A 144179-nucleotide genomic window follows, 5' to 3' on the forward strand; every position below is an offset into this window, starting at 1 on the left:
AATCCAAGGAAAAGATCGGATTCAAGATCAGATTCAAAGTTAAGTGGAATTTGATTTGATAAGGAAATATATTTACCTCTTAAATGTTAGATTCATATGCATTAGAGCAAATTAATATTAACTTTAATATTACTAATATTAATAATAATGTTCAACACTACCATGTTTAATGCCATGGTGGTAATGTAGTTACTGAGGCTTTGCTGAAACATGACAACTGCTAATAACTGCTGCTTTTTGAATGCCTACTATGTGCCAGGGGATTTATGTACATTATTAGTCTTCCAAAAACTCTGTCAGATGTGTAAACCTTGTAATTAAGATATAGGGACTCTGGCAAAAAAAAAAAAAAAAAGGAAAAAAAAAGCCCAAGTAAATTGCTTAAGATTGCCCAAGTAGTAAGTGGGAGAGATGGGCTCAAACTTAGGTCTGTCTGACTCCAAATCCCATGAGTTTCCACAACAATGTGTTATCATTTTAGTGTTTTTCTCTAAGAAGAAGGAAAATTATTTTAATATATTTGGAAACAATATTATCTTTTTATTTTAAGATTTTGCAAGGCAGAATAGGAACATAATCTATCATAAAAGTACGTTTGGTATCGCAAACTCCAGGAAAATAATGGACGCCTTTCTAAAGGATGCAGCAATTCTCCCCCACTGATTTCGCATAGCATTCATCTATAGAATTTAACTTTTTCTAGATTCCTGGAGGAAAAATCCCTCCTTACATGATAAAATTAAAGGCATATTCATAACCAAAAATTCCTCTAAGCAGAATTGAATTTTAAAACTTCCAGCAAAAAGAGACTGACGTCTCAGCAGAAGGTAAATAAAGATACTTTCTGCATCTTCTACATTAATTGACACTCATTTTAAAATATACTGATTAGTTGATGGACAGTGAACTAAGGAAGTTTCACCTTCTAGTAAATTATGTGAAGTAGTGGCACCTACAGACAATGTATGATATTGCAGTCTAGCATCATTAGAAAGAAATTCTAAAGACTTTAATATAGGAAGAACCTGTTTTGTCAGGTTTTAATTTGTATTTATTTATTTTAAAATTTATTTATTTTTTACTTTTTTAAATTTTTGGCTGCGTTGGGTCTTTGTTGCTGTGTGTGGGCTTTCTCTGTTTGCAGCGAGGGGGGCTACTCTTCGTTGTGGTGCGCAGGCTTCTCATTGCAGTGGCTTCTCTTGTGGCGGAGCACGGGCTCTAGGCACGCAGGCTTCAGTAGTTGTGGCATGCGGGCTCAGTAGTTGTGGCACGCGAGCTCTAGAGCACAGGCTCAGTAGTTGCGGCAGACAGGCTTACTTACTCTGTGGCATGTGCAATCTTCCTGGGCCAGGGCTTGAACCTGTGTCCCCTGCACTGGCAGGCGGATTCTTAACCACTGCGCCACCAGGGAAGCCCCTGTTTTGTCAGGTTTTTAAAATTACAGAATGCATCTTCCTGGAAAAATACACTATGTCTGGAGTATAAGTAGTTACAGAATATGCACGGCACATCTTTCTGACATCTCAATTTTATTCGACATTTATATACGAAAATAAATGTTTATTGTGACTTAGATGGCACAATTAGCCTGATTTTTTTTTTTTTATCTATGATGGAAATCTTCCAAAAGTGTCTCTGTTTCAAACGCATTCATTTTCGTCTTGCTATTAGAGGTTCTTCAGTGGAAAACTTTTAGAAATATTGGATCTAGCTCATTCCCTTTGTTTGAAAGATGAGAAAAGTCATGTGCCAGCTTGTGTCTAGGCTCAGAGAAAAGTTCAGGGAAGACAGACTTACAGACTCTTATTCTTCATTCTTTCCATCTGAATTTACCACAGGGTCCCCGTTTGTATGGTAGATACTCAATCCAAATAGGAAAAAAAATGTTCACTTTGGGGAATCACAAACACGTGGTCAAAAGAATTTGGGGAATGTGAGAAGTTCTATAACCTCGGAATCACTGAAAATTGGTAGCAATGCTACAATAAAAATCTCCCATGGGAGAAATTCTGCAGGTTCTCAAAGGACTATGAGTGACGTCGAGCAATTCCAACAGCAAGCACGTCTTCTTGCTCATCATCAGTCTCTTTTTGCTGGAAGTTTTAAAATTCAATTCTGCTTAGAGGAATTTTTGGTTATGAATATGCCTTTAATTTTGTCATGTAAGACAGCAATTAAATCACCAGCATTAGCTTTATAGCACAGTTAACATTCTGAAACACATCTATTCCATATAATGAAAGATACTCAAATTTAGGCCAAATTTTTAAGTTCAAAGAATAGCTTTAAAATAAGACTGCCAATGAGTGTTTATTGTTTGATGTGCAGCTAGTTAGATATCCAGATTTTGGGGGTCATACATGTCTTTGTGTTCTACTTTGCTTTATCAGAAAGCAAAAGGACTTAGATGTGGCCTAACAGTAGACAGATAACTTCAAAATTTCCAAATGATTCTTCAAAATGAAATAATAGACTGAGGTTGGCAAAAATAAGAACTGAAAATATGTAAGGATCATTACTGCAGCAGATAGCCCAGCCAGGCTCAAATGGGTGCAAATTAGCTGTTACCATGTTGCTGAAGAGGCACGCATTTGGCTTTTAGTCAAAGCGACGTGGTCAACATGGAAACATTATTGTTGCACGTAACTAGTGTCTCAGATGTAGGGAGCCTCCAGGGTTTGTTAATTCAGCAACTTAAGAAAGCCGTTAAATACCCAGAATTATGCTTTTTCTTCTATCAGCCTTGCCATCTGGGATAGCCCCTTTCATGCTCGCAAAATGATTCTATCTGCAAACTTTACATCCTCACACATCAATGTCCAGAGGAAAAACAAACTCAAGAGCCCTCTCTCACATGTCTTTCTTAAGAGCTTAGACTCTTTCTCCAGGAGTTATTCCAGCAGATTTCCACTCATGCCTTATTAGATTGGGATCAGGTATCTCTTTCCAGCTCAATCTCCAAATGGAAAGGGAAATTGAACTACTGTGTTATGATTGGTTGAAGGCAATCAGGATTCTTGGGGCTGTGACTGGGGCAGGACTAATCTTTCCTGAGCCCTAATACCTGCATCAAATATGGGTTCTACAGAAGGAAAAAGGGCTCTTGGCAAAAAACCAAGTGTCTCCTACACGGCACATCATAAAGCAACAGAAATTAACATCCCCAAGGATCGATGGGGAGAAACTTTTAGCATGGAAGGTACCTTGATATAAAATAGAATGTATAGGGACTTCCCTGGTGGCGCAGTGGTTAAGAATCTGCCTGCCAATGCAGGAGACATGGGTTTGAGCCCTGGTCCGGGAATATCCCATATGCCGTGGAGCAACTAAGCCCGTGTGCCACAGCTACTGAGCCTGTGCTCTAGAGCCTGTGAGCCACAACTACTGAGCCCACATGCTGCAACTACTGAAGCCCCTGCACCTAGAGCCCGAGCTCTGCGACAGGAGAAGCCACCACAATGAGAAGCCCACACACTGTAACGAAGAGTAGTAGCAGTGGCAACTAGAGAAAGCCCGTGCACAGCAACGAAGACCCAACACAGTCAAAAAATAAATTAATAAATTAATTAATTAAAAAAATAGAATGTATAAGTGAAAGATATGCTTAGAGGACTTAAAGAAAGGAAAACACATTAGGTCAGTGTTTCCATCTATCCCTTCTGCTATCTGGGAATTTTATCTCTGACTCCTAATCACCAAAGGCAAAGGCAGACTACATCTTAAGGCTACTTTTCTCAGCTAGTATGTATACAAAGTACAAGAAGGATAATGACTTGTCTTGCAAAATACTGGGACAGCAAAAGGGTTTTGGTCCGGCTGCCTCTTTCCCCAGCACAACTCCATGGGTTCTTTGGGCTTACACACACACACAAATTCATAAAGGCTGTTTCTAGCATTGCTGAGTGCCTGATCTTGGGTTGTGGCATCCTGTGGGAGAAGGGGCACAGGAGATGAAAAGGAAGGTGTTTGTTCTCAGGAAGAATTCAATGTAAGGGTCTTGTCAAACAATGTAGATTATGTAGATAATATAATGGAAGTTTATGTTGACAATTTCATTTACAGTGCATATTCTTATCATGTTCTACATTATGGTTACAAAGTAGATTATAGGATTTTTTTCCTCAAACAAGATTGAAAAGTTCAAAGGGATGTTATTTTAATAAATCTCTGAGCCAGAATCACATAACAGTATCATTTGAAGAAGAATTCTTAACCTTCTCTGTGGAAACTTGAAAAACATTAAAGAAAGGCAAGCCTCAAGACTTTCTACTAAAATAACTGGTTATAAACATTTTTTAGCATAAAAGAAAATTGTACTTGGATATCCTATCTAATAGCGATTAATGTCCTAAAATTATATTTAGCTAAACCATATTTAGCTGTACTAAAGAAAGCTCAGGCTCTTTTCAGATCTAATATGATTCCAAGAATTCTAAGATTTTATGTATTACTTAATGTTGTTGTTCTTTTTGTTACTGAGTATTTGAAAACTACACAGCTTCATAAATTTAACAACTATTTATTCAGTAACTCATACACGCCAGGAACTGACTGTTCTGAGTGCTTGGGATACATTTGTGAACAAAAGTAGACAAAAGATTGAAGCCCTTGTGAGCTAATATTCTAGTGAGGAAAAGAGAGACCACGAATGATAAACATAGCAGATTAATAGATATACTATGATAGAAAGTAATAAGTGCAATGGGGGAATACAGAGCAGGGTGAGAAAATCTAGAGCATAAGAGACATTGCCTCTTTTTTTATGTTTTTTTTAAATTAATTTTTATTGGAGTATAGTTGCTTTACAATGTTGCGTTAGCTTCTACTGCACAGCAGACGTTGCCTTTTTAAATGAGGTGGATAGGGTAGACCTCATGGTGAAAGATGTATGTATATCTTATAAAGTATGTGTATATATAATATAATATATATTTACATGAGTACATAAATACAAGCTACGTTAAAATGAAATATTAACTATATGTATGTTTCTACACTGAAAGTCTATTAATATATTTCCCACTAATTTAAAATTTGCGATTAATTCAAACACTACATTGGTTAAAAATTTACCTTTGTGTTTTCCATGAAGAGCTTTTAATAGCATAAAATGACTTCAAAGAATGTTTTTATAATATTTTTTGTTTTTCTTGATTCTAACAGCTTGCTTATTTTAGGAAATTCAGAATATTAAAAAGAAAGAAAACAAAAATCACCCATAATCCCACTGCTCATAGATAAATACTAATATTTTAGAAAGATTCCTCCCTTTCTTCATACCTGTCCTTTTTCCTCTTTCCTCCCTCCCTCTCCCCTTCCTCCTTCACTTCCTTCCTTCCAATCTTCCTTTTATCCACCTAGATAGAATTAAAAATAGTTATATAAATGGATAGGGTTTTTTTTTTTTTTAATTGAGGCTATGCATAGGTCTTCAATCTCTTATCTGAAAACTCTGGAATCAAAATGTGCTTGAGAATTGATTGGGTATAAAAAGGTAATTTTATATAAACTGTACATTACATAATATCCCTAGTGTGGTCTGGGGCAGGACCCTGCAATCAAATACATTAATAGTGAAATGTTTGTTCATAATACATGAGATTAATAAAGACCATAAACAGCCTCATATGAGTTACAGTCATATTTTGCTATTAATTGACTCACAGTTCATCACAAATAGTCTCTTGTTTTTCTGAGCTTATTAGATTTCAGAATTGCAGATAATGAATTGTGAACCTAAGCACATTTTTTTAAATGGTGTCGTTTCTTAAAGTTGTATTTTAGAAAAAAATTAAAAAATTTTTTAAAAAAAGAACTTTTTTAAAAGTTATGTTAACATTCTATCATGTTAAGGTTTTGTAAACAATTTTGATAGTGACAAAATAGCTTACATATTAAAAATGTATTAAATATATTTTAAGCATGTTAGCCACTTGTTCACCATATTTGATGTCTATGTTTTTCTAGTTTATGTTTGCCTATTAATGTTGTTTTTAAAAATATTTACAGATATTACATGTATCAGTAAATACCACATATGATACCTGTGGTGTCATCATACTCATGGCTGCATCTGTAGACCAAATCTGTAGATTCTTTTTTGTTTGTTTCACCTTAGGGTTCACTTTAATGAAGTGAATAGTGTTGCACATTCTATGGGTCTGGACAAAAGTATGATGACATATATCAATCATAATGTCAAAGTATTTTCACTGCTCATAAAAACTTCTGGAATCTGTATTCCTCTCCCCTCTCCCCCCAAACTACTGACAACCACTGATCTTTTTATTGTTTCCACAGCTTTGCCTTTTCCAGAATGGCATATAGAATCTATTTTTCTTTTTTTTTCTCCTTGAAAAGAGAGCTTCAAAGCCTTTATGTCTATAAGACCACTCATGGCCCGCGCATGCGTGGACTGGATGGGCTCCAGGTGGCAAACTCCCCCACTAAATACTGTAGCTTTTCTTCCAATATTGAGCCCTGTCCCACTGGTCCTGCCCAGCAGTCACGTGGAGGACGTGTGTTGGGTATTTGTTGGGTATTTTGTGCCCCTTGTCACAATGAGCCCAGATTCCTGTCAAGTGTGTTGTAAACAGACGAGCCATTTCTTCACGCTCCCTACTCTGAGCACACCCCTATAAGATGTTTTCAGTTATGTCTTTCTTTTAAGATTTTATATTTTCCTTTTTACCCCTCAATCCATCTAGAATAAACTCTTCAGCTACAATGTAACTTCTAAAAAAAACATTTTAAAGATACATTATAGCTATATAGATATTATAGATATATAGTTTATATAGAGAGATATATATAAACATGAGCATTTGCACATGGTATAAGATTTTGACAGGTACTTTCTGAGGATCCTCTCTGACTTTTGGGAGCCATCTGGCTCAGAGAGCTGCTCTCAACCACGTGGAAGGTTTAGGATTAGAGCCCTGACCCTGTCAGTAAGGACCACGTGGTCCAACACTGCAGGTGCTGGGTCAGTATGAGGAAGGTTCTTAGTCAAGAATTATCTTCAAAAAAATCAAAGACAGTGATATCCAAGTGGATGAAAAAGTGAAGAAAGAAAAGCAGCTTTTTTCTTAATTTCCTTTTTTACTTAAACAAATAGCTTCAGGTGTATCTTTGGAGTATCTGTACTTCCAGTTTTTGAAATAATCTAATTATGAACTAGGAGGCATATTCTATTGAAACTAATCGACAATCTGATTGTCTTTTGGAAATTGGAGTTGTCTTGCAGACAGGAACATCAAGAGTGTGACTGAAGCTGGAATATTGCCATTTTGGATCTCCAAAATGGCTCTATATAAAGTGACATATGTAAGTTCAGCTTGCAAACTAGGCTATAACATAAAAAGTCCTCATTTTGCAAATTGCTAACCCCATATCCACACCTGTGATTTAGCTTCTCCTTGAATGATATGATTTGTTTTTCTAAAGAAGGTAAATGTGAAAACTGGAATCTGAGTTTAACTTGAAATTCCTCAGAACTGCAAGATAGAATAAAAATTTTGAAAAGAATTTTGTGTAATAGCCAAAATGTAAAATGCTCTTAGGTTTTAAAAGTAAACACTTCTGGCTCATGTAGCCCTTGGCTTTGAACTGTGGCCTATATATAATGAAACTAATAACTTTCAGATTTTTAAACAGAAAGATAAACTCTCAGGGAGGCAGGCTCTTTGCATGGTACCATTGCTACATTCTAACTAACCCTAGATGTGGGAGCACTTTAATGTATTTTTTAAAATGAAAATATATACTACTAAGAAATAAGGTATTTATAATCACTTTACCATAAATTAAGACATTATAAAGCCATTTATATAAAATGTAATGTAATTTAATTTTTGCATATTATTTATACAAGGATACCCCTGAAAGATGACTGAAAAGATAAATGAAAAATGAAAGTATAATGCCAAAAAAATGACAAGTGTTTCTCCATTATTGCCTTGTATGTCAAGTTGTCCAGCATTGGTTGGTATTCTCTCTACAGTTCCTTTGTAGACCAACTGATTTTTTTAGTTTAGAAACTTGTATGAGAATTTTTTAAAGTTTATGATTATTATTTTTGTAATACAAATAGTTTTTTCAGAGTGTGTCTGTATAGTCTTTATTTTAGTTCATTCTGTCTGGATCAAGATGAGCTCTTTTTTTTTTTTTTTTTTTTTTTGCGATATGCGGGCCTCTCACTGCTATGACCTCTCCCATTGCGGAGCACAGGCTCTGGACGCACAGGCCCAGCGGCCGTGGCTCACGGGCCCAGCCGCTCCGCGGCATGTGGGATCCTCCCGGATCGGGGCACGAACCCGCGTCCCCTGCATCGGCAGGCGGACTCTCAACCACTGCGCCACCAGGGAAGCCCCAAGATGAGCTCTTTTAATTTGCATGCTTTGATCCATTTTCAGTTGCTTTCAAATTGAACATCGTTATCACTCCTTGTTGGGTTTTCCTGGGGCTTACATCTTGATTGGTCTGCCCCTCTGTCTATCACCATCGACCTGGAACATCCCACCCATTCTTCCCATCATCTGCAGCTGTGTCTTCCTCAACTGGGTCTATACCACCCACCCTATGGGTGTGCTGTACTTCTTTTCCTGTACTTCTAGCCTGTCGCAGCCACTGAAGTTAACCCTATGTCTTTGAGTGGTATGTGATAGGATAACCCTTTCTGTGTTTGAGCCACTCTTTTAATAAGCATAATATATCTAAACTTAACAGAGAATAATCACTTTTTATGCTTTTGTCTTGCAGAGATAATCTTTGGATGGCATCTGATTTTTGTGTTAATTCTATTTATGGTATCTTTATCAACATGACTTAAATTCTCCACAAGCTGGGAACAGTTCACAGAGTGAGTTTTGTAACTTGCAATTTCACATGAAAAGATCTGAGAACTCCTACAGTAAAAGCTGGGTTGGACAAAGCATTTCTTAACGTTTATGAGGAAATCCTTTCCTGCACAGCTCCTATTTTTCCTCCTATCAAGCACATTTTGGGAAATGTTACCCAAGAGAAATTTCTTTAACCGTCACAGTAAGCAAAGGGAGCTAACATATGATGAAAACCACCCAACCGCCAAACATCACATATTTGATATCGTTTAACTTTTTACAAAAATCTGAGATTGTTTTCTTGTCATTTTTCAGTTATGAGAACTGAGGTTTATTCACATCAGACACACTTGCTCACATTCATACCTGTGCAGTCAGGGCCAGAATCTGTACCTGACTCCAAATCCCGGGCTTTTTCTACAAAACTTACTCATTCATTACATTCTTATTTGATAGAAGTGAATCTCTTGAAGATCTCAGATAAAAGCTCTTAAATTATCTCAACTATTCCTATTGGGAAAAAAACTCCTATTTTTACCTGATGATTTTTTCATTTTACTGGAAAGCAATCAGTGGAGGGTGAAGGCAATAGATGCTAAATAATTTGGTAATGAAGCAAGAATTAATGTCTAAAGGTAAATTAAAAGTTTGCTAAACATTGTTAGTGGTAATTTCTTTTGAAAAACATACGACAAACTGGAAAAAAATTAAATTTATGAATATAAATATAAATTTATGTCAGAAACATTGGCCTACCACTTCCTTATATTTAAAAAATTCATTTTAACTTTGTTCTTAAAGTTTCTTAGTGATTAATCTATGTCCTGGGATTAACTTTAATGTTTTATGGGGAAGATAGATTTCTGCCATACTGTTGGAACCTATTGAACTAGGAGTAATAATAAATTAAAGAAAAAATTAAAGGCTAGTTTTTCTTTTGGGGAAAATGGATCTACATTTTGCTAATTAATTAAATAATACATTTTGATAAAAAACTTACAAAGTTCTGCTAGAATATTTGAATATTATAATAGTTTGCTCACTTTAAATTGCCAAATTTTGACTGATTGCCTTCTGTGATTTATAGAAGGAAGATAATACTTCTAGAGACATTGAATGACCGAGGAATAGGTTGGAAATTAAAAGGAGATTCAATCTCCCCTGGCTTCAATTCATTCTCCCCACAGCTGCTAGAATACTTTTCCTTAGACATTAGAAAGAATAGGAACTGCCTCTCTTTAGTATCACCCACGCATCATGCCACACAAGGTACAGTTTTATGCAAATAAAAGAAATTTCCAATAAAATGACAATGACAAATAATAATCCCAAATAGATAATTGATCAAGATGAGAGTTACGATATGTGTAGAATTGGCCAAATGTCCAAAAATGTATTGGTTTACAAGAAATTTTTAAGCCATCAGAAATTTTACCTTAACTTCTTATTGAGGAGCTGCTCTGTATTTGAATTCACATTTTGCTGCAGAATAACCTGAAGTTTATAATGCTAGAGTTTAACTTTGCTGGAAAGTAACGCCACCATCTCACTGATTTTTAAAGCAGAACTCATTTGGTGTAGTTCTTTCAAAAAGGAATTCTATTACCTATGATTTATTTATTAACAACGTATTAAAATGTAGATCATCAGTTATATGCAAGTAGGCACTTCATTGAAAGAAATAAGGAAATTAGACGTGGGCTTTGGTGGTTTTATTTCACTGGAACTTTTCCCAAAGTTGCTTCATGAAAATATTTTCTTAAGGAGCTTTGTCAGGTTTTGGAGGAAATTCAAATGAGTAATTGTATTTTATTTTTATTATGAAGTTTTCCACTTTAAAATATATTTGAGTGTACTGTGCAATGGTCCAAGGTAATATTTTGTCAGACTTGCAAGCATAGCATTTGAATTGTTTAACTCATCTGATTATATTGGATCTGATTATATTATTATAAAGCTACCATCAGTCCTACTTTCCATTTTCAGAGATATAATAAAGAAAAAAATGTGTATATTTTATGTGTACATATATTCTTCACAAGACCCTTGACCTAAACTCTGAGCTTTAACTCCCACATTTGTGATGAAGATTCATTTGTTTCAAACTAGAGAAACTAACTCTGACTGACTTAAACAACTGATTGGAGAGATACTGGGTTACTCACATGAGTAAGAGGGAAGTTGTAGAACATGGTCAATCTTAAGGGGCCAAGGTAGCAACCACGATCTCCTCAAGGCACTCTGTTGCCTTGAAGTTCAAATTCCAGCAAGGGAAAGTCCAACCGGCCTGGTTTGGATCACATGGTTGTCCCTTGCCTAGGAGAGGACAGGACACTTTAGATCAAACTAGGTCCAGTGGGGAAAAAGATAATTTTCCTAAAGGATATTAAGGTGCTATTCCGAAAAGAAGATGGAATGGGTGTTTGGAAATCAAGAAAGCAACAGTCTCTCAAATACCTTTAATAAAGTATTATGCTAGAGTAACTTTGCTCAGAGAACCAGGAAATCTTATGTGTATTTTTTATCATTCTTTTGAGTATGCACATGCAAAGATATATAAGGAATAATATTGCCTAATAATTGACCTTAAAGCATATAATTGACAAGAGGTATTGAGCTATGTCTAAGACTGAGTTAATTGGAAGTATCCCATTTTATAAATGAGGTAGTTACCATATATATAACCCAAGTTTTAACTCCGAGCTCGTATAGATAGAGAAATTTGTTACAGCATTTAGAAAACTGGTGATTTTATTCACATATATCTGTTGGGAGAGAATCCTCCTTGGGAATATCCCATTTCTTTACATCTCGCAGGCAGAGACACTGATTGCCTTAGTTCTGGATTATCTTTTCAAAGATATTTTTCAGGGGTTTCCCTGGTGGCGCAGTCGTTAAGAATCCACTTGCCAATGCAAGGAACACAGGTTTGAGCCCTGGTCCAGGAAGGTCCCACATGCTGCGGAGCAACTAAGCCTGTGTGCCACAACTACTGAGCCTGCACTCTAGAGCCCGCGAGCCACAACTACTGAGCCCGTGTGCCACAACTACTGAAGCCTATGTGCCTAGGGCCCGTGCTCTGCAACAAGAGAAGCCACCGCAATGAGAAGCCCGTGCACCGCAATGAAGAGTAGCCCCCGCTCACAGCAACTAGAGAAAGCCCGCACGCAGCAACGAAGACCCAACACAGCCAAAAATTAAAAAAAAAAAAAAATATATATATATATATATACACATATATATATATATATATTTTTTTTTTTCCAGAAGATAGAGGAAGTATCTCCTTCTAGAGTAGGTGGCAGACAGGTTTGCTGCCCAATATAATAAAGATAATGTCTCTTTCCAAAGCAACAGTCAGGCAGGATTACTGCCCATCATAAAAGGCTTGGGTTCTCTAAATTTAGGGTTCCTTTCCTGTAATGTGGCCACTGCCTGTGTAGGTGTCACCTGGCCCTCTTCACTTTGCCCTGTGGGAATCAGGCTCAGATAACGGGCACAAGGAAATGCTGATACTGTGGCTACTTCTATTGCTGGGAGTAATAAAGTCTTCTGTCTCTGACCCAGGAATCTTGTGTCTTCTGCTAGCATTCCTGAAACCATGGCAGCTGACTTATGTATTTCAGACTTTTACAGCTCTTGACAATAGCAGCCTTTATCAACATTGACATTTTTCTTTATAGATATTGAAACCAAGGAATTTATTGAGTCCCTACCATGTACCAGCCACTGTGTTAACCTCTTCATATACATAATTTAATCCTTAAATAATCCCATAAATTGATAACTATTTTCTTCATTTTGTGCCTTAGCACTTAGAGAATTCATTAGAATTCTTTTCAGAGAGAGCCTTGCCATTTGTCTGTCTGTTTGTTTTGGTGACACAATACCTTGATAATACTCTTGAGTAGAGGGTAATACCTCAAGGACACATTTGAAAAATAAATGACTGTCATTATATTTATGACAAAGGGGTAAATGTTTGTTGCTACTGAAAGAAGGGAAAGAGTTGGAAGTTAGTGAAAATGTCAAAGACTGAATACTAAGTGGAAAAAGGCAGAAGAGAGAGTAAAAATAAAAATAACAAGGCAATAAAGCTGTGGTAGAGGGCAAGGCAGGGTACACAAATACTAGATAGGAGCCTGTAGTGGGATGCTATGAATGCAATCCCCATGATCCCACAAATATTTAGGACGGACTGTACAAACCATGAGAAACTCATTTCAGGGATTAGATTACTTGCGGATCCGCTGGAAGGTTCAGGGATTAGATTACTTGCGGATCCTCTGGAAGGTTCCGAATTTCATATCCAGGTTTACATCCAGGGTGACATGAGGTTTGGGGGTCATGGTGAGTTGGCAGAACAGAGATGGCAAGCCAGAAGTCCTTGACGCCCCCAAATACTATGTGGGATACTATTCAAGGAAAACCTGATGCTCATAGAGGTTGAGTATTTTGGTCAAACTCCCAGAGTTATTGTGCTGCGTGGCAGAGGTTTTAAAAACCGAACCTTTTCATTATGTTTAAGTAGAGAATCGCAGAAATACAGCCAAGAAGGTTTTTTTCACTTAACTTATGTGGAACCCAAATATCAAAGCAATGAACATAACCAAGCTGGTGCAAATGATTTTCCATGCTTGATTCAGATATTTTGAGTATGTCGGCTATCTCCTGCGTGGTATAACAATGATTGCTCTCAAGTAATGTCTTGATTTGATCGCTATCAACTTCAACTGTTCTACCCGACTGTGGAGCATCGATCGGCTAGAAATCTCCAGCACGAAACGTCGCAGACCACTTTAGACATGTTTGATCAGTCACAGCACCTTCTCCATACACTGCACAAATCTTTTTTTGCATTTCAGTTGCATTTTTACCTTTCTCGAAATAGTAAAGCATAATATGCCAAAAATGTTGCTTTGCTGCTGTTTCAAAGGTCTCTGGTTTATGGGACTAGATGAATGACAATGCTGTAGATGAAAATAGGAAATAGAGTGGGTTTAGAAGGGACGATGGCATCCATCACAGTTTGGGACACACTGAGCTCTTTATTAGGAATCAGGAGAGGGGTCTGGATTAAGTAATAGGAATCTGGAGACCCCCGTGTAAGTTACCACATCTGAGAGAACTTGAGATCATACTGTTTACATTCATGCTAGCATCCATCTTGCCTTTTTGAAACTTCCGTTACTTAAAAGGAACATGAGAAAAGTCTGAAGAAAGGAAACAGAAGGGAAAGACATGTTTTTGGTTGGCATTCAGGAGTGGTCAGGAAGCAGGAAGACATTAGGGTCTCCACCCAGGAACAGAGAGAAAGAACCTATGGAAGTTAAACAGAATCAAAGGAGGAACGGCTTAAGTCTCATTCTTTACATGCTAAATCCGGCTCAATGCTGTAACCCCTCGTGAGAAATGTGGAGTATCATCTCAGCCTAGGCCGGAGCCTGCGATATCGCACGTGTTCCCTCAGCCCCCCCTTCCCAGGGCGGATGGAAATGGCCCGAGTGTGGCAAATGCACCTGAAGCGACACACTGAGCAGCTTCCCCAGCACAAAGCCAGCCTCTCGGCCTGCAGAGGCGTCTCCAAGTGGAGGGGGCCTCGTGCTTGCCAGACGCCTCTGTGCTGGCTGATGTGGGTCGTCATCTGACGGCCGCAGAGGGGGAGAGGGAGAAGGAAGCTGTGAGGTTCCCCCGAAGATGTGCAAATGCTCCCCCCAGTCAAGGGGAGACTCGGGGAAATCGGCTCATATGATGATTCTCCCAACAAACTAATTCTCAGGAATAGGTTAAGAGCATTGGGAAGCCCTGGGGTTGGGTTTAGTTTACCAAAGCAGTACTTCGTGAGCCTCATATATTGTGCTCCCCCTTCTGCTGCTGGAGTGGAGTAAAGTGGAAGAAGAGCAGACAGAAATTATCTTACCTTCTGAGCGCAGGACACAAAGTGGTGAAACTCACGCATTTCCACAAACGTTAAATTCCCCTCCTATTACTCAGCAATTATTGGCAAGTTAATTGGTTCTAGATCTCAACATTATCACTTCCTGTAGGAGGCTTAAGATAGAGTTTGTCAATATTCTTGGCAATATATTACACACACACCAGCATTTGAGGCAAAATGGAAAGATATAACTTTATTATGCAAAATTTTCAATTTGAATATATCTACCTAGCCACAAATGGAGAAACTAGAGTCCCACAGTGCTGCCTGGAAAGCTGGGGAGGCAGAGGTGGGGCGTGTGTGTGTGGTGTGTGTGTGTGTGCGTGTGTGTGGAGGTGCCTGGTGTGTGTGAGTGTGTGTATAGCATGTGTGTGCTGGTAAAACTTTCCTTTTCTATGGAATCACAAAGGCTGGAGGTATAACTGTTTCCCCCAACACCTTTTTCCCTTGGAGCAAAGACTGATGAAAGTGAAGAGGTAGTTATATAAGATGGAAACTAGGCAAGAGAAACTATTTCTAAAATTATTGAAAAGTAAGGATTAGAGCAAACATTTTCTTTTCTTTTGAGCTTGTACCTGGAGCTTAAGCAATTTTAAGCCAGCAAAAGGATCATAGTGTGGCTGCAACAGCAGTGCAACTGATTCTATATCTGCCTAGGATTTAACATCCTGCAGGTGCCCAGGATGATTAGAAGAAAGTGACAGAAATGAAATGGGGCAAAGGGACCCTCAAGTTGGGGAGAATAATGGCTGCTAAATGACTCTGTCCTCCCCTCCAAATATGGACTCAACCAAAATTAGTGCATAGACAAAGAACCAGTGTGAGATGCTTTGAGCTGCCTGGACATTTTTGAAAATAAGTGAGTGTTTAAAGAATAATTGTTAAATTGAATCATTGAATTGGGAGATATACATGTCTTTTAGATTCAATTCTAGCAGTGTCTGAGCTACATGAAAAAGTATCAATACATGAAAGCAACCAATCAGGCCCACACTTCTACCTTTAATACATTTTAACGTTCAATGTACATTTTCCTTTTTCTATGTAGGAACTTAAATGAGATACTTCCCTTAACCCGGGGGTAACATAAATTCTATAAAATATATAGTATTTTTTATCGAAATACTTTCTCCTAGAAGTATGCTCTTATAACTTCAAATTGATGAAGACCCAAAGAACCATAAAACAAGTGGAACTTGCTGGAATAATTTAGGAAGCAGAATTATAGCATGCATAGAACTGGGCAGCCAGCCCTGAGGCAGTTTTGAATCCTGGCTCTGCCATTTTCTTGCCATGGGACTTGGATTAATCACCTGTAACAACGGGATAATTTTATCCCTCTTGCTGGGTGATAGAGCTCAATAAATAAACTAAGGAAAATCATCTGAAGTTAGTCCATGCTTAATAATATTAGAAATTTAGTCTGAAATATTATTTTTGTTGATAAGGAAAATGGGGTTAAAAAAAAAATCTATGCTAGTGAGCGTTACAGGCTGGCCTCACTCCCAGACCTAACTAGACTCCAAGGAAGGTTTTCTTCTGACATCACATCACAACCATGACAAAGTGAATACATCTTTCTCCTCATGTGATACCTTCAAGTCAAAGATTGAATTCTCCATGACCTTTGAAAACTTAAAATATGCCCCTGGCCTTACATTTCCAAAGTAACAGAGACCACCGTGTGGTGTGACTTCCTATCTTTTCAAAGGGATAGAGCTATTCCTCACACAGTTTCTACAAACTGTGTGTGATAATGAAGCAAGTGCCACAGCACAGGGGTGTGACCTTTATAATGAGCTGAGACAGAGACGTCCCCAAATGATCCTGGGAGAGGGTCACAAGAGGGACTGGCTGACTTGCAGGCCGGGGATGTGGAAACCTGTCTTCTTGGAACTACAGTAGTACTCTGAGCAAGGGGTCCTCTTTGCACATTTGCAGTCACCCACCAGGAGTTGAAATGAAATTAGATCTCGCCTAAACTGGATTTTCTCCCAATACATTAGCATTTGTACAATCTTGACAATGTTTGGCCGTTTGCTAATTAGTAGTAGGATGACTTCAGTAATAGTAATGGTATGATTAAATCATGTTTTACTGCTGTTGAATTGACCTATAACAAGGCTACCAAGGGGTACTTCTTATATATACGTTCAATTTTTATTCTGGTGAGCACACCTCAGTTGGCAAATTTAATTCACTACTAGAAGTTGGATTACAATGACTTTTTCACTAATTCAAGGAAATGGAAATTTAAAAAAATACACCAAAATGTTATGATACAACTATTGTTTTTCTGATTCACTTATACTGAAGTATTGGCCAAGAATGATTTGTCTCTTTAATCAGTTGTAGAAAAAACAAACTTTAGTGAATTAACGTAAGAGAAGGATAATTCTTTCTCAAGAATTATCAAGAATTAAATAGTCAAAGATTGAGGTTGAAAGTGTTTAACTGCTTAGTAAGGCTCTTTTGTCTTCCTATTACACAAAGCTTCAAGTATTTCCAGAAATTGAAAAAACAAAAACGATTGAACTGGAATTAAGCAAAATAACTTTTGGAAGTTGGAGCTAGATAGTCTCAGCTCTTATCTCTGGATTGTTTATTGGACTGCAGCTTCAGTTGATGCTCCTGGTTTTCTTTAGTTACTTCTAGAAGTACAGATATCCATGAATCTCACACTCCTGCTTTATACCTCCTCGCAAAGATGATCTCCAGTTGGTTCTAGTAGAATCCTTATTAAATGGATGAATACATTTAAACCTGCTTAATCTTTAGACATCTGTTATGTCACTGTATAATTTAATTGCAATAAAATTTGGATACATTCGTTTTCCGTTTTAATTGGTTTGAGAAGACAGAGTTACGTTTTTTGTTAATAATTACGCAAATGCACAGGAAGAAAAACACAGATTAACTGCAAATCGATGTGTCTCTGAACTACTTCTCTAAGTATATATGTACGCAGCAAAGCCATCACCATCACATTAGGATTTTCTCATTTCGAGGAAGCTGGAAGTTGTGATAGGTTGTATAATTTTGGCCCCTAGGACTTGATCAGGATCTCAGCTGTCACAGCCTTGTCCTCCATCCGTGCCAAAGGGAAACATTACCAGGTATGAGTAGTGGAGGCGGTGATGTGCAGGTGTGGCAGACACAAGCCACAGTAAAAGGAGGAACGAGGGCCCTCAGCCGAGCTCTCCCTCGGCCCGTGTGCTCCTCCAACAGCGTGTGCTTCTACGCATTGGCTTTCTTTTCTGAGGAGAAACCTACGAAAAACAGCAGGAAAATGTTTCAGATTGAAAATTAAGAATTCATTTCTCTTCTTCTGGCTTAGGGCTAACGTAAGCTTCGAGGCTGGCGAGAAAAGAAGTATTTCATTCATGAGCACCCACAAGTTTACACTGAGAAATCAAGAGGCAGCAAATGGAAGGTTATTATTTTCAGGACTGACACATGCTTACCGTTTCGTGAAATCACTTGTGGCCTCGTCCTGATCGTGCCTGACAAGGATACACTACTTCTCATCCTTGCTGTCATTTCGGTGGCTCTGGCGTTTGCTTATGAAAGTGAGTCATATGTGTTACTCTTTGGTTCAGTACTCATCCCACAGAGAGATAACTGCCAAATGAAGTACTTTAAAAATACGATACTGGGTGCGTTCTTGCCGAAGCCATAGAAAAGATCACAGTGCTTACGATGTGAGAGTGTGTCATGAAAACCAATATGAAAAATTTGGAATATTTTAGTAAGACCAGGATAAAATGCCACAAATAAGTGCCATAGGGAAAACAAAATCAAAGAAGTCTACTCATGGCAACAGAAAAAAAATCGCATAAATGCCAAGAAATAAGGTGTTTCCCTGATTCATGATAATGTTTTAGTATATGTTAAATGTTTTATACTTGCTGCCCTGCATTTGGTATTTCAAAGATATGCTAAACTAACATTTTAGTAACAGGAAGATAAAAGGTTACTTTTTCAGGTTGAAAAAATATTCTTCTGAGAACTGCGGCCATTATATAAAAAGGTATCTACTGGAAACAAAATGAAAAGACAAGCTACTGAATGGGAGTAAATACTTGCGAATGATGTGACCGATAAGGGGTTAATATCTAACATATATAAATAGCTCATACAACTCAATATCAAAACAAACAAACAAACAACCCAATTAAAAATGGGCATAAGGCCTGAACAGACATTTTTCCAAAGAAGACAGTCATTTGACCAATAGGCACATGAAAAGATGCTCAACATCATTGATCATCAAAGAAATGAAAATCAAAACCACAATGAGATATTAGCTCACACCTGCCAGAATGGCTATCAACAAAAGGACCACAAATAACAAATATTGGCAGGATGTGGAGAAATGGTAACCCTTGGACACTGTTGGTGGGAGTGTAAATTGGTGTTGCCACTGTGGAAAACAGTATGGAGTTTCGTCAAAAAAACTAAAAATAGAACTACCGTACGATCCAGCAATTCCACTCCTGGGTATGTATCTGAAGAAAACAAAAGCACTAATTCAAAAAGATATATGTACTCCAATGTTCATAGCAGCATTGTTTACAATAGCCAAGATATGGAAGCAACCTCAGTGTTCATCAACAGATGAATGGATAAGGAAGATGTGGGATATATATATATATATATATAAATATATACTATATGCATTATATATATCCATTACATGTATAATGGATATATATAATATATATAATACATAATACATATATAACGGAATATTACTCAGCCATAAAAGAGAATGAAATTTTGCCACTTGCAACAACATAGATGGACTTGGAGGGTATTATGTGAGACAAGTCAGACAAAGAAAGATAAATACTGTATGATATCACTTATATGTAGAATCTAAAAAATACAACCAACTAGGGAATATAATAAAACAGAAACAGACTCACAGATATAGAGAACAAACCAGTGGTTACCAGTGGGGAGAGGGAACGGAGAGGGACAAGAAAGGGGCAGGGGATTAAGAGGTACAAAGTACCATGCATAAAATAAATAAGCTACAAGGCTTTATTGTACAGCACAGGAAATATAGCCAATATTTTATAATGAATGGATGAATATGTTATAATGAACTATGAGGAGAGTACAACCTTCAAAAATTGTGAATCACTATGTTGTACACCTGAAACTTACATAATATTGTAAATCAACTATACCTCAATAAAAAAAGAAAAAAATATTTAATGCCTTTTTGGAAAGTTATATTAAACGTAGTAAGTATCTTACTTTCTCAGAAATGTTAGCTACAGTTTCTACAGGAACTTAGACGCATAACGTTCTTAAGATATTTGTGGTGTACGTTTTTGAAATCACATGCAATTTATGGCACAGAATTACAATTTATGGCAAAGAATTCATTTACAATATATACCTGAACTTTTGGTGTATTTTAAAGACAGACTAGACATGATTATGCACTAAACTGAGAAAATATAACAATATAGGTAAAAATGTGTTTAGATGGGAATGTAACTTTATAATAATTTTTTAAAGTCTGGAAGCATTCCTTAATTTGATTAAAAAGTTTTTGCATTTCCAAAAAGAAAAGATATCTAATATGGTGAGAACATAAATTTGGATCCAGAAGCATTATCTACTGGTCTAACCAATCCTGAAGTTTAGAATTAATCCATTAATTAATGATGCTTACCTCTAGGTATCTTAAAAAATTAAGAAAAATTAGTTCCTGTGTAGTTTTTACAGCACTCTTGTGAAATAGGTATAGAGGCAAGGGCTACTACCCACAAGTTTTAGATGAAGAGCAGCTATGGCCCATGAGATAATCCATGGCAGAATGGAAATCTGAACAAAGGCAAATACAGGTCTTGAGTTCCTAGAATGGAAGGCAGAGTGTCCTTATATAGTGAAGTTGGTTAGAGACTTCTGTCGTGAGACTTGGCTCTGCAGTTATGGGGGCAGGACAAGAGAAACACCACAAGGGAATGTGGGTCCTCACCTGCTAGGAAGAATTGGCTTTGCCTTATTGCTTGGTGAAGGACTCTACCCACTAATTGGGTAAGTAATTATCTATTAATGGTGTTGGTTACACTGTAGGTTTCCATGTTCACAGGAGCACAGGTTAAGTAGCCTGATGCCAAAGTGATCTGAATAGACCCCAGAGATCTTGGTGACAGAAGCCATGTCTCATATCTACATCAAGTATTAGCTGAATCTAAAGTACAGTTGGTGGTTAAGAGCGGAGGGGGTATCAGCGCCGCAGAGGGGTTTTGAAAGGATTGAGGGGACTCTGCTCTCTACATGCCCACTAACCTCTTAGAATGTGAACGCTTAGGCATGAACAGTAAGGAAACCTAGGTAAGTAGACTTTCTTCCCAGCTGGGATGCAGAAAAATAAAATATATACCTTGCTTTCCTTCCCTATGGATTTTTATCTTCCATTTAATAGAATTACTACAATTTCATTTACCTGGTGGAATTGTGACTAGTCTAGACTTCCTGTGTGCATTTTTCTCATCTAGGATCGATCTATCTTCTGTATCTATTCATACAAAATGCTAAATAGAATGTTTAGTCTTTGCTTATAAAATCAGTGTTTGACTAGGAATATATTTACCATCTGTATTTTCATATGTTCCTGTACATGTAAATATACTTTTGCACTTTATTATTCTTTTAGCAAAATCATTTAGTTTACTGATAAGCTGACCTTAAGAGCATTAAAGGTGAGGTGGCATTTCTCCTGTAATTCTTTTCAAACAATCTAGAAACAGGCATAAAATTATCTGCCTCTAAGTTTCAATTAATTTCCTTTATTAAGACAGTAATGTATTTGATAAAAGAAAAATATTGTAATATTTTATCCATCTGTATTGAAAATTATACAAAGTACGGTCTTTAAGTTTCTTCTGTTTCTTACATTTCTTAAGTACTTTTTACTATTTACACTGGTCCCTTTATCTCTTCATACTATTAGGAACTGGAAAAAATCCAACGAATCCAAGCCATTTACCAATGTAAAATTACCTGTAATGTTTAAATAAAGACAGTTATAAAAACACACACCCTGGGGGCTTCCCTGGTGGCGCAGCGGTTGGGAATCCGCCTGCCGATGCAGGGGACACGTGTGCCGGTCCGGGAGGATCCCGCCTGCCGCTGAGCGGCTGGGCCTGTGAGCCATGGCCGTTGAGCCTGTGCGTCCCGAGCCTGTGCTCCGCAACGGGAGAGGCCACAGCGGTGAGAGGCCCGCGTACCGCAAAAAAAAAAAAAAAAAATGACACACCCTGAGACATAAAGATTCTGGTTTTCAGGACAGGACCATTAGAATGTATTTAAATAGAATAAACGCAAAGTATGACACTATTACATTTTACTTAATGCAGAGCATGGGGTGGTCCACATTGCTTAGTGGTTACAATGTGGGCTTTGGAGCTAGACTGTGTGAGCTTGTCTGTGTCCCAGCCAATAACCAGCCACGTCCAACCACGTGGGGTTGGACAAGTTACATGATCTCTCTGCTTCTCAGTTTTCAAATTTACAAAACAGGGACAACGGCAGTCCTCGTTTCACATGGCTGCTGTAAGGTTTTGACGAGATAATAAATAGAAGGCCCCTAAAATAGTTTCTGGCATACAGTTAGTGTTATTGCGTGAACCGTGTCCCTCCCAAAAGATATGTTTAAGTCCTTGCCCCTGGTACCTGTGAACGTGTCCTTATTTGGGAATAGGGGCTTTGCAGACATAATCAGGTTAATATGAGGTTACACTGGATTAGCCTAATCCAATATGACTGGTGTCCTTATAAGAAGAGGAAAATTTAGACACAGACACAGAGGGAAGATAGCCACGTGAAGAGAGAGGCAGAGATTGGCCTTATGCTGCCGCGGCCAAGGAACATCTGGAACTACTAGAGGCTGCAAGAGGCAAGGAAGGACCCTCCCCTACAGGCTCTGAAGGCAGCACGACCGTCCCAACACCTTGATTTCAGACTTCCAGCCTCCAGAGCTGTGAGAGCATCAATTTTTGCTGTTTTCAGCCACCTAGTTTGTGGTACTTTGTTATGGTAGCTCTAGGAAATGAATTCAGGCAGTATTCAATTAATTCTTTATTATTAGACATCGGTAAAGGCCAATTATAATGGCTGGGCTTTGATCTTCTATATTGTAAAGAAATAATGATGTTTGCTCACAACACAATCTTGCGTGCCTACATTTCATGCCATTCCAAATATGTAAGTATTGAGGTCCAGCTCATTAGACAAAGTTCAGCTCTATACCATATGAAAATTTTGCAAGGTGCAGAAGTGATTGGCATACAATAGAGTCAGAAAACATAGCCTTCTGACATTTCAAAAAGGAGGAAACAAACAACATGCTTTCAAGGTTATACTAACTCTGCTGTGCCGTAATTGTTCTGGAAACATGGAAGTCATTTTGCATCTCATTCTGATAACAGATAAAATGAGATTAAAAGTTCTTTGTAAAATCACATGTTTAAACAGAAACTGTAACCCGTTGACATCTGGGGACATCGTGTAGAAAAATGCCATTATTTAATGCTATGCAGAGAGAAAGCTAGGAAAGTCTCAAAGCCTTGAAAACCTTTATTCAAATCTTGAGGTTCTGAAAGAAGATTTGATTTTCAGTGTGTCCCCAAAGCACTCTAAAATAACCACAGACAGTGGCTGAGAGCAAGGCTGGAAATCAGTTGACCTGAAGACTGTTCCATGTTGTACTCAGTACCAACTGACCTTAATCCTCGGCCAGGGAGCCCTTCACTGGGTCCCCACTCTTCAGAGGACCCTGCTCTGGCCCTCCTCCAGCCAGACTCCCTCTCATCATGTGGGCCTACCTTCCTTTAGAACAAGCTCCTGGTACCCACAAGCAGACCCCCAGATTCTTTGCCAGGTGACCCCGGGTCTGCTTCCAGGCCCCATGGGGTCTTCTTCCCCAGGCCTGAAGCCAAGGGGTGCCGTTTGTAGGGTAGTGAGGGGTATATGAAGTTGGGATGTGCCTGCTGGCTGTCCTCAAATTCACACTCAAGACCCCTCCCAGTGGGTAGGTGGGAGGGAAGGGGGTGGGCCATGGCTCAGGTCTTCCTGTGCCACTGCTTTCTGGCACAGAACTGGTTGGAATCTGAGTGTTCTAAATTTGACGCTGGCCTTCCAGTTATATTTATCAATACGAGGATAGACTATACTTTAATAGCTTCTAAGCCTGATCCATAATGTTTAAATATTTACAAATAAAGTATGCAGCTTTCCTTGTGTTCTTGTCGCAGACCCTGGGAATGTCAGAGGAGGCTCTAGCGGTAGCATAGACGTTTAGTCACCCACTTTGTACCCACTGTCCCTTTTAAAAATCACAAGGCTGCCGCTCTATGTGTAGACATTGGAGCCACTATTTCAGGTTAAATTATAATAAGAGGAATAATTATAAAGGAAGATACTAAGATAAAAATATCCTACATATATTGGGGTCAGAAAAATAAATTTGTCAGGAGTAATAGGAAATTAATAAAAACCGAGAACTAGGACAATCTAGGAAGCATATGTACTAATTAATATTAATTTAAATATCCACATTTTAAAAAGGATCCTTTTTATTTAAATATAAATAAAATATTTTAAGTATTATATGAATAAAACATATAGCAGTTTTCAGAAATAGCTTGTTTATAGATTATCAGAAACAGAGTCTAATTTTTCCACTCATTTTTCTTCCCATTGCTTGCATTTTGGTATTTCTAGTCCAAAACACAGGCTATATTGACTAGCAGTATATTCTTGAATAGTGGAGAATAAATGTATTGGTCATATGATGAGACAATAAAAATATCTTTATAATAAAAGCTCTTTAAACCCATATTTTTTTAACAATCAATACTACACAATTACTTTTAAGAACTCTGAGCAATTGTGTTGGATCGACAAAGCAAAAGGAGCTTTCCAATTAAATAAAACAAAAAATAACAAGATTCACTACTGAAATTAAATAATGGCACGTGGGATGTTTGTGACAAGGGTGATTTCAGAGCTTCTGCCAAGTGTCATGACCTGGCTTGAGCTTTGAAACAGCATCAGCTTTGGAAGCTAGAAAAGGGGCAACAGGAATTCCAAGCAGGTAGATTTTAAAGTAAGGAGGTTACTTTCTATAATAGTCCCCTAGTCATGATCAGCCCTCTTCCCTGTAGACAAGCCACAGTCAGCTGCAGAGCAGCGCTGGTACGGAGGACAGGTTCAAATGGTAATATAACCCTTCAGTTTCCACCAGGACTGCCCAAGCAAGATTTACCTCATAACACATTTATTATGCACTGATTCTTACATAGTACTGTGTCTTTTACCTGTGATATTCTAAGTGTCAAATGAGAAGCACAGATAATATATGCTATGAGTTCTTAGGAAGAAGAGATTATTGAGGGTTAGATACTAGACCTATAATTATCCAAGTTAAGACCCCCATTGTCATTTTTATATCTACCATTTTAGAGAGTTTTAATATAGTAAGAGAGGTAGCTTTTCAAGGGCCCTACAGGATATGATTCAAGCACAGGTTTTGAGGTGTTATATACCTGGAATCTAATCCCAGGGTTAAATCTTCCTAACTCTGTGATTTAGGCATGCTACTTAAATTCTCCAAGCCTCAGTTTCCTCATCTGTAAAATGGTATAATAATAAAACTTGCTTTATATCTGTAGACCCTGTCACACAACAAGTTTATACATCACAGAGCTCTTATATTTCTTCCCAAGTAGACAAAAATCAGTAGGTCTCACACACTGACTATAAAATTATATTTTTGCATGTTATTTAGTTTTTGAAGATCATCACAATTCAGTCCTATTTTATATAATCGTTAGTTTCTATTACTTTGGTCCAGGACGAATACTATAGTGATATATAAATGGCTTTATGATATTATCGAATTCTCTACTGCATAATTGTATTTTCTAGTGATTCAACTCCAACTCAGGAGAAAATATCTTTAATATTCATTCCAGACCAATATAATATAAAATGGGAAACTATAATTGGATGGCAACTCAGCTAATGTATTTCAGAAACACAGACATTATGCAACAATCATTGTGGTTAATAGTATGCCTTTCTATTAAAGCTCTCCTTTATGACTGGAACCCAAGAACTTCATTAAAACCAATGGTTATATTAGTAGTAGAAAGAAAAGAAAAAAGAAAGTCCTACAGTTTTCTGATAAATACCTAGACATTTTATTATAGAGTTCTAACTTTTTATCTTTCTTCTCCATAATGCTACTGTGAGCTATGGCCTTTGCCACTCTCAGTGCTGCTGTGTACAGCTGTCCAGGTTGTGTGCTGCACAACTGTAGGAGGCTCCATTTATGCAGACTACCATGAAAAGTCCTTGGACTTGTGAAGTTCCCAACTGGAAAATTACATATGGTATCCCCGGCTGTCTACTTCCACTCCATAATGGATTCCTTGTGCTAAACACTAGAATTCTGTGACCTCAGATCTGAACTAAATGAGATAACATTCCAAGTATGGCCTGAAATTGGAACATGGCTCCTCTTCAGCTTTTGTAGATAGATTCCAATCTCTGGAAATTAACAACTCAGAGTCACAGGTATGTGTCATATGGAATGTTAAACATGCAGCAGACATTGCTGACTTCTGATTATATGTGATGAAAACAGAAGAGGGATTATAATTATAGCCCAGTTTATTCAGCCCACTCCTGGGTGGCCTCATGAGACCAGAGAAACAAGCAGTAGAAAGTATAGCATATGCTGGAAAGAAAGAAGAGAATGGTAAACCAAAGAAAAATAAGGTAAAAGAGTACTCTTAGTTGTGAGTACTTGGTAGGTGACTTTTCCATTTTTCTCAGCATACTTAGAAGTGGGCGTTGTGGGCAACTCTGGCCTAAACTTGGAGCCTGACACTTAGTCATTAGGGAACACAGCTCTGAGCCTTTGGTTTCCTCTGTCTGTCTGCCAGTGACATTTAAAACATCTGTCTAGCAAACTCAACCTGGAATAGTGGATGTGCATCCGTCTTTTGCAGCAGAATCACAGAACTTTGTTGTTGTTGTTATAATGCAGCTCTGCTGGAAGTTCTCATTTCTAACCCCGGATGGAATACTGACTCTGAGATGGAATAGGAACAGATGCCAGAACTGAGATCCATGCATTTCTGCATTCGAACATTTTCTTTTTCTAAAGGAGTTCAATTTAACCCCAGGTGCATCACATTAGAGTTGTGTATGCAACTCAACTTTATAGTGGGTCCTCCCCGAGTATGAGTGAATGTATGTTGAGTAAACATCCCCAAAAGAGCCCATTAAAATGTAAACATGAAAGAATGCTCAATACAGCTGCGGTCTTACCATTCGCCTTGTCCTGCACATCTGGCGGAAACAGGTCGGGAGCATACCACTGACAGTCTGGCTGTGTGGAACAATAAAACATTATTATAGCAACACGGGCTTCAAACCAAACATAGTGGTGTGTTACAAATATAACTACCCTATGTGGCTTTTGTTATGCAGGCAACACAAAAGGGGTTTCTATCCAGACCTGTGGCCAATCTTGCTCACCCCTCTTATCTCCCTCATCACTATTACCATCTCCCTACCCCCTCCTAAATCCACTCTGTGTTCAGCCAGAAAGTCTACTACTTTGCGATTGTGGCTTTTTTTTTTTTTAAACCAGATGTGTTTTGGATATGTGCAAAAGTATAAAGACTTTTGTAAAACTTACTATAGCCCGTAAATAAAACAAAAGAATTTATCATCAACAATACTCTTTATAAAACCCTAGCACAGGAGGCAACAGGAAAACCAACAACAACAATGTACAAGTTTAATGTTTTCTGGTGGCTCAAGGAAGAAATCTAAGCCATTACATGAGGACATGGCTTATAGAGGCTCAGGATGGTAAAGGAGTGAAAATCTTTCCCTTTGTACTGTTCCTCTGCAGAAACTATTCTAAATTGCTTAGTTTAGACTAGAAAGTCAGTGAGAAGAGAGGGTAGACTTGGATTTTTCTCTTGGGATTTTTTTCCTAGATTTACACCAATTAAGAACAGCTAGACATTGAACATCAGGAAACCTGTTAAACAAATTGCATTGAAATAAATCATAAACTAAAGACCTGAATTTCAAAATACAGTTCCAAGGCCAGAATCTTTGTATTTAACCACTTAGAACAGAGGAATCTCAGCTTTCCCTGCCAAGGAGGTTGGTCTGTCTTCCTGCTCCAGATGCTTGTTCCTGCTTCCTCTACCTTCTCCCCAAGACCCAGAGAAGACAGGCCCTTTGTTCTATTATCCAATTACCACCTGAAAATAACTCAGGAGAATTTTCTCTAACAACGAGCCAATGGGGGCATTTTACAGGGCTGCCAGACCACTGAAAGTAGCCTAAGAGTTCAATTATCTAAGATGCTAAGAAATGCTGCATTTGGTACTGCCTGACCCCACTTTACCCTCACTCAGACACCTAGGCTCCTGGCTCTTTTTGGTCCACAAAAAGCTAGAAGAGGAAATGAGATCACCTCCGTTTTTCATCTCCTCGTTTATTTTTAGATGTCTCAAATAACACATAGGATAAGTGACGTGAGCCTCAGTTTTATATTCCAGGACAGTTGCCAAAAGAAGGTGAATATACCATAATTTTACAAACACTATCGCATGTGCTTTAATTCAGGCTTAGAAATAAGCATGAGACATGAAATATTCTTTTAAAATGAACTCTGGGAGTTTCTGTAATTTCTCTCCTTATACTGAGATTTTGTTTAAGTGAATACTGATTGAAAATGTAGTCGTTACATGGCGTGGAATCTTGTTTCAAATACAGATGTTTATTTGGTGATAATTTTAAGTGATCGGGACTGCCTTATCTCTTGTAATTGATAGAAAAGGTTTGATGAGCTTTTATAGTAGGTGAACTTCTGCCTTTTTTCCACAAACAAAGATTTGAAGAAAACAGTCATTTTTACTTGTAGGCAAACTTGAATGAGTCCTTGGATTTATAGTTAACCTTCCACGAGAGTATTTCCCCCAATTCCCTAACCTGCAGACAACTAAACTCCTTAGTAAATTTCTATCTCTTTGTTTCCCACAATATTAATTTCCTTCTACATTCTGAAAAAAATACAGAATGATAGCTGTGTTTGGAGATTCCCAGAAATGTTTCTAGTGAAAAGTAAAAAGTAAGCAAACAGGTAAAGAAAAAATAAAATGGAGGAGAGAGAGCAGACAGAAGAAGCAACCAACAACAACACAAAAAGAACCAAATTCTCAGCTGTATGCTGTGTCACACCAGGGTCAACTAAGAGATGCTCATTAAATTCTGACATCCTTCCTTCCACCACCCAAAGAGTCATTATCTCTTCCCTTGGGAAAAGGGCTTCTGAGTCACACTCAAATACAAAAGTGTGAGAAGTTTCAGGCAACTAAGAGAACTATGTACTCCTTAAGTGTCCTGCTAGGAAAATCCTGCTAGGATTTAAAATCTCAGATTCTTTGCCTAATTAGAAACACAGTTAATAATAACTAAGGGGGAGAAGGTTGTCTGAGCCAATCCAAAATGCAGAAAAATGCATGATTTATTTCCTGTATGAAGATTCTGTCTATGTAGGCAAAAATAGAGAGTAGAGACAAACTTCCAGACCATGGGGGATGGTGGGTGGAACACTGTTATTGAGAAGGAAAGGGAGGGTGCTCTGGGTCTGACTTATTCAGGTTGACTGTCCAAAGCAATTTCACTCACAACTAACGGCTCCACCGTTCACTTCATTTTGCTTGGGTAGACACAGCCATAGAGAGCAACTTAAGTGGGTCACTTTTTCTTGGATCCTTTAAGAAGATGCTTTCAACTGGAAAATGTCCAAAACTATTTTGCACAGATGTAGCAATATTCATAGTAGTTGAATATAAGTCTACAACTGAAAAAGGTATCACCCAGACTGTTTTGCTATATTCACTTTGCTTTTCTTTATACACGGAAATGTCTTTTCGGTAGAGTCAGGTATGTCATTAAAAATGACCCATATAAAGTGTTATATGTTTGTTCCTGGAATTTTAGCTCAATTCGATACCTTTCAGTTAATGTATTCCTATCTATATGTCCTATGGATACAGTGACCCAAAGATAATTATAATGTACATAGACCACTGTAACTCTGCAAATTAGAGGCTGAGATAAATAGAGGCTCTTTATGTAGACAGTATTATGTGCCAAAATTCCTGAGACAGACATCATTTCTACCAAAAGAGAATATTAGCACTTATTAGAGATATAAGCACTTATTTGTTGCAATGAGAGCTCTTACTTACTGGGTACTTCTGTAGATCCTGCACAGCCCCAGGGCCTGTCGGTAGGCATGGATCCCGTAGGTGGAAATTCCAGCCGTAGTTACTGGTTAGGAAATACATCTGAGGAGAACAATGCTGTTGGTTCATGGGAAGTGGGTGAAATTGGGGAATCACACTGACACTTGTTTTATACAACCACAAGGTTTGGTTAAAATCTTAAGGTTTAGCCTAAGTCTGGCATAATACAAATTCAAGATAGGAGGCCCGTCAATGCAGACTCTGGACCGATACAGATGAAGCTCACGGGCCAAATTTTACTGAAGGTGAAGCTGTAGCTACTTTTCCATGTTGAAGAAATTAGAAACACTTGAAAATGTATGTAGAGTTAACTTTGTGTCTCTGAGTTATCTTCACAGAGTTCTTGCTTAAGAAGAACCAGCCTTTAAGCCATAAAATAAATTTTCTTAAACTGCAGCCAGAGACACTGATGACATAACTAAAGTCCAGAGAGGAAATTAGGAATTAAGAGAAACAATATTCATTCCTTAAGGCTACTAGAGAACCAATGGACTAGAATGCTCCAATACCCAAGAAGATACTCTACTTTCTCAAAAGAAGGCACAAGTCTTTGACGTAGTTTTCCACTGTTGTGGAAGCAACTGCAAGAAATACCAAGGAAATATATTTCCCAGGTGTTTGTGAGTCTATGAAGAAATCTCTGTTTGCATGAACACACACTGAAGCTTGTGCTACTGTAAAAATGTGTTCTGTAACATGTGCTTTTCATGAGTGTTAGGGTTGAGAGGCCTTGGGGGTACCTAAGCATTAACTCTCCACTGACATTTTAGTTGACATTGAAAAGCATGAGTTGTCCTAGGCCATCTGTACCAGAGTTTGAAAATGCCTTCAATTGGGACCATGAGGACCTGCTGTATTTGGGAATAAATGTGTAAAACTTAAAGTTGGAATTTCAAACACGACAAGAGGTTGGGCTTCCCTGGTGGCACAGTGGTTGAGAGTCTGCCTGCCGATGCAGGGGACACGGGTTCGTGCCCCGGTCCGGGAGGATCCCACATGCTGCGGAGCGGCTGGGCCCGTGAGCCATGGCCGCTGAGCCTGCGCGTCCGGAGCCTGTGCCCCTCAACGGGAGAGGCCACAACAGTGAGAGGCTCGCGTACCGCAAAAAAAAAAAAAAAAAAAAAACCACGACAAGAGGGCTGGTGAATTTCAGGAAGGATCAACATACCTGTTTTAATTGCCTTTCTAGTTTTTCTTTCTCCATCTGACCAGCTTTTATCTGTGGACAAAACAAAGGCATTTGTATATCAGAAAGAGCTCAAATGTTCTAAAGCTACTCTTGGCCCAGAGGGCAGTGATCTACTCAGAAATCAAGGGGGTGAAGCACTGATAACAGTCATGCCAACGAAAATAGCTGAGTTTTGGATTTTTCAAACAGGCACTGGTTCTATCTTGAAATTCCCAAATGAAGTTTGGAAAGTTGGATAGTTTAAAATTGTTATTCCAATTTGTTGGGGCCATTATAATTCTCAGTTTTAGGTTGATGTATTTAGTTCTAGCTATAAATATAGATATAGACATAGATATGGATATAGAAACAGCTTCTACTGCTTATTGAATGTAATTGGAATTGGTCAATTGTACAGTCAAAGGCTTCCACAATAAATTTTAAAAGTTGCAATATGCACTTAATACATGCCAGTCAGTGATCTAAGTGCTTTACACTTAATAACTCACATTCAATCTTCCCAATACCCCTATGTGATACTTAACATTATTATTCCTGTTTTACAGACGAGGTCACTAAGGCATGAGATGCTGAGTAACTTGTTCAAAGGCACACTGCTACACTTCATGCTTCTCACTATTTGAGGCCCAACCTCATCCAGCAGAGTCACCTATGCTGGGTTCCCCCAACATCTGACACATCTAGGGAAAGCTGGTTTTCTTTGGACTCTTTAGTAATGCTATTGTCATCCCTATATCCCTATAAAGCAAGGTCAAATGTCCCCTACTGTATGATACCTTTCCAAGTCCTACCTATCAGAATTATTCTCTCCTTTGCTCCTCCCATATAGATAGCATTTTACATTTACTATATGACTTTTTATAGTCTAATGTGTACTATGTACAGTCAGTTCTCATGATTCATGGTAGTTATGCTCTATAAAGTCACTGTGAATACTGAAGTAGCAAACACTGTACCATTCTCCCAGGGAAATGCAGGCTTAGGTTCCTACCAGCTTCTGGTCATGCCATTTTTGTAAATCAATCAATACATAATTTTGTTTTATGTGTGTTCTTTTAAAGACACCTCATTTAATAAATATTATAGATCCATTAACATGGAACTCATGGCCAATAGCGCTATATTCATCCCTGAATGAAGCTTATCTGACACATGCCTTTTCTCCATTAGGCACATCACAGCCTTCCTGTGCTCAGGAACACTGGACAGCACTTCAGCACTATGCTTGGGGGCCATTTTAAAAAAATGAAATCACCGGGGGCTTCCCTGGTGGTGCAGTGGTTAAGAATCCACCTGCCAATGCAGGAGACACGGGTTCGAGCCCTGGTCCGGGAAGATCCCACGTGCCGCAGAGCAACTAAGCCCATGGGCCACAGCTACTGAGCCTGTGCTCTAGAGCACATGCTCTGCAACAAGAGAAGCCACCACAATGAGAAGCCCGTGCACCACACCGAAGAGTAGACCCCGCTCGCCACAACTAGAGAAAGCCCGCATGCAGCAACGAAGACCCAACGCAGCCAAAATTAAAATAGAATAAATTTATTAAAAAAAAGTGAAATCACCACCAAAAAGCACAAATATGTGAAAAATGTGGCACTATATAGACCATGAAAAGGACACTTTTTACAGTATGAGATCTGAAAGAAGAAGACAGCATCAACTGTTGGACCTCCACTGGGAACAAGTGTGTCAGGAAGCTCAAGTATTTTGCTGCTCTGTACAAGTTCACAAGTGACCTTAAAGGTGGCACAAGAATTGATTTTGGGGTGACAAATATATTTTAGTGAGTAGGCAAATTCACAAAAATGGAATCTGCAAAAATGATGAGGACAGACTATATATGTCCCCCTCATTATCTTGTGAGTTTTTTAATAGAATGGATCATTTTTTAGTTCCCTCACAGCATATAGCAGAATGCCTTGCGGAAAGAAAGCATCAAAATTAGATTATGAGGCACTGAATGTGGCAGGCTAATTATACAACTAAATGAAACTATTAAAAATTCTCCCTTCCAACAGATTATTTATGAAATACCTGTGAGCCATTACTTGAACTAGATGTTTCTGCATAGATTGTTTTTCACTTAACCCTGAGAACAACTTTGTGAAGTCATGAGGTAGGTATCATTATCTATGTTTTACAGGTGAGAATGCTAAGAGAGGTTAAGCAACCTATTTTTAGAGACAGAGGTTTTAGAGTTATAAGAAACATTTTAGAGATCACCTACTCCAACTTTGTCATTTTACAGATGAAGAGAAGAAAGGTTGAATATTTGCCCAAGGTCCTCACTGATGGTCAAAGCAGGCATGAACATCGGGCTTTTATCCTTAAATATCTCCTAAGTATCTTTCACTTCACCACACTGACTGTTTCACCAGTCACTGCCTTAAAATGTCCTTCGTGATAGGAAGAATAAACTCTGGTATGTAAGCAACTAGTGGCAGATGGATTTGACCTAAAAATTCCTTTGGTCAAGTGGTCCGTTTGGACCACTGGTAATACGCTACTCAAATAAGGTAATGCCTATTCTAACATGGCATTTAATCTGCTGTTAATACATTTAACATAGATTGTTAAACCATCTATTACATCCGGTGAATTCTGTCTTCCTTTCACCTGAGTAAATGAGACTTTTGAAGAATGAATGCTTGGATTATCATTATAAAGAAAATTTTGATAGTTTTAGCATATCACTAGGATCCTCCCCTAGTTCATAAGCAGTTATACTGTACTGTAATTAGACAATACATTTATTTTTTGATATCAATCAAAAATTACAGATAACACGGGAATGAAAATTACTGTGAATTATAGTCTATAATGTAAGTATCTGGTTGTGTGTTTCTGGCTGTACTACAGCCTTTATAAAGGCAAGAACATTGCCAGTCTAGACAAATATTTATCATCAATCTGAATTTAATGTAGTAGAATGAATAAAATTAAAATACGGCAGGAACTAAAATGATTTGTGCAGTGACAACTTCAAAAAAATTAAGGCAGCTTTGCATGTAAGGCATACAAATTGAGACAGTGATTTTCTCACCAAGAACGATCAGAAAATTTTCTCACCCACTGTTGTAAAAGTATGTTGCATGAACTATTTTCAGAAAAACATTGTATTATATTTTTACCGTTATTTTATTCCTTCCAGTTTCTTAGAAAGGAAATGGTTCTGCCAAATAATTCTCCATGTAAAACTAGGGATTTAAAGTTAATCCTTAAAAAAGATGTCAAAGAAGAAACTAAATTTAATTCACAATCTACTTTGTATTAGGAAGAAGGCGATGACAAAGAGTTTAAAATCTCTTCTAAGACTAAGAATCTTAAAGCTACAGAGCTGTCACAGCCTGTCCCACAACAATTCCTTATTTATTGAAAAACACTGCATAATTTTGCAAATTAAAAATTTCGTGATTCATTGTTTTTTCTTAAGCCAAATTTGTGTTAGCTACATTTCCCTCATTAACATCAATAATTACCCATCATGGCAAATTCCCGAGTCTATGTTTAATAAATTCTATTGCACCTAATTTTAGTATGCTTACATTTAATATTCTATTCTAATAAAGAGGCTAACATTATCTGGCTTCCTTGAGAGCACTCCAGTTACTTTAAATCTGGGAAACCACTGAACAAAATTCTTGGTTTCACTAGGTATATAAATGACATTTAGTATGTATGTTTTTAGAAGACAGGAACATTCCAACATAGCCCTTCAAAGAAAATGATAAGAATTTAGAAACAACTTCACTGTACTAGAGTGTTTTGGCTTTGAATTTGAGTGCTAGGTAGTTCCAACTCCCATTCTACCAAGATAAATATTATGAGAAAAAGATCAAAATAATTGGATTTTATAAAAGACTTTGGAATCCAATTTCTTGGAAAACTCCTTAATATACTTAAGATGAAAGAAATCTCTAGTCATTTTCATCTCTTTACAAGATTGTTTAAGAATGATTTCATCCCAGGTGCTAATCTCTCAAAAAAGAAAAAAAAATCCAACAGCAATTAACAGAAGCCAAAATGTCTAGATTTTTAAATGAGAAAATAAAAATAAAATACATACGTGCTGGCAAAGATTATTGGACTTATACCTGAGAATTCAGCCTGTTCAACTGGGTTTGAGAAGTTTGATTAATTTGCTGTAGCTCCTCTTTTTCTTGACTAAGTCTTTCTCGGTCTGATCGCTCCTTTTTGAAGTCTTCTTCGTATATTTGCACCTAGGAAATATTAACTTACTGTTACTGCTAGCTTCCTTTTCTCTTAAGCCATTTAAATGAGTTCTGGAGAGGTGCTATCTGGGTTTGTCCAATCTGAGACATTCCGTCCTCTTTTCATGAATATTTCTTTATGGTGGGGCTCTATCTTGATACATATGACTATAATTTTACCTTTCACTTCGTTTATAATGGCAGTTCTCAACTTTTTTCTCCTTGAGCATATATCAGAAATTCATAAATAAAGTAATAACATGGATATTTTGAAAATAATTCCCCTCCCCGATTTTTTATTGCATATTCCATTGTTGTGATGAAGTCTTGCTCCTCCCACCCCATCAGTGTTAAGTTTCACTGTTTTGGAGCAAATCATCCATCTCTAAAACAAGGCTTTGATGTATAAATACTGCTTGAAGTTCTGAAAGACAGTTTACTGACAATAGCTGCTAAGTGAAGCCACTAAATACTGACATGCCAAAGTTTCTACATATAAATTATAAGTTTAGCACAAGATAGAAATGAAAGGCTCATGTATGTGGGAGAGCAAAGCATGTTTATTGAAAGATATTCACCAGAGTTGGCCTTTATAAGTAATTGTGGGAGTATATCATAAAAAAGAGTAACATTCTAGTGGAATGCCTCTCAAGAGGTACTCCAAATATTCCAGAAAAGTAATGAAAACAACCCCCCCCAAACCAGATTTAATTATTGTTGTTTTAATTGGCGTAGTGTTGGCTGATGGCTTGGAGACTAGAATGTGGAGTTATGAAAACAAATGAAGCTTAAGAAATGAAGCAAAGGATTTCCTCTAAAACCAGATTTAAACTACGACTTACATGGGAACCTAGTAGCTAGATTTCGTCTATTAAAGTTAATGCACATTGCACCACCATCAGCAACAGTGCAACAAATTTTAACTACAGGATTATCAATTTTAAGTCAATAATAATAGAACAAAATGTAATAGGCAAGGGGGGGGAATTAAATATTTTACATGGATCTAGATACAGATAGACATATTTAATTTCAAGGCTTTATTCACCAGAAGGTTGCAAGGGAACTATACCCAGCCAATCTGATATTTTGTTTTGGGGTGGTTTTTTTTTTTTTTTTTTAGTTGAGAGCTGAGGTTCAAATCCAGACACAGTTAAACCAATGCTCTGTAAATAATTACCAGAGGCATCTGAAGTGGGAGAAGTCCACCTGATTAGAACAGATGGACGCTCTTTATCAAACACAACACTGATAGCGATTTCAGCACTTAGATGGCCAAGATTCGAGCTCAGTTTCTTTGTGAATTTAAATCCTTTAGGGTTTCACGCAGCACTTGGTGATGTAATGATTGTGGGTACCCAATTAGAAATGTGCACAGTTAAAATGTGAATGCCGAAAGCTAGCAAAAGGGCCATACAGAAACGAAGGAGACGGATTCTGGTCTACTCTTGGGGTTTATGAGAAGAAGAATACCTGCCATTGTCTGTATCAAATACGAATTAAACCTTTACTGTAAACACGTGTAAGAGCAACTCTCTCGCATGAGGTGTACATTATACGGGAGCACTGAAGATGACTCAGGTGTCTGAACGTAAGCAGTACCTTTTTCAGAGGAATCCTGGCTAGAGCCAGTGGTACTTTAGGGGGTGAGAATTTGGCAGTTTTAACACTCTGATTATGCACTTATTCTTTCCATGGGTCTATTTTCAAGCTCTATATTTGATCCTGAATGTAATGAAGCAGATTATTTCAAACTGAGTTGATAGAAGAGAAAATCCAACTTTATGTCAAATGCTCTGAATTTTTTAGATTTATAGATAGGTTACTTCCTATGAAGTAATAACAATAAAGTAAACAACAACAACAATAACACAATTGTTCTATTCTTCCTTGTATTGCATCAGGAATCCTTGTAATTGGCACTTGCTCAGAGCAAAACAGCCAACAAGTCATACCCAGGGGCATCAGAAAATAATACTTCCCGGCTCTTTGTTCTATGTCACCCTATCCCCTGCCCCTGCCATTGCTAACGTATTTCTGACAATGTGTGCTTCTGGGATTGGAATTCCTATATTTCCTGTACTTATCAATATCACTATGAACTGTTCCAGCCCTTTGCTTATATTAGTTTATCTAACCTCTTACAGGAAAAGAGATATGATATGCATGGGTGGCTCCTCAGCTAAGCCAGCTCCAGCTGGGTGAGCTAAAATTAGCCTCCAGTAGTTTAGGCAGTGCTATATCCCCACAGCCCTGTGTTTCTGGTGCATGCAGGAGCTTAGAGAGAGCATCCTTTACTCCTGCTGTGCACTTGGAAACAGTGAGTGAAGCTGGGTGCGTTAGGAGGAGGAAACCATTGTACATCAGGAAATTCCTAGGTAGTGCCATCTGTATGCAGGGATAGATGAACAGACCTGGCTCTTCAGTGACTATGACCAGTGCAGAGTATTCCCTTTAAAACTGCCCTCATTGTTCAAAAGCCCAGAGGCCTGCAGCTACAGAATAATAGCCCGGCTGCTACCATTTTCTGAAAAGGTCCAGAGTTTGGGTTAATAGTGTCTTCAAAATAAATCATGTCTACATGAAACCCTCTAGACCCAGTGCTAATAGAATTTCACTAAAAGGTTAATTAGCATGCCCCCTTTTTAAGTGTATAATCTTGGGCGAGCCACTTAATCCATCTGAAACTCAATTTTCTCTTTTTTTTCTCTTTTTTTTCTCTAGAGTTGGACTAGCTGATCTATATTTTCCCATAAAGCTTTAAAATTAGGTAATTCTAATTAAAATACATGCAAAAACCTTTGACATGTTTTGAATAGGAGGACTTCCAGAAATGGCTAAAGCAGCATGAACAATGGGCCCTAAGTTCTCCACATGACCGCTCCACTTTCAACTTCTCACCTGCTGTTTGAGAACTTCCATTTCTGTCCTCATCTCCTCACGGCTGCACTCCATTTCAGACTTCCGCAAACAATCCTCAGGAGATGAAGAACACTCCATTTTCAAGGCATCCTGAAGAGCCTGTGTTATAAGATAAGCACACTGTTGACCTGAGAGTTGCCACATCATATGAATTTCTCTACAATTCCTACAGTCATCTCAAGTGCACTCATAAGGTAGAATTTCATTTTTAATGCTACCTTCATCACTGAGTAACTTTCTTCATATATGCATTTTTTTTTTCAGAATCTCCATCTTTTCTCCATGATGGTGCTTATGTTATTCAACTCTCATTGTTACTTGAGAAGGCTTTGGTGTTAGAGATCCTTCCACCTAGCCAACCATGAGTGGAAAACAGATACATAGCCTTTCTCTAGAGTCTGCTTCAGTCAAATATATGCTCCATCAATAAGGCTCGAACTTCAGGGAGCATCAGAATCACCCGGAGAGGTAGCAAACATGCCCACGCCTGGGCATTGCCTCCAAGGATCCTGAATCAGTATATCTGGAAGCAGGGCCTGAGAATCTGCATTCCTCAAAAGCTGACGTTCCTGCTCTCAGATGACATTTAAAAAATATATCTTCATTGAAGCATAATTGCTTTACAATGGTGTGTTAGTTTCTGCTTATAACAAAGTGAATCAGCTACACATATACATATATCCCCATCAGATGACATTTTGAATGATATATTTCTGCTATATAACCACGTCCCTTACAGGAGAGAGGGAAACTCACATAAATGGGAACCCAGGCAGATTCATTATCCATTGTTGTACGGCTCTGCTCTGTACTCCTTGAGCATGACGTGCCTTGGCCTAGACACAGTCATAATTATTCTCCAATAAAACACCCACTAACCCACTAGAGGGTGGAGAGAGTGCTCTGCTTTCTTGACATGCAGTACAACTTGGTGTTTTCACCGTGGGGTGAGGAAGTGAAGCAAATAAGAGACACTTAGATTTGCCAACCAGATCATCATCCTTACTCATAATTCCATGGCACTCTTACATATACTATACTTTTTCAGATTATATGAAAGACACTGTCTCTATTCTGAAGACTTTGGGCTCATGATGAGTTAAATAAAACGGCCGCCAAAAACTGTGACAGAACATACCTCACCCTGTTGTGGTTTCAGAGCCCACACACAATGTGACTACTTGCTCATTATCAAATGAGTCCTCTACACAAATAGAAAGGTTCACTTCCAAAGCTCCAAGACTTTACTGCCTCTGTATTTCTTTAGTAGCTTCGATGGTGTTCATTTGATGATTCTATTAGTAACTCACTTCCCTGCATTACTACACAATATGGTCATAAGGATAGAAAAGAAAAGCAAATTTAAGGTCTTAAATATGCATAGTTAAGATTAGAAGTTTCCTAATAGAATGTCTTATAGTCTAGCCTGATGTAAATATCATTTTTCAGGAAGTTGTAAGAAAAACAAGAACTTTTTTCTTCCTCCAAGAATTATTAGACAACAGAAGTTGTTTAATAATTTATGTTTTGTTAGAATTTATTGCTAAGCTACATAGTTCTAGGAATTATCATAATAGTTATATTTTTAAAACATGTGTCACTAGTAATAGAATCTAGGGTGGGGTAAACCAAGTGAATCAAGATAATCAAATATGCTGGTTCTATATCCTACAGCTATGAATAGACTACTTTTGTAGGTTTTGTAATATCTGAATTTTCTGATCTACCTTTCATGCTATTCAGACTTCTAGAAATTTTGCAAATGAGTCATAAACGAAAGGCGAGTCTAGTAGACATTTATTCCATCTTGGGGTTTTCCAACTTCCTTGAATAAACACCTGTAACCTACTCTAGAGCAGCAGTTTACCATAAGCACAGATATACTAAACAGATCTACCCATCTCACAATGGCAAGATGTCAGACACATCAGTTTTGCCCATGGGTGGCCCTGGTTGACTAGCCTCAGGTAATTTCTCTCACTTTGATCAAACATCTGGCTTCTCTGTCAAGAACCTGATGAAAACAATGCCCTTAGGTATCTCCCTCAAAGCAAATAAGTAAAATTCAGTACACATAGTTGTGTGAACTTCTGAAAACCATATGTTAATTGCTAAGGTGACATGCTACCAATTTCTGCTGAGACCGGGTCAGCAGGCAGTGGGTTTGTGCAAGCGGGGTGGACCCCAAATTTCCACGCTGTAATGAATGGTGCACACAATTAGCTACCCAAATCATCATTTTGAGTAACTTCTATTTATTACAGTGGTAAAAGAGAACAGAAGAAAAATCTATACTGTAAAATAATAATTTCTTACATTTCATTAGACACTAATACTAAATGAGAAAAAACCTAAATGAGAAAAAAATCTCTTTGCACTAAATGAGAAAAAATGAGAAAAAAAAATCTCTTTATAGCTCATCACTTTCTATCTATGTTTTTAAAGTGACAGTTGAAGGCATAGATGTGTGAGATGAAATCTTTTCTGGCTTGAAGTACCTTTTATTTTTTCTTACTACTCATAAGTAATGTGTTATGCCTATTAAAACATGAATCTCAGGGCCAAAATTGGCTACTGAACATATTATGTACCAGCAAATTACATTAATTAGTTACTTCATCCATTCATCCAGTCAACAAATATTTAAGAACATACTATGAGCAAGGCCCTGTTCTAGGCACTTGGAATGTAGCAGTGAACAAAATAGAGAAACTCAGGGCCCCATTATGACTGTTGTCTTTGTGAGTCCCTTCCTCCAAATAAATATGTAGTAAAATTATATATTATAATTGCATTCTTACAAAGATGAATATGTTAATATGAAAATATATTTTCAACCTCATACTTTAGTATTTTTCCTCTGACTTTAAGAGAAATTAAGCATATTAATGGGCCACTCTAAGTATTGTGGGCCCTCAATACTGTGTCCACCTTGCCTAGGAGAGAAATCTGCCCTGCAAATATCCTGCCCACATGGAGCTTACAATCAAGACTGGGAGACAGGAAACAATTAAGATAATAAATATGAGACATTATGCACACACTAGAATGCAATGAATTCCAAGGAAATATTAAAACAGGAAATATTAGAAGTGGAGTATGTAATTTTAATTAAGATAACCAGAAAAATCCTCTTTGAGAAGATGACAAGCTCTGAATTTTACTCAAATTAATTTTTCTCATTGAGATTTTATGATTATAATCATGATTTTTAAAGTTTTTACTAATTAAAAAAGATTTTCTATAAACACACCTACACAAAAATGAAGGTTATACATGGGTTTGAGTAAAACACAGAGTTCTCGGCTGTTTTAATTTCTACAGGCTTTATATCCTTGTGCCTACATTTATAGAAATAGAGAACAGAAGAAGACTGATAAGTAATAACATATCAAAAATGGGAGAGATTTCAAATATAATCTCAATTAATGTCAGTTCCTCTAATTCATTTGCGAAGGATTTCCAGCAGTGATTAAGACAGAAAATTCATTTGCCCTGAACTTGTATCTCTGAACATTGTTTTTCTCTCTTAAACGACAGAGAAGTACATGGTTTACGAAGTCAATCTCCAATTTCTCATTTTCTCCTGAATAATAACTTGCCCCATAAACAGATCAAACATAGCATCACATTTGTAAAGCACCCTATCAACCACACAGGCATATAGTTAACGCTTTGGGGATATTTAAGTTACACCTCTGAACACTACTTAACTACAAGATGGCACACGGTCCCAAAGGCAAGCACTGAGCATGTGTTTAAGGCCAGTCAACCACCTGCTCTTTTTTCAGAAGATAATTTCTGTTACTTTGGTCAAGAAATATCTAGCTTGAGAGATGACTATCTCAACTCAACCATGTATTACTACGTATTACTACGGTCCACATACGATGTGGCTCTTGGAAAAGTCAACAGCAAAGGATTTAATTTTTTTCCCTGAACAAGTCAGCAATCCCTCCCCCCAAGAAAATTAAGGTTTAGTCCATTAAAACAACACACACACACACACACACACACACACACACACACACACACTCACTTACATGTCGTCCTTTTGCAGCAATTCACAGGTAGCTCCTTTGAATAGTTGTTGGAGCAAAGGCATTAAATCACCAGCATTTTCTTAATAGACCTACACACTACTCCCCACCCCCCCATTAAAGGTGAGTTTTAGGCTTATTCTCAGGAAGGCCGCCATCTCATTTTTGGATTTGGCATTTAGTTTGCTTCCATATAGTCTGTATTACACTCAGGAGCTCCACAGTGATGATTTTAAAGAGCAGCCTGTTTTCCTCAGGAAACTTTCGCGGTTGACCAAGAGATAACGCTACTATTCGCAAACACCCACTTGCTTTATGTGGTTCTTTGATCTACCAAAAAAAAAAAGTTCTTACTCTCTTCTATACTTTCTCCTTATCTCTTTCTTTAATGACAATTCTTTGCAGAGACATGAATTCCCCCCAAAATTCTTAGCCAAGTATGGCTGAACGAAGCAGATAGGAGTGATTTATGCAATTACAGAGACCTCCGTGCAAGCCCCCGAGACGAGCCGCATTGCAGTGTGGATTTTGCTGTGAGCCTCAACCCAGAAAGTGCTCTTTATACAGAAACCTCTCATCTCTCCAGCTTCACCTGGCCTGATACCTTATTGAGGCGTTTTATTTCACATTCAAAGTGTTGCTTCTTCTGGCTTGCGAGAGCAATTTTTTCCTTCAAAAGCGTATTCTCTCTCTTCAATTCATGTAATTCTTCATTTAGGCTCTCCTTTTCCTTCTGAAGTAGAAAGCAAGAAAACAAATTCAAAATCAATAAAATTCAGATGAGATGATATTGTAGGAATACTTCTGAAATAAAAAACAAACAAAAAACAGGACCTGCTAGATTTTCACTTAACATTCCATTTGAGCAATAATCTCTGGGTGGAGGTCAGGATTAGGATAGAAGAAATCTTTATGTTATCCTTACTGCTACTACGTTTTGCGACCCCAGAACAAGCTATCAAAATCCCCACTCCTCACTTTCAAGGGTCAAATGGGTCTGCAGAAAAAGCTACTTGCTCTTACAAGGTGATGAAAGAGTGACTCACTAAAAATAACTGAAAGTTCTAATATGCAAAGTGTCATTGCAACAAAAAATACCAAATATCTCAAAGCCCAATCCTGCATCATTCAGGACTGGTGAGAGACAAAGAAGAGGATAAAAGATAAAACCTTAGGCAATAAGACATTTCACCACAGATAATTATTCAGAGCACTGTATTGTTCTGATGATTACTTTTAAAAGGTAGAGATGAGCTAGTCCAACTGCCATCACTCCTCCACTTTTCAGATCACCTTCAAGGAATCCAGTGTTTTAAGTAACTGAAGCAAGGTTGGTGGCTTAGACAATAACAGGATTCAGACAACATCTGCCTCCTATCTCTTAATTTTATATTCTGGACAGTAAACTTTCTGTGGAGTGAATTGAATTTTTAACGAGACTGCAGTTTTAACCCAGTAAAATAAACATTCTGGAATTTAGGTAAATCAAGATGAGGAAATAGCTAAGATATACGTTAAAGTATATTATTTTAATAGCTAATATTTCCCATCACAATGATTAAAGAAATCTACTTTAGGTGAGTGGTTTTCTTTACAAGTGAAAACACTTCTCTTTGCCTTTGTTTAAACAGAATAGGTCCATGTGTACACAGAAAATTTAGCAATCTTTTTCTAACTCAGCATAGTTTAAGAGAAAATTATTTCCACAAGAAAATGGTCCCAACTGCATAGGGAAGAAGTTACCATGATTCCTGTGCTGCATGTAAATGGAACCGAAAGGGACTCTTACATGGCAGAAAGGGAGTTGCTAAGCAAGGAAGGGAACCTGAACTGATGATGGATGCACTGATTGGTGACATTGCCTTAAGATTTATGCATGTTTTAAAATACAGCTGCTGCATCACAATATTAGTCACAAGACTTCACCTGAGAAAATCTACCCTTCTCGTTCTTTCCTAACATGCCTGAAAAAATGAGAGGCCATTAGAGCTCAAGGGCCTCCTCCCATTTTCTACAAATCCATGTAGTCCCATAACTAAAAGTAAAACCGAGAATCTATTTTAAGAGAGGCCATCACCTCAATGGCCACCTTCTAGTTCTCAGGAGGATTAAAGGGGCCTTCCAATCTGGAGACTGGGCTCAAGTCCTATTTTTCCATGTGCTACGTTACTGACATTAAGTCATCTAAGCCCTACGTCTCAGCCTTTTCATCTTTAAAACGGCAAAAATAAGAGTTTCCTCACAGATGGGCTGAGGATGTTAAATGAGACGATGAGGGTGAGATACTTTTCAAAAATGTTATATTTTTAAGATGACAAAGGTAATACTTATTTGTAAAGCTCTCTGTAAGCTGAAAAGCAGCTGTACAAATACAAGGAATTGTCATATTATCAACACTGGTAATAAAAATGATTAGTATGAGTAAAAGCAAAAACGCAAAATGAATTTTCTCCTAGGCTGCAACGTCCGAGAAAGATACCCCAAAGCCCTGGCTCAGTTCTGCCCGCGGGTGGAGCCGGGCAAATTAAGGTCTGCCTGTTTGCGCGACACAGAAGGAAGTGAGCCGGCACCTCCCGCCCTCTGATTCTAGAGAAGTGGCCCCTATTTTTGGCTCTGGGGACTTGCGTAACCCGTACACCCTTGCCCATCGGTCACCGCTCTGCAGAGGGCTGATTTGAATAAACGGTTGGTTCTCAACCATCTGGAGGCAGGGGCCCCCCCTTCCCCCTACCGCGCGCTCCTGGGGGCAGGGAGGTCGCTCCCCGAGCCCCGCCCACCTCCTCGCGCTGCTGCAGGTCGCTCTCCCTCTGGCTCTGCTGCAGCTCCTTCTCCAGCGTGCCTAGGAAGCTTTCTGCGGTGTCCAGTTTCGTTTTCAGCTCTGCGACCTGAAGAAGTGGTTCACAGACAGCTGCAGACACCTCGCCTGAAGCCCACAACCCCCTGGATTTATTCCCAGCCTAAGCACCCGGGGACAGAACTGGCTCAGTCTTGGGCATCCCCTAGGGAGTGGCTCTTCTTCCCACCGCCCCAAACCAAGATCGGGTCTTTTGCTTTTAAAAAGAAGTTTCCTCTACAAGAGAAAAAAGCAAACACCAAAACGGCCTCCAGCCTCCTTTCTCTAGACCACACCACTTTCGAGGAAATAAACCCGTAGACCTTAAGGGAGCCTTCTAGGCTTGTCATTCTATTCTCAGGTCGCAAGGTGTGCCTCATCTGATCTGAAAAGGACAGCGAAGGATAGGGGATAAGTGAATATACCTACCTTGCCGAAAAACAGACGTGACCTTTAACTCATCAGTAACCTGCAGCATTTGACCTGCTACTAAATGCCAAATTAGTCGTCTGAGTGACAAGGGTCCAGAAAAGCCTTAGGGACAGGCGCTTCATCAAAGATGGGAACTGTGACCATTGTTAACCCTGGGTCTTCATGCAGCTGCAAGCCGTTCAGGAAGGCAGCTTAAACAATTTTCTCTGGGATCATGTGCTTTAAAATTTGGAGATCCCAAAGCTGTCCAGACCGAATATTATAAGGTGGCTTGACCATGGCCTGGTGTAGTGAAACGTTACCCTGCTCTTTCCAAATTTAATACTCTGAGTATCAAAATGAGGAAGAAAAGAGCAATACTAACGTACTTCTCATGTGTGGTCAAGTTTCTTGACTCTGAATTATTTTGGGGAGTTTACCTTCTCTTTCCTCTCTTTTAGAACATGGAATGGTTTTAAATTATAAACTGACTTTTACCCTTTAAAATATATTTCCTCCAAAAAAAATTCTTTCTCACCAAAGCAAAAGTTTCTTGACAGAGAACATGCTTTGGAGAGAAGAAGGGATTCCCCACTTCACCTCACACGCTGTTAACACTGCTTGTCTCTTTTTCTGTGGAAAACAGCTTATGCTATAAAGAATTAGAGAAGTAGCCTTGCACAAAAAAGTATGAACTTTAAGCCATTTCTCACCTCACATATAACCTTGTGTTTTTATGGCTGCTAGTAACAAAGCCGAGGCCAGGATACTGTGTGAGTTATGATAAATGTGGGCAAGAGCTCTAGAGACGGCACTGGGGGCTATATTTAGTACCTTTCTTCTGCCATGCTTAAGACAATTCACTGACACGTTCCTTCGTTCATTAATCTTCAGTACCAAGAGGCCAATAATGCACTCAGCACCCTCCCCTTCATCATTTTACAACAGACAGCTGGCTACCCACAAATCTCCTGTAGTTGAAATCAGTGAGAATCTTCACATACTTGTCTCCCCGAGATTACCGATTTAAAGCAAATACCAAACAGAGAGGTGTTTACCTTTCTTTCATATAACTCTTTCATGCTTCTAAATTGCTGATTCCATTGCTGGTTAACTTCCAGGAGCTGAAATTATTAAAGTTTGGTAAAGCAACAAAGGATTTTGCCCATTTGGAAATTTAGCCATAGTGAAATCACTTCTCGAGGCTACTAAGGTTTTGGAAGCCATGGGTGAAGACAATATTCCTTCCACCAAGTTCTGGTAGACCTGGGATAAGTTAATTGAACACATTCGCCTTTCATAATTGGTTCACATATGAAAAACTATTAAGCCTTAGGTATATCTTGACTAATCAGCTGAACAGTTTATTAGCAACTTCTAACTTTGTTTAGTTATTTGAATTTTCATCTTCTTGTTTAATCTAACCAGAATCTGATAAAAAATTGTAAGTATTAATGGTTTTATGTAAGATTTATTAATATTTGAAGGGCCTTTTTTCAAACCTTTCCATATTTTTTATGTGCTTATATTGATTATTAAAATGAAATATTTCTTCTAGCTTTTTAAAGGCAGAATTTATATTAAAAAATTCCAAGTTCGGGCTTCCCTGGTGGCACAGTGGTTGAGAGTCCGCCTGCTGATGCAGGGGACACGGGTTCATGCCCCGGTCTGGGAAGATTCCACGTGCCGCGGAGCGGCTGGGCCCGTGAGCCATGGCCACTGAGCCTGCGCGTCCGGAGCCTGTGCTCCGCAACGGGAGAGGCCACAACAGTGAGAGGCCTGCGTACCACAAAAAAAAAAAAAAAAAAAAATTCCAAGTTCAATTAACTGATAATCATTTGCTTGCAATACTGTGTTTTTTTTTTTAAAAAAAATCAGTACATGATTTGTATTATATACTCAGCTAATGGATAATATCACCTTTTTGGAAGCATAGGTTTTTCAGGGAAAAATAGTTTTTGTCATAAGACAATATTTAGAAACAATTTAGGCTGCAAACAATTTGAAAGTTTTAAAACTGTGTGCCAAATAGATGAAAGAAAAAACACTAAGACCTGTTTTCAGTTTTCTTGTAAGGGAAGTCTACAACTTTCCACATTAAGAGAAATTCCAACACCTATAAATATGGGACAGACATGGAGAAGACTGTCGCAATGACTAAAATGTAGCAAGACTTTCTCTTAATTACAAAACAAAATATCTAATCCAGAGTGGCAGTTGCTAGGTAACTCTTATGCTGGAAATAGATATGACTATTTAGTATAAGACTATATAATATTATTATGTAAAGATCCCTGATCTGTTGTTATTTTAGGGACTAACATTTCTATGCTATGGTAACATTACTCTGCTATAGTTCAGTAATTTTCCAGAAGGGCACACTATTTTATGCAGTATCAAAGAAGGGTAGAGGAAACCATAGAAGAAAACATGAAGGCTGTAGCACAGAAAATGATTTCGAAAAGGAATTACAAAATTGACAACAGAGTGCCAGAACTGTTAAGGAGAATAAAGAGGTTCTCTGTCAAGGAGAATAAAGAGGTTCTAATATTCATTAAACTCAGAAAAACGGAACTCAAAATAATATCCATCACATTCCCAATGACATTTTAAAACAAATTTCTTTTATGATAAAGCTCCTTAACCCCTGTTGGTCAGATGCCCAACTCATGAAGTCATAGCACGTAATCAGTGATATAATAAAGCCTCTGACAGTTTGAGTTTCAAGGTGTGTCAAGTGCTGAGCATAAATGGCACAGATGATAAGCTCACCTAGCCCATGTGGAGGAAATGTCTAAGTTTTGAAAAAAATTAAGATTATAATTATTGGATTTATGGCTTTGTCATTTTTATTCATTTGCACAAGCACTGAGAGACCGAGTAAGAGATATGTAGGTGAATAAGAAAGAAGTATTTGCTCTCAAAATAATGCAGTCCAGTATCCTTAAGATAAATACTGTGACCCAATAACAAAAATAAAAGGCACTAGATGCCTATTTTATTCTCAGCATTAATCCATGGCACATGTTGCTTCAACTAATATTTCAAAATTACCTCTTTTCTCTGTTTTTCCAGGCACCTTATCTTTTGTTCAAGGAAATTTGTTAAGTTCTTTTTTCTCGATGATTGAGTCCACTTAAAAAAAAAAAAGAAGAAAAAGAGTGAAACAGAATAGTCTATAAACAGGAGAAATGCTTCTCTTCACAAACTCTCATGTTGTAATTCATAAAAATATTTTAGCAATAATAATGCTCACACCATAGTCCTTCATAGAGACCTGTTGATGAAAAAGCTTTATATTTTAGACTCTTTTATATGAATTAAGTACCAAAATAATTCTCTAATAAATTACGAATGTATCTATATAATGGGCAAGTAAGAAATTAGGATTTTATGAATTTGGATTTCAACCCTTTTCCAAAAAAATGAAAATTCAGAGTATAATGTATATAGAAATCAGGTAAGTTTCATGGATATATGTTAGGTATTTACCTGGTAAACATTTCTAAAAAATCATTTTTGTAGACATACCCATGATCTGAAGAGCGGCCCTGGCAAAAGTCAGAGAAGTGATAGAACCACCAAGAAAAAAAGACCAACACACTACAGTTAAATGGCAACAAATTGATTCTGAAACAATAGTACAATAAATTAACTACCTCAGTGACCATCATTATGATTATGTTATAGAGGTGGGCATAGATTATCTGGTATTTTGTAATTTTAACCAGCCCTTTGTATAAAGCTACTAGGTGACAAATTTAGATTAATAATAAATCATTGGTATGGTGAAAAATTAACCACCTTTCTTTTCAGTTTTTTTTAAAAAAATATTATTCATTTAAAGAAAGCACAAAAGCTCTGGAAACTGCCTGCCATCTGTCTAAATCGACCATCAGCAAAGTTCTCTTAAGTACTGTTTTCTCTGTTTTAACTCAATAGTCTTAAAACCATCGCATGGCTGAGTCATACAAGTAATACAATGAATGGAGTAATGAGGATCGTCCCTAAATCTGCTATTCAGTTTCAGGCTCAATAGCTATTGTGGACCACGAAATTGCTTAAGGGTATTCATGAACAATTAAGAAATATTTTCAAAACATGTTGGCCTTTGCCACAAACGTTACAGGAAATGCCGTTTTGCAATCATCACAGGATTTTAAGGACTTTTTTCATTAGAAATGATTTATAAAACTATTTTCTATCTTTTCTCTACTTATCTTTGTCTCACAATGTTTTAGGATTCGAGGGTATTTTATACCTCAATAGATGCTGTTCTTAGTTTACTTAGCTACTTCCTATTCAGATCCATGTGTAACTAAGACTGCATTTAAAAAGAGACATTCTTCCGTAGGTCAACACAATCAGAATGATTATACCCGCTTCTGACCTTAAGGTGGTTTAGCCCAGTGCCAGAAGTGACATCAATTTCCAGGTGACAAGTATGTTGGGTCCTGCAATTGAGATTTCCCTCTTTTAGGAAGACTTCCAAGGGACTGGACTTATTCTGGATCAGCACAGACTAAATATTAGGCATCTTTGATTTGGAGAATGCTGTGAGCCAACCCTACTTAGTGTGTCCTGGGCTCTGTGAAGCAGAGGTTTGGTGAGACTGGATTCTAGACCAGTGGTTCTCACCACTGGAGCACATCAGAATCACCCTGGGAGCTTGCTAAACATAAGGCACCCTGAACACTGATCAGAATTTCTGAAAGGGAGCCATAGCACCTCTACCTTCTTTTTCATAGATTACTTTTTAAAGCAGTTCTAGGTTCACAGAAAAATTGAGTGGAGAGTATAGAGATTTCCCGCATACCTATTGCCCCAACAAATGGGTAGCCTTCCCCATGATTGGCATCCCCCATCAGAGTGGTATATTTGTTAATAGATGAGCCTACACTGACACATCATTATCACCCAAATCCACAGTTTACATTAGGGTTCCCTCTTGCTGTTGTACATTCCATGGATTTAGACGAATGTGTAATGACATGTGTCTATCATTTGTAGTACCATGGAGAATAGTTTCACTGTCTTAAACATCCTCTGTGCGCCACCTATTTACCCACCTCTATTTTTAATAAATATCACTGATTATCATGAGTTACACTAAAGTTCAAGGTTCTTCCATTCCATACCACGCTTCGGAATATGAATTTTAGGTCCTCAAAAAGTCTTTTTTCTATTTGTGATATAGACCAAAAAAATAAAAAAATAAAAATCTGTGACCAACAAATATTTGTATGACCCTACTTTCTGGGAATCTAGATTAAGAGTAATGAGATAGCATGCATTTTTTTCCATATATAATTTTCTCTGGAAAAAAATTATGAAATATTTTGACCCTTGATTTTCTTATAAATGAGTTATTTTTAATTTTTATTTATTTATTTTTTGCAGTACGCGGGCCTCTCACTGCTGTAGCCTCTCCCGTTGCGGAGCACAGGCTCCGGACGCGCAGGCTCAGCGGCCATGGCTCACGGGCCCAGCCGCTGCGCGGCACGTGGGATCTTCCCGGACCGGGGCACGAACCCGTGTCCCCTGCATCAGCAGGCGGACTCTCAACCACTGCATCACCAGGGAAGCCCTGAGTTATTTTTAAATAACTTTATAAAAATCATTTATAAAATGATTTAGTAGAGATATTAAATCTGCAAGACAGAGAAAGCACAGCAATAGGTATGGCTTATAAGTCATAAATGTATCACTACGGATTTCTCTGAGGATTAATCAACATTTTACCACCATTCATATGTCTTAGGTGTGCATTAAAATGAAAGAAACTCAATTAAATACAAAGTTTTGGGGAAACTTTTCACTTGTTTTTGCTGTGCTTCCCTGTTGCTAATAAAGGCATAGAAAGAATTTTAGTCACTGGTCCTTCTAAGGGCTCATTTAAAGAACATTTATTCCCTATAAAATGTAATCTGTGTTCAAAGTATTTGGACCTTGATTTCTCATTTACCCTAATACCCAGACCAACTTCTAAAAGATCCAAGTTCTGAGACTGCTAAATTAAATACCTAAATGTACCAAAAAGTCTCAGAGTCCTATTATATCTTAGTTATCTCTAAAAAAATCTTTAAGAAAGCACTTTCATTCATTCATTCAATTAGTAAGTATCTGTTGCAGTAACCAGTAACAGAACAATGACTGTGGTATTAATTACGTATATAGAAGTATTTCACCATAGATACTCTATTGCTATAATAGCTTTTACTTCTAACCACACAAATATAATATTCTTTTTACATTTTACATTAAACCAAATTCCTTGAAATCAAGAGCAAAATATGAAACACATAGAATCGAAAAGCTGACAGGACAAGATTTTATTTCTCACTTTGTAAAAGAAGAAATGTAGCTCAAAGGTGTCAAAGGAAATGTAAACAGTCACCTAGATATTTTTCCTTTGTTGAATAACATCCTTGAAATATATAGAGCAGATCTTAGTTAAAGAAAGCAAACTAGCCATTTCTACTTTTATTAATCATTGCATAACTCGCCATTAGCAATGCTGTCGATGATATATATGGTCAATTCATCCCCTAGAAATGCGTTCTTACCTCTGCATGCTCAGTAGAAGTTTCTGTACCACTCATTCTAGTTGTGCACTGTAGGAAACGTGCCACGGAAGCTGGTTTTTCTGGAGTCTTGGAGAGCAGAAAGAAAAAAGCAAAGAAAATATCTCTGAATGGTGTCTTTTAAAGTCAGAGCAAATATATATATAATTTTTAAAATACCACACAAATAGTTAACTGATGATAGAAAATAATAGCAACAGTTTTTCACTGAAAATGTACAGAAGTGACTCTGTATGCGAATTATACAGAATAAGGTTAAAAGCACAGCACGTGTGATTATAACTTTTCTTCTCTTCCAGATAGGGATTTCCCAGGATGTCTCAAGCTGCAGGCTGTGACTAACACGCAAGGCAGATAAGCCTTGCTATGGTATGTAAATTGTCATTCTTCCCTTACTGGAAGTTTCTCCCACTGGAGGAAGAAGTTACCACAGAAAGCCTAGGCAAGCCAAGTCTTTCCTCAGTAGACAAGCTGCCGTAACTTCACTGTATTTCCAGATCAATTAGGTAACTGTTGACTTTTTGACAGCCCAGTTCCTTGCTTCCCTAAGGGAAGGATTTTCTGGCAATGCCTTATACATGTCAGCTTAGCTGTGCAGAATTTAATGAGTCATACATAATTCTCATGGAACTAAAAAGAAAATAATTCATTACAAGGTTATCGGGTATTGTTCGTAAAACTAATCTTCTGTATTGGCAGGAAGTTTAAACTTGGTTCTCAAGTTTAAAGTCTCAAGACTGTCTTTTCCGTAGGTTGTCCACATTTTCTCCATGATCCCATGGAAGTAAAATCTTTGCACTAACATTTACCTTTAATGAGTTGGCTTGTCGTTTTACAGGGCACTGAGATAATGGAGCACGTGATAAGTAGGGCAATTATACTCCAATAAAGACGTTAAAAAAAAAAAAAGCACGGAAAGCAGATATTTGGAGCTACACAGATGGGCAGTGATAGAGCAGAAGACCTCATTCTTGACTTGGAGGAGAGGGAACAGAAGAAAAGGCAACAATATAGAAAGGAAAGAATGTGTTGCTGAAAGGAGAAAAGGAAGAATTTAGTCAATCACTTAATTTACATTTTTCTTTAGACCTCCCTATTTGATATCCACATATATGTAGGATAAATCCTAAAACTCCTGAAATTCAGATTCTTTAAAAGGGAATGAACGGGTGGCTAAGATTTGGCCCTCCTTTTTCTCCTTTAGATCTTCTACCCGTCTCTTCTTGGGCTCCAGCCGAACTGAATTCCCTCTGCTTCCTGAACTGGTCACGCCCCTTGACATCTGTGGCTCTCTCCACCTGGAGTGTGTGTGTGTGTGTGTGTGTTTACTTTCTTCTGGTTTCTTGGTCTGTTTGGGGGGTACACTTGAGTGAAACAGAATGATATTTCCTTAAGGAAATATCCAAAAGTACAAGTGGGAATGAAATTGTTCACAGTTCTAAAGGTAAAACTTATGACTCACATATGATTTGACTTTAGGGAATATAAGCAGGGATTTCCTGGAGACTGACACTTCATTAACAGTAAAATCTACACATCAGAAAAGAATAAAAAAGACAATAACATAAAAATATATTTTTTCCCTCCCAATTCCTGCTGCAAACACACACACACACACACACACACACACACACACACACAACATAATTATACAAGGTTCAAGGTTCCCTTCAGCCTTATTTGTGTATTTGGTAATAATAACCCAGTGGACGTGTTAACACTGACCTAAAGAAGTGGTTAGAAAGCACATTTTCTGGCCAGGCACTGTCGTCGTTGGGTCCCCTCTGTATGGGCCTCCTGTTGCACATTCATCGTTGTAGCCCATCATGATGTGAGTGATTCTACTGAATGGAAATCCTGTATCTTTGCATTTTTTATTATAATTTTTTCCCTCTTTTTCTGCTATGGCAGTTTAACAACAAACAGATTTTCTATTAGCTCCAGAGAGCCATGTGGTGATTTATGAATAAACAATAACTTCTGGAGTGTCCCAAGTTCGGTTTGAGAAAAAGGGAATTTGCATTAGTACTGTCCTAGGAATAAACTGGATATTTTCTGTTACATATGCCCTCTTCACCTCACCTCCATCCCTTTCACATATGCTGTATACTTTAAGAGTCTGGCTTTTAGTCAAGCTTTGTTTCATGAGAAGTCTCACTAGCTGCAATAACCTTCAGAGAAATGGACATGTCACTCCATGTTTCCAAAGTGATTTTGAAGAGTCTTCATTTCTCAAGTGACTAAAATAATCTCTAGAGGAAAATAACTAACAGAGGGAAACATGGTGAAGTAAAGGACCAAGGAGCTACCGGTCAGTGGTCTGTGACTATCATCCCGGTTGATGATAATTCTCTCAAAATTAGTTCAAGAGAGATCGTCACATTTCTACACATGCTTGGAGGGATTCTTTGGCAGGTAAAATAAACACGGCTTTTTCTTTAATATCCATTTAGAATGGGGGTTAAAAAACCTCCTTTGCTTCCTGAATCTATTTGCATAGATTTTTAAGTGAACGTGCTATCTAGGTAGGAGAGAGAGTACGTGGTGGTGACTAAACATCTGACTCTAGAGTCCAGTCATCTGGATTCATATCTCAGCTCTACCTTCACTGCTTGTAAATCTGGGGATGATGCTTAAGGCCCCTAAGTCTCAACTTCCACATTTGTAAACTAGGGATAGTAGAGGTGTCTTCTTCCTGGGGTTGCTGTCTGTGATAATATATAGAAGAGCTTAGATGTTAATAATAATATGACCTTAAAGATAGGGACCATCAATCATTTACACATCACTTACTATGCACATGGCACTAAGTGGATTCCAAAGGAAAATAAACAAAAGTAACAAAAGTTCCTACTTCTGATGAAATTTACATATCTATAAATATATATATATATATATATATATATAGAGAGAGAGAGAGAGAGAGAGAGAGAGAGAGAGAGAGATGACTGTAAGAATTCAGAGAGAGCTCATTCAGAGCTTTAATCATTATTGCAGGAGTTGGAATATCTGCTGGGCCTTGAAGGCTGGATAGGATTTTCATAGATGGTGAGAACTGAGATATATTATTGTAAGGGGAGCAACTTAAATGAAACAGAGATGGACAAGCCTAAATATGAAGGATTATAGCAAGCTCAGTGTAACTAGAGGGGGGCTCATGTGGTCTATCTAAAGTCGATTTAGATCAAATTGTGAAAGGCTTTTAATTTCAGACTAAGAAATTTTAAGTCTATTGCATAGGCCATGGGGCACTTCTAAAGACCCTTGAGGAAAGGAATTATATGATCAAAGTGGCTTTTTAGTAAAAATAAACCTGGATATGCACATTATGTACTAAATGGGTTAGACTGACAACTGCAATACCACTTAATAGATATTATCAAAAGTAATATTCAAAATACTTAACATCTCGTGGTAATCAAAATATTTAATAATCAGCTCACCTGGGGCACTCAGAATGAACCACACCTCTGAACTCCAGACACCTATATTAATTGCCTACTCACCATACCTGTTTGGTTGCTTAATAGGTACCTTCTTATCCACTTATATAAAAGCTATTTCTTGATCTTCCCTCACAAGACTCGTCTTCCCCATCACAATGACAAATTTCATGCTCTGGACTAAGAACTTTGGAGTCATCCTTGACTCCTCTTTTTCCTCACAGCTTATACCCAATCTAACTGAACATTTTTTAGGCTCTCTATAAACATACACAGAGGGCTTCCCTGGTGGCACAGTGGTTGAGAGTCCGCCTGCCGATGCAGCGGACACGGGTTCGTGCCCCGGTCCGGGAAGATCCCACGTGCCGCGGAGCGGCTGGGCCCGTGAGCCATGGCCGCTGAGCCTGCGCGTCCGGAGCCTGTGCTCCACAACGGGAGAGGCCACAACAGTGAGAGGCCCGCGTACCGCAAAAAACAAAACAAAACAAAAACCAAATAAACAAAAAAAAACATACACAGAAAGGAGAGCAGCATGTTGCCACTAGAGACTTCCCAGTTTAAGGAGAGAGTGAAATAAACGTGCAATTTTATAAATTTTCAAAATGGAAACTTTAATGATTACTTCCTGATTTTATCCACATGAAAATTCTTAAGAGAGCATCCAGTAGTTACTGACATCTGTCTCTGTGTCAAATCCTAGTTCCATCCTTTACTAGATATGTGAGCTTGGGCAAGAGGCTTAGCATCTCTGCATTGATCAAGCCACCATCATCTCCTACCTGGATTACTGCAATACTATTGCAATGTTCCTTGCTTCCCCTCTGGCTCCTTTCCCATCTATTCTCAGCCCAGTAGCCACTGTGGGTCTTTAAAATATGTCATTTCATGTCACTCCTCTGCTCAAAACCTTTCAGTGGCTTCCCATCTCAGAGTGAAAGCAAAACTCTTTATAGTGGCCCACAGGGTACTAGATACTCTAGCCTGTGCCCCTCTGACCTCTTTCTCAGTATCCTCCTGTTCGTTCACTCTGCTCTATGTCCTGGCCACACTGCTGGTCCATGAACCTGTCGTGTGCACTCCCTGTTCTGTCCGCCCAGAACTATCTTTCTCCTAGATAACCTCATGGCTCATCCCACCCTCCACCCCAAACGGGTAATTGCTTCAATGTCATCTCTTTATCAAGATCTTACCCACCCCCCCTCCATTTAAAATTACTCTCCATCCCAGTGCTTTCCTGCTATATTTTTTCCACAGCACTGTATATCATACCCTATATATTTTTCTTCTTTGTTCTTGGCCTCCCACCATTAGAGCTTAAACTCCATGACAGCAGTTGTTGTCTGCTGTGTTCATTCTGTATTTCTCGAACCTAAAATAGTGCCAATTATATTAGTGCCTATGCAAGTACACACAGTGCTCAGACACACGTAAAGCCTCCTCCTTACCCCAAACTAAATCTGTAATGTTGCTGAGTCATGTATCTTCTCAAGAGGTTGTAGAAGATCTCAAGATCAGAAAAGTCAACTTCTTGGCCTCCAAACTAGTAAATAACCTCTCTTTCATACCCCAAACCTGGGTTTGGACTAGAAGAGCCCCATGAGAGGCGTGTCCCAAATTCCAGAGCCTCAAGGGGGATACAGGCTGTGTCCCTCCAGGTTGGTGCTTTGAAGCACTTCTTCCATGCAGTACATACATGTCTGTTTCCACTGCACACTTTTAGTTTTTAGTGCATTGCAGATACATCACAGGGCAAATTGGGCTTTGTTGACTCTTCTCTAGTCTTTAGGAAACTGCAGAATTTATGAAACTTCCATGTCTAAAGATTTCTCAGCGCTGCCCAAAGTAGTAAACTAGCTGACACAGCCTGACCACCAGCCCCTTTGAAGTCTCCCCTGGTTTTCCAGAGCAGTTAGTTACCTCCTCCTTTGTGATCCAGGGCACTTTGTGAAGCATCAATTCCTGCACTTACTGTAAAACTGTCATTAATTTTATGTACCTTTCTCTCCCAAGGCTGTAAGTTTCTTGAAGGTAGGGTCGATATTTATCATTTCAGCCTTGGGAACTGACACAGTACCTTCAGAGGACAGAGTAGTGACATACACACTGAAAAAAAATAAACCTGATTATGTATAAATTTTCAGTAGGAAATCATAGTACACTTCTACATCTCAGAACACAGCCCAGAGGAGAATGACCACAGGGATAAACAAAGTTATATGTTTTGTCTCCAAATCAGAAAGGATCAAGTAGGGATATCCATTTTTAAAAAGCTGTTCTGTTTAAATGTATTTTCTTTTTATTCATTTTATAGGTAAATATTTCACCCTTTTTTATTTTGGTTACATGATCAATATTGTTTTGTCTCCATACAAAACCTCCTTAAATTTTTTTCTCCTAATCCTAGTTAATATTTAATAAATAAATAATATAAATGATTATACATGTTATGAGGGAATTTTTAAAAGGTATAAATGTGGTCTTTAATAATATCTCCTACATTTGTACCGTGCTTTATTATATCTTATAAGTTAACCTCTTGAAGTATTAACTGGTGATTCCCGCAAACACATATGGTTCTTTGTTTCATGTAAGTAATCCTTTCTTTGTTCAGTAAGAGATATCTTTCGTCTCAGGGCTGAGTAAGTTTGTCATTGAATGCAAAGGGAAAAACAGTCCCTGTTCAGCCTTTGAACTTCGAAATAGACTCTTCAAACTCTAGAGACCATCCTGAAAACCAAAGCTTTGAATTTTAAGAGCTAGTATTTCTGAAAGTAATATATTTAAAAAAATGTTTTTAAAGATTAATTCCTTTTGTGAAATTATTTTTAAATGCTTCAAAAAGTAACGTGGATTGATGGATGAAACATGCAGTGGGTAGATGGATAGATATATGATAAATAAGTAGAGTGAAGTTTTAACAGTAAAATCTATGGGTGTACACCATAAAATCCTTTCAACTTGGCTATATATTTGAAATTTTCATAACAAAATGTTTGAGAAAAATCAGAATCAAGCCGTAAAATCTTACACCATAAACAACTGACAGAAAAGAGGGTAGATGAAGAGATGGTATAACCTATTCCTTACCTCTTCCACACTCCCTACCCCATCCCACCCAGAGAAGAGTAAAAGAAGTATATGGCCCTGAGGGAAAATGAGAAAAGAATCAGGGGAAAAGAGCCCTGAATGTTGTGAGTCCTCTTGGGGAAAATGAGTCCAACTCTTCTAGGGACTCATCCATCATCTCCTGAGAAGGATGTAACAGTGGTTAACTAGGATTTTGTGGATTTAAGAATGCTTTGCTGTAAAATTGAGGAAAATGCAGTATTTATCACATGGATCTGAGGATAGGAGATGAGAAGAGGGACCTGGAAGCTTCAGTGATTGCCAGTGAAGCAATGAGCCAATGAAAAGAGCATAAGGAACAGATTACACCAGTGCTAATTGCAGTGTAAGATGATGGATTATTGCAACCTGGTGCCTTCACCCTGAAGTTGCCAGAAAAATATAGGACCTCCAGATAAATTTGAGTGTTAGATGCACAATAACCTTTTTTGTAAAAGTATGTCTGATACAATATTTTGATGTTTATTTGAAATTCAAACTTAAGTGGGCATCCTGTTTTTTTTTTTTTTTTTTTGCTGTACGCAGGCCTCTCACTGTTGTGGCCTCTCCCATTGCAGAGCACAGGCTCCGGACGCGCAGGCTCAGCGGCCATGGCTCACGGGCCCAGCCGCTTCGCGGCATGTGGGATCCTCCCGGACCGGGGCATGAACCCGTGTCCTCTGCATCGGCAGGCGGACTCTCAACCACTGTGCCACCAGGGAAACCCCATCCTGTATTTTTATTTGCCACATCTGGCAACTCTACTCCACATGCATTTTCCCACAAAATCTCCATCACAGACTGTAGGTGCTGCTGTAGGGAGAAGAAGACAGAGGAGAGAATCCCTGCGTAAGACTGCACTGAAAATATAAATTGCCTGAGAAAACGCTGAAGTGGCTGAGATTTCCTGAAGTCAACTGGATTAAATTATCTTCTAAAAGACAGGATAGGGGTCCTAGATTGAAACTAAATTCAGCTTAAAAAAGGGAGAAAATTACAATTTAGCACATGTGAGTTCTGTGGTTTGCAAACGTTTATCTGCTTCAATTTGAACTTCATAACAGTCCCGTGCAGCTGTCAGGAGAGGCATCTTTGATGTAAAGAAGGATTAAACTGAGGTTCAGAGTTGAGAAGTGACTTGCCCATGGTCATTACATGATGAGTGGGTGGCTGAACCCATACCAGACCTCAGTCCCCCTGGCTTATTCCCCACAAAGAACCTTTTACCTATGCGAGGAGACATGAATAACATAGCTAAAGATTATTGGACAAAACATAATTTAGTTTGTTTGATACAGGAGCCTGAGCCATTAAGAAATATAATTCAGAAAAGTTTCAAGGGAGTTGAGCTTTCTTGAGGGCTACATATGAACTGGCTTGACCTTCAAGATTATATCCAAACAAACTCTTACCAGTTGCCATCACTACTTGCCTAGAGATTAATTTCTACTGCCAATAACTGGTGGTCAGAAAAGAGAAATTTAGCCTTCGAAAATTGTAATTCTGCATTTGAAGTTTTCAATGTTCTCTTCTCTGCCAGACTTTAATCCCTGATCACTCGGTATCTTTGCAAATCCCTTTATTTTTCCCTTGTACCTAGCTTACATGTGTTGACTTCACCTTCATTCATGTACTCATTCTTATAATAAATATTTATTGATTATGGACTGTGTATTGGACATGAGGTAAGTACTAGATGAGCGAAACAGACATGTCTTTCATGTATTTTCTGGTTTTTGAAAATAAAATCTGAAGATCAGAGGGATCATTCCATTGATAATGAAATCCTTTCTGCATCATTTCATAATCACCAAGCGATTAGCCTGGAGACCTCAGGTGAAAGAGACTACTTTCTTCCTGAGACAAATACATCTCAACATATCATAGATTTAGATACTTTTTTTGTGTGTGTGGTACGCGGGCCTGTCACTGCTGTGGCCTCTCCCATTGCGGAGCACAGGCTCCGGACGCGCAGGCTCAGCGGCCATGGCTCACGGGTCCAGCCGCTCCGCGGCATGGGGGATCCTCCCGGACCGGGGCACGAACCCGTGTCCCCTGCACACTGCGCCACCAGGGAAGCCCCCTAGATACTATTTTTAAATAGCAAAAATTATAGTTACATATAGTAATTAAGAAAGGGCATGTACATATATAGATGACGTGGGAATAATGGGAGCCTACGGTGATGACTTGTGGAAACACAAGTGATCAAATAGTGTACATTGGGACTGTTTTGTCTGAAAATGAGCCTGACTCAAAGAAAACCTCTCAATATGAGAGCTTGAAAATATTGTAAATATTTACTAGCTGATCTTACTGATTTAAGGAACATTTACTTTAAAAAACTAAATCTTCCTTACTGGAGAAAAAAATAAAAGGAATAAATTATCCCACTTTTTGCTACCTAACCCAGAATCCCATAGGAAAAGATATTTATATACTTTGTGGGTCCAGCCTCACTCCCCTCACAAGTACAAAAGAAGGTAAAAAGTCTTAAGATGCATTTCATCTAGATGGTAGACATTAGAATACTATGAATCTTCTTCAGTGAGAGCTGAAAGTGCCCATTTCGCTAGTATTTTCCCCACGCCCATTAAAGAAATTGTTTCTAACCAAACTAGAAACGGGAAGGCTTGCTTGAGAAAAAAGGTTTCTTGAGGCATTAGATTCCAAAACCCATCTTAGGTTTGGAAGTCCTTACGAGAGATCCACATTCTGTCACAAAGCTAAACAGATCAAGAATATAAAGAATACATATTTGCTAAACAACTCTTATGAACGTGTTTATTCGTGGTATCTCCCAAGCCAAGAATTTAGCTTCCTTAATAGTGTCACAAATTTACAAATCTCTGAACCCAGAGACTGACGTTACTCTTCCTTCTGCATAATAAGAAAGACATATCTAAAGTTTTTTTCAAGTGTAATTGCTGAAGTCATATAAGTCTATGAGAGGGCAATGATTCCAAAAGTAAGGATAATACTTTTAGCTCTGAAAGTCTGTTTGCTAGAAGCCCTGACACTCCGAATTCATTTTCTTCTCTTTGCAGCCTCTTGGATGCCTTATGTTCGTTTATTCCGTTAAAATTATAAAATGTATTATACTTTCCACCCAGATGTCACCCTTCACTTCAAGACTTGGTGGCTTCCTCCACTAACACCCCCTCGTGTTGGCATGCTGCTCTCCTGGCCACCGAAGCAGCCTGCATTGGAGCTTCGAGGATCACTATGTTCAGAGGCAGATGGAATCGTCTTGCACCTACTGCTCACATCTCCAAAGGACAACCTGCATCTTCCAGTGTTCTCTAAATCTCTCTCTTGTGGAACTTGGGGCAAATCCTCCCAGCGATGGAAGAGAAAACCTTTGAGTAAGAAAGTGTCCTACTCAAAAGTGTCTCTTACTTATTAACCAAGAGGAGCTTGAGCTTATCACCTCACTTCTATCCAATAGACAGCCATCTGTCCAACAATGGACGCCTCTCAAGTGTTAGGGAGAGTTTCTGTCTCCCTTCTTTTATAAGAGTTTTAATTGTGTCTTAGAGTTCGATTTTAGCTTACAGACTTGTGTGTCTGTTTTCCTGTGGTGCCTGGTGTTATACCTTATTATAAAATAGAGTTCAAGGTGGACAGACACGGCAAGATCTCCTTATCTGGACATATACCTGATATTCATACACAGTGGAAGCTTTTAAAATCTTTGTAATGAATGGAGGAATAATATATCATAGATAAGGCATGGTGATATTTAGGGAAACACAACATGGTCTCTTTATCCACTCATCTGTTTAGTTTTGAGATTTGATTATACTTTTAGAACTATAAGACTAAAAACTACTAGCTGAACTTAGAGATAAGAGAAAGATACATAGCTCATTTAAATTTCACCCAGGTTGCCAACTGTGAGCTTCAAACACCACAAAGTGCAGCAGCTGAGTTGAGACAGGCCTTCTTGTTGCCTAAGAACTTGCTGTTTTTCCAGCCAGCTATTCAAACATTTCCCAGGGAACAGTAAATAGGTCCTCACACAAAAATGCAACGTTTTTTCCTAACAAAGAAAGGATTGAAATACTCCACGATTACCACAACTGAATCAGCTATATGTATACGTATATCCCCTCGTGCTTGCGTCTCCCTCCCACTCTCCCTATCCCACTCCTCTAGGTGGTCACAAAGCACCACTGAGCTGATCTCCCTGTGCTATGCAGCTGCTTCCCGCTAGCTATCTATTTTACATTTGGTAGTGTATATATGTCAATGCTATTCTCTCACTTCGTCCCAGCTTGAGACATCCCAGCTTACCCTTCCTCCTCCCTGTGTCCCCAAGTCCATTCTCTATGTCTGCGTCCTTATTCCTGTCCTGCCCCTGGGTTCATCAGAACCGTTTTTTGTTTCTTTTTGATTCCCTATGTATGTGTTAGCATACGGTATTTGGCTTTCTCTTTCTGACTTACTTCACTCAGTATGACAGACTCTAGGTCCATCCACCTCACTACAAATAACTCACTTTCATTTCTTTTTATGGCCGAGTAATATTCCATTGTATATATGTGCCACATCTTCTTTATCCATTCATCTGTCAGTGGACACTTACATTGCTTCCATGTCCTGGCTACTGTAAATCATGCTGCAATGAACACTGTGGTACATGTATCTTTTTGAATTATGGTTTTCTGAGGGTATATGCCCAGTAGTGGGATTGCTGGGTCGTATGGTTGTCCTATTTTTAGATTTTTAAGGAACCTCCATATGGCTCTCCATAGTGGCTGTATTAATTTACATTCCCACCAGCAGTGCAAGAGGGTTCCCTTTTCTCCGTATCCTCTCCAGCATTTATCGTTTGTAGATTTTTTGATGATGGCCATTCTGACCGGCGTAAGGTGATACCTCATTGTAGTTTTGATTTGCATTTCTCTGATGATTAGTGATGTTGAGCATCCTTTCATGTGTTTGTTGGCAATCTGTATATCTTTGGAGAAATGTCTATTTCAGTCTTCTGCCCATTTTTAGATTGGGTTCTTTGTTTTTTTGACATAGAGCTGCATGAGCTGCTTGTAAATTTTGGAGATTAATTCTTTGTCAGTTGCTTCCTTTGCAAATATTTTCTCCCATTCTGAGTGTTGTCTTTTCATCTTGTTTATGGTTTCCTTTGCTGTGCAAAAGCTTTTAAGTTTCATTAGGTCCCACTTGTTTATTTTTGTTTTTATTTTGATTTCTCTAGGAGGTGGGTCAAAAAGGATCTTGCTGTGATTTATGTCAAAGAATGTCCTTCCTGTGTTTTCCCCAGGAGTTTTACAGTGTCTGGCCTTACATTTAGGTCTTTAATCCATTTTGAGTTTATTTTTGTGTATGGTGTTAGGAAGTGTTCTAATTTCATTATTTTCCATGCTGCTCTCCAGTTTTCCCGGCACCACTTATTGAAGAGGCTGTCTCTTCTCCATTGTATATTCTTGCCTCCTTTATCAAAGATAAGGTGACCATATGTGCGTGTGTTTATCTCTAGGCTTTTTATCCTGTTCCATTGATCTACATTTCTGTTTTGGTGCCAGTACCATGCTGCCTTGATTACTGTAGCTTTGTAGTATAGTCTGAAGTCAGGGAGCCTGATTCCTCCAGCTCCATATTTCTTTCTCAAGATTGCTTTGGCTATTCGGGGTCTTTTGTGTTTCCATACAAATTGTGAAATTTTTTGTTCTAGTTCTGTGAAAAATGTCATTGTATTTTTTTTTTTTTTTTTTTTTTTTTTTTTGCGGTACGCGGGCCTGTCACTGTTGTGGCCTCTCCTGTTATGGAGCACAGGCTCCAGACATGCAGGCTCAGCGGCCATGGCTCACGGGCCCAGCCACTCCGCAGCATGTGGGATCTTCCCGGACCGGGGCACGAACTCGTGTCCCCTGCATCGGCAGGCAGACTCTCAACCACTGCATCACGAGGGAAGCCCTGCCATTGGTTTTTGATAGGGATTGCAATGAATCTGTAGATTGCTTTGGGCAGTAGAGTCATTTTCACAGTGTTGATTCTTCCAATCCAAGAACATGGTATGTGTCTCCATCCATTTGTATCGTCTTTAATTTCATTCATCAGTGTCTTATAGTTTTCTGCATACAGGTCTTTTGTCTCCTTAGTTAGGTTTATTCCTAGGTATTTTATTCTTTTTGTTGCAATGGTAAATGGGAGTGTTTCCTTAATTTCTCTTTCAGATTTTTCATCATTAGTGTATAGGAATGCCAGAGATTTCTGTGCATTAATTTTGTATCCTGCTACTTTACCAAATTCATTGATTAGCTCTAGTAGTTTTCTGGTAGCATATTTAGAATTCTCTATGTATAGTATCATGTCATCTGCAAACAGTGACAGCTTTACTTCTTCTTTTCCGATTTGGATTCCTTTTATTTCTTTTTCTTCTCTGTGGCTAAAACTTCCAAAACTATGTTGAATAATGGTGGCGAGAGTGGGTAACCTTGTTTTGTTCCTGATCTTATAGGAAATGGTTTCAATTTTTCACCATTGAGAACGATGTTGGCTGTGGGGTTGTCATATATGGACTTTATTATGTTAAGTTCCCTCTATGCCTACTTTCTGCAAGTGTTTATCATAAATGGGTGTTGAATTTTGTTGAAAGCTTTTACTGCAACTATTGAGATGATCATATGGTTTTTCTCCTTCAATTTGTCAATATGGTGTATCACATTGATAGATTTACATATATTGAAGAATCCTTGCATTCTTGGGATAAATCCCACTTGATCATGGTGTATGGTCCTTTTACTGTGCAGTTGGATTCTGTTTGCTAGTACTTTGTTGAGGAGTTTTGCATCTATATTAATCAGTGATATTGGCCTGTAGTTTTCTTTTTTTGTGACATCTTTGTCTGGTTTGGTATCAGGTTGATTGTGGCCTCACAGAATGAGTTGGGAGTTGTTCCTCCCTCTGCTATATTTTGGAAGAGTTTGAGAAGGATAGGTGTTAGCTCTTCTCTAAATGTTTGATAGAATTAGGCTGTGAAGCCATCTGGTCCTGGGCTTTTGTTTGTTGGAAGATTTTTAATCACAGTTTCAATTTCAGTGATTGTGATTGGTCTGTTTATATTTTCTATTTCTTCCTGGTTCAGTCTTGGAAGGTTGTGCTTCTCTAAGAATTTGTCCATTTCTTCCAGGTTGTCCATTTTATTGTCATAGAGTTGCTTGTAGTAATCTCTCATGATCCTCTGTATTGCTGCAGTGTCAGTTGTTACTTCTTTTTAATTTCTAATTCTATTGATTTGAGTCTTCTCCTTTTTTTTCTTGATGAGTCTGGCTAATGGTTTATCAATTCTTTTTTAACTTCTCAACGAACCAGCTTTTACTTTTATTGATCTTTGCTATTGTTTCCTTTATTTCTTTTTCATTTATTTCTGATCTGATCTTTATGATTTCTTTCCTTCTGTTAACTTTGGGGGTTTTTGGTTCTTCTTTCTCTAATTGCTTTAGGTGTAAGGTTAGGTTGTTTATTTGAAATGTTTCTTGTTTCTTGAAGTAGGATTGTATTGCTGTAAACTTCCCTCTTAGGACTGCTTTTGATGCATCACATAGGTTTGGGTCGCCATGTTTTCATTGTCATTTGTTTCTAGGTATTTTTTGATTTCCTCTTTGATTTCTTCAGTGATCTCCTGGTCATTAAGTAGTGTATTGTTTAGCCTCCATGTATTTGTATTTTTTACAGATATTTTCCTGTAGTTGATATCTAGTCTCATAGCATTGTGGTCGGAAAAGATACTTGATGCGATGGCAATTTTCTTAAATTTATCAAGGCTTGATTTGTGACCCAAGATATGATCTACCTTGGAGAATATTCCATGACCACTTGAGAAGAAAGTGTATTCTGTTGCTTTTGGATGGAATGTCTTATAAATATCAATTAGGTACATCTTGTTTAGTGTGTCATTTAAACCTTGTGTTTCCTTATTTACTTTCATTTTGGATGATCTGTCCATTGGTGAAAATGGGGTGCTAAAGTCCCCTACTATGATTGTGTTACTGTCAATTTCCCCTTTTGTGGCTGTTAGCATTTGTCTTATGTATTGAGGTGCTTCTATATTGGGTGCATAAATAATTACAATTGTTATATCTTCTTCTTGGATGGATCCCTTGATCATTATGTAGTGTCCTTCTTTGTCTCCTATAATAGTCTTTATTTTAAAGTCTATTTTGTCTGATATGAGAATTGCTACTCCAGCTTTCTTTTGATTTCCATTTGCATGGAATATATTTTTCCATCCCCTCACTTTCAGTCTGTATGTGTCCCTAGGTCTGAAGTGGGTCTCTTGTAGACAGTATATATGACTCTTGTTTTTGTGTCCTTTCACCCAGTCTATATTTTGGTTGGAGCATTTAGTCCATTTACATTTAAGGTAATTATCAATAGGTATGCTCCTATTACCATTTTCTTAATTGTTTTGTGTTTGTTTTTGTAGGTCTTTTCCTTCTCTTGTGTTTCCTGCCTAGAGAAGTTCCTTTAGCATTTGTTGTAAAGCTGATTTGGTGGTTCTGAATTCTCTTAACTTTTGCTTGTCTCTAAAGGTTTTAATTTCTCTGTCTATTCTGAATGAGATCCCTGCAGCGTAGAGTAATCTTGGTTGTAGGTTTTTCCCTTTCATCACTTTAAATATGTCCTGTCACTCCCTTCTGGCTTGCAGAGTTTCTGCTGAACGATCAGCTGTTAACTTTATGAGATTTCCCTTGCATGTTAATTGTTGCTTTTCCCTTGCTGCTTTTAATATTTTTTCTTTGTATTTAATTTTTGATAGTTTGATTAGTATGTGTCTTGGTGTGTTTCTCCTTGGATTTATCCTGTATGGGACTCTCTGCACTTCCTGGACTTGACTGACTATTTCCTTTCCCATATTAAGGAAGTTTTCAACTATAATCTCTTCAAATATTTTCTCAGACCCTGCCTTTTTCTCTTCTTTTTCTGGGACCCCTATAATTCGAATGTTGGTATGTTTAATATTGTCCCAGAGGTCTCTGAGACTGTCCTCAAGTCTTTTCATTTCTTTTTTCTTTATTCTGCTCTGTGGTAGCTATTTACATTATTTTATTTTCCAGGTCGCTTATCCGTTCTTCTGCCTCAGTTATTCTGCTATTGATTCCTTCTAGAGAATTTTTAATTTCATTTATTGTGTTGTTCATCATTGTTGGTTTGCTCTTTACTTCTTCTAGGTCCATGTTAAATGTTTCTTGTATTTTCTCCATTCTATTTCCAAGATTTGGGGCCATCTTTACTATCATTACTCTGAATTGTTTTTCAGGTAGACTGCCTATTTCCTCTTCATTTGTTTGGTCTGGTGAGTTTTTACTTTGCTCCTTCATCTGCTGTGTATTGCTCCGTCTTCTCATTTTGCTTAATTTACTGTGTTTGGGGTCTCTTTTTCGCAGGCTGCTGGTTCATAGTTTCTGTTGTTTTTGGTGTCTGCCCGCAGTGGGTAAGTTTGGCTCAGTGGTTTCTGTAGGTCTCCTGGTGGAGGGGGCTGCTCTCTGTGTTCTGATGGATGAGGCTGGATCTTGCCTTTCTGGTGGGCAGGGCTGCATCTGGCGGTGTGTTTTGGGGAGTCTGTGAACTTAGTGTGATTTTAGGCAGCCTCTCTGCTAATGGATGAGGTTGTGCTCCTGTCTTGCTGGTTGTTTGGCATGGGGTGTCCAGCACTGGAGCTTGCTGGCCATTGGGGGGAGTTAGGTCTTACCGTTGAGATGGAGATCTCTGGGCGAGCTCTCGCCGATTGATACTATGTGGGGCCGGGAGGTCTCTGGTCGTCCAATGTCCTGAAGTCAGCTCTCCCACCTCAGAAGCTCAGGCCTGACACCAGGCTGGAGCACCAAGACCCTGTCAGCCACGTGGCAGAAGATGAGAGATCATGTGGAGGAGAAATGAGGAGACTCAGCCAATATCCAGTACCCACTGCCACACATCTGAGTGAAGACAACTCGACCCTCCAGCCACAGTGGAGCCTTCAAGATAACTGAAGATTAAATGATCCCAGGATAAGGACCTCCCAGATTTACAACCATACGACTCAGCAATTCCACTCCTAAGTATTTACCTCGAGGAGGAGGCGTGTGTGGAGCTAGTTTCCACAGAACGGTAAGAGACCCGGGTCAAGAGGCATGAAATCAGGGGAAAATCTGAGTTGAGGCTGCGGCGTTGGTGCAGCAGAGGAGCAGCGGTGCCTGCAGCCGCTGAGCAAGAACACGGCTTCACTCTCCTTCACTCACTTTAGTATATTCTTGTGACAAACCATTTTAGAGATGGGAAAACAAGATTTCAGTAATCAAAATTTTATTTTGATAAAGAAATAGCTTAACTTTCTAAAAAGGGAAATAAGGAAACGGAAACTAGATCTTTTGTTTTTTTCAACAAATGTGGTTACAAAAAACGTGTGTCAACTTACTGTACTTTCCAAGAAGTTTCATATTACTCTCTGAACATTTCAAAACATTTTCCCAAAGCTTTTTGCCTTGAGAAGAATGTCCAGAGCTAGAACTTTTCTCCAGTTACTGGGAAATCTTCCCTCAGCTGGTACCAAAGTTATTAAAAGCCAATTTCTAGTGCTGTCTCAGTTAAAATCAGAAAAGCAAAATAGAATTTAAACACAAGACAATGCTCTTAAGCAAATTCAGTTGTGGTATATCTTCTTAAAATTTGGACACTTTTCCTTCCCTTTCCCAAGTGGCACCCTTGTTTCCAAGCATTACTGGAATGTATGTGTTTGTCCAAGAAATACATCTCAAGCCTCCTATCACTTTCTTTTGTCTTTGAAGACATACGATTACAGGGTCATAAATTAATGTTCATATATTAATTTTCTCATAGTATTAAGACCGTGTCTTGGTTTAGTGTAACATCCATTTAACACCCATTTTGGAATTGAATGTTAATCTCACTTAGAAAATTATTTACCCTTTGCCTATAAGACTTTCAATGCCTTCTGTTCACCAGCTGTCTACTTCAGCTCTCCCAGAATATTAAAACCTGCTTTCATACTGATGGAGTTCCTCATGTTCATCAATAATGTTTTTCTGTTTCCTCAAAGCAATGAGTCAGTCTGCTCATTTTCTCTTATAGTAATTCTCCCTCTTTCCTTATTCTTGGCAACGATAGAGCAAAAAAGGAACATGACATATGTCTCAGGAGTTTTCATTAAATCATATTTCTTTTATGCAGCCACACTCTTCCCATCTCATAATGTCATAAAGAAATTCATTTCCTCTTCCTGGAAAGGGAGTCTACCTTACCGTTCTTATTCTTACTTCCTCCAGTGGAAAAATGAGAGATGCCCTCCACAGTTCTTCTGTCATTGGCTCACCCTTGTCTTACCCCAAAAGATTTTTCCTATACTTTTTTTTAGTTCCATCAGTATCTCAGTGAGAATGCAACAGTTTTTGTTTATTTTGAATGTAGGATTTACTTCTGCAGAGTGCTATTGTAAACAGTAATTCAGCAGAGCTTCCAGCTGGAAACTAAGCTGTGTTTACTTAAGGAATCAAATATTTTAAGATACTTCAGATGACAATTGAGGAGGAGATGCCAGAAGTCCATGAGATAAAGAGAAACTTCCAGGGATTTTTCCTGGGAGATCTTACCCTCAAAGAGAGAGTAAAGGCACAGTAGCTTGATCCAATGGTGATGCTTTAAGCCAGAAAGGAGGGTTTGCTCTGACAATAGCATCATTCCTGATACCAGCTTGAACTTGGGCCCAGTCATCAAATGATTCTTATGTGAAGGAGGGGAAGTTAAGAGCAGGATATATAGGGCAACCCAGACAAATCTGGGTTTAGGTCCAGAAACCAATTTCTACTAGCTATAGGACCACGAGAAAATGATCTAGCTTCACTGAGCCTCAGTTTCCCCATCTGCAGAAGAATGAAAGTCAAACTGTTACACATATTTCTGGCAAACACTGGATGTGTAAAGTAGCATTAGGGGCCTGTGTAGCTAAAGTTGCAAAAGGAAATGTCTTTCCATTGAAATGGAGAGAGCAATAGCATTTAGCTGCATTTGGGCTCTGGAGAATATATCCAAATATTAGGCTGACTTGTCACAGTGAGTGGTACCACAACAATGCCACCGAGAGTGGTAAAGCTGACGTCTAGAAGCAGCAGTGATAGGTGGGCATCTGACAATCACTGGCAGTCAAAAGCTTGAGGATGAGAAACTGGGCTTATAAGTGTATATTCAATATTCCCCTGTAGACTTTGAGAATTATTTGTGAAGGGATTCTAGAGATAAGTTGATTTTGTATATCTAGTTTTCTCACAGTGCATGAAAACAAACATGTTGCATAACCCTGGTACCTTCTAGAAAAACCTATGTTGTGATACTTTACACATTCATGTGACACTTTATACCCCATCCACAGGAAGTCCATGACCGGTGGGGAAGACATCTATACATAAATGATTACAAAACCAAGGTGATAAAGCCTATGAATGAGGTATAAAGAAGGTATTTATTTAGGACAGAGCAAAAGGGGGCTGGAGAACTCTGTGGGACTAAAGAGCCATGACATGTCCAAACCTTGGCATAAAAGATAGTTCATCCAATGGGCAAGGAGACAAGGGTTTCCATGAAGAATAAACAGCATGTGAAAAGGCATAGTACATGAAACTGCATGGTCTGTTAGAGGTCTGTGGAATGGTGGGACATGGGTGCATTTTGGGAAGTGGGAAATGGAGAGTGGAAAAAAGAAAATGAGCAGTTTTAACAGGAAAGATATTGAATTCACCTTTGAAAATGCTAAGTGAAGTTGATATGAGTATAGAAAAGTACTTGACCTTTAGTAGGTGTATGTGTCGGAAGTCATCAGCCTATATTTTGTAGTTTAGTGAGCCAATGATTATGGACAGATCCCTGGGTGACACTAGTATAACACGGGCAGGTGATGAAAGAGAAGTCAGTGAAGGTGAGTGAGAAGAAAAGATCAGAAGGAAAAAGGAGGGTGTTGAGGGATACTTTTATAGATGTAAATGGAGTAAGACATTTTAAGAAAGTTGAATTAGTGAATAGTATCAATTGCAAATGGGAGGACAAGTGAAAAATCAGATGCAAAATGACTGTGGATTTATCAGGGTAGAGCTTATTAGTGGTGTGATAAGGGGCTGCAAAGTCTTGGACGTCATGATCAATAAGCTTGGCTATGCTATATTAGAGTGAGTTAGAACATTACCCCTAAAATGGGGGTGAGGGAGGGATAAATTAGGAGTTTGGGATTAACAGAGACATAGTACTATATATAAAATAGATAAATAACAAGGACCTACTGTATAGCACAGGGAACTACATTCAATATCTTGTAATAACCTATAATGGAAAAGAATCTGGAAAAGAATATATACATATCACTTTGCTGTACACCTGAAACTAACACATTGTAAATCAACTGTACTTGAATAAAAAAATAAAAAAATAAAATAAAATCATACTTAATGGTGAGAAAGAGAGAACATTACCCATAAAATAACATGAGGTCTCATAAATGTTTAAAGTTGAGGAGAATTAAGCTGGCAAGAGGTGATGGAGAGATTGAAGATTTAGGAGCCCAAACACTCTTTAGTGACTGGTCTTATTAAGTGGTCCTCACTGCTACTCAGCAACTCATTTTAGTTTTGCACCTCTCTCCTGTCTCTCAGTCTCTCAATGGCCATTTCATATCTTCCCTTATGTTAACCACTGGACTTCACGTTTACCCTCGCATTCATTCTCTGCAGATGTCTTTACCTCACACTTCACAAGGACAATAAAAACCATTAGCCAGGTACCTGTTCTCCTTTGCCTGGATATGTATCGGAAAACGAGCCAATTTCATCAACAAAGTGATAGGGGAAACAGTATCTTAAAGAGAGGTAGAAGTTCCAGTTAAGTCCCCAGCACAGAGCGAGCTAACTTCCAGGAGAGTAGCAATAAGGATGGAGAAGAGGTCTTTAGCACATAAGGAGGAATCCAGAAAACAAAATGAACGGAATGGGGAGGGAAGTCAGTCAAATGAGTCTTGGGGGCTGATAATCAGAGAATATGCAGATCAGAGGTACTGGAGGGGATTCAAATTTTCATCATTAAATTTCTTTCCAGGATTAGACAAGATGGCCACTACAAAGAAGCACACATTTCGTGAAGGAAGGAAGTCTTAACTGGGAGTTAGAGATATGTGTATGGGGGTGGGAGTGAGAAGAGAAGAAAGAAAAGGGGAGGAAAGCCTCCTTGCCCCTCATCATTAGCAGAGAGTCATTTCTAACTCTGAAAAGAAATACTTCTTTTTCAGGGAGAAGTGGGAAGAACACACACCATACTATTTGGTCATTAAATGAATGAAAGAGTTATAGGAATATCCACAACATTTTATTAAGTGAAAAAAGGTGAGTTTAACAAAACAGGGTGTGCACGTGTGTGTGTGTGTGTGTGTGTGTGTGTGTGTGTGTGAGACAGAAGGAGACACACAGACAGACCCCAAATGCTGAGAGAGGCTCTCTAGGAGCTGTGGGCATGGAGGGGATTTCAGAGGCTGATACATGTTTGGTGAGGCCTGAGGCTTATACAATTCCAGGACCTCCTTTAAGAGAAAAAGACACAAATCTGTGAATGCTAATTAGTTACAAAAGTAAATATTTGTTTAGGGGAATCCAAGCTTAATTAGCTCCACAACAAATCTGTCTCTACATGATTTTTATAGTATTCTCTATGCTTAGTATAGCTTTTCCACAATGAGCATGAATTATTTTAGAACTAAGAACCAAAGCAGAAGTTATGTAAATTTTTTTTTTTTTTTTCTTTTTGTGGTACGCAGGCCTCTCACTGTTGTGGGCTCTCCCGTTGCGGAGCACAGGCTCCGGACGCGCAGGCTCAGCGGCCATGGCTCACGGGCCCAGCCGCTCCACGGCATGTGGGATCCTCCTGGATCGGGGCACGAACCCATGTCCCCTGCATTGGCAGGCAGACTCCCAACCAATGCGCCACCAGGGAAGCCCTATGTAAATGTTTTTAATGTCAGCCATGCTCTCTAATTTACTTACATTAGATCTCTTTTGAAATGATCATTAGAGACGGTTTCTAATCAGAAGGGCTGCAGAGTTTAAGAGCTTATGTTGTCATTTATGATGTATTTCTAGAAAGTCATGCACAAAATTCCTAGCTTGAGCTTACCCTTGAATTTTATTTGCTTACATAAAGCACTATAGACAAATATCCTAAAACAAGAGGAAAGTCAAAGTCAAACAAATCTAATCAGGAAAACCTTGTTCTTTCATCAAAAAAATGGACGTGAGTTGTGCAGACTTTCGCAACCCAGTGTAAGTGGGTTTACAAAAACGAGGTTAGCGCCTCCCAGTAAAAGAGCTGTCGCTGCAATAAGCGTTCTTTCTTGCGGCTTGAGCTCTGCTTCCCCTGGTATCACGCTTTAAACTGGAAGGAGCTTCTGCTGAGGGTTTCCTTGGTAACAGGAAGTGACTGTGTATGAGAAGTTGGTACTGGTACACTTTGTCCTCTCAGCCATCAAGGAAGTGCATTACTGTAAATGATTTGGGGACTGTCCCCATGCATTCTTCTCGGTGAACACGCTGCTGAAGGGTGTATTGAGAAACCGCGAAAGAAGATGTTTTCTTACCTTCACAGAACATGGACTTCTGTGACTTGGCATTGGTCCCGGGGTGACCCCTCTGGGATCAGGAGAAACATTCCTCTCAATCAGATCGCAGATTTTATTATCCAGCTCCATGCTTTCACATCTGCCCAGGGGACATGGGAAAGTCACATTTTACAAAGATAATTAAAAATGATTATAATTTTGTGAGTGATGTGGAGGTGTTATTCGTGTATGATACCCCTCTAAAATCTCCAGTTCTCTAATTTCATTTTGTATTCATTAGTTGCTGCCATTAGAGAACTTTAAAGAGTACTGGAGTTTAATTTTCACTTACTTGCACATTTATTCCAAGTAATCAAGTAAGATACAGGCAAGTTTAGGGATTTTCACAGTCTGATAACGGTGACCAGAGCTGAGCACTCCCAGTAAGCCTGATGCTTTACATCCATATTCTTATTCAGTGGGTATAACAACGCATTACCATAGTCAGCACTACCTGCGTTATACAGATGAGCAAACTCAGCCTTAGGAAGTTAAGTAACTTACTAATTTACATGAAATCACACTGCAGAACATTGGCAGGACCAAGATCAGACGCAGATCTGTAGGGTTCTATGGCCTGTCTCTGGGCTATGTTTGCTGTATGTCTTCAGTTAAACTGAGAACAAATCCCTAAGGAATTATTTGCCACCAAATGGAAATATTAGAGTCAAAGAGTATCTGGAAATTACCTTAAAAAGAACTTAGTCCAACTTGCATCATTTATATGAGAACAAGAATGAATTGCTTACATTCCCATGACTATTAACAGGTAACATCAAAATTTAAATCAGATTTTCTGACTCCAGTCCATTTTTCTTTCCATTATATCATGTTGGCATGATGGAGAAATCTTCTCATTAAAAACACAATTCAAGGGCTTCCCTGGTGGCACAGTGGTTGAGAGTCCGCCTGCCGATGCGGGGGCCACGGGTTCGTGCCCCGGTCCGGGAAGATCCCACATGCCGCGGAGCGGCTGGGCCCGTGAGCCATGGCCACTGAGCCTGCGCGTCCGGAGCCTGTGCTCCGCAACGGGAGAGGCCACAACAGTGAGAGGCCCGCGTACCGCAAAAAAAGAAAAAAAAGGAAAAAAACCCCCACAATTCAAGAGAAAAATACATTCATTTTGTTATTTTTCTTTACATAGTTTTTTTTTTTTTTTCCCTTCCTCATCATTTTGCATCCCTTAAAAACAACCCCTTGGAGGCTTCTGGGAAGATGGCGGAAGAGTAAGACGCGGAGATCACCTTCCTCCCCACAGATACACCAGAAATACATCTACACGTGGAACAACTCCTACAGAACACCCACTGAACGCTGGCAGAAGACCTCAGACTGCCCAAAAGGCAAGAAACTCCCCACGTACCTGGGTAGGGCAAAAGAAAAAAGAATAAACAGAGACAAAAGGATAGGGACGGGACCTGCACCAGTGGGAGGGAGCTGTGAAGGAGGAAATGTTCCCACACCCTAGGAAGCCTGTTCGCGGGTGGAGACAGCGGGTGGCGGAGGGGGAAAGCTTCGGGGCCGCGGAGGAGAGCACAGCAACAGGGGTGTGGAGGGCAAAGCGGAGAGATTCCCGCACAGAGGATCAGGGCCGACCAGCACTCACCAGCCCGAGAGGCTTGTCTGCTCACGCGCCGGGGTGGGCGGGGCTGGGAGCTGAGGCTCGGGCTTCGGTCGGAGTACAGGGAGAGGACTGGGGTTGGCGGCACAAACACAGCCTGAAGGAGGTTAGTGCGCCACGGCTATCTGGGAGGGAGTCCGGGGAAAAGTCTGGAGCTGCCGAAGAGGCAAGAGACTTTTTCTTCCCTCTTTATTTCCTGGTGCGTGAGGAGAGGGGATTAAGAACGCTGCTTAAAGGAGCTCCAGAGACAGGCACGAGCCGCGGCTAACAGCGCGGACCCCAGAGACGGGCATGAGACGCTAAGGCTGCTGCTGCCGCCACCAAGAAGCCTGTGTGCGAGCACAGGTCACTATCCACACCTCCCTTCTGGGAGCCTGTGCAGCCCGCCACTGCCAGGGTCCCGGGATCCAGGGACAACTTCCCCAGGAGAACGCACGGCGCGCCTCAGGCTGGCGCAACGTCATGCAGGCCTCTGCCGCCGCAGGCCCGCCCCACACTCCGTGCCCCCCCCACCCCCCCCGCCTGAGTGAGCCAGAGACCCCGAATCAGCGGCTCCTTTAACCCCGTCCTGTCTGAGCGGGAACAGACGCCCTCTGTTGACCTACACGCAGAGGCGGGGCCAAATCCAAAGCTGAGCCCCGGGAGCTGTGAGAACAAAGAAGAGAAAGGAAATCTCTCCCAGCAGCCTCAGAAGCAGCGGATTAAAGCTCCGAAATCAACTTGATGTACCCTGCATCTGTGGAATACATGAATAGACAACGAGTCATCCCAAATTGAGGAGGTGGACTTCGAGGGCAAGATTTATGATTTTTTCCCCTTTTCCTCTTTTTGTGACTCTGTATGTGTATGCTTCTGTGTGAGATTTTGTCTGTATAGCTTTGCTTCCACCATTTGTCCTAGGGTTCTATCCGTTCGTTTTTTTGTTTTTTAATATTTTTTCTTAATAATTATATTTTTATTTTAATAATTTTATTATATTATATTTTATTTTACTTTATCTTCTTTCTTTTTTTCCTTCCTTCCCTCCTTCCTTCCTCCCTCCTTTCTTTCTTTCTTTCTACTTCTACTAATTCTTTCTTTCTGCTTTTTCTCACTTTTATTCTGAGCTGTGTGAATGAAAGGCTCTTGGTGCTGCAGCCAGGAGTCAGTGCTGTGCCTCTGAGGTGGGAGAACCAACTTCAGGACACTGGTCCACAAGAGACCTCCCAGCTCCACATAATATCAAATGGTGAAAATCTCCCAGAGATCTCCATCTCAACACCCAGCTTCACTCAACGACCAGCAAGCTACAGTGCTGGACATCCTATGCCAAACAACTAGCAAGACAGGAACACAACCCCACCCATTAGCAGAGAGGCATCCTAAAATCATAATAAGTCCACAGACACCCCAAAATACACCACCAGACGTGGACCTGCCCACCAGAAAGACAAGATCCAGCCTCATCCACCAGAACACAGGCACTAGTCCCCTCCACCAGGAAACCTACACAACCCACTGAACCAACCTTAACCACTGGGGACGGACACCAAAAACAACAGTAACTACGAACCTGCAGCCTGCAAAAAGGAGACCCCAAACACAGTAAGATAAGCAAAATGAGAAGACAGAAAAACACACAGCAGATGAAGGAGCAAGATAAAAACCCACCAGACCTAACAAATGAAAAGGAAATAGGCAGTCTACCTGAAAAGAATTCAGAATACTGATAGTAAAGATGATCCAAAATCTTGGAAATAGAATAGAGAAAATGCAAGAAACGTTTAACAAGGACCTAGAAGAACTAAAGATGAAACAATGATGAACAACACAATAAATGAAATGAAAAAGACTCTAGATGGGATCAATAGCAGAATAACTGAGGCAGAAGAACGGATACGTGACCTGGAAGATAAAATAGTGGAAATAACTACTGCAGAGCAGAATAAAGAAAAAAGAATGAGAAGAGCTGAGGACAGTCTCAGAGACCTCTGGGACAACACTAAATGCACCAACATTCGAATTATAGGGGTTCCAGAAGAAGAAGACAAAAAGAAAGGGACTGAGAAAATATTTGAAGAGATTATAGTTGAAAACTTCCCTAATATGGGAAAGGAAATAGTTAATCAAGTCCAGGAAGCACAGAGAGTCCCATACAGGAAAAATCCAAGGAGAAATACGCCAAGACACATATTAATCAAACTGTCACAAATTAAATACAAAGAAAACATATTAAAAGCAGCAAGGGAAAAACAACAAATAACACACAAGGTAATCCCCATAAGGTTAATGGCTGATCTTTCAGCAGAAACTCTGCAAGCCAGAAGGGACTGGCAGGACATATTTAAAGTGATGAAGGAGAAAAACCTGCAACCAAGATTACTCTACCCAGCAAGGATCTCATTCAGATTTGATGGAGAAATTAAAACCTTTACAGACAAGCAAAAACTGAGAGAGTTCAGCACCACCAAACCAGCTTTACAACAAATGCTAAAGGAACTTCTCTAGGCAAGAAACACAAGAGAAGGAAAAGACCTACAATAATGAATCCAAAACAATTAAGAAAATGGGAACTTTTTCTTTTCCCGTGACTTTTTTCCGTGACTTTTAGGTTTTACTTTTTGTTATTGTGATTAGTAGTCTGAGTGTGCTACTGGCTATAAGGGGGAGAAACAAACTACTCAATGAAGAAGTTACTCTGTGTAAATGTGCTTTAGATCCACAAGTCATGGTGTCTTAATTATTTCGTAATTGAGAGCTTTAACAGTTGTGGCTTAAAGAGGGGATGGAAGAGAAAAGATTTGCTCACAAAATTTTCAGAGTAGCATTGGCCTCGGGCAAGAGTGACTATTTCTAGAGTTCAACCCAAGGCTATGTGGCTTAATAATTTAAATAAATATCTAAAAATGGTCTTTGCATGTCTGAAACAAAAGCCTGGAGGATCGGGATATTTCTTATAAGCATGGACTCTGTTACTGCCCTCTATCTGCATTCTTGGTTGGATCCCTATTTATCTCCTCTCTGCTTTTTGTGATGTGCCAGGTCGCTGAACTGATGCCACACACCCCAGCCAAACCTCTTGTGGCTGCTCCCTGGAGGAACGCGTGGACAGAAGAGCCAGATTGGAGTGGAGATAAGGTGCAGCTGCAGGTGCTGTTCAGCCCGCGAAAGGTTACAGGTGAGCATAGTTCTGTAGAAACCACATCTTCCTATAACTATCCTACGGAGTTAAGGTTTGGCCATCTTACTGGAACTATTCTGCATCAGTAAAACATTCTTGTTCACAAGGGCAGAGCAACAGATGAGGCAGGATACAGCGTCTATAAATACACACTGTTTCAACAGGAGATATTGTGATACATGCAAACCTTGGCCTTTTTGTCTGGCTGAATGTTAGCCATTGTGCAGTTCTCACCTTAAGTATGGGAGCATGACAAGACCCTAGATTGCATGAGATGTTCCAACTATGTATTTCCATAGCAACGTGTATTTCCTACAGTAGGCAGCTTATTACACTTGATTGCATGTCTACTCACATGTATCCTCCATTAGATTAGAAACCCCTGGAGGCAGGCACAGGTTTGGCTTGCTTATCATTGTAACTCCAGAGTCTCAGAGTGATTATGAAATGTTTGACAAGAGAACAGATAGTCAAGAACAACTAGGTCTGAGGTCAACAAGGATGCCAGGTAGTCCTGAAGGACGGGACGCTTATATTAAAAAGTCACGTGTAGGCTGCTCATCTGTTCTCTCTAGACGTGTTCTCTCCATGGGATCTATATGATTTCTTCCCTCCTCATCTCAGTAGTCAGCCTCTGGGAGAAGGAGCTGACAAAGTCTAACAGCTATGGAGATTGTAACAGGGCACACAACTTTCTGCTACAAGCCATAGAGCTTTAGGCATCAGCAAGCAGCGTTCTGGAGGGATTTTGGAGTTGTGGAGTCCTTCCAAATTCCCTGGAATCAAACCTGTAGTCAGGTTGATGCTTGAGAAGAAATATAAGTCAGGATAAAATCTTGTCCGAGGGCAAGTAGTAAGCATGATTCTCTCCTCTCCTAACAAGTTTTCTGAGTTTTTATTGAGAGAAAAATGACACCGTTTTTAGATCTTAGATCTTCTGGATAGACTGAGCCTGGAACACCAAGGTTTGTTAGGATGTGAGTTTCTCTACTCCAGGGAGCAGGGACCCTGTTGGAGGAACAGCAGAAAGACGAAGAAGTCACGCAAATATTGCTACTCTCCCTACTATTTATTATGGGGTTGAAAACACACAAAATACACCCTCTAACAGGGATACAGGAGGGACATAGCTTGAGAGTTTATGGGTCAATAGGGGATAGATTCCTTGGTGTTTTTGTTACTATTTCTTTTGAATATGGCAGACTATCATGAAGGTTGTTCTTTATTTACTTAAAATTCCATTCTTTTGAAGAAGCAGAGACTATAGAAAGTGAATACTCTTAAAGATTCAGGTGTTAGGAAACATAATTCCCAACCAGCATTGTGAATAAGTTAAGCCTGTTACGTTAAGCTTGACCTGAAGGTCAAGAAAACCTTGGCATTTTAGCGTTTGTATCACGTGGTTAAAGCTTTTGCACATTGCTCTGCAGAGTAACAAAATTAAGCTAGCTATACATGCAGAGCAAAATTATATATTTTATTGTGAATGTTGAATGATGGCAGAGAATGCCAGCCCAAAATACGCCACTTAAGCATAAGGATTATTTTGAACAAAAGATACTTGAAAAACAGCAGATACAAAAAAAAGCATTCTGATCTCCCCCTTTTCTTCCTGAAAACAGGAGATAAAACCCCCTTGTGAAAGATGTCCCCCTATACTAGGAAGAAAGAAGCATTCTTATCATCAAGGATGGGAAATTAAGATGAAGAGAAATCTGTACAAACAGACCTTGTTAAAATAATTCGTATCTTCCGTTAGCCTCATCATGTTTCAGTTACTTTTCCCTAATTGTCTTTCTTTGATCAATTTAGTATAAAAGCATTGTATACTAGGTTTTGCCATTTCTTTGGGTCTTCATTTCCTAACCTCTTAGGCTCCCATGTCCCCCAAAACTTGTTTGTGTGGTTTTCTCCTATTAAGCTGTCTTTTCTTGCAGAGCCCATTCAAGAATTTTCCTCCCCTGCACTGTACTTGGAAATAAGCATTTCAACAGGAACATTAAGTTATATATTTTACAATTGTATCTATATCAAAAAAGCAAAGTAGATAAATTAGATCTGGGTACACTCATCTGATATAACCACATTTCGGTGTCAACGATAGTTTTCCTTTAATTTATCAAAATGTATCTCTTCTTTACACAATACCAAGTTGTGACATTCTCTAGGAAGGTCGGAAGACTAAACTTTGGAAGTCTAATTATAATATTTTCCCTAGTATCTCATTGCTGTTTAATATTGAGTATGTATTTAGGTAAAACATATGATCAAATAAAACAATATTATCTTAAAACTATTCTCTTAACTCAAATCTATATTGTTATAGCTGAATTTCATTGGGACAAATATTTGAAAGGACTTTTTTAAGGAACAGCCATTGGTAAAATAATTTTATTCAAATTATTTTAAATTATTGCAAAGAAGGTGAGAAAGTGATACTTTTAATAACTATAGCTGAAGTATTAAGTAATTTGGACCCCCATATACTTGAGAGCTGTATAAAAATTTTATAATAGGAGAAGTAGTTTACCTTTCTATTTACTTGATCTTTAAGTAATACTTATTTAAACGATATCAGTTTAAATGTGAATTTTTCACATCTGTGTTGGAGTTTCATTTCAAGATGTGACTACAGTTCTCGATTTTAATTCACCAGCAGTTTTGAAGTTTGCAGCAGTACATAAAAGTACAGAGCCAAGTGAGGCAGTTTGCAAGCTGAATCTACAGCTGATTCGTCTATGGATGGTGAGGAAATAATGGAATAAATTATGGAGACATTTCTTCTGCATAAAATTTTTGGGAGGTCTCAGATTTGGTAATAGCTTTACGAGAAGTCACAAACTGACCTATGACAATTTGATGTCTTATCTTGTGATCACGTGTCTCAATTCTCTTGTCTAGCTGAAAAAGTGAGAGCCACATTTTGTTGGATCCCTTGCATTAGTTTTGTTAGAGGTGGTACATAATACACTGAATCAAATCATTATGAGTTATTAGTATGCGTAGAGTAAACCTACGTATTGAATGAGAACTGCTTCTGAAAACTTTCTACAGAGCTATATTATAAACAGGTTCATTTGCAGTTGGAAATATTGCATTGATTAAATGATGCCTCTAGAGGGCACTCTGCATTCAGTTCAGGTAGAAACTAGTTTCTGATGCTGCTCACATTTTCTGTTATATTTATTTTGAATTTTGAGGTCAGCAGAGAGAGAGAAGTGTGTGGTGTGTACATTTGTAATAATTTTAGCTTTTTTTTTACCGAATTTTAAACTCTTAATAAAAATTTTCTTTCTTTTTTAATAAAGTTTTTTTTTTTTTAATTTGCAGTTGTTTAACATTTATTTAATAGACTTACACTGGATAGCTTTCCTACTATAGTGGTAAGTTAACTTTGTTAAAGATTGAAATGGTCTATATTCATTTTCTTTCTTTCTTTCTCTGTTTTTTTCAGTGTTCATATGGATGTGAAATTGATGAGCCTAGAATTTCTTTTTGTGCTAGAAATTAGGAAATACTTAAAGAACTGGTTAAACATGGGACAATTTCACATCAAAATAAGTAGTGATATAAATGCATTATAACTCATTAAATAAAATAGGATTAGTTAATTTATACTGATAAAAAATTTAGAAATAGACATAAATGGGGACAGGAGAAATCTTTTTTCTTTACGTTAGAATACCTACTAATAAATGTAGAAGAAATTATGGTATCAGAAATTCACTATTTGGCAGCCATCATAGTAATAATTTAAATAGGAAATATTAATGGATGCTAAAACTCATGCCTGAAATTTTGATGAGGAATGGCATCTTTACATCATTTCATAGGATCTCCCCCCCCCCCCCGCCCAAATACTTAGCTAATACTAAAGGAAATACGGAAGAGTAACCTTACATTGGAGAATATTGGCAGACTCCACCTTAACGGAGTGATCAAGAATAAAATCACCTGTAATGAGAAAAATCCAAACTGACCATCTGATAGGATGCATCAAAACATAGCTTCACATCTGTGGTATTCCTGCTAAAAATGTATAAAGTGTTAGGTCATGAAAGTCAAGCAAGACTCGGAAACTGTCCCAGATTGAAAGAGGCTAAAAATCATGAAAACTACATGCAATCTATGTTCCTGGATTGGATCCTTCTTTGTCTAGGAAAGACACGAACAGAATAATTGGCAAAAACTTGAATGGCTTTGAGGATTATGTGATAGTATTGTAACAATGTTCGTTTTCTGATTTTGATTCAAAGGGGATCAGAATTTGCCACACTCAAAATATGCCACTTTGATATGAAGATCATTTTGAGTTGAAGAATCAACAAGTATGGTGAGAGTTATCCGCCCTCCTTGATCTCCCTAAAAGCAGGGCGTAAATTTCCTTTTGTGAAGGTGGCATAAATTTTGCCCTTTTCCTATACCAGGATGAGAAGAACAACTCATCACCGGAGATCAAAAGCCGGCAACCAAAATAAGTCTGCATAAACAAACCTTACTAAAATAGCCCATATATTTCCTAGTTACTTCCATACAATTTATTGTCCCCTGAAGCCCAAACACTATTTCCTTTGCTAAGAAGGGTATAGAAGCTCCTGAGTCTAACTTCTTCTTTGAATTTCATTTCTTTTCTGTGAAATCCCATGAAAATACAAATATTAATAAATGTGTATTCCTTTTCTCCTGTTAATCAACCTGTGTCGGTTAAATTAGCAGGCCCCCCGACACTGAACCTAACAGGGTAGAGGAAAAGTTTTTTTCTTTCTTGTGGTTACATGGGAGAAGGTCCTTGGTTGTAGGAAATGCACATGAAATAATCCAGTGTTAATTTATTTCTGAATTTGCTCAGTTAAAAAAAAAAAAAGAAAGATCTTGATACACTTAGAAATTCTTGGGAGTTTGAAATTATTTTAAAATAAAAAAGTACATAAATAGTAAACCTAAAAAAATAAAATCGGTTTGACACTTTATCTTATACTCAATGTAGAAACCATCTTATGAAAATGAAGTTAGCATTTCATTATATTGCAGAAACTAAGATGCAGGCCTATAAATCTTCTTTGAGATTTGTGGAGTTAGTGCAAACCGAAACAAAGCAAAGATGATTTAGTGTTTTGCTTTTCTAAAAGAATGTGGAAGAAGAGCATGTGTGTGAATCAAATTACTTTGATAGTCTGTTATAGCCCAAGGATTCCAAAAACGAAATGAGCTATTTCCACCATAATATTTAAAGCCCAGGTAGGAAAAAACACAAAATAAATAAACAAGACTCCCAAACCTTGAATGTCTTCATCTTTGCTCTGTAATGTCTGGCATTTCACCTCCCTGTGGACTTCTCATAATAAACATATTAAAAATTGTTGAAATCCTCAGATTATAGAAGCCTGCCTTTGGAAATGTGGGTTAGTGCTAAAATCCATGCACAATAGAAAAAGAAAAAACCCAAACTCAGGAAGACTTTTTTTCTCATTTAATTCAACAAATATTCCTTTAAAACTTCTTTGTGTAATAAAGTCCATTAACCTTCAAGAGCTTATGTCCTCATGATTTTGGGTGAGATTCCAAAAGAAAGAAATGTACGTAAAGGGAGTGTTTTTCTTTCATTAATTACTTTTTTTTTTAAACACAATGGTATGACTTTTGGCATCAAGGAATAGCATAGGGGTTTAAAATGGATTTTTAGGGACTTCCCTGGTGGTCCAGTGGTTAAGAATCCGCCTTCCAATTCAGGGGATGCGGGTTTGATCCCTTGTCGGGGAACTAAGATCCCACATGCTGCGGCACAACTAAGCCTGCATGCCGCAACTACTGAGATTGCGCACCACAACTAGTGAGCCCGTGTGCTGCAACTACAGAGCCCACATGCTCTGGAGCCTGTGCGCCACAACTACAGAAGCCCTTGCACCACACACCACAACTAGAAAGATACCGCATGCCTCAACTAAGACCTGAGGCAGACAAAAATAAAATAATAAATAAAATGGATTTTTATCACAGCATTATTTTTAGATTCAAAAACTATAAAATAAAACTATTGTTGACCTTGTGTATTTCTGAGTAGAGAGAATGGATCATTTATTCTTGAGTGAAATGGAAAAAAACGACACTGGTTTCTCTTTGTTATAAAACATCAAATCATTGAATTCGGAAGGAAATTATCAAGGGTCATGATTATGCGGGAAACCAGCAAAGTGAAATAGTTATTTGGTATAAATTGTTTTTTGTTCTTCAGACATCTTTACAAGATTGACATAAAAGCAATTCAGGTATTTGTATAAATGCAACTACACCAAGACTAGAGGAGGCGTTCCTAAAACACGGTAAGTTAGAATACTTGGCAGAAAAAGCAAATCTCACATTTAACTGGGACTTTTGAGATCAAGTGAAAAAAAAAAATCATCTCCAAAGGCCAGGTAGCATTCTGTAGTGAAAACAAGACCAGCAGGTGGGTGAGGTGACATTGTTCTGATGAGCGATGACAGAATAGATGGGAAACAGTAGCATTCTACTAAAAAAACGACATTCACCTTTACTCACCTGACACTTGTTGAAATATGTACAAACACACAGTCCCCTGGCCAGGCTAGTCACAGCGATGGCAGCGTCTACTGAGCCAGGCACTGCACTAAGCACTGTATATGCTTTATCGCATTCACTCCATAGAAGGCCTCCTTGAGGTAGGAACTGCTTCCCCTGTCTTACAGGTGAGGAAACTGAGGTTCACAGAGATGATTAACTTGCCCAAGGTGAGCTCTTCTCATTGCATTTCATTGAGCACAGCTTTTGTGTAGATTGCCAAAGGTAAAGAATTAGAAGAGATCACCAGTTCTAATACTGGTAGAAACAGATCTTTTTAATAAACAGTTCATTTTTCTATATAAGTACTTTTTTAAAAAAAAAAAGACAGTAAGGAAAGAAAGGGCCACATACGATGTTCGGTTTTTAAGAGCTAAAAATTAGGAACTTGTTCAGGAAGTAATTGCGTGTGCTTGACTGTGCAATGGAGATCATAACACAATTAAATTCAGAATCCCAGTGAAGTTTGGAAAACTAAAGAATTGGTCAGACTTAGTCATTAAAAATGGAATTATAAATAGCCAGGGAAAAGTATTTAGTTGTGAAGATGAAAAGAATTAATAATTACTTAAAAATATACATTCATATCAAATATAAGTATGTATATCTAGTAGCATTTTCAGTAATAAAGACTTTTATAATTAATATAATAGTAATACAACTTTAATATAGAATAAAATCGTGGTAAATTTACCTTTTTCCTTTCTATGCACATATATGTTTTTGTAAATTGGGACTAGGGGTATATAAAGTATTGTATTTTTTTTCTGATTAATATATCATCAGAGTATTAAAGGCCTTTCCTTCAGTAAAGAGATCCATGAGTAGCATAGAAATTCAATTTAAAACATTCAAGAACAAATATGAACAGACTTGGCTTAAAGTATTAGGCTTAATGAACTTAAACCAGTTAGAAAGTTATCAGTACAATGTAAAAGTTGTGCTCATCAAGTAGATGGCTGTTCAGAGTTAAGAAACTTGATTTTTGACATAACTGTTAAAGATTTTGAGTGTCCCTTAACATCTAGGGCCAAGCTTAAGTACACATAAGATCTATTCTAAGCCTAGCTATAAAGCTAAACATAACCAAAATTGTGCGGGACTTCCCTGGTGGTCCAGTGGTTTAGACTCCGTGCTCCCAATGCAGGGGGCCCGGGTTCGATCTCTGTTCGGGGAACTAGATCCCACATACGGCAACTAAAAGAGCCCGCCCGCCGCAAGGAAGATTCCACACATGGCAACTTAAGCTCCCGCGTGCCACAACTAAGACCCCGCAGACAAATAAGTAAGTAAATAAATAAATATTAAAACAAACAAACAAAAAACCAAAATAGTGGGATCCACCCAAGAATTCTGAAGGAATCTGAGGACAAATTTAGGATTTTTCCTCAATATTTATTAGCCAACACAGAAATAAGGCTTGCTAATACTATTTTAATTATGAATAGCCATGTAAGAAATTCAAAGACCTTATCAGTGAGAAGTAGAATTTATGATACAGATTTACTAACATGAAAGTAATTTAAGCAGTGGAAAGAAAAGTTTCTGTAAGGACAAATCTTGCTTGATTGATTAAATACACACATAAAATCTCTCCACTAAGATTATAGGCAAAGGCAATTTTAAAAATTGAATGCATATAAAAACGTTTTGTCATGTTTTAAAAATAGATTCTAGAAAAGAACTGAAGGGAGTAAGATAATAGACAAATTTCTGGGTGAGCATAGCGATCTGGTTTCTCTTAGGGATCTGGGCTAGGAAAGATTTCATTTTTTTTTTTTTGTAAACTACAGGAAAGGAAAGGTAAACAGTAGCAATGAATGACATTTTAATAGACTTTGCAAACCAAAATGTTAAAGCAAAAGGAATGGACTACAGGAAAGATACAAAAACTTAAAGGAATGGGCTGAAAAGTAGTACATGACCTTCATTGTAGAGAATCACATTCAGAGAAAATATAACCCGAAACATATGAGTTTGATATCTGCGGCCTAAATTTTTAGTTACAAAGAGGTAACTTTCATGGCAATGAAGGCATTGAAGACTTTTTCCTTATGAATCATGCTCACAGTGCTACAGAGGTAAAAAAGTAAAATAAAAAATGACTGGATTTTATCATCTATCCCTTCAGCAAATAACTATTGAACATCTATTGAACATCTATTATACGGCAGACACTCTTCCTAGTGGTTGGCACATTATCTCAACGAGCAGAAAAGAAAAAAAAAATGCCTCCGCTTGTGGAGCTTACAGGATTTCTTACAAACGGCCGCTATAACATTTTCCTGCCTCCAAACAAACTGTAGTGAATTTGCTGTCAAGTTCATTAATGAACATGGCTCAGAAGATCCAGTGAGGGCCAGCTATGCTGATCAAGAAGATTCACTGCCTGAAGCTTATCAAGGGTTTAGTATATCTGCTTGGAAGACATGAGTAGGTTCAAAGAGAGTGTTAACAAAATCATGGGATACGTTATGAGAAGAACCCTTCCTCTCAAAAGTGACTGCAGTTGGCGCTGTGACCCTAGAGTTTTTCCTCATAAAATACTCATACAGCTCTGAGGTATTTAAATTTAAAAAGACAATAATAATTATGGAGCTTACTAAGAAAAAGATTATCTTTAACATGCAATGTTTTTAAAGAGGTGTTTTGGAAAGGGTATAGACCTTCTATGATGGCTAGAGATAGAAAGTTGCAAAAAACTTAGGAGGAAGTTTAGTGAAACTAGCAACAAAACAAATAAAAAACGGGAGAACCCAGATGCAACATGGCTGGCTCAGTTGAAAGCACTGTGCAAGCACAAGAGAGAAGAGAGAGTTCAAACCAAAAAAAAAAAAAAAAAAAACCCAAAACAGAACAAGAAAATCTAGAGGAAAATCAGGAGAAAAGGAAAGCCGAGAAGTGTTCGAGGAGATGGGGGCTGGTACCACCTTAGGGACGCTGTAAGTGAGGAATGTGAGAGCCAGGAAAAGTTCAGTAAAGTATCTGTAATATCGGTAGGCTACTGAACTTAAAGATATATCGATGAAGCTCATTGTTACTTTGACAGCCATTTTCACTTAAAAGTAAAAGAAGTCGGGCATGGGGCCTATAAGAAAGGAGTCTTGCTCTTCATGTAGCTTGGAAATACCCCCGCCTGGGCAGGGAAAACAAGGACTCTAGGTGTCTTGGCCATGAGTCAGGGTCAATGGATTAGAAAAGGAAGTGGCAACTGGGAATCATTGATTGAAGATTTCAACCCATGACTAGCTGAGAGATGTGAAACTAAACTAATAACTGAACTGATTTTTATCTTCCAAATTTCCCCCCCACAGAACTGGAACTACTTGTGTGCACCTAGCTACAATGGCTGGGGAATAACGTCCCAGAGAAGAGGAAACAGGTCATGTCAACCCCAAGACACAATGTCTGGAGTTGAAGCACCCCTCTGATACCCTCAGATAAGAAAGGAAGCTAAGGAAGCTTACTTAATCCTTCTGAGGGGACAGGGCAGGTAACTTGTCAGGGTAGCTCACTGAGGACAGCTCTGTGGGTGGTTGTGTCAGAGCACCTGTCTGGTGCCGCGGAAGGCTGGGATCTCACCCATGCTTCTCTGGCCAAGCCAGGAGCTCTTGCGTGGGGCTGCATACACCCAGAAAGAAGAGCACCTGTTTCTCAATTACCCAAAGGCACTCTCTGGGCTAGCAGCGCCCTGGAAACTGTGTCCGCTGTCAAAAACCATCGTCAGAGGCAAAGCCCATACCTGGCAACATTGGGGTGGCATTTGACATTTCTTCTGTTTGTATGTTGAGACATGGCAACCACCTGCGACTGGTTCTTTAATGCCCCCAAATGGACACAGACACACTACAGGAAATTCCTCTTGCTTTTGTTCTCACCCAAATAGGTGACACCAGCCACACCTGAGAGTGCTAAACAGTGGGTTTACTGGGATAACTGCAGAAAGATTGTGATGAATAGGACACTATAAAAATGACAAATTCCCTCTGCATAATCTTAAATTAAGAAGAGGACACTTTTGAGTCCAAGATTTCTCAAAAACCTCATAGTAGGGGCCTCAACTGTCTTTATTTAGACCCAATTTCTCAAAACTGTACCTAGTTAGAATTTGCTAGGCTCGGGGGGGTTTTCCACACCTCTGAACAACGTTTTTCATCTTTACACAAAATTTTGGCAGTTGGCAGCTGTCGGGTCACCAGCAGTCTCTGGATGCAGAAAGGGACCCCTGAACACACGTCCTAACGAGCAGGCTCCCCGCTCCTCTGGTGCTTTAGGTAACCACTGCTGATTAGAAAACATCCTTTTCCTATGACAGAACAATCCAGTTCAAACAGAACTGTGGCTGACACTGTGTGGCTGATTTAAGGATCAGGGAATTACTGCCAGCTAACAGGCATGTTGATTATAGTTTCCTCAACAGATTTTTGTTTGTTTGTTTGTTTTTGTTTTTATTCCCGCAGAGAGCTTTTTGTTCCTTTTCATCCAGCATATTTCTGGAACCCTCAGCCCAGCTGGCCATTTCAAGTCCTCTGCTCAGGCTCTATTAAGAGGAAGAACAGAACTGTACTGGAAAATAATGTACCTTAGGTGGAACTAAATCCAGAGGGAAGTATTAAAAAGCGAAACTGGCTCTTTGGATCTGCTAGGTGAGAGTGAAAGTAAAGGTCACTTTTTGGTAAGAGGCCCTGAATGTTAGTAAAAGCAGAACTGTCTGTTGGGGAAAAGAGTAGGAGTTGAAGGTCAAGGGGGAAATTTGGTGGCTGCAATAACTAGAGTTAATTTATGAATGGACTCTAGGCTTCGTCAGTGAATGCTTCTGACGTGCCTGAGTGAGTAGGGGGCAAGAGAGGAAGTTTGGGGTGTGAGGAAAGTCCAGAAAACATGCTAATCAAATGTTCCACAAAAGGGGACAACTGGGTAGCCATATTGATACTTTAGTTAGTGCTTGGAAGGACCAGAGTAGGACTCAGCACCGAAAGCACGAGGCTGTTCCATGCAAGATGGTGTGTAGTCACTGGCCTGCTTCTGACAGAGCAGCAGGCCCCAGCATAGAACATCTGGTTGTTAGACATTGTTTTGTGTCTCATCTGTTTAAAGTTCATTTCTAAGCATTATTTTGTATGTTTCAAAAAGCAAAACACAAAAACAAAAAACCCCAAACAAAAAGTAATAAGCTTTCTAAGAGGAAAAGGTAATTATGGTCCTTTACTCTGTGCATCATGATTTTTGCCTTAGGCAAATTTAGAGCCAGAGCTTATCACTGCTTTGGGCCATACACATATCTTTCTCCATGTTGCTTTCCCAAGCCTATGTCAAGGGAAAGAGCCCTGCACCTGGAATCGGAAGATCTGTATTCCAGATGTACCTCTGCCACTAACTAGCTGTGATTTGAGCAAGTACTTAGCTCGTTCTTTGTCTAGTAATTAATGCATCCATTCATTTATTCAGTGGCATTATACTGAGAACCTGCCTTGTGCATGGTAATCTCATTTTCTTCATGTGTAAATTAAAGGAATTACCCTAGATCAATTCAATGTTGGAATCATATCATTAATTTTAAATGTCACCTTTTTGTGAGAACTGAGATAAAAACCTAGGTCCTCTGATATGATACATACACTTATTCTGCATTTATCAAAGCATTAGGCTATGTATTTTCAAATAAAAGCCTGTTTTATTTTTTTCTGTATTGTACACTATAAAAGTACACCCACTTTAACAAGCCAACACTAGAGAAGATTAAAAAATAATAAACTTATTCTTCCCTCAGTTCCACCTTACTGTGATAATTAGTATTTGTACCAATCCCATATTCTTCTCTATACTCACACAAATATGTGTATATTTATATGATATATATGATAATTTTTCTTCCTTTTCTAAAAAAGTAAAATATAGTCATATTATACATTACCCTGCTAATTATTTGTTTATTTTGCATTTTTCTGAACATTCCTCCAGGTTCATACATATAGATCTAACCAATTATTTTTAATGGCCGAATAATATTGAAAATTATAAATGGGCCAAATTTATTTAACTATTTCCCTATGATGGAATATCAAGTTGTTTCTAACAGTTTTTTCTTTTTGATGTCATTTTAGTTAACGTCATAAAAGAAATATTTGTCTAGATATATTCTTACATACTGGTGCTTTATTTACATAGAATAGATTTAGATTGTTAGCCAAAGGGTATAAATGTTTAAAATTTAACAATGCTTCTAGATTACTTTCTAAATTGGTTATAGCAATTTTCATTTCTATCAGCTATATATAAGAATTTCTATTTTCCTACAACTGACGTCAGCTCTATGTGTATTAATATCTTTGCCAACAAATGAGTATTCCACTGTTGTTTTAATTTGTATTTTCCTAATTACCAATGGTGTTGATCCTATTTCAATATATTTGTTTTTATTTGCTTGTTCTCTTCTGTAACTGTTAGTCTTGGCTCTTGACTGACTTTTCTTTGCGGATGCCTTTTCCCTTTCCCATTTGCAGTACTTCTTTGTCTAGTCATCATTTTAACAGGTAGAGGTGTTACAGAAAACAATACAAAGCAAGGGAAGTGGGATCAGAACTATGGAGCGTCAGAAGTAGGGGAAGTAGGGATTCCAACTTTATGTAGGGTAATCAAAGGCAAGGCCCACTGAGAAGGTGACATTCGAGCAAGCCTTGCGGGAGGTGTAGGAGTGAGCCTGTGGCTTACTGGGGAAACAGCATTCCACTCCCTGCTGTGTCAAAACTCGAAGGCTAGAGCTTGCCTGGTGTGTCCAACGAACCCAAGGAGGAAGGTATGCCTGGAGTAGACAGAGATGGAGGGGAGGTTGTAGTCAATAATACTAGAGATAAAAGGGAGCCAGCTCATGGAGGGCTTGTAGGTATTAACAAAATCTTGAATTTTACTCTGAGGAGATGAGGGTTTTGAGCAAAAGAGTGATATGATGTGACATATTTTGGAAAGATCACTCTGGTTGCTGGGTTTAGAGTAGCCTGCAGGGAGGCAAGGGAAAACGCATGGAGACTACTTAGAAGGCTACTCAATAATCTGGGCAGAGATGCTAGTTGCCCTTTACTGAGACAGAAGACTGAGGGAGGAGCAAATTTGGGTAGTTTGAGAAATGAGAGGTCTACAAAGTATTCATTATTGTCAGACGCATTTTATCATAGACACATTACTTAGTGTTCTGACTTTTAAAATAAAAGTTTACTTAAAGGTTTTGAAATGTTAGACTTATATATAACCTGGATCTTGTACTAAGCCCCTGAGGGTACAGAGCTATCTAATTTTATATTTATGGGGGTTGCCTCTTGACATTTTGCTTCAAAATAGAAACAAATTTAAGTATCGACTCCAAAGGGCAAGGAGCTAAGAGCAGAAACAGGTGGTCAGGTAGAGGAAAATCTTCTCATTGGAAAAGAACAGTCATGGAGAGTCACATTAGTGAGACTACTTTACATGTGGTCTGGGTTTTTTTGTTTTGTTTTATGTTTTTTGCCGTTTGTTTGTTGGTGTTGTTAAATACCCACAATTGAAGAGAAAAGATAAAGGGACCGTGAAAGTTCAGAGAATTGTTCAGAGGCGTAGAGAAAATTAACCTCAAGATCAGTAAAACAACAGTGATCAATGATGTATAACTGAGAACATAAAGAAGACATTAAGCTTTGACAGCTTTAAGTGCAGGAACTTCTAAATCATAGAGAGAAATTAATTAACAAGTCTCAGGAAAATCAAAGATTTCATTAATATTAAATCTATTCTAGTTTTGTAGAAACCAGGATACACTAATGCAGATCTTCCTTGATTTATGAGATGGGGCTACATCTCAATAAACCCATCATAAGTCGAAAATGCATTTAATACACCCAACCTATCCAATATCAAGGCTTAGCCTCATACTACCCTACAGTTGGGCGAAATCGTCTAACGTCTAACACAAAGTCTGTTTTATTGAATACTTTACTGAAAGTGAAAGACAGAATGGTTGTATGGGGACAGAATGGTAGTAGGTGTATTGGTTGTTTATCTTCGCAATCGCCTGGTTGACTGGGAACTCTGTCTACTGCCACTGCCCAGCATCATGAGAGAGTATGGTATGCATATTGCCAGCCAGGGAAAAGATCAAAACTCAAAATTTGATATATAGTTTCTACTGAGTGCATATCGCTTTCACACCACCATAAATTAAATAAATCATAAGCCAAACCATCATAAGTTGGGGACCTCTGTACATGATTTATTAAATGTTGATGAATTAAGCAACTAATTCTATATAGATGCTCTACTTCTTTAAATCTCTCTAGACTATTTCATAAGTCTGGTGATTTTTAAATGTTCTATTTAACTGCTCTAACACTGAGTTAAGGTATTAATATTCTAGTGAATTATAGAACCTGAGGAGAGGGTTATAGGATCCCCCAAATTTATAACCTGTCAGTCAGAAGTATAGGTGGCCCCTGTGACTGGAATTCAAAGTGAGGCCAGTCTTGTGGGACTGAGCCCTTAACCTGTGGGGTCTAACTCCAAGTAGCTAGTGTCAGAATTGAATTGAATTGTTGGACACACAGTTGGTGTTGGAGAATTGGTTGTGGAAAAAGTCACTCATTTGGTGTCAGAAAAAAAGATGTTACAATGGGCATAAGTGATGCTTATATAAATCCAAGCAGCATTATACACAGAAAGAATATTGCCTTGTAAATTCAGATGAGTAAAGTTATGGAAAGTCTCACATGTATTCATGTGTGTCTCTGAAGCTCTATAAAATAATTGCAGAAGAATCAAGGTCCTCTATCCTTTGATCCCAGATGTGGTGAGATAAATATTATATATATAATTTTACTATGTGATTTTAATTCACTCACCAACAAATATTTATTGAAGTTTACTATGGGCCAAGAACTGTCCTCAATGCTTCTTATATTTCTTATTGTAAGAAACAAGTCAATGACACATTTGGGGGCATTATATAGACTTCTACCTAATTTTACATGACTGCTTCTAAGTATAGAGAGAATTATTGACAACTGAAATATTTTTAAGGTGAAACATTTTCTAACCATAAACTAAGTTGGTTGTTTTAAATGCATCTGTAGGATGACTGAATGCTTACTATGTGTCAGAAGCTCTATATGTATTACCTTATTTAATCCTTATGACTATTATTATTCCCATCAGGAAGATGAGAAAACGACGATTTTTAGAGAGATTAAGTAATTTACCTAAAAAGTGCGATTTGAACTCAGTCTGACTCAAGAAACCACACTTTCCACCACAAGACTGTTTTTAAATGGTATCACTGATATAGTGGATGCTCTTTACTTGTCAGTAAATAAGAACTTCTATCAGCTTTGCTCAAAAGGATAGGTAGAAGTTTCTCTGAGCCATTGATGAGAAGGGGTCTCATCATCCTCTAATAAATTATACCATACGATAAAGAAAAGAAAGATTACCACTATATAGAGATGAAGTAAATCCTTGTACTCTGGAACATTTCTAATAGTCTTAAATTGAACCAGGTTTGGTAATCATACCTTTGATAATAAAAGTGCATGTGTTTCTTTAGGGGATTATTTCTCAATATATTGCCTGGACTTCTAGATTCCTGTTACATTTTAGCAGTTGCCTAATCCAAATTCCTCCACACATCCTCCAAAATGCTTACAGATCAACAAGAAGGGCAAATAAAATCCACAATAGGGATCTGTAGCATAAATAAGTGTCTTAGCCTGCTCAAACTTCCATAAAAAAATACTGCAGACTGGGTGGCTTCAACAACAGAAATTTATTTCTCACAGTTCTGGAGGCTGGGAAGTTCAAGATCAAGATGCCAGCAAAGTAGGTTTTATTCTGAGGCCTCTTCTCTTGGCTTGCAGATTGTGCCATCTTACTGTGTGCTCTCATGATCTCTTCTTTTTTTGCGTGTGTGTATGTGTGTGTGGAGAGAGAGAGCTCAAGGCAGCTCTCTGATGTCTCTTCCCATAAGGACACTAATCCTATTGCACCAGGACCCCACCCTTATGACCTCATTTAACCTTAATTATCCCCTAAAGGCCCTATCTCCAAATACTGTCATATTGGTTTAGGGATTCAACACATGAATTTGGGGAGAACACAATTCAGTCCAGAGCAATAAGAGACAGAGAGTACTACAAATTTCAATCTCAAACCAACAAAGCTAGATTTGGGAACCATGCCAGAACAGGGTCTGGTGAAGAATGAGTTGAAAAGAGGAGCAAACCCATTGTGGTCTAGTGGTGATGAACATCAAAAAAATCTCCCTGAGAAAAAAATGTCCCCATTATTTCAAAAACAGGTACATGACAGAATCAAGTTATTTATATTGCCTCTCCTATATAATCTGTATCTCAGAATAGTCATATAGTTTTGGGGAAATTTTTTATAGAATTATTCTACATAATAAAGAAGAAATGGTAGAATGCTCTATTGCTATTTTATAATCATAATAATAAATGAATGGATCTAAGCAATTATCAGAGGCTGATAGTAATCCAAAAAAGAGATGAACAAACATTAAGTATTTTCAGGTAGAAGTATACAACGTCACCTATAAAGTAGTCTTGCCAAATGAATAAATAAAATCTGATTCTGACCAAGCCTTTAGATCTAAGGAGCAATTTATAGTAAATACAGTGGACAGAGGAACATCTATTATATGATCAACGTGATTGCTGTTGGCAAACTCTATAAGTTACCCAGTTTCTTCAAGAGACAACAACAGCAAAACAAAACAAAACAGCAACAACAAAACTGCAAGAAAAAAAAGAAGAGGAAGCTGTAGAACAAAAGATAATTAGCTAGAATTATCAAATGTTTGATCCTAGTTCACTAAACTGTAAATAGAAACAAGTCAATTGGGAAAAATCTTAACACTGGATATTTTGTGATTTTAAGGAATTGTTGTTAAATATGTTAGTTGTAATAACGATATTGTGGGTATGTTTTTTAAAAGAAATACTTATCTTTCAGAAATACTGAAATATCCACAGATGAAATGACATCTTTGATTTTTTTCAAAATAATTCAAAGTTGGGGGATAGGTGTGGATATAGATGAAATAAGACTGCCCATGTATTGAATATTATAAAAACTGCTGTGATGATTAAGGGCTTCACCATAATATTCTCTCTGCTTTTGTATATGTTTGAAAATATTCATAATATATTTTCAAAGGGAATATATCAGAATTTTGAAAAAAAAAAAAAAAGGAGGTGAAAGTCCCCTTCTGAATGAGAAAACACTCAGAACATGTCTGAGAACTGGCTTCTGGGGACTCAAAGATCAAAAGGCCGCCATCAAGAACTGTGAAGAGGCTGAAACTTTCTCCTTGCAGGCTAACAATTTAGCCCATCAGTGTTTCATGGATACTGACAGAAGAGATGAGACTTATATATCAGAGACAAAGGACTTTATTGCTCACAGAAATAGCAGTAGCCAGGTATTGGTGTTTTTGATAAGCTGGGCTAGTTCCTCAAGCCTAGTTCTTGTAGCGAGGTGCAAAGGTAGCCAGGTAGCACTTGTGACCAAGTTTATTGCATTACAGAGGAGGAGCCCTGATCTTAGTAAAATGAATATTTTATACTGGACAGTAAATATGACTGCTCCTGCTATGAAGGGGGACACTATATTCCAAAACTGTAAGCAATTGTGCCTTTCAGTCCAGAGAAGACATTACTTTTGTCTTCTAAAAATTTTTTTAAAATAAATGTCTTGGAAAGGTAACCCAGAACAAAGGCACTCAGTGTCTCTGCTTGTAAGACATGCATGAACATGAAAGACCCATGCAGAATTGTCCCCTGACAGTGGCGGCCTTGGGTGGGCACCACTGTGAAGGAGAGTATGAGACTTGGAAGGAGGAAGCATCCTGTGGAGTCTGGTGATGAAGGGATGTAATAAACCAGGCTGTGGAATTGAACCCTACCTATAAAAACAAAGTCAGAAGATACATTAACCTTGAACACACCAACCACCAAAGAAAAAGCATTTATCTTTACCATCAGAGGAGGGTCCTCTTGAACTAGGAAACCTAGTAAGATATTGTCACCAAGTTTACATCGAGACATCTATTATTTCCAGTCTAGGAAACTGATTATAAAATGGCCAGTTGACAACCATTAAAAACTACAAGAAGAAAAACAGAAATTGAGAATCAACAGATTTTAGCTGATCAAAATATTCTCTAAAAAACCGAACATGATGCACAGGAAAACTGTAATAAAACTCCAACAAGCTTTAAACATCTCTAAATAGACATTTTTAATATAAAAGAGGACCTTAAATCATAAATTCAAGAAAACCCAGGACAGAAGTGAGCGAAAGCACAATTTAAGATGAGATATGACCAAATTCAGGAAAGAAAAATTGAAAAAAAGATAAAAATCATCTCATGGGTAAAGGTGAAATTACAAAGTATCCAAAGAAGAAGAGATTTAGTTAAGAGTCTCATAAGAGATTTTGAGTAGAGGAACAAAAATAAAATGAAGAAATAAATAGGATCAGAAAGGAAGTGCTTGATATAGAACAGAAAAAAATATCCAGTACACATTTGATTTTCCTGCATAAGAAAAATAAAGCAATGAAATAGAACAACCATTAAAACTATAATCAAAGTAAAAAACGAAATCTTAATTTTATTGTTGAAAGTGCCCCCCCCACCCCCATATGCCTTCGAAATTACAAGACAGAGTCTAGTAAAACTATTTAGTTTTTAAGAATCCGTCATCTGGGGTAAAAATTACCAAGAAACTTACAAAGTTTCTTGACTGAAACATGAGAAGCAAGACAAAAATGACACAGCATTTTAAAAATAATTTTAGGGGCTTCCCTGGTGGCACAGTGGTTGAGAGTCCGCCTGCCGATGCAGGGGACACGGGTTCATGTCCCGGTCCGGGAGGATCCCGCATGCCGCGGAGCGGCTGGGCCCGTGAGCCATGGCCGCTGAGCCTGCGCGTTCCACGTACCGCAAAAAAATAAAAATAAAAAATAAAAATAATAATTTTAGGAAAGTATGAGTAAAGAATCTTGTATCCAGTTAAGCTGTTTTACATGTATTAAAACTAAAGAAAACTTTGGCAAAAAGACTGCTGATGAGTATTAAAATAGTAGATCTAAGAATATACCCAAGACTAAAAAAAAGGGAGAACAAGCATGAAAAAGCATTATCTAAATATGGGTTCTGACAAAATAAAAGTAATTTAAAAAGTTGTAGGAGAAGGGAAAAAGTAAAAATTAGCATAAGTTCATAGCTGCATAGATTATAGATAGGAGTCAAAGAGTATCACTTAAATCTAACAAACCAGATAGGAGAAGCCTAATTAAGGGGGAAAAAAAGATCAAGGGAAGTTTGAGTTATTAGCATAGTTAGGCAACTACTAGAATAAAAATATAAGCTTTTCTAAATGCAAAAACAAGTACTAAAAATAAGCAAAGAAGACGGATCAAGTAGAGAGAAACATAGTAAATTTAACATTAATATTAACATCAAATAATACGACAGAATTGAGAACAAACATGCCGATCATATCAACAAATGTAAATGGGCTTAACTAGGTTATTTAATGAACACGATTTTGAATGTGGCTTACAAAGCAAAACCCATACCCTCCCTCTTGCGTCTCCCTCCCACCCTCCCTATCCCACCCCTCTAGGTGGTCACAAAGCACCGAGCTGATCTCCCTGTGCTATGCGGCTGCTTCCCACTAGCTATCTATTTTACACTTGGTAGTGTATATATGTCCATGCCACTCTCTTACTTCGTCCCAGCTTACCCTACCTCCTCCCCATGTCCTCAAGTCCTTCTCTCTGTCTGCGTCTTTATTCCCAGGCAGCTGTCTTAATACCCCAGGCATGGCCAGAGGCTGATTCTTTTGGAAAGATGAAACCCAAAGCCTCTGGATTGAGAGACAGAAGGCACAGAAGAGGTCTGGGGTGGGGTTGAGAGGTTGCATGGAAATCTACACAGTAAACTGTAGTAGTCTGAGATCTCGTCCCTCACTTTTGCTCTAAATAGTACAGCCGTTCATATATCTCAAGACTACAGATTGGAAAGACCCTCACTAGAAAAACTGAACAGCCAGAAAAGACCAACGATTAGAAATTCTGAGGTGGTAAAGAAGGTTCTAGGAAAGACTGCACTGTTGGCCAAAGAGTAACAATCCAGACTGGAGAGAACGACAGAGAGCTCAAGAAGTGAGGATGTTAGAAAAAAAGTAACTCATGGGGTTGACTGTAGAGAAAATAGTATGGGTAGGTTGTCTCACTTGGTGAGAAGGACTTCTAGAAAGCTGACCAACTGAGGTGGCAGAGCAACTTTAACTCCAGTAAGGGATAGTATTCTTAGGAAAGAAATTTTGACCAGAGTGAAGTACTTGGTTCAACAGTGAATAATATTTGGAGCAATAATAACAATGTAGAAAAATTACTCTGTTTCTGGAGGAAAGGTAAACTGGGGTTATTCTGCTTGAGAGCATTGTTAAGTACATGTCAAAAGTTTTAAATTTTTCTGTACTTTCACTCAACACTCCACTTTTGAGAATTTACCCTAAGAAAACAAAGGTGAATGTGCACAAAGATTTAAATACAAGTATATCTGTTGCAGCGTTTTTCCTAATAGTAAAAGATTGAATACAACCTATATGTCTCAAACAGGGCATCAGTTAAATCAATATTGATATGGCTATATAACCGGATATGATCGAGGTGAATATTTACTTGGGAAAATATTTATAATATACCTACTTAAAAATTTTCAAAAGCAACCTTTTCTCTATAGTCTTGTTTTTAAAGAAAAAGATAAAAAGAGGTAGAGAGATCTGAAAAATTCTATCAGTAGTTATTTTGGGTGTTAGGACTAAACCTGAGTTTTATTTTCTTCCTTTTCATCTGTATTTGCAAACACTAAAGGCTTCTACATAAATATAGCAACTCTTAGAGTTGCCACACACAGAAAGAACTGACTTATAACTCATGTTTTACTGTTATAATTAGAAAATAGAAACTATTTTCAAAAAAGAAAGAGACAAGGAGAATAAGATGGCATGGTGGCTGGTTCATTTGTAATGGTCAGAAAAATGTTCTGTTTAGCAGAGGGGCAGAGCAAACTTATCAGCTAAATTAGTCTCCACTTACTCATTCAATAAACATTTCAGAGGCTTTACCACGTACTACTCACTGTGATCAGCTCTCTTCCTATAAAGAGCAACTAACCTTTCGGCAGGTAAGACACAGAAGCAACTGGAAATAACCAGGAATCACATATTGAAGTTTACTTTTCTGTGTAGCTTGTAATCTACTCTAAATTTAGATATAAATGTGAAAAGACTGTCCAAGCTGTATAAGATATTAAATAAACGTAAATCTGATTTTGAACAGTAACACCTCAAGAGTGTTGTATTCAAGTACTGATAATAACAACAGTATAAGGTGTGAAACTCATCTAAGTTTCATTTCTAATATTTACATTTCCCCTCCTGTTTATATTCTAAAATAAATAAAGTGTGATATAGTACAGAGTAAAATTAAAACTTTTAAAAAGGCAAATCATCCAAATGATTGGAGTCTTAAAATAAATTTTATTTCACTTTTTAATGTGCTGATATTTTCTGTGATAATTGAAAATACTGAGCTGGTAATATAAGGAGAATAATGGAACTCACATGGTTAGAACAATGAAAGTCATTGTATTTGGAAAGTAGATGTCTCCAGCTTAGAAATATTTCCTAGATGTGAAAGGAAAAAATGATTCCCTAGTGCAGTTTCCTTGGAAAGTGAGGTGATGTGTGATTTAAGTAATTACAATCCTTCCTAACAGAGCAATATATTCAGAATATAAAGTGAGCACTGTGTCAATATAAAAATTAGCAAATGATATAAATGACTAAAAACAGGGAATAAAAATTGATTTCAAACAAATTCTGAACATAACCTCCCTACTTTCTAAAGTAAACCTATGTTTGATCAGAGACATATATAGTATTCAAAGTAGAAGCCTACCAGCAATGAAAAAGCCCAATTCACTGAGGGCATTAAACTTAAAATTTCAATTTATATGAAGGAATAAAAGAGAAAGATCCAAACCAGAACGAAATTGAATTTTCCAAACTCAAGTCCCTTCATTTTTCCGCATTATTTCCTCACTTAGTGTTTTGATATAACTTCCTGTCAGAGCAGCATAAAGAGAGTTGTGAACTTGTTATTTCCAAATTGCCCTGAAAACTGGAATTTTGCTAATGCAATATCTTCCATCATGTTAATTGGCCTTGAACCACATCGAATTCAAGCCACGAAACTAAATGTACTGCCTTAGAAGGGTCTGTGTATTTAATTACCATGCTGGAGGACATGTCATTAGCTTAAACTCTGAAGCCTTCTGCAAAAAAAAGGGCAACTCAAGAACTGCCACACACAGAAAGAACAGACTTATGACTCCTTCAGCTGGCTGCATGCTGTCTGCAGCCTGCCTGGGGCCTAGTTAGACCTCCAAGTGAGCTCTGTGCCTTCCCAGTTAATGCCAAAGATGTTTCCATTGAGGTAAAAGCTGGCAGATCCAGTCTCCAGATACACAAATTTCATGCTGAGAGGTAGTGCCAGTTCTTCCGAGATTAACTGATAAGTAGCTCCTTTGGAGAATTCTAATTTGGTATTCTTTCCAACAGTATTTCCCCAAACACTTCCTAGCACATGGTAGTAACTTTACAAGTTATTGTCGCATTGAATCAAACAAAGAGTTTATGTGGGCATAAAGTATTAAAAACAGACAGACAGAAGATATACCATAGATACCTTCTTTGGCATTTTGTTTAAGCTGGGCCTTAGAAAATGGAAAGTCTATGTTCATCCCATGGGTGTTGTTTGTATGGAAAAAGCTTTTCTGAAATGTGCTTTATGGAGTCTGGCTGAAAACACAAGTTTTCTAAAAGCCCCCTGTCTTATATCTCTGTGAATGTATCCATCCAATAAAAGTTAATGTTATGTAATATATTACACATAAACACATGCTTGAGATGCTACTTTCTTATTTTGGAAAGAGAAGAGACTTAATTAGACTGTTGTCCAGAAACCCAATGTAACTTTGATGTTTATTAGTTTGAAGAACTATAATTTCTGAAAAACTGACAAATTTGTCTCATAAGTTTAAATATTGAAACTGTTTAAAGCATGACTAAGAATTAACAAAATTTACGAGAAAATATAGGTGAGGATCTGTGATGTTCTGTGAGTAATTAAAAACACTTAGCACTTCAAAATTAATTTCTCTTTTATCTGACAAAACAATGTGAATGGATAGAAAATACGTATGCCAGTCTGAGAAAGTAGATGACACCATTCACTTCTCTCTTCACCATGTGGACAGCAACTGTATAAATGGCCCTCCCAGAATAGTTTAATTTAGGGTCAGGTAAGAAGTAGGTTAAAAATGAAGAGGCCAAAAGAATTGTAAAAATGCTTATGATATCATAAAAATGATCATTTTAGCTTTCGCTTACCACACAGTCTTGCTCCAACCAAAATATTTGCCTATCACCCCATAAACGTCCCTACACTGTTCCTCCCTTTATGAGCAAAAAATGAAGCTTTAAGGGATGTTTAATAGCCAGCAGCTTTTTGGCTGCCAAATACTGCATCTGGAGGGTAGTGTACTCTTCATGTATGGGAAGAAAAACCAAAAAACGAAAACCTGTTGTTTAATTTTCTTAAAGTCCACCAGTGTTTTGCATCAAGACATTTAAACGCTTTGAATGTGGGGAAAGACACAGGAGCTCCTTAAGGGCATCTGAAACCAGTGTATTGTTCCCAGAAAGCAATGAATAACAGAGATTGTATTTGACCACGTTCAGTACGTAGGTTGAACAAGTGCTAATGTGAGTGAGTTTAATGCCAGGTAAAGGAGGCACGTCATGGGAATTTAACATTCATTTTATTCTACTGTGATTACCTCTACTTGAGGCTATAATGAATCATAATAGTTTTCCTTGCTAGGTAATGATTATAATTTTCTGAACACATAATTTATTAAAAATAAATTTCTTAAAATAGATGTTAGGACAGGGAAAAAATTCTGCTTTAGGAAAATTTAAATGAGGAGCTGGTCTTATAAGAGTACACCAAAGCAAGGATGACCCCAGGATCATGATATATTGAGTGGGGCTGCTTTTTAAACAATATGCTTCGAGATTTTGTTAACAGGAAATATAAAAACCGTAAAATACTGTTTTTACTTTGATAGTTTCTCACTGGGATCAAAGTTGTTTCCTCTGCCCCTTTACTTTAGAAAGAAGTTTGGTATGACAACCGTGATATCAGTGTATCACCTTCAAGAAGTGGCAGATTTTACCTTGCAGAACCTAAAACGGTTCAAGTAGGAAGGGGTCAGTTCAGGAGAGGAAGAGGGAAAGATGACCAGCACTCACTATTCAGTTCCTGCTCTGTGGCCTCTCATGTCCCTGCTTTCTTCTCTCTTTCTCACCTCCCTTGAGAGGGGGGTATGGACGGCAGCATCTACCTCATCCACCATCCTTCTTCTGGACTCCAAGTCATATACACAAAAGAGGTTAACCTGAAAACCATCTCCTGAGCATTTTAAATTACTGTCAAAGGACCTACCTGTCTCATTCTCTTAGAAATACAAAAGTTTTACTACTGTAGAAAAAAATATGTTAACTACTAACTTCTGAGTAATTTTCATCATGGGTAAATGGAGAGACTCTAAACATTAATTTGGGTTGCTGAGGAGAGGGGGCAATAGAATGGGACTCAGGAGCTTACAGAGTCCTTGTAATTCTCCACCTGGAAGAAAATGGTGTGTGGGGTGGGATGGGATGGGGAGGTAATCCCTACCTCTTTGCATTGTGGTTATACTGAAGGAAAAGCTAGACTATACATAACTTCAAAACACAGAAACAATAGTTTGTTTGCCTGCTTTTCTTCCTTCCTTCTTTCCTCCCTTCTTCTCTTTCCTTTCCTCTCTTTCATTCTTTTTTTTTTAAACTGGTAAAATTTGCCAAATATGGACCTTTGCTACCAAAGGTCTGTATTTGGCAAATGTGGGGTATCATCTTTCCTAGAAATCGTTCAACATCATATGTTGTCTTCTACGCTTCTATAATATCTATAGTATCTTAGAGGTTGTCAGTATAATCGGTTAATCCTCAACTACTCCTGTGAACTGAATTTCTATTTTGCTTACACATTTTATAATAATTTATATGAAATTGATCAATGCTTATTACAGGCCTGCTGCTAAAGTGGGTTATACCATTGTATGCTGAGTTCTTTCCCTTGAGGTAGATAAAAATCTCATCAACGAGACAAGACTTATACATACAGCACAATTATAGAATAATAAACTGTGATGCATAATAAAATGCTAAATTTATACAATTTATAAATTGTATAAATTTATACAATTAAAGGCTAAATTTATACAATTAAAGGCTAAAATGCTTGTTATCGATACTGAATGTAACCAGTTGAGAAGAATGGGATAAATCAGCAATTCTATATTTATTCAAGCTTCTAGTCACTTCCCCCCCTTTGCCAATTTCAGACACTGTGGCCAGGTTAGCCTATTGTCAATCCTTGTTCAGAATTCTTATTGGCTTCCCTTGTGCACAGTCGTGATTCTCACAGTGGAAGTACCTATGGGCTTCTTTTAATGAAAAGTTTTTCACAAACCAAGAACCCTGAGAATATGTCTCCAGATCCACAGGTTATGAGAACCCAAGTTTGAGCAACACCGACTTGAGAACCTGAGGGTAATTATTTCTTTAAATTATCTTTCACTTGAAAGAAATTTTGTCTTTATACACAGAGAAACATTGGCGTGTACAGTAAGTCCTCAACTATTTAGTCTCTCACTCAAGATGAGTTTTGTATTACATGCCAGATGTGGAAGTCAAACCAAAAAGCTCACTGGAACCAACACAAGTTCTCAACTTACCTACACAACTTTTTTGTATACATTCTGCCTTCAGCCTGGAATACGCTTTTCTTTTTTTTCCCATCTGTCCCCCTATTTTCTTTTTGCCAGAAACTAGGTCAAACAAATCCTTCTTCGCGCATCTCTTTATGCTCACAACTAGGATTCTCACCTTCCTCTGATGTCTCAGGGCAGATTATCTGTGCCTCTTTTATGACACGAAACACTCAACATTTATTATACTTAGGTGTGTGTGTGGCTTTTCACTTCTAAACTGCAAGCAGCTAGAGGAAAAGGACAGGATCTGATTCATTGTCTAGAAGCAGCTGGCCCAATATCTTGCACAAAAAAAAGGTGCAAAATAAGAAGTCAAAGAAATAACTACATGGGTCAATGACTAGAGTGAAGCTTGAGAAAAGCCATAAATGGTCGATAGAATGTAGAAAGTGACTGAAGAAGGGATTTTTTGTTAAGGGACTTAGTAAATTTCTCATCCTATACCTGAGCTGAGGATTTAAGAACACAGGAGAGAAGATATAGCTACTCTTCACCCTATTAATGAAATAGACTTGGGACTTCCCTGGTGGCACAGTGGTTAAGAATCCGCCTGCCAATGTAGGGGACACGGGTTCAAGCCCTGGTCTGGGAAGATCCCACATTCCGCGGAGCAACTAAGCCCGTGTGCCACAACTACTGAGACTGTACACCTAGAGCCCAGGCTCCACAACAAGAGAAGCTACCGCAATGAGAAACCTGTGCACCGCAAAGAAGAGTAGACCCTTCTCACCACAACTAGAGAAAGTCCGCGCGCAGCAACGAAAATAAATGAAGAAAATAAATTAAATAAATTAAATAAAAAAATAAATTAAAAAAAAAGATATAGAGTTGTTTCCTAGGTGAAAATGTGTGCTATTGAGGAGAAATCATCTGAAGATCCAAACTTGTCAAGGGGAATTTATCAAATACTTAAAAAAAAAATCAAATAACTTCCGTAACTTGCTATGATTCTTGCCCCTTGAAGAGCAGCGAAAAAAAATGTGTTCAAATAGTCCACGCTGTTATCCACCATATATTTCTTATCAACTCTTTATGGTTGTATCCAGATAAGTTCTCGTCTACTCTTAATAGACTGAAAACCTTTGTCTGGAAACTGAAGTGCTCCTACTAGAATATTACTATTAGAGGCATGTATCCTCTAAATAATGTGTCTGTAATTACCTTTCAGAATCTTCTGACTGATTGGTGAGCATGACTAATTTCTCTTCGTGTTTCTCATTTTTATTTAAGAGTCGTCCACGTGGAAACTAAAAGGAAAAAATATAAAGAACATGAGACTTGGCCGTATCTCAAGGGAAGATAACTACGTCAGTCAATGGAGGAGAAACCACTTGTTAAATGCATTTTTCCCAAAAGCCATGTTTTTATTCTCATGTCTTGTTTTCAGCACTGACAGTTACGAGAAGACAGACCGTGAACTTGCCTTCTGTCTAGTTTCAATCAAAGGTAAAATACTGGGTGTAAACATAAGGACCAGTCTTCCAGTTAAGGAAGAGTCTCATGACAGGGAGAAATTGTCCAGGAGCAAGTGAAGAAAGCTGGAGATTCCAACGCACGAGTCATAAACTGTTAATGCTGTCAGACTGACATGTTTGTAGTTCAATTATCCACAGTCCAGGAATGAGTTTTCCAGGAGTGCCTAACAACGCAGTGACACCAAGAGCTTTCTTCTCAGAATCTCATTTATTCCAGCTTTTTCTCCAATAGAAGTTAGTGATTATTTCCATGATTTTCAGGATAACAAGGGAACTGGTAATGTGATCATTAAAAAAGGAGGAAATTTTAAAAGGCGTGTAAGACAGAATTTTTTTCATTTCCCAATTTTTTTTCCTGTTTAATATTAATTGCAACTTAAGCACCAAACTATGGTCAAACATTACACAGACATCATAGTCCCTCATGGGGATTATAGTAGATTCTTGAGATTGAAGCATTTGAAGACGTGGGTATGTTTTAAAAGCCAATTCCTGCAGGCACTTAACACATTTGAAATGCATCTGGAAACCACTAATTGCTGTGATCCCATAAGAAATGTTAGGCTGTTCAAGTGTGTGGGAAACATGAAGCCAGTTTGTTTGAGTTTTATGAGTTTCTATTTAATAGTAACAACAACAAAAAAAAGTTTGTTTGTTAAATTGCTCCAAGAAGGTTTGTTTTAGCTATTGGCAGGCTGTCTTTACATAGTGTAGGAGGGTGGCTTTTTTATTTTGTTTTTTTTCAGCTTGTGACAGCTGTTTAAAAGTCATCCATTACCACCATGGTAGCCAGTTGCTAGATGAAAGCAAATGCCTTTCAGGACTGTTGTAGGAATTAGACCACCAACTAGTACAACTATCTTTTAGCTATATAAAATTGCACAATTGCCCAGTTTCTTCATGTGGCACTCTGGAAATACCATACAATTCTGCAGATGCTTTGAAAAGGCATGCAAGTGAGGTGCTACCTGACAAAGCATGACTTGCAATTAAGTGTGCACTCTGTAATTTCTGGAAGATGAGGTTTTTAAAACAATTCATTTATAAAATAAAATTGCAGTAAGTTTTAAAAAATATCTTCAATGGTTTCATTATTCCTAAAATTACTTTTTAAAAAATGTTAATTTCCTAGCAGAGCTGAAATGACACATGGAGTCCTGGAGTATTAGAGAATCATAGCATTTGAGACCTTGGAGAATACTGAGAATTATGACATCATCATTTTACAAGAGAGGAAACAGAAGCCCATAGAGGACAAATGATTTGACTAACTAACGCCTCATCTAGGATTAGATGTCAAGCCATTTGACCCTTAGTCCATGACTTTCTATTGTTGTTCCACAATTGAACGTTATACAGGTGAAATTTCAAGTTTGAAATAAGATGGGATCTAATGTTAAAATATTTAAAAAGTTATATATGAAATGTTTACATTATAAATGAAACCTCATAAAAACATATTGCTTAGGCAAGGACATTGTATTATTTGAACTCTGGTGGTAAAAAATCCCCGAAAACAGCATATGGAGAGGGAAATTTCCAAACTTAAAATGTTATAGTTTATACCATAATGAGAAAATGAAAACAACAAACAAACCAACAAACCAAATGTTATAGTTTAAAATTCACAGATAATACCTCCGAGGCACTAGAAACAGATGGACTAGGTACTGCCTCAAAGGTGTACTTTACCGAGCATTGTATTTCCTTCTAAATAGCCTTTTCATAGGCTGGAATTTTACACTTGTCATTCTTCTACCCAGGAAGTCGAAATGTCAACTAATGATAATCAGAAAAGTCAATATCACAGGAATAATCATCATTTCCAATAGTTTATACATTTCCCCTGATGGGGGGTGTTTTTCCACGAGAAGAGAAACAAAGAAGACAATCAGAAAAAGACACTGAGCAATTAAAGGGCTTCTCTTTCAAGTAGAAGCAAACAAATACAGCCAACATTGAAGACACAGGGCCTTTCTCAATGTCGGTGCCTCACTTTTTTTTTAGTCGTAGAGAAAATGAACCACTTTAGGAGTCTCATAAGACTTAGTAAACATGTGTGTGCCTCTATGCACTTTATCTCTACAAACTGTAAGTCAGGGTGATGTTAAACCATAAGATAAAGAATTCTACTGAAGTTCTTGCTCCTTTAATTTTTCACAGAATCAGCCTAGAAGGGAGGTAATGGACTTCCTGAAATTTAATTGGCTAGTGTGGAGACGTGAAACAGGCAGGAGCAAAGCACCTGCTATACCAAACCAGGAGACACTGTAGTCAGAACCCCCACATTTATAGCAGCACATCACAGCCTACTGCAGCTTGATTGAGGTTCATTCATTTCTTGCAAAATGTGTAATTCAAGTATTTTTGCTTTGCTAAACATTTAAAATGTTTGAGGCAGATCCCAAATGGGACAACCAAGTCAGACATAGAACAGGGTGAACTTTCATTAAAATGAATAATATCTGAATATCAAATAGTAGAAAGATAAAGGAAAGATAGGGTACCTGATGCCTCTTAACCTTTGCCCATTCAAGGTGAATTTCTCAGTTTATCCTGAAGTACTTGCAATATAAACTAATCTAGTTTGTACTGCTGATCATGGTGTCTGCCTGCTCTACTCTTATTTCTATTAACTTCTAGTTAGAAGTCAACAGATCTTTCTCTCATATCTGTGATATTGGTCTCTACCCTGCAGGGTCATCCGAGAAGCCATTATTTCTCCCAGATATGTTCACTATGTGGTCCACGAGCCACTGAACCTTTGTACCCTATCATCCTTGATAAGAAGTGTGACCGTAATATGACTGCTCTCTGCAAACAAAGCTACTGTGAATTAAGTACTGACATCTCTCTTCTGAAATTACTTCTAGAATTCATGGCATGTTCTTTTCAAAATTTTTGGAAAAGGCCTAAGTTGTCAGGTTAAAGTTCAGGAAATAAGGTGAAGACAGTAAGGCTAAGTAATAACAGTGGTTTAAAATATAGGGTGAAAAATAGAGCTGTCTTCCTTCCCTCGTTTGTAAACTTTTAAAATATGTTTTCTTTGTATGGATAGAAGCAGAGTAGCATAGTGATTAAGAACAGGCTGGGAAGCAAGACTGCCCACGTGCAGTCCGGCTCCTCTAGTGACCCACTGAGAGATTACAGTCTTCCTGTGTCTCTGTTTCCTCTCTGGTAAGATGGGAATAATAATAGTACCTGCCTCATTAGGGCCGTAATGAGGCTTAAATATGTTGACATATGTAAAATATATACAGTAGTGTTTGGCCTGTAGTTAGTGTGCTATACTTGTTTATGGGTGTCATTTTGACAGAGTCTGAGGAGGAAGGAGGTAAATAACTGATCGTTTCATCACCTTGACTCATGGTGGGTAGGAGGGGCTCGTACCGGGAGACCTTGGTGTATGGGGGTTGGTGTAGATGATATCTATTTTTGCGGTACGCGGCCTCTCACTGTTGTGGCCTCTCCCGTTGTGGAGCACAGGCTCCGGACGCACAGGCTCAGCGGCCATGGCCCACGGGCCCAGCCGCTCCGCGGCATGTGGGATCTTCCCGTACCGGGGCACGAACCCGTGTCCCCTTCATCGGCAGGCGGACTCTCAACCACTGCGCCACCAGGGAAGCCCGATGATATCTTTTAAGGTTCCTTTTGACTCTAAAATTCTCTGCTTCTAAGATTCCGAGGAAAGAAAGAGGTGCTTGCTTTCAAAGAATTCACATCCTATTGAGAAAGTAGGATGCTAAGCCTTAGAGGCTCAAATCCAGGTGTTTCTTATTTTCATATCTCCAGGATCCTACCTGGTACTTATCTCACAGTGAGGACCAAATATTTTCACAGTAGAATTAAGAAGGATACCTAACTGTATAAAAGGAGAGATGTGAAAATGAAAAATAACTGATACTGACATTAAGAGTTTGAGGATTATAGGACCTAACTATGGCCAGCATCAGTTGCTCTGATGTTTTTAATGGATTATTTACATTGTTTTATTTTTACCTTTTATATCAAGGAAATTTGACAACAAGAGGGCTTAAAAGTTTACTTAAGTTGTTTTATACTTTTGTTTTCCTGGGGGAAGACTAATATGAACCACATATAATTTCTGGGAACCAAAAGATTTACAATTAAAGACCATGGAAGTTAGAGTACCTAACTGGCTGACAGCATCCTCTCAGCTAAAAGCAAACACATTTTTTGTTTCCATTGTTTGGTTACTTTCTTCTTCCTCTTCTTCTCCCCCACCAGTTCCTCCTCTTTTTAAGGAGTTTCTTACTGCTCAAGAAGCAGCTGTTGCTTTCTGTTTAACTTAACCAAAAGATGTCCTGGATTCTTGGATGGATTTCAGTACATCAGTGAAGATCATAAACTCTTTGATTGTTTAAGCAGAAGTTTACACAATCCACAGTTCCAAAATAACCCAACTTTAGAGGATAAACTTACTTTTGGAGGTAAACCAAGTTTTATGAGCTTTTTGCCATTTGTGGTGACAAGTTTTTAATACAGTTGGACTTTTAAAGTCAGGTTCAAGGACTAGGGTGTGAGCATTACCAGTCACGGTCAACTGTGCAGAAATGGTTTTTACAGACCTTGAAAATATCACATTAAAAATGGCCAAAGAATTCTTCTACAATTGTATAACATTGTTATGTTGGTCAAGTCTATGCTATAGCGTTGGAATGTGTCAAAATAAATGAGCAATCAAAGGCATGAAAGTTTTACTTAAAACAGAAAGAAGGCTGTCCGCTGAGGCTGACATGTGATTTTTATCTATATAGAATGCTCTGCCCTCTGGGGCATATGATTTAGAACTCATAATATTTACCCGGAAAACCTATTTCATTCCAGAGTCTACCTTAACTAAATTCAAAATCAAACGTTAACCAGGTCCAATGCATTTAGGATGAAATGTCCTAGGTAAGTACTAAACCATTATGAAAATTATTATCCTTATATCTAAATATATATGATAAATAATAAAGATTTTATCATATGCTGAAAACATACATACTTATACCCTCAAACTTACATATATGAAATCACTTATATTGATTTTTAAAGGAATGATATATTGGTGTCTAATACACAAATGTTTTCTTATCATCACATAAGAGACCTACAAGTAGTCAGTTGATCAAAAAATTGGTTAAAACTGGGACTCATGAAGAATAACACATTACTATCATAATAAGTTATTATAACTTAAAATACACAAGTGCACCTCAGTCACCAAGCCCTCTCTTCCCAGCAGGGATCAACTGATGGTGTTCCACAGAGCCTTCCTGGCCCACAGCAAATCCTCCATGAATTCTAGTTTTCATTTTGTTTACAAGGGAATTAGACTTGTAAGACATTTATTTACAAAGCTGTCTGAAAATAGAATGCTTTTCGATGCTTATATTTTTCCAGTCTTTTAAATTTGCCTCACCCACATCCAATTTAAATTGGGCAACTCACCTGTGTTGGATGTTTCCAAGGTACTCCCATTAGCTTGTACAGAACAATTCTTTTACATTTTTTGTACTCATGAAACATCAGCTTATACAAATTTTATTTAAATTATGTAATTGCAAAAAAATTAAAATTGTCACATATAGCTTGGGGGAAAAAATAAGACTGACCTTTGGTAAACGTACCACTTAACTTTTGGAGGCAGAAATAAGAGAATGTCCTTAGCTGCGAGTATTAGGCGTGCCTTGAGTGCCAGTTTACAGAGACAATAGACAGAATGGTTAATGCATGCTGAGCTGGTTAAGTGGAGTTTGGAAAAAGAGCAGAGCTTTCAGTCAGGAGCGGGAAAGTGCCTGCAGTGTATCAGGAAGCTAAGATAAATTGGCCACATTAGGTGGTGGGAGGGCCTGTGGAGAACAAGTAGATGAATGTCCTGCCTCAAGGCTTTCAAATTCAATTTTTTTAAAAAAAACAAAGTGAACAAACAGAAAACAATGCTCTTAAAATATATTTCTGTTGACTTTCAGCAACTATCAAGTCTATTTTTCATAGCCGTTTGTAACTTCCAAAGCATGAGCTTATTTGTTGCCAATCTGTAGATAATCACGCATAAGTTCTGAGATCCTTGCGATTATTAGTAAGAAAGAAATATGGAAAAAAGCACTAGATTAGAAACTAGAAGTTCTTTCGTTTTTATTAGTTTTTTTCTGGTCCCAATTCCTAAATTAACTAGATGTAAAATTTTAAGCATTTTAATTATTTTCTCTAGATTTCAGCCCTCTTTGGCAGAATCAAGGCCTGATTGCATTATCTCTAATGTTCCTTGAATTCTAAAATTCCATGATGATTATTGCCAGATATTTACTGTCAGCACTGGGAACGATGACCAGGATCACTACTGGGTTAACCCTTACGGTGGGAAGGAGACACGGGTGCTATTGTTCTCTGTGTTTGGTTCTCCTTAAAGTAGAATTAAGTGACTTGTATAAAACTCAAGAACGAATTGGGGAGATAAAGGGCCAGACAAACTTTTCTTTATGCTTAATGTTCTATTACATTGGCTGGTAAGAAATAACTTCCAGTATTGTATAGCTTCTTTGCAATGCTTGCAAACCACTGACAATACCATTGCTTTTTACCTGGACCACTAAGGTAGCATCCTAACTGGCCTGCCTCTTCCTGGTATTGGCTCCCTTCAGTTGGCTCTTCACATGGTAGACATAGTGTTCTTTTCAAAACACATATTTGATCTTGTCATCTCCCCTCTCTCCACCCCACAAAGAAACCACCATCATGGTTTTCCATTACAGTGACCAAAGTCCTTATCGTAACTAAAGGGCTCTGCTTGTCTCAAACCAGTCACTATTGGAAGTGATGGTTAAGGAAGTCACGTAAGGAAGTGATAGTTCTTTGCCGTGTGGCAACTCTTCTGGTATTGACATCACCGGCCTCCAGTCATTACGATAACTGAAAATGCTCCCCTCTTTCTGCCATTGACCCACAAGCACCTTCCAACCACTTTTCTTATCACCCATTAGCCTTTTTTTCAGTTCCCTGAAGGTACCACGCTCCCTTCTGCTGTAACCTTTGAAGCTGCTCCCCCTTAGATTGCTCTTCCCCTCAAAGTAAATCTTTCCTGACTTATCTTGTACAAATTCTTTTAATATCCGTTCTTACAACTGTATGCATCTCCCCTTTGTAGCATTTATCATAATTGTAATTTCTATTTTGGTGTGTGAATATTTGCTTAAGGCCATTCTTCACCAGACTGTAAATCCTGTGATTTTTACATCTTTTTTGCTCGCAACTGAATCCGCGGTACCTGGTGCAGTGTCTGTAACATGCTAAATGCGCCACACATGTTGAATGAATGAATTGAAGGATATTAATTATGCCAGCAGTAAGTTGTACATGGAACTTTAACATTTTTAATACAAAATCTTGAATAAGCTTTCCTAATAATACCTTAGTTTAGTCTAAATTACTCTTTAAACCTGTTTGTATGTTCAAGAAGTTTTATCCCCAGAGCTCCCTATCAAAATAATTTTATAGTCAAAAAAATTAAAAAAGAAAAAGGAATTCACTTAGCCTAGAAACAGGGTTAAATTCCACTGGAATATTTCAGATAATTTCTATGATAAATAAGGCAAATGCACAGGGTTTTTAAGAATACGATAATGCCATTCAAAAAAAATAAGAATTTGTTCTAGGTTTTCATTCATTTATTTTCTCTGGCAAAAAAAAGATCCCTATATCTAAACAGGTACTTAAGGCCCTTTGATTACAGTTGTGGAAGAAATTGGAAGAGAGGAAAATTACACATCACCCTCATTTACAGTAATGGCTCAAGGGAGATCGAGAATAGGAAAGAGACTTTTGGCTACACATTGTTTGGCTAAACCAAAAGAAAGAGATACCTAAAAGAAGAGCTGTGTTTTTTTTTTTTTCCATTTCATATTTCTGAGAAAGTTGCCCAATCAGGGGACTTTCATCATCTATTTCCTTCTAAGAAGTCTTTTTGTTTTATAGCAATAGAGTAAAATTCTTTACCACCACAGGTACTCTATTGTTCAAGCACTTCAGGGCACCTGCACTACTTTATGAAAAACTAACATTTGGGGACTGAAATTGGAAAAGTTCCTGAATCAGGAGTCAAGAGACCAAGATTCTGTTACCGGGGCTGTCACTAAACTTGCTCATCCCTGGATAAGTTGTTTATCATCATCTCACAGATTTGAAGAGATTGGACATTATAATGGCTAAGAACTTTTCCAACACTTAGGTGCTGTGAAATTGGTCATCCTAGTGTTATATATATTGCAATATCTCTTGTGACACAACGTCTTAGAGGTTTACTGAAATATGACCAATGGCCAATTCTTACCTCATAGAGAGGGTCCTGTTGTCCATAGCATGGCCTTTCATTCTGCAGCAAGACAAGCATGTGCTTGCTCTGGGCCTTCATCCAGCTCTATCTGGGGAATTAGTCTCTTTCTGTGGAGTTCTATTGAAGGACTCCCCTGAGGTACCCCAATTTAGAAATTCACCTTTTTTAACATGCATATTACAAAGAATGATTGGATTAAGTAAGTGTCAAAAGATGTGCGTCCCAATCTATCTCTTATACTCAACAAGCTTTGTGACTTTTGGCAAATTAGTTAAACTCTCAGAGCCCCAATATCCTCATCTGTGAAGTAACAATAATACTTCCTATCTTCAAAGGGAAAAACATAAAGATTAAACGAGAGATTGCATTTGAAAGCACTGCCAGTTTGCCTCCACTACAAGGAGATTTGCCCGGAGTTGTCTGGTGAATAGTAAGTTCTAAATAAATATTGTCGAATTTAAATACTGTTTAACATTCAAAACTCATTGGAAAACCTGTAGAGAAAATGATATTTATGGGACATGAGTATTTTATGTATGTTATTATTTATGGATATTGATTGTTTTGTTGATAGTCATGAAACTGGGAGATTAAGGAGGTGTTGTTTTATGGGAATATACTTCAGATGAATGTATTCTGACCTGCACCAAATTTTTAGCAATAGAAGCCATGTCTGAGTCTGTGTACTTTCAAAATGATAATAATATGTTATTATTATTATAAGTACTTAACATTAATTACCATGTTATTATTATAATAATATAACATTATTATTATTAACATCAAGGAATTGTGATAAATCTAAATATCCGTGACTACATAGAAATTAGCTTGGAATTTTAACATCCAGGTGATTATCACCAGATTAACAAACATATATATATATATATATATATATATATATATATATATATATATATAAAGAACTATGCTATCTCAATACGACTCAAATGAAAATAAATGACTGTTTAGTATAATAAAAATGAATAGTTAATGAGCTCAGTCCTGAGATTTTAATAAATGCTTTCTGTTGGTAAGGAAAAGTTGAGATAAGACCTGACCTCTGGACACTGGATTTCAGGTACAGAATCCATCCTTTTGTTTCTACATGTGAAATTCAAGATCCTTTCAGACTAATTACATAGTCTCTGCTTTAGCCTTACCTAATGTTAATGGTTTTATTTTTTGATATTTTTTCTTATTTTTAAAAAAGCAACAGAATAATCTCTAATTAGAAATTTATCTTATTTTTTGACACACATTTAGGGAGGATTAAATTTGTCTACATGAAACACTTCAAGGTTGAGAATCTTCCTACTCACTTTTTTCAACTATAAATCAAATTTGATTGTTTTGATACTGTTCCAATGTTTTATGTTCCTCTCTACAAGAAAAATTCAAAGAGGAAGCACATTTTCCTATTGTTCAGGCTGCACAGTTTTTTGCTTATTTTAATATCTACAGTTGTTTTGCCTTTTGTAGTTGAAAAAAATGTAAGCTTTCTTCCCAGAACACTTTTGAACAGCTTCTCCTAGTAAAGAGTTTGTGAAAAGTGATAACATATTCTTCAAAACTGAAGGAAAAAAGGTGAATATGGCAACCTACTGAAGAATGTACTGATATCCCTCGTAAGCATGCAATCTGTCATCTGGACATAACCTATCAATATTTATTCACATCAAAAGGAAACATTTCACCATCTTTGTAATTTAAGATGTATTTTAAAACTGTGAAAGGAGTAATTTACTTTTGCATGTATTTTATGAATTACGCCACTTAATATATTTCTTCTCTCAGAATTTGTGTGTCAGATTAGCAGAAGTATAGAATAATTAACTTGGATTACTTACCATAATAATCTATTAACTGTGTACTAACTGCCCCACTGCGACTCTTTCTCTGTCGTCCACAGTTTTTTACATTCTTAGATCAATCAAGGGATCCATTTGTTGGGACTGTGCTTTGCAGCCACTAGAATAATTTTCACCCATATGTTGTTTTTATTTTAAAACCTTGGGGATATTTCATCTTGGCAGTGTGTTCAAATAAAATTGATTGTTTACTCATGCTCTGTGCAATTTCAGTAGAAAGACATTTTTTAAATTCTCTCATCTTTCTTAAAGACTTGAGGACATATGTGTGTAAAATATGTTTCTTTTATTTTAAATCCTTCTTCCTTCATGCAAACAATGTTTGAAATATCTAAACTGTCACAGCTCCAAACAGATGGGAGAACAACCGTGACTAACAGGTTTTCCTCTGAGACCTCTTCATTATCTAACATTAATGAGGAAATGAAGTTTACAAATTGATAGCTAAAGCACTTAAGCATAAAACATTAGAGAGCAATTTTTTAAAGTTAACAGTTAAAACAAAGCCTAAGGTTTTATTCTCTGCAGGAAGTATTCGGTTGACAAAGAACTTAGTAAGCATCTTCATTCCCTCCTCCCCCTCCCCCCTCACTATCTAGGTAAAGATGCTTAACCCCAGTGGAAGAAGATGGTCAAGGAGTAAGGGACCTTGATTGATGAAGCATACAGGATGGTGCCTGTCTCTTCTGTTGTTCCACAGGCCCCTCTCACACCTGTGTTTCAGGTTCCTTTAACTGGAGGAATTGAGTTTAATACTACATTTCCCATGTTTAAGAATGATTATTTCTTCCTCATTCATGCCTCATTTATCTCATTAAAACTGGGAAATTGTACAGTGACTGCAAATTTCAATGGAATAATTATACTGGAAGCCAATGATGTACTAATTAAAATGTAGACTTAGTGGAGAGTGAGGGAAGCCAGTGGAGAGGGAGACAGAGAGAGGGAGAGAGAGACAGAAAGACAGGAAAGAGACAGAGAGAGACAAAGATACAGAGTGAAAAGGAAAGGAGAAAATGAGAGGATTTGTTTCCCGTTATTTTCTGGACTTTAAAAATATGTTACAATTCCGATTTAAAAAAAATTAGCCTCAAAAATTTGAGGAGAGCATTTCTGAAAGTTGTCTATGTTAACATTGACCCATTCTACAGATATTTGCTTGTCACCCATCATGTTAAGGCCTTGTGCTGTGGGAGCAGGTCCTTGGATGCTTTGCCATTTAAAAAAGGGCTTTCAGAGTTTCTGCAAGAGGGCATTGCCTGAGATTCCCAAGAATAACGAAGCCCCGTAGTATTTCACAACAGAAAATTTTGTGGCTAAGCCAGAAACTTAATGTTGCTAGATTAATGAAAAAAACATCACTGTGTTCACAGCCATCTCGTCTCCCTTTGTCCACTGCTGGCTTTTAAAATGAACCTTCCTTGGATGTCAATCTGATTGCTTATAGTTAAATTGCACCTAGGGAAGTTTATTTTCCAATCTCCTTTGGAAGATTTGACAATTTAAATAAATCAACCCAGTGACTTTATATTTAGAAATACATTCTTTTAGAACTTTTTATGCTTCCCATCAACATGATTCTATAACACCATGAAGAATACAATGAAAGCTGTCCACTACAGCGACACACATTGCCTGGATCCTTGCACGCTCATTGCTTTATCAAGATTGTTGAACCCTGCAATATTGCCTAAGAGGACAATCATAATAAAATTATTCATATGAGTGCTTCGATTTGGTTATTATTTACAGAATTGTTAGAAACAGTAAATAGGATAACATCACATAGTTAACTGTGTCATTTCAAAACCTCTTATCTGACATGGACAAAGGGGCTAACTTATGAAAGCTATGAAAATTTTAAAGGAGAACATCACACATTATTACATTTATACATTCTATCTCATTTCCCACCTGGAATACAAAAAACCAGATCTTAATTGCTAATATTACCAAATCCAAAAACCAATCACACATGCCATTTTAATATGAAAACTCTAGGCATTTTAAAAAGAAATTAAGTTACGGCAAACTCTGGTAAGTAAGCGAAATGAAAGTAAAGGCAGGAGAATACGTTACTCACCATGCTCTATACTGAAAGTTCCTCTCAGATCTAGGTAAGTGTACTACGAGGTCTAATAAAGACGTGGAGAGGTTGTCTTTATGACAGCCTTTGAATCAAACAGTAAGTAAGTGGTTGAAGTAGAACATATATTTTGAAAGGTTAATCCCCCCATGCACAGGGAAACCCCTTTTTTTTAAAGAAAGTCACTCTGCCACCAAGAGGCTACTAATATTCACCTCTTGGATACAAATACAACCTACAGATGAAAGATTCACAACCTATGTGAAAGTACCACAGAGGATTCCCTCTTAGTCTCTATGCTGTAATGGAAACAAGAAAACAATATACCTCTTCAGGCACTTGGGGGTACTACAGGAAAACCACCTGCCCACTTAATGGAAAAGTTATATCAGCTCAATAGGGCCACAACACATAAACATAAATGTAGAATTAGTATAATTTACTGTAAAGACCACACAGGTCACACACTCATTTCTAGGAATGTTCCTCTGTTTCATCTTCCTATTTCTTTCCCTGAGAGAGCTAGCAGCCAGGTTAACATTTAAACACTCATTCTTTAAAGTAATTTAGAAATAAGCCCACTCCCTTTTTAAAAAGGAGTTGCTGAGTGTTTTCTTAGAGGGGAAATTGTATTTATGGCCTCTATATTGCTTCACTGGCATTATAGGATAGGAATCATGTATGTTTTTCTCATTATACGAGAACATAGTCCATAGAATTTTTAGCAGTGGCAAACCTCTCCAAAGTAAGAAAATTTTTTTTTGCAAGTTCAGAAATGAAATCCTTGTGGATGGAGAACCCAATAGTAATCATTAGGGGTTATTTACACCATTTGATTATATTGGAGTATTAATTTTTCTGGTAGACATGGTGAGAGTAAACTGCCAACAGCATGTGGGCAATATGCTGGAGAAGACACTGTACTGGAGTTTGACTGTTTGGTACGTTTCAGCTCTTATCACAACAGGCATTGAAAAATAGACTGACACCATGAGAAGATCCCACTTCTACAATTCCACTTCCACAAACACATTTTGGAAAGTCAGTGGATTCCAAAGAGAACTTCAACATTATCTTTTTATGACAAAAATGTTATAAATATCAATACTGAGTGGTAAAATCATGACCGTTTGTTATATTTTTGCACTTTATTTCTGTGTTTTCAAAAATTTTCCACAAGAAGAAAAGCCTATAATGCAATGTAGTCTGCACATACAATCAACCTAAAAAAAATCTCAACAGAAACTTAGAAGTAAACAATGTCTTTAATCTGAGTTATTAAAGTAAACATATTTGACCTGGAAATACCAATACTGTTGCTTTAAGGTCTCCTAAAATCTTTTGAACATGTCTTCTAAAAGGTCTTTTGAGTTAACACAAAATGACATTTACCATGTCTGTTTCTTTCCATGTGAGAAGAATAATTACTTAATGTTTCACACGGATATGCCATTTTAGTGTGATGTCAAAAGAGCAAGGAGACATTTATCAACCAACAGCAATAAGGTGGAAAGTCAAGTCATTCTTATAGATCGGAAGCTTTAGATCTAACTGATATTTTCCTTTTCTGAAATTTCTATAAAAATTACAGAGTGCTATACAAATGCACCACGTAATTGCTGCTATTAAAACTTTGAAGTGTTCCCAGAGTGTCTCAGGACCAATCTAGTAATGATCCCACAAATAAAAGTGTTGGACAGAGCATAGACATTTCTTTCAGAGTTTATTGACAATTAAGCAAGAAGATTATTTCCATTAAAAACTATGGGAACGATGGGGGGATGGTCAGTGGAAAATGGAATAAGACATCATTTTCATTTACCTCATGACATGTTGGAGAAGGGAGAGTCTCTAAAACTCAAGGACAGATCTCCTTATCTCTACCGCCCATCATTCTGACTGTAAAAGGGAAGTTGGACTCTCTAGAACAGCGTCATGAAATAAAGGCATTACTGGTCCGTAAAGCACTGCATTGCTTCTAGTACACATCTAAGCCACATCAATGGTGTGTACATCACCTAAGTAACACATCAATGATGTGTACATCATCTAAGTAACATCAATGGCAAGCAAAAGCTGACTATCTGCTGACCAGATGATTTTTACTGTTCACAAAAGAGCATTTTGTTTAATGATTTACCTTCAGGGAAAAATAAGAAAATGAGTTGAAAAAAATTTAATGAAATGTGAAGACTAGTACCTAAAGTGACTGATCCAAAACTAATTTCACATGGCTTGAGGGTGCAAGTGTCTGAGGGAAAAGGGGGAAAACGGAGAAACCGAGACTGGTAAAGTGTAAGACAAGGCCACTGAGAGTTGAGTTTGGGAAAAAGAGAGTCATATTCAGTATTTCTTCCTTGGTCTGGAAGTAATATTAAGAGTATTAAAGAGGCTAAGGTAAGGAAGTTTCCCAGCTTTAGGCTTGGGAGAGGACAAATCCAACCTGTCTCTAAAGATGAGCTGAATGTGTCGCTCGGTAATCAGGCTCCCATGGGCCTCAGCTGTGCCTCATGAGCGGGCAGTCCGCAGGCATCCTGAGGAAGACAGGCAAAGTGCTTCCACATGCTTCCTTTCTGGCATGATTCCAGGCCCTCTCCTCTCCCTCTCTACCCCTAACTCAGGCTCCTTTTCCTCCCAGCCTCTCAACATCCCAGATTCCGAATCATGAGTAAGAGTGGAGGTTAAACGGAGACAATCATGTAGGTACTACCGTTGAGAAATTCACTTTCAAAGGCTTCATCATCATAAGGTTTTAAAAGAAATGTGGTAAAACGAACGTAGCAATGTTTGTTCCATTAAAATACAGGGTCCTCAGGAGTTGTTCAAACTAGATTCCATCTGTTGGGTGACAGCTTCCTGCAGATAAGACACATTTGATAATCCTCCAGGGTCCTTCAAGAGGGAAGCCATGACCTCTCGCCAAAATTTGGTCCTCATTGTTTCCATGAGAGATTCAAACTAGAGAGTGTATTCCCATTAAAACTTCAGGACATCACCTGTAGTATTACTTAAAGGACGGAGATAGTTGTGCCAGGAGCCTCAGCTGGATGGCTATCCAACCAGAAGAGTAATATTGTGACTTCTGCTCTACTGTCTCCTAGCCTAGTTTATGAAGAATAAACCTTAGTATTAATTTGGGCTTTCTACGTCATTAAAAAAATGGCATTTTTTTCTCTCAAACTCCCATAACAACCAGGAGTAGAACTGATTTCACTATGTGATAAAATTTCACCTGGATGAAAATCGACATAGAGAACAGATCATTTTTGTCATCATTTTGCAAAACTGAATACCCCTTCATAAAAATCTGGGAACAGTTGTACTCAAGTTATAATGGTTAAATTTGATTTTTTTTGTCCATTTTTTTTTCCCAATGGAAAAAAATTTTAAGGAATTGAGTAGTTCTACACATTTTCACTGAGTTCTTCCTCGTTACTGTGTGTGTGTGTGTGTGTGTGTGTGTGCGCGCGCGCGTGCGTGCATGCTTTTTTTTAAAAAAAAACTCCAGTGTATATAGCAAAGGGCTAAATAGCATATAATGTAAATCATTGAAATATCATTTTTTCCTGACTAGATATGATTTTTTTTTTTCTGAAAAATTCTACCATAAAAGAGGATATATCAGGGCTTCCCTGGTGGCGCAGTGGTGGGGAGTCTGCCTGCCGATGCAGGGGACGCAGGTTTGCGCCCCGGTCCGGGAGGATTCCGCATGCCGCGGAGCGGCTGGGCCCGTGGGCCATGGCTGCTGGGCCTGCGCGTCCGGAGCGGGAGAGGCCACAGCGGTGAGAGGCCCGCATACGGCAAAAAAAAAAAAAAAAAGGGATATATCAGGCAAACAGTAGGGAGGGAGAAGGGGCAAAAATATTATTTCTAAAGAAAATGAGAGAATGGATATGAATCATGGCTGTAGATAAATCAGAAATGCCGCTGTTTGGGACCAAAGTCTAGTTATCACTATATGCCACGCCCAGAGACATGGTGATCGTTAAAAGGCAACCCCAGGTGTTGACAGTGTAGAGACATCCCAGGAGAACTCTTTGACACTCAACCTCTTAGACTTTTACCCTCACCACAACTGTATTCCTTCCTGTTTTCAATATGCATGAATATACTTTCTCATCCAAATTCAGGAACCATACCTGTTTTCAACATTAAATTTGCTTTTGATCATTCCTATCTTTACAGGAATTACCACCCAAAGAGCATTAACTCAGAAGTCAGGCATTTTGGACCAAATTTTATAAGACCAACACTGAATCATTTATACTTTCTCCATCTGTGCCAAAACTGAATTTGGATATTAGAAGGCCTACACATCCCACTTGAAGAGACATATTTCTTACGGCATTTTCTTGTTTTCAGTTGAAAATCTAAAACAGAAAAATAACTTCTGATCTTAAGCTGTGATTTCTACCTTCTATGACCCTCATTTACAGCCAATGGTCTTCATGTGATCTTCAGATCTTAACTCCAAATCTTCAGCATTGCGGGGTCTGCACACTTGGGAATAGACAGGAACTTTAAAACTGTAGCAACAGTTACTAAAATGATTAGCTTTATGGATATTTTAAGGAAAAGCCATTTACTGTGCTAAAGTTTGGGAGGGGCCCTCAGTGTTTTATCGCAAAGGACTCAGAAGGTTACATAACAAATGTAAAACTTTCCCTCCAGCACTTTGAAACTCACAAGATAATTTTGAAGCTTGTATTGGAAATAATTTTGTACACCAAGGAGCAAAATGCTGAGATCTGTTTATAGAAGTTTAATTTAAACCAATGCATTATTCTCCCATGGCATTCATTCTAACAACCTCACTACAAATCAGACTCATTTAACCCTCAGAGATTTCAGTTCCTTTTCCTAAAGATGAGACTGGGAGAGATGATGCCTGAAAATCCCATCCAGGTCAAAGATTCTATAATTTGGTAACACCCTAAATAGCAAACAACACATTTCCAGTTTGACTGGCTTTATGCTTTTTAAGTTCCTTTGTACAGTTGAGAAAAAAAAAATTCACAAAATTCACAAAAATTTAACGCTCACATTGTTCCACCACGTGTCTACTCTGAGTGGATACTACTCATGGAATTATATTAACTCGTTCAGCTCTTAAACCAAAGTATTAAAGACTCAGAAGAGTTGGACTCCCGGCACAATTAATAGTTGTACACTTGAATACCGAATTTACTGCCAAGGAGTAACTAGGCCTTAGGAAAAACTGTTCTCATCATGTCCTTCATTGTTCTGTAAAAATGTTTGACAGTAAGGGAAAGTACTTCACTCTGAAGGAAATTCTCTCTATTTTACAAAGATGTTAGCGTTTTGGAAAGTCAAGAGTAAACAAGGACCCAAAATAATAAATACTTTTCCTTTAATTTTTTAATTACAAAAGTCAAACATAGGACTTAGGCAAAGTTTAAGAGTATACAACTATATTAAGGAAAGAGAAAAAATGGAGAAAGAACTTCTGATATAAGGCTGTGATTTCAAAAGACAACACCATTTTCAGATAATTTGGTGCACCAAATTATTATTATTATTTGGTTTATTTCTTCTCCATACACATAATAATTGGTATCATTATTGAGCATAATATTTTGTTACTGGATGAAGCTCACAAGTATTACTAGTGACAATAATATTTTTTGATTGGGTGAAACTAGGAATATCTCTTGCAGTTTAATAAATTATAGTTTCTTCTTTATATACTAAAATGGAGAGAGAAACATTATAAGTTGAAGTGATTTTCGTGTCATTCTCTCTGTGGTTTTTAAAATTGTGTATAAATGAGCCATGTAATATAAAGAATAAACACATATGGACAGAGACCATTGCTGAAATTAAGCCAAGTTTATAAGAAAAGTTAGCGCATAACTTAATAACTTATGATTATTTTGTTGCATGGTAATTAAATATAAGTGGAAGCAATTTACATTTATGAGTTTGATGATAATAATTGAAAATAATGACTAGCAATAAGTTCTGATCGTCTATTATGTACCAGTTGCTTTACAAACATTATCTCCTTCCTACTTAAAGTGAGGTCTTTGGACCAGCAAAAAACTTGTAAGAAGGTGTAATAAAGGCAGAATCTCAGGCCCCAACCCAAACTTACTGAATCAAATTCTGCATTTTAACAAGATCTCCAGGTAGCTATAAGAGGGGATCTCATTAATGAACACTAAAGTCTGAGAAGCACTGCATTGTCTCATTTTTTCTTTTCAGTAACTAGCAAATAAGGTGTCACTCGCCCCCTATGAGGAAAAGGAAGCTCAGAGAAGCAGAGGTAATATTCAAAATATTTGACACCTGATTCAACACAGGCGTCAGCCAACAAGAGAGGAGAACGGAACAAGAGTAGGTGCAGGTGTCCAATTCAACCCTGCCGAGAACTGAAGGACCCATCTGAGCCACCTTCTCTCAGCTGGTAATTAGCATAGCTAAGATTCAGACCCTGGTTTATGAGTGGCAGAAACATATTTTTCACACTACCCCACAGAGTGATTTTATGACTGTTACACAAATAAATCAAGAATTTCTGAGGTCAGTTGGGGTGAGAAGTAGATTCAAAGCTAAACTTAAAAGCCTTTGCTATTTCTGGTTTTTCTCTACCCTTTTACTTCTCCATTTCAATCCCTCCACCCTACCAGAATTGAGCTGAATTCGTGGACACCCAGCTGATGTGGCAGAGAATTACTTGCTGTGGGGGAAACCTTCCACACGTACTGTGAGCACAGGGTCAAGTGTGAAGTGTCCTATGTGAGTGTGGTAATAGTTTAAAAGCAAAAAGAGACACAACAGCTGAAAGACTCACAGGTGGAGAACTGGGGTGTTTTATAACCCATCCTCCAAAATGTAAAAGTTTTGTCTCTGTGACTGCTCTTCTCACAATAAGTGATCATGGAGTTTTCCTGGTGACACCCAAATGAAATCTATGTCACCCTCTGTTTCAAGGAAGTCCAGACTCCTTTTGTTCCTCGCAGGGCTTCTATTCACAGTCCAGCAGGAAACCGTATCTCCTTCTTCCCTGGTCAGTGTCACTGCACTTCCCCTGCCTTCGCCAGGCTTTGCTGGGGAAGTGTCTGCATGATTTCTTTTTTTATTCCTAGGGTTGTGACCACAGATAATGGGAAAAAGGAATATTTGTTTCTCTGGAAAATATCATCTCACAGTTACAAGCAAAGTCAGAGATATGTCCAAACCCCAGTGTTGGAAGCATCTAGGGAGTAGTCATTTTTTCTTTTAAATTTTTTATGGATGTATTAATATATAGAAATGGTGCATGTATCATGAGTATACAGCTTGATGAATTTTTAAAACCTGAATATACCTGTGTAACCAACACCCAGTTCAAGAAACAGAACATTACCAAGGAGGCAGCCTTTTAGCTGCCCATTCATGGCAGGGTTTGTGAATTGCCGGGGGTAAGCAGCCCTCCTGTTTGTGACCCATCTCAGGCTGATGAAGTCAACTTTGTAAATGTAGCCACAGTCTGAGGTCCAGGCTGACAGGAAGGTGTGGACTTGGACAGTAAGTGGCGGTTGGGATGTTTGCTGATTAGTATAGGGGAACCTGATTATTTCCACCACCAGGTTCTTGTTTGTTGGGCCTGACTTTAGAAGCTGTGGCATTATTTGCAGCTCTCAAAGTCCACTAAATTTTCTGGGATTGACTCTCCATCCTCTATGTTGCTCCTGGAGAGCCACAGAAGACTCATCTCTTTATACTTTAGTGTGGGAATATCAAGATTCTTCAGCCATCGTTAGCCATAAGTATATTCCACTTGGACCTTTCTTCTCCTTTGTCAAACATCTTCCTCTCACTTCTCCCAGTTGATCTGTTATGGTTTGCCGACTGAAAAAAAAAAATGCACAGCCTAAAAGTTGAGAATCATGTTTTATTTGGCAAACTTACTGGGGACATAGGCCCGGGAGATAGCCTTTCAAGGCGCGGGAGATAGCCTCTCACAGAGCTCTGAGGGACTGCTCCAAAGAGGTGAGGGAGAAGCCAGGGTACACAGGAGTTTTTACAACAAAAACCAGGCAGAATATCAAAAGATTACTGTTAATTGAAAAAAAATCCGGCTCTCAAGTTAATGAATTTAGCACTTTTCTATGTACAGGAAGATGCACGAGTCTGGGCTTATTGAGATCATTCCTTTGATATGCACCTTAGCTGTCCAGGGCCAGTGTCCTGGTTTTTTCCATCCTGAATCCCCTCAGGGTGCACAGTCAGGGCAGCTGCAGTGGCTGAGGGCTAGACGGCCCCAACATCCTTTGTTTACTGACATGGCAGGCGACATTCTTTGACCACAGGTTGCCTTCCAATTGGAATGGGAAGCCGGAGCCATGAGAATCCTTTCACTGTACTCTGAATCACTTGTTCTTGGGAAGTGAGGTCATTCTACGTGGACTGTGTGTCTCTGAGATCATGAACCACCTCCAGAAACCTCTGTTCTGCCTGCTGGTTTTTTTCAGCCTCTGAGACTTCCATCCTGTCTTGTGTCACTGATATAGTTTACAAGACTCCGTCTTCTCCTTAGGGTCTCAGAGATGCACGCTCTCTGTGAATTTGTCCAGTTTATGATGAAAGACCTTATGCCCATAATTCAAAGCTTGCTTGGTTACAAGTCACACAGTGGTAGCCACCTCCATAAAGAATCTGGGATCAATTAGTGAAGCAGAGCAATTACATCTGCAATAATCCAAGCAAGAAGGTTACCCACTTAGCTATTTGTCATTTCTCAGGACACTTAATGCTTCGTGGATGTTGGGTGAAAACTGATGACAGCTTCACAACTTCATGTGAGAGATATTGAGTTTTCCTTAAGTTATTGAAGCAACACAATATCATGTAAGTTTGATTCTCTACCTGAAGTAGCCAGGTTCGAACCGTGTGTTCACCCCCATATTGCAATTCAGAGTTGAATGACATTTCATCATTGTTTCACTGGTAACCTGGTAGGGTTCTAAAAAAAGAGAGCAGAAGCAAACACCCTCAGAAATGATACAACTTGGCTTCCTACACATTAAATCAGCAAAGCAAGCTACAAGGCCAGCCCAGATTCAGGCAGCAGAGAAAGAGACTCTACCCTAGTGCTGGCAGAAGCAATGCGACTTTTCAGTTTCTCCCAACAAGAGGAGAGACGTGTATCCCAGATGCCCCCCACCTCCTGCCTAGTTAATTGCCAGCAACCCCCCAAAGCGTAATTGCCTTTCTTGACCAGCTGCTGCCTGCAAACATATATGAGTCCCATTGAGACAAGAACTGCCTGTCTGAGCCCAGGCCAAACTGGCAGTCCACAGAATTGCGAGCTAAATAATTAGTTGTTTTATTACATCACTCAGTTTTAGAGTGATTTGCTACACAGCAAATACTAAGTGATAGACTGCCCTGTGAGACACTAAAAAATGTACAATAACCATCAAACATTAAAATTTAATTCTGGTTTTATTTTTGTCTTCTTTTTTTTTCACGCGGGCCTCTCACTGTTGTGACCTCTCCGGCTGCGGAGCACAGGATCCGGACACGCAGGCTCAGCGGCCATGGCTCACGGGCCCAGCCGCTTCCCGCCATGTGGGATCCTCCCGGACCGAGGCACGAGCTCGCGTGCATCAGCAGGCGGACTCCCAACCACTGGGCCACCAGGGAAGCCCTATTTTTGTCTTTTGAAAAACATTAAAGGGTATCTCACAGCCCACAGCACCACTTGTGAGAAAAATAAACAAAACGGCACAATCTCCTGTCCTTCACTCTATAATCCATCAAGCAGATCTGGAGCCCTTCTTGCCTCATTCTGAAACCACTCCTCAAAATTCTGTCCAACGCCCTGCCCACCCACGCTTCTCACTTCCTGCCTCTCGAAAACGCACGCTTGGCTGCTCCTGTGAGGGGTGATTCCGGGGACCTGCCCCTGCCTGCTCAGAGGCAGCCGAAGGATCCAGCAGCTGCCTGCCGTATTGTCCTTGCTCGCTCACAGAGACATCTGTGGCCGTGCTTCTTGGAAAAGCTGGGCTCTTTTCTCACCCTGATGGCTTTTCTTACAAAGAACCTCCTAAAAATCTTCCAAAAAACAAAAAAACAAAAAACCCACGTCTCCACTTGTTGCCTAAGCAAATTCTACTGGGCGTGATACGGTAGAAGTAGCCTGGGAGTGTGAGACTCGTTCACACCTTCAGATGGGGGCTGTCTCTCCTCTCTACTGGACGTATTGCCAAAGTCAGCCCTCAAGAATGTACCCAGGCTAAGAGCTTGAACGGGGCAAAAAAAAAAAAAAGTGAGGTGAAGCTTGAGCAAATTCACAAGTAGAAGACAACTTTTTTAAAAAAAAATAAATGTACATAATGTCCTCAAATGGGCAAGTAGCTCCGAAACAAGTGGCAATCAGAAAGCAACTGTTTTAGTAGTTGCTAGAACTTTAATGGAAATGCCTCAGCATAGATTCAGCGTCAGCTGACAGCACTGCTAGACAGTATTAGTACTACCAGGCAGCACTGGTACTGCTAGAGTGCTGTATGGGTAAGTTGTGGGCCTCAGGGGCTTCCTGTGGGAGGCTGGGAGGCCTGACTTGCCAATTAGTACAAAAACTCAGTCAAACCAATGAATCAGGATATTAAGTTACTGGAGAAATTCAGGAATGAGAACCAAGAAATAAACAAGCCAAAGCATTCAGATAAGGAGCTGGGTCAGAGTCGGTTGTTGCATCTTGGAATCAGCCATGAGGGTCAGGAGTAAGCAAAATGATTGTACCCAGAACCCCTTGAGATGAGATACTAAAATTTCTTACTTGGTTCTTTGCTTCCTAAAAAGGGTCTGTATCTATGAGTGGAAAGTTGTACAGAGCTAAACAGTATGCTACTGCCCACTGTTAGGAAAACCCCAGGGGGAGAGTAAGGTGAGGCTTTAAGCTTGCTTGGTATGAGCAGTAGAAGGTGGAACAGGTCAAAGGCCCCAACTGAAATCATCCAATTCCCAGTGCTTTTCTCTGGGTCCACGTCATCACAGTCATGGAATAGATGTGTTGGAGATTAAAGGTTTTATCCTGGACTGAAAATTCTTTTTGACTCTTCACTTTGATGGTTACAGCTAGACAGCAAAATTAAGCTGGCCAAAAAGAAGAGGAATCAAGGTAAACATGGATGTAGCAGTTACAATAGAGTTGAAAATATTTGGAAAGGATCAATGACATAACTGTTTACTTATAAGAAATTATATGTGAATGAAACGAGAATCACAGTCTGTCTCTGACCTGGAGAAATTCTCTCAGTATGATTTCATCCATTTGCCATTTGTTAGTAATCTTGACAAATGAAACGATGACTTGAGATCATGCATGTGTGTGGTTGAACAAAAGCACTAAATTGTATTGGGTCAGAGTCTGGAAAGTTTAGTAAAACATAACTTCCAGGGGAAGGTCATTTTAAGTAAGGCAGATTATAGTGTTAGCGTATGGACACTGTTCTTTAGACAGGATTGCTGGTTGGCTGGTGATGCCTGTACAACTCTGGAAGCTCTGTTTGAAAGATGCTCTTCTACTGTTCGTCTGAGAGTTTGGGATTATGAAGTCAAGTTCAGTTATACTTAGAGGGTAGAGCCAAAATATGTTGTTTAGGAATATTTGGACATCGTCAGTAATCATCTTTATACCCTGACGGGGGAAGAAGTGTGCTATCTTGGCCTTACATTAATCACCTTGAAGATAGTATCATGTTGTTAGGATAGAGATTTCTGCAATAAAATCTCATAAAGGCATTCCATTTTCTCAGCTCAGGCTTTAACTTGAGCACACACTTCATAAATTCTACAGGAATTGTTGTCACTATAATTGCTGCTTAGTGCTTGCAGAATCTTGAAGGTAACAGTGCTATGACTTGAAGATGAAACTGTTGCATGAAAAATTTGAGAGAGCAGAGGAAATGAAGTAATGGGCCGCTAAAATGGCTGTATATTCAGAGTAGTCGTATAATCCACAGGACAATGCAGAGAATTATACCATCTGCAGTGAGTTTAATTATATCAAATGGGCATAACTACAAATTGTCACTCATATTTTTGAGGAGGTGAGAACGTGCATTCTCGCCTGTCTCACTGATGAGTAACTTGCCTGGGTCTTACTGCTTGACTCCTGACGGCCCACCTGGTGGAGACCCACTATTTCTTGTTCACCTCTGGCCTCTGTTCTCTCCAGTGGTGACCATCCTCTCGCGGAGTTCACGCACCATATCCTCAGCCTTGGTCTTTGGGTCCCCAGGGTCTAGCTTTAGGCTCTGCAGCATACGCATCACTTTCTACATCTCTGCAAGATAGCAGTGTAACTTCTAACTTCTGACATATTCACCTTTATAGTCCAAGCCAGCAGATGGACTATGGCTTACCTGATGCTTACCCGTAAGCATATGCCTATTCTTTAGAATAGGAAGTGTTCTTAAGGACAATAGAAATAATAGTCTCTCTCTCTCTCTCTTTGCTCCCTACTGCTGCTCACGACATTGGGGGTGCAGTGTTAGGATGTGTTGGGATTCCTGCCACAAGGTGAGGCAGGTGCGGCTCAGCTGTTTGGGGGAGGGTCTTTTTCTCTGGATTCAGAGTCATAAACCTTAACCCTGCAAAGATCGGAGGGCCGAAGTAGTAGGTTCTCTTTCAGAGTCAGCGCTTCCTCCAAGCCCATGCAGAGTATGGGGTGTTTCTCTCCCTGTCCTGGATCCCTCCTCATAGCCAAGTGCCCGCCATCCCCTTCACCCGGTAACCTGTCAGAATTTTACTAAATCATATTTGAGGCCAGCTGTCTGAACACTACCAGAGTTTTAGTTGCCTCTTGATCTCTGAAGTGAGGGAGTCAGACACTTCTGGTTTTTCAAATCGTGGCTTTGTGATTTTCAGCAACATGACTTTTAACCTCTTTGGGCCTTATTTTCGTCGGCCGTGAAGAGGATTGTTATGGTGGCGGTTATATCACCATCGTGTTGTGAGGATTGAAGGTGGTGCATATAAAGTAACGAGAACACAGCAAGCACTCTGTCAATCAGCTTGGGCAGAAGAGAACATTTCCCTTCAACAGAGCCTGGATCCTGAAGTGTGGCTGTCTGAAGCTTCCTATCAGTCCGGGGTTATGCTATCCTCAACCGCAGGCTACCCAGTGTTATAAAGGGTCATGTTTGGGTCTCTAGTAACAGTTGTAAACTGCTTTTGGAGTTTGTGTCTGTTATCTTTAACTCTTCAGGAAATTCTGGTAAAAATCACATCCTGGTCTTAGTTGCGCGATGATAATTAGGGACGGCAGCACCCTTCCGAGGCCACCTAGGGAACACCAGCAGAGTCATGCTGGAGGGCTGTCTCAAAGGACCGTAAGCCTGTGAGGGTCTCTCAGCCATGGCAGCTGAGTGACTGTAGGTCAAGTCTTCTGGAATCTGAAAGCCCGAGATCTTTATCCTGGAGGGTATGTGATATGGTTCCCTTGGGCTCTCAGATATAACTGGGTGGATGATTTGAGCTAATTTCTGGAAATTTGGTCAAAGAAACTTGTGCCAAAATTGTGGATAAAGAGGAAGTACCTTCTTACCTCCTCAGGTTGTGGTGATAGGCGTTGAGACCCGGGAAGTAAGCATTGCACTCAGTTTAACTGCCCCGTATTAATGCAGAGCAGAAGGGCTCCTTGAATGACAGACAGGCCTGGCCTCACGATCATTTCAGAGCTCTACGGGTGCATGTAGTCATCTCCATCTGCTAGATTTTCAGTGCCCACCAGAGACCTTTTCTGGTGGTGGTAGGATTGTAAAAATAACAGAAGAGTTGTGAAAATGTAATGTTCTACTATGACTTCTGTTTTATTTTTTATTTCATTTACCTTTCTATGTGTGTGTACACATACACAAAATATATATAAAGCCATAGATACTTACACATATAATACATTTACACAAAACACACAAAATATGCAAGTTTGAGATTATTCGGTTTTTGATAGAATAAAAGTTAATTAACATTTTAAATAAAGATTTCAAAGCTAATTCTTTTTTTTTAATGTTTTTATTGGAGTATAATTGCTTTACAATAGTGTGTTAGTATCTGCTTTATAACAAAGTGAATCAGTTATACATATACATATATCGCCATATCTCTTCCCTCTTGCGTCTCCCTCCCTCCCACCCTCCCTATCCCACCCTTCTATCTGGTCACAAAGCACCGAGCTGATCTCCCTGTGCTATGTGCTAATTCTTTTAAGAAGAAGAAGAAAAAAAAACGTTCAGAATATCAGTTCCTGTCCAGTAAGTGTTTCTGTGGGAGAGTGCATTCTCTGCTAAGGTAATTTTGAGCCACAATATCTTAAATTGAATGATGCAAAGATAGAAATTATTTCCTTGGCAAAAAACTATGACACTATAACTCAAGGCCTTGGAGAATTTCATATGAAAAGCTGAATTTAATACATTGAATGACACAGCATCTTTATTTTTAAATGGAACAACTCAATAAGATATTTACAGGAACACATGGCTTGAATGATAAAATGTGTGTGAATAAGCTCTTAATAATTTATTCCATTTGCTGATGCAAGTTCATGCAAACTCAAGTGTTTTAATGAGAACTGTAAGCTGTTTTTCGAACATATGTGTTGAATGTGAGGGAGAGAGAGAGAGAGAGAGAGAGAAAACAGACCAACCAGGCAACTAAAAAGTAGCTGGGAACTGCTAAAGCTAGATGACTAGGAGGCTGATCTTGGACTCTTGAGTCGTCCCTGACCACCTACAGCTTCCCACACAGATCGGAACCTCCTCTCACGCTGCCCTCGCCATTACCTTGTGTAGGAGTTTATCTTTTCTAGTTATCACTATGGGCAGGGTAAAAACTACTTTTATAAAAACTACCTTCATGGTTACTGAAAGCTGAAGAGGAATACTTCACTAATCGTGGCTCATGACTCATAGTTTAAAGACTGAACTAGTAAGCATTTATAAGATTTCTTGGGGGCTAGATTTTTTTCTCGCATAAAGATTGCTTTCATTTCATTTCATCCACACCATAGCGGCGCTCTGGATGAAGTACTTCACTTAACTCTCTGAATTCAACCTTTCGCAGGGGCATAGTGAATTTTGATGGCTATTTCATTTATGCTTCCTCTAAAGAGTAGTTTTCTATTTTAGAAAAGGTCTTTCAAAACTGGCCACTGTGTGCAAAACACTCCAAAGAGTTTTTGTAAAGAGTTTCAAAGGAACAGGAGCCATTTAGATGACAGAAATTGACATACACAATCCACTTTGGCTGTACATTAACTAATTCATGTATCAAGGACAGTGCTAGAATTTAGGAGACTTGGACAAGACATACTGATGAATGAAAAATTAGGAATCGATGATGATTTTGTGGGAAACGTTTTAAAAATTATTATTATGACTGATTTTCTAACCCTTTAATTTGGGCAATTAAAATGCAGGGAATTTTACAGAAACCTGAGATGAGAAATGAGCCTGGTGGTTAGATGTGAAAATATCTGTCTACACTTCCTTTGAAGGGTGACGTTGTTCATTTGGGGTACAGTTCTCATAGCCCAGCAACGCCTGTGACCTGGGGAACCTCAACCTGTGCTGAGCTTAGAACCTACCCTTTGCCTTAGAGAAACAAAAACTCTCATGTAAACTTCCCCTCTGTGATTCTCTCCTTTCTTTCACAAACTATTTGCTAAAAAGCTCCTAATATACGTATAAATAGATTGAATAAAACATCCATTTCTACAGTCTCCAGGAGACTGTAGAAGGAAAGGAGAAAGCAGGAAAAAAATCCTGTTAACCAAGATAATAAGATAAAGGAAATTTAAGCCCTGCAGAAAAAAATAATTTCAACAAATAATATTCTCAAGAAAATTATAGCCTAACACATCTTTATAGCCTAACATATAATAACATTTCTTCAATATTTAACATCAGTGAATTACATATAATTAAAAATCCTGTTCTTATTTACAAAGCAGAAATAGAGACACAGATGTAGAGAATAAACATACGGATACCAAGAGGGAAGGGGGAGATGGGATGAATTGGGAGATTGGGATTGACATATATACACTACTGATACTATGTATAAAATAGATAACTAATGAGAACCTACTGTATAGCACAGGGAACTCTACTCAGTGCCCTGTGGTGACCTAAATGAGGAGGAAATCCAAAAAAGAGGGGTTATATGTATACGTATAGCTGATTCACTTTGCTGTACAGTAGAAATTAACACAATATTGTAAAGAAACTGTACACCAATTAAAAATAAAATAAAATAAATCCTGTTAACTTATTTATTTCTCAATCTGAAAATTATGTATTTTATTTTATTTTTCCTAGCTTTTTTGAGGTATAATTGACAAATAAAATTGTAATTGGGGCTTCCCTGGTGGTGCAGCGGTTAAGAATCCACCTGCCAATGCAGGGGACACAGGTTCGAGCCCTGGTCTGGGAAGATCCCACATGCCGCGGAGCAACTAAGCCCGTGCGCCACAACTACTGAGCCTGTGCTCTAGAACCCGTGAGCCACAACTACTGAGACCACATGCCACAACTACTGAAGCCCACGTGCCTAGATCCCATGCTCCACAACAAGAGAAGCCACCACAATGAGAAGCCCGCGCACCACAGTGAAGAGTAGCCCCTGCTTGTCGCAACTGGAGAAAGCCCACGTGCAGCAATGAAGACCCAACACAGCCAAAAATAAATAAATAAAATAAATAAATTTATTTAAAAAGATTGTAATAGATGTGGGTGTAATATTTCATTTTTCAGCTTCCGCCATTGTTGGTCTTAGGGTCTATAAACTAGTTTATTGGTACTCTTGTCTATAGAAGCACCATATATTGTAGTACGAAATGTATTACTATAAGCATAGGATAAGGTGTGTGTGTGTGTGCGTGTATGCACGTGAGTGTGGGGGAAGTGCTGTGTCTGCATAAAATGCTTGTGTCTGTTTAACTAAGAGTACTTCTGGAAGGATTGAGTCCAGCTAGATAGGAGAAGCTAACAGGAGGGTAGACCAAGGTTGAGAGAAAGGAAGTAAATAGGGGGAAGAAGGGTACTGCCTCACATGTTCCCAGGATACTTTTAGTTCTTGGAAGTCTCCGGGGTTGGCAGACACAAATAGCAAGCGATGGATTTGGCAGTAAATAAGAAGCCAGACATTTGCAGGTTTACCCTCGGGTTTATCTGGTATCTTCTCAGTGTTCCTCCTCATTATTAGCAAGCATAAACCTACATTCCACCATCTCAGCCTCTGGGATTCCCAGGATGAAGCTCAAATTATTGAAAGCTTTTCCTTTGAGGATAATCTTAAATACTCCTTTTATGAAAGAAAAAAATCCCTAGGATATATTTTACAAAATTCTGTTTGAAAATCTCCAATTGATATAATTTGCTTACAGGTAAATTATTGATAAAATACATTCCCTAAACTGATTTTAATATAACCAAGAAAGTTTCTTGTCTCCATTGATTAAAGTGATACTTAAGTGGAATTTCCCCATTTAACACTGAACTTTTCCTTTGCTCAATGCCTTGGCTTAGATGTCATTAATGTTTTAGCAGAAAAATGATGTCTCAGACATATCATCACACTTTGTTAAAGTTGTTCAGAGGCTGTTGAATGTAATAGTCTCAGAACTCTTCCAATTGGCATTATGTGGATGAGGTAAAGCATTTCTTGACTTAAACAAAACCTTTTTTGGCTCCAAGTTACTATATTATCTATAATCTAAAGATTTCATAGCAAATCAATAACAAGAATGAAAATTTGTCATCTGGCTTTGATTTTAAAAAATATATCTATATCTACCTGTTTAATTTTTTAAATGTTTGCTTTGATTTTATATCCCCCCAATGTGATTTTCCCCCTAAATCTTTTATAATCATTATATATTTAAATTTTTGTTTACATTTAGTATCCTGGAGACCTTAGCTCTCATCAGCTTTTTGTCCTCATCAACTTTGCTTATTTTAAATACTTAAATGTCTTGAAACATATATGATAAAACCATGACGCATACAAATGAGTGGGGGAAAAATGTGTCTAAATTCAAAACTGCCTACAGAGGGTAACATTATTAACTAAATTTTTCTCTTTGGAGGAAGCGGTAAGGTTATGTAATAGAAATAGCAATTTATTTTTGTCATTGATTCATTCACTCAGCCAGTCTCTACATGTGGGATCCTCCCGGACCGGGGCACGAACCCGTGTCCCCTGCATCGGCAGGTGGACTCTCAACCACTGCGCCACCAGGGAAGCCCAATATTGGAGAGTTTTGAGGAAGGACATAACATAATCTGATTTTGTGTTCAATAGAATATTTCTAGTTGCTGTGTTTGGAATAAACTCTAGAAGAGCAAAGGTACAGACAAGGAACCAGGTAGGAGGCTGTTTAGGACAAAAGATTCTGATGTCTGAGACCAGGGTAGTATTGGCAGAGAATAATCTGAAGTCAACCCAGTAGGATTTGCCGGTAAACTGGATATGAGGTATTAGACAAAGAGGATTCAAGGATGATCTCAAGGTTTTTGGTGTGTGCAACTGGATAGACTGTGTTACTTGCTGAGATGAGGAGGTCTATGTGAGGAGGAGGTTGAATAGTGATACGTTACAGTTAATATACATCCAAGTAGAGCCAGTAAAAGTAAATGATTGTATATATTAGCTGAGGGTTAAGGAGGGAAGTCCAGGTCAGATATATTAATTAAAGAAGCATTTGTATACAGAAAGAACTGAAAGCTCTGAGACTAGATGAAATATCACCAACACAGTGAGTGTAGAAGAGAAAAGGTCCAGAGACTGAGCCCCAGGGTACACCAGCGTTGAAAGAATGGGAAAGAGGAGGAATCAGGGAAAAAAGGCTGGAAGGAAGCATCTACTTAGTGGGGGGAGGGGGGAGGTGTCTGGGGCTTAGAGTGTGTGGTGTCCTGGAAGGCAAGTGAAGAAAACATATCCAGGACGAAAAAGGATCTGACAAGTCAAGTTAGCTGCCTGAAAACTTCCCACTGGATTTTCAAAAGTGGAGTTCATTTGGTGACCTTGACAAGAGCTGTTTTGTTGGAGGGTTGAGGTGAAGGCCAGATTGGAAGGAGTTATAGAAAAAAAAAAGAGAAGAGTTTGCAGGTCAAAACAAGTTTTAATAACTAACAGCATTCTGCTATTTAACTGACCCTGTGAAAATTCATAAAAGGAAACCTCGTTGAAGGTGGAGTCCCGAAGAGGGAGCTCTCAGGCACTACCCCTCGTTGCCATAGGAAGAGGGCAAACAGGAAGAGACCTACCCTACATCTCCAACAGGAGGAAGGAAGATTGTCTGCTAGATCAGCAACAGGCCCAGCCAATGAGAAACGGTCACCCCGAACTCTCACTTTCCTCCAATGGATTTTTGTTGGAAGCAGCTCCTCCCAGCTTCCTCCTTTTTCTATAGTAAGTAATGTTCCTCTCCTTTATTTGCCTATGGTTTTGCCATAGCCTGCATATTCCAACTTGCAATTCCTCTACTCTTCCTGAATAAATGCATTTTGCTGGTAAAATAACTGGCTGTTTTATTTTTAAGGTCAACAAACTCCTCTGACTTGGGCCCTGATGGGCCAGAGGATAAAGAGTAGAAATCAGCAGGGCAGCTCATCCTGAATCACTGATGAATCATGAGTAGCACTCTTCCACTAATTTGAGGAGATAGAATAAAGGACAACAGAGATTTTTTTTTTCATGGAGAGAGTGTGAAAATAAATATTATTAATCATCTGTAATTCTGCTTTCCCATTCTCAGCCAAGCTGTGTCTTCTCTCTGTCCTTATACTTTCCCCTGATCTGAAGCATTTGTTATTGCCACACACAAGCCTCCACTGATGACTTTCACAGCAGTAAATTGGATAAAAATCTCCGAAAACCCATAGTTAGTGCCGTGATTAAACTTCTTTGTGTTGGCCTGCGGGAGAAGAAAGCAGATGGCAGGAGTCTACACCTTCAATCACAAACACAGCTAAAGAGGGAGGCATGGTCAGCCTAGTAGATGACAGTTTCAGGCCATTACCAGGGAGGTACGGGGGAGGAATAATTGGGCCAGCAGGGTCAAGGATGAAGTGGTGGTTTCAGCCAGCGTCGTGAATAGGACGTATGTACAGTTAAGTGGGAAAAACGGGCTGAAGCACGGCCAAGGGAGAAAGGCCAATGTTAGCTCAGAAGTAAGGCCCAGATGTTTAAACCACGAGTGACAGTAACAATTCATTGTGCACCTTTATGTGGAATACTCACTTCTTTCCTCCTCATCCAGCTTAAGCCCAGCCATAAAGAAATTTCTCCCCAGCTAATCCTCCAGCTGCAAGTTGGCAGCTGGCTAGCTCCTCAATACCCAAGGCACGAGTGAAATTTGATAGAATGTTTCTCCCATTCTCTAGTGCTGAAACTAGAGCTCAGGTGCTGATCAGACCCAAGTAGATAGGACGGCAAGTTGCCTCAGTTACCAAATTTTTTCCTTTTAAATATATCCGTTCTCCCTCTCGTCCCTATGGCCCTATTTGTCCTGACTGTCCTTCTGATGATAACCACAGTTGCCCTTTGCATCAAAAACAGGAGACTTTTCATTGCAAGGCACAGAAATCCAAACCGGACCCACTTAAATCTACTGGTTTACGTATATTACAATACTGTGGGTTTAAGACACTTCAGGCACCACGCTTATATATTCCTGTCTTCAAGTCCTTGATCCCTGACAAACCCAGGACGGCACATACTAAACATTCTTTTTCAAATTCTATAAAGATTTATGTTTTTAGAAAATCCAAGATTCTGCTCTATCCATACAAACTATGAGAGTTGCAGGGTCTTAGATAAGGAAATGATTCTCCAACTTGAAAATCGTAACATTGAAATCTTCTCTCACCTCATATGTGATCTCTTCTGTGGACAGCTGCTTTCATCTCACACCAGCCTTGAATTCAGTAACTGTCTAGTTTCCTGCTACAGGAATTCTCTAGAAAGCGTGAGTGAGCAGTGTAAATTTACTAATGATTTTGTAGAGGAGAAGACAGGAGAACTTGCATCAGGTAAAGTATCATATTTCACTACAGATCACATTGAATTTTTCTCCATCTGTCTTGATTATCAGCCTTTGGGTCTCCCTCTGGCCATCTTTCCCCCGTGAAGTCTCAAATAATATCTCCCGAAAGTCTTTCCTATTTTTTTCAAACTTTTTATTTTGGGGGGGATTATATCGGATTAATTTTTTATTGTTTGTAGAATTTTATTTTTATTTATTTATAGTGAAGTATAGCTGATTTACAATATCTTAGTTTCAGGTGTACAGCACAGTGATTCAGTTATATATGTATGTGTATATATTATATGTATACATAATATTTATATATTCTTTTTCATACTCTTTTCCCTTATAGGTTATTACAAAATACTGAGTAGAGTTCCCTGTGCTATACAGTAGGTCCTTGTTGGTTATCTATTTTGTATATAGTAGTGTGTCTCTGTTAAGCCCATCCTCCTAATTTACCCCTCTCCCTCCTTCCCCTTTAGTAAGCACAAGTTTGTCTTCTATGTCTGTGGGTCTATTTCTATTTTGTAAACAAGTTCATTTGTATCTTTTTTTTTCAGATTCTAGAGCTCTCTGTCATCCCTCTCAATGCCTCTCCTGTGCCCTCCTTCTTACTGCCTTGGAAACTCCAAAGAGGCTGTCAGAGCATTAACTCCAAAACCGATTCTCCCCCAAGGGGAAACTTTTGGAATGTGGCTAAAAAACTATTTTTTTCTGTTAGTTATATTTATATTGATGTCCTCAAATCAGTCTCCAGATAGTATTTTTTTTATTTCTTTAGATAAAACTTTCATATAAATATTTTAATTACTCTCCATGTCTAAAAGAACTTTCAGTTAAGAGGCTGGTATCTGCAGTTTATTGGGCTACCACAGAATCTTTGGGAAGGTTTTCCAAAGAGCAAATCTAAATCATGAGCAAACAGGGAACTCACATAAACAATCTCTTTCTACTTTTATTTCCAGAACAAAAAAACTTGAAGTGGTAGACAGGGGTTTCATGGTTATATTTTATGATGATTATGAAAATAATTAATTGAGTCAAGAGTGGAATATACGTGGTTTGGCATGAAAAATGTAATGTCTCTCCCAGCCAGAAGAGTGATTGAAAAGAGGAAGAATCGCTTTCTCTGTAATTCGAGACTTTTTACTGCAAAAGACAAAACTGAGAAAATTTTTTATATAAATTTACATATATTTTTAATATCAATATTTACCTCAGTCCAATCTGATTAACAGGAGTTAAGGGGAAATGAGCAAAAGGAATTGGATTTGCATAGAATTTAAATTTATAGTTACTGGTTGCTGGCAATGCTATTTTTAGTGACACTTACTTAGCCTTATTCATGCCTATCCACTGCATTCTATGCTTTCTTAAATCCACTATATGTTCAGAATTGCCATAAGAAGGAAAAGATGAAAATCCAAGCAATATACAACAGCCTGAGAATACATAGCTTCACTCAGAGGGCCATTCAGTGGAATATGGTGGACTCTTGATTTTTTTCAATTTTATTGAGATATAATTGACATATAACATTGTATAAGTCTATGATATACAACATATGATTTGATATATGTGTATACTGCGAAATGATTACCACCATAAGGTTAGTTAACATCTGTCACTTCATATAGTTACAAACTTTTTTCTTGTGATGAGAACTTTAAGATCAGCTCTCTTAGCAACTTTCAAATACACAATACAGTATTGTTAACTATAGTCACCCCACTGTATGTTACATCCCAAAACTTACTTATCTTATACCTTTGACCATCTTCATCCAATTTTCCTACCCCCCACCCCCCGAAACCCATAATTTTTTAGGGGAAAGAACTTGTAGGGGAAGTTAGGTAGTGTGTGAAAAAAACTTTCAACATTTTTTGTCTGTATTTACATCATATGTTGAACTTTATCACTTTAATGAGATTGACATTGAAGGAGTAGAAGGTGATGCCATATAATAGGTATCGACCAATCTACTGACCGAAGTTAGCACTCCAGATATTAGCAGGCTCCAATACTGACTAGGATAAGGAGGCTTGCTAGTGTCCATATGTGTCAGAGGGGAAATAGCACTGTGGTCGTGGCTCAGAGCACCCAGAAGACATGATGCCTTAGCCACAGATGTCCCTGTTCCTTACTGACTACATGGAAAACTTGGCAAGGATGCTTGGATTTGCAATTAAATTTTAGGAAATTAACTTGCTTCCTGATAAATGTTCCTGTAATCAGGAAACATGTTGATTTTCTAAAATTAGCTTTTTTCTTCCTTTGAAGAAAAGAGATTTTGGATGTTGTGGGCTTTTTGGTCTGTCTCCTCCATTCCTTACATCTGTAGTCAAATGAAGTAGACTGTTTGAATTCTTCAATAAATTAATATAAATTCTTTATCTGGTTGTCACAAAAGTGACTATTATTAAGAGATCATCTGGGCTGTTAAGAGACGTCTTTTAGTTATATAATAAAGTCTTGCTTTAACTAGATAGGTGGGGTTTTTAAAAAGTCAAGATTAAAATGCAGAGTGGCATTATTTGAGGTTCTTCGTGGTTTGCTTCCTGATGGACTTATGCATCCAGTTGGCAATAGAGATCTGAAGTCGTAATGCAAATCTATCCTGGTCCCAACCGCGGTTTGGCACCATCTGGTGGCACTTATCCACCACAGCTTAAATATGGAGTGGTGGGCATTCCAGGAGAGGCCCAACGATTTCCAGGAATCTTCTGGTTGTTTGGCTCCTTTTTCACTGGCTCTAACTTGTAGAGACTGGGCTAGGAACATACTGACTATGCAGGGAGCCACTCTTCACCTTATCACCTACTTTGCCAGACAATGTTGCCTGTCATTTCCAAGGTAAGAATTTTTACCTGTTCTTTGAGAAGATAATAGGAACCAAGTATCCATTGCACAATCTTGGCGCCATTGCGTGAAAGGATTTTACTTTAATTTAAAGGTATGAAAAATAGCAGAGGACAAGAGCAAAATCCTGAGGCATGGTTCCAGATGATTCTTCCATGTATTCCCAGGTTTGATATAATGGTAAGGGAATGGGCAGACAGCAGGATAAGAAGTGTACTGTGTCCTTGGGCATGGATTCCTCATAGAAGGGGAATGCGTCCCCACTTCTCTTTTGGTGTGAAATAGTTGGGTTAACACCACAACTCAATGCCTGGAAAGACTGAGCAAAGGGTCCCTTGTATTGTTTGAATTGACCCTTATTTTGAACACCTTCTATAGTACCTAACTTTTCTGACTGTTAGAGTTATTGTTTTTTAAAGGCACTATTATACTTTTAATACATACAATTTTACAGAGAATTTTTTTAATTCCCCATCTCACCACCCCCCAAAAGTGATTCTTTAAAAGAATACATAAATGTGTTTCAAAAATTCAAATAGTGCTAAGAATAATAAGATGAAAATTAATCAGTCTTTTTCTTTTCACCTTCTCCCTCAAATAACCACTGTCAGCTATTACTAAGCTTCT

The 144179-nt window shown here is 38.3% G+C and overlaps 1 protein-coding gene across 1 annotated transcript; it reads right to left on the reverse strand.

The window, feature by feature from the left end:
* Positions 1 to 17584: 17584 nt before the first annotated feature.
* On the reverse strand, positions 17585 to 107097 carry TNIP3 (TNFAIP3 interacting protein 3). The gene is made up of 13 exons (XM_082653477.1): positions 107039 to 107097; positions 74507 to 74627; positions 52319 to 52405; positions 48807 to 48887; positions 46811 to 46876; positions 45286 to 45393; positions 43113 to 43241; positions 38448 to 38567; positions 35430 to 35555; positions 31315 to 31365; positions 30090 to 30188; positions 27139 to 27199; positions 17585 to 18047 (listed from the first exon to the last, which is right to left on the reverse strand). The coding sequence occupies exons 1-13, from the start codon at positions 107068 to 107070 to the stop codon at positions 18016 to 18018; spliced, it is 1113 nt and encodes a 370-aa protein (XP_082509603.1). The 5' UTR covers positions 107071 to 107097; the 3' UTR covers positions 17585 to 18015.
* Positions 107098 to 144179: the final 37082 nt, after the last annotated feature.

This window comes from Grampus griseus, assembly GCF_964374135.1.
Source record: "Grampus griseus genome assembly, chromosome: 4".
Classification (NCBI taxonomy): domain Eukaryota; kingdom Metazoa; phylum Chordata; class Mammalia; order Artiodactyla; family Delphinidae; genus Grampus; species Grampus griseus.

Coding starts and splice junctions, on each gene's coding strand:
- TNIP3 (XM_082653477.1), bottom strand. CDS start 107,070: ATGCTCACCAATCAGTCAGAAGATTCTGAAAG. Junction 45,394..46,810: donor AAGAGTTATATGAAAGAAAG/GTAAACACCTCT, acceptor CCACTTCTTCAG/GTCGCAGAGCTGAAAACGAA. Junction 38,568..43,112: donor AAATAAAACGCCTCAATAAG/GTATCAGGCCAG, acceptor CTTATAACACAG/GCTCTTCAGGATGCCTTGAA.